The 144,179-nt window shown below is 43.8% G+C and overlaps 2 protein-coding genes and 2 long non-coding RNA genes across 11 annotated transcripts; 3 read left to right on the top strand and 1 right to left on the bottom strand.

Moving 5' to 3' along the window:
- Window positions 1-6,634: 6,634 nt before the first annotated feature.
- LOC131499273 (uncharacterized) lies at window positions 6,635-61,859 on the top strand. 5 transcript variants are annotated; one of them, XR_009255785.1, is made up of 8 exons: window positions 10,960-11,104; window positions 12,792-12,909; window positions 23,416-23,494; window positions 24,064-24,139; window positions 25,231-25,374; window positions 43,471-43,851; window positions 43,999-44,113; window positions 61,744-61,859. It is a non-coding gene; the product is annotated as an uncharacterized LOC131499273 (long non-coding RNA). The 5 variants fall into 5 exon arrangements; XR_009255782.1 differs by lacking the exons at window positions 43,471-43,851; window positions 61,744-61,859 and adding exons at window positions 44,373-44,494; window positions 44,769-45,646; XR_009255783.1 differs by lacking the exons at window positions 10,960-11,104; window positions 43,471-43,851 and adding an exon at window positions 6,635-6,738.
- On the bottom strand, window positions 46,052-65,571 carry LOC131499274 (uncharacterized). The gene is made up of 4 exons (XR_009255786.1): window positions 64,834-65,571; window positions 64,604-64,709; window positions 50,343-50,426; window positions 46,052-46,722 (listed from the first exon to the last, which is right to left on the bottom strand). It is a non-coding gene; the product is annotated as an uncharacterized LOC131499274 (long non-coding RNA).
- Window positions 65,572-77,690: 12,119 nt separating this feature from the next.
- MON1B (MON1 homolog B, secretory trafficking associated) lies at window positions 77,691-85,590 on the top strand. The gene is made up of 6 exons (XM_058706271.1): window positions 77,691-78,327; window positions 78,543-78,700; window positions 80,679-81,008; window positions 81,527-82,346; window positions 82,694-82,841; window positions 84,959-85,590. Exons 2-6 carry the CDS (start codon window positions 78,553-78,555, stop codon window positions 85,166-85,168), a joined length of 1,656 nt encoding a protein of 551 aa, XP_058562254.1. The 5' UTR covers window positions 77,691-78,327; window positions 78,543-78,552; the 3' UTR covers window positions 85,169-85,590.
- A 138-nt stretch (window positions 85,591-85,728) lies between these two features.
- On the top strand, window positions 85,729-99,690 carry SYCE1L (synaptonemal complex central element protein 1 like). 4 transcript variants are annotated; one of them, XM_058706272.1, is made up of 12 exons: window positions 85,729-86,344; window positions 93,298-93,360; window positions 95,048-95,107; window positions 95,296-95,370; window positions 95,937-95,984; window positions 96,257-96,311; window positions 97,480-97,563; window positions 97,820-97,883; window positions 98,755-98,824; window positions 98,914-99,001; window positions 99,272-99,356; window positions 99,556-99,690. In XM_058706272.1, the coding sequence occupies exons 1-12, from the start codon at window positions 86,275-86,277 to the stop codon at window positions 99,613-99,615; spliced, it is 822 nt and encodes a 273-aa protein (XP_058562255.1). In that variant the 5' UTR covers window positions 85,729-86,274; the 3' UTR covers window positions 99,616-99,690. The 4 variants fall into 4 exon arrangements, with proteins under 4 accessions (XP_058562255.1, XP_058562257.1, XP_058562256.1 ...); XM_058706274.1 differs by lacking the exon at window positions 97,480-97,563; XM_058706273.1 differs by lacking the exon at window positions 93,298-93,360.
- Window positions 99,691-144,179: the final 44,489 nt, after the last annotated feature.

The following is a 144,179-nucleotide window of genomic DNA, read 5'->3' on the forward strand; positions in this document are numbered from 1 at the left end:
AAAATAAGCGAGCAAAGAACAAAGCTTCCTGCCACATTACTGTTTTCTCCAGTTTGGATGCAAACACAGGATTATCCTTTTCTTGGTTGATGGTCTTCAAAAGCAGCACTCTGAACCTAGTTCTCATTTCATCTATCTGCTCAAACACCTTATTAGGAGAGGAAAATAATAGGTGGTGTTTCTTCCAATAATAACTACCCGATACCCTACTGGTCTCCCAGGCTAGCCATCTGTACTCAAGTGGACGTTCAAAGATTGTTTTCTACAGTGATAGCTACATTCCCAGTAACCTCCTAATTGAAAACTGCAGGGATGCTCAATGATGCTGCTCTTTGAAATTGTGCTGCCTCGACTGGGTTTTTATCAATCTCAAGGGTAGATGTTCTCACTGGGAGGGCAGTCTCACTAGCCTTCACTTTATAAACAGGAATATAAGTCCAGAACCAAGAAAATATGTAAGCTACTTTCCTGGAAATCATACATCAGCTCAGCCAATGCTCTGTTCTTCCCTGAAGCCTAATTTTCCCTTAGAATCCAGAGCAAGCCAAGGACAGCTTTCTTGTATCCATCATTCCTTCATAAATATCCATGTTGGGATTCTAACTGAAGGAGGGTGACAACGGAGAATGGGCCATCAGACAGAGGTGCAGAGGAGAGAAAGGGGAAAAAAACAAACTTTAAAGAGGAAAGAGGACTGCCTGAGGGGAAAAAACCCAGGAAATACCTAAATAGTTGGGTCAAAGTGTTGGTTTCTCTCCAACAAAGGTTTTCTTGAAGGAGAGGCAAGAATCGAAATTCTAGCTTGGTCAATTACCAGATGTATATCTCGGTTAATTTCTTTAAATTTTTTGAATTTCAGTTTATAAATCTGTAAAGTATGGATATGGATCATGCCATTCCTCTTCCTCTACCCAGCACTTGGCATGAAATTGGAAAATATCTTCCATTATATTTATGAAGACAAGGAGGAAGGGAGGAACCAAGCATTCTGTGTCTGCTTAAAAAACTTGGATATGGGGCGCCTGGGTGGCGCAGTCGGTTAAGCGTCCGACTTCAGCCAGGTCACGATCTCGCGGTCCGTGAGTTCGAGCCCCGCGTCAGGCTCTGGGCTGATGGCTCGGACCCTGGAGCCTGTTTCCGATTCTGTGTCTCCCTCTCTCTCTGCCCCTCCCCCGTTCATGCTCTGTCTCTCTCTGTCCCAAAATAAATAAAAAATGTTGAAAAAAAAAAAATTAAAAAAAAAAACAAAAAAAACCTTGGATGTATTTTGGTATACATTCTTTAACTCTCTTCCAGACATTCCCAACCAGAGATTTTCTACAAACTCTGTGCTAAAGATCTTCAACTAAACCGAGTGGAGTGTTTGTAGGTTTTGGTTTTAAAAAGCAGATTTGGGAGGAGTAACATCAGCAAGATAGTGGAATAGGAAGCCCTACACTCTCCTTTATCCAGAAACACGGATTTAACAGCAACAAACCAACAAAATACCTCAGTGTGAAATGCAGAAACTAATTAAAAGACTCCTGCACCATAGGTGAGCATGAAGCCGACCACATCAAAACCCAGCAGGTAGGTAATTCACAACACTCTCCTTCCACTCTCTCGTCAGGGTCCTGTAGGGATAAACATACAGACAAATAGAGAAGCCTGTGGTGTTGTAGGGTAGATGAGTAAATCCTTCATCAACATGTACAGAGTATTTTTTAAAAGCATAAGAAGTCATTATAAATCTATGTTAATATATATGCAATATAGAAAGAAGCAATTTGTGTCACCAATAACATAACACACAAAAATTTATTCAAAATGGATTAAAAACCTAAATGTAAGGCCTGAAACTATTAAATTCCTAAAAGAAAAACACAGGAAAAGAGCTTTGGGACATTGAATTGGGTAATGACTTCTTGGATATGATGCCAAAAGCACAAGCAACAAAAGAAAAACTAGACAAATTGGACTACACCAAATTCAGAAACTTCTTCATATCAAAACAAGCAATTAACAGAGTGTTATGAGAGAAAATAATTGCTAGTCATATATTTGATAGAGGTTAATATACTGAATATGTAAGGAGCTTCTACAACTCAACAACAAAAGTTAATAACCTAATTAAAAATGGGCAAAGAACTTGAACAGATATTTCTCCAAAGACAAGCAAATGATCAATAAGCACATGACAAGATGCTCAATGTAACTAATATTAGGGAATGTGAATCAAAACCACAATGACATCCATCAAGAGTGCCAGTCTCTAAAAAGCAGAAAACAAGTATTTGCAAGGATGCAGAGAAGTTAGAACCCTTGTACACTGTCGGTGGGAATGCAGAATGGTGTGCCATTATGGAAAATACGAAGGTGCCTCAGAAAATTAAAACTGGAATTACCATCTGACCCAGCAATCCTAGAATCTTGAAGAGATACCTATGCAGCCGTATTCATCACAGTATTATGCACAATAGCCAAGAGGTGGCAGCAACCCAAATATCCACAGACAGGTAAAGAGACAAAGAACATGTGGTTTTTACATACAAGCGAGTACTATGCAGCCTTAAAAAGGAAGGAAATCTGGTCAGACTTGAACATGGATTAACCTTGAGAACATTTAGGCTAAATGAAGTAAGTCAAGGGCACAAGGACAAATACTATAGAATTCTATGCATGTGAACACCTGAAATAGTCAAAACCACAGAAAAAGAAAATTGAAAGGTGGTTACCAAGGGCTGAGGAGAGAGGGAATGGGAGGTAGCGTTCAGTGGACATTAAGTTTCAATGTGGAAAAACGAAAAAGTTCTAAAGATTTTTTGTGACTATGATGTGAATATACATACACTTAACACTACTGAACTACACACTTAAAAATGATTCAGATGGTAAATTTAATGTTATGTTTTTACAATAACTAAAAATTAAAAATTTTTTGAAGTTAGATTGGTTAAATTTTCATTTGAACTAATTTGTTGTTTTTCATTGGGTAATGTTTTTGAAAAAAAATTTTAGTTCAATCAAAAAAAAAAAAAAGTATTTAGATTCCATTTGCAGTTCAGCAAAACAGGCCATTCCAAGTCAGACTCTAGAGTCAGTCTGACTTGGATGGAAGATAGTCAATCTAACTTAAGCCAGCCTACAGCTATTCTGTAGGTTCCTTCTGCTGACTTCAAGCACAATGGGGCTAAAAAACACTATTGATCACGGCCCTGATTTCCTAAAAATGTCAGGGACATTTTACACTTTTTCTCTAAGGCATTAAATATCAGGCCTGCCATTAAACAGATTGTGATAACAGACACAATAAAGCCAACTGCAAAGTTAACATTAAAGAATATTTCTCCAAAGGTCATGCTGCAGCTGTAGAATATCATAATGACCCTCTTCTTTGAGGGCTACTAAGTTTTTGGGGTTTTTTTTTTCTTTTACAAAAGATGTCCTCAGCCCAGCTTTGCAGCTTCTATGATAGCAAACAATTCAGAGATGATTCCTGCTTGGTCTAACCCTTCCTGAAAATCATCTCACACAAGCACAAGCCTCATAAAAAATAAATAAATAAAACTCTCTCCCTGCTCCTTCTTACTAACACACACTTCAGGACTCACCTAGCACACCCTCCCTCATTGCATGAAGTCAATAAACCTACTTTACTGGACAAAAGGTTTGCCCCCTGTGGTCACTGGCTGTTGGAATGTTTCATCTTGCTTGCAGGAAAAGGACCTTTCCGACATATCCAAAACCAGCAGGCTTATGTAGGGGACTTTGTTCTTCTCCCAAACTAAAGATAAATCTGAGATTTGCAAAGACCATTCCCGTCTCCTGTCCTGGCTCACCATCAGTCAGTGCACCGTCATCAGGAGAACGGCTGGAAGCTGGGAAAGCCAGTTTTTCTAACCTTCCCCTGACAACAGTTATGTGTCTCTGACGTCCTTTAAACCGAACATCTCCTTCTCTGCACCCACGCACAGCTGGCCAGAAGTTTGTTTGGATCCGACACTCATCCTCCAACGCTGGTTCAAGACAGAATTAATCATTCAAGGTCTTGCAAAAATATATCTTCAGACACACCTTCTTTGATTACCTTGAAACTATGCAACCTCTTCACAGACAATCTCTAACACACCTCTTACTCATTTTTCTTCTTAGCACTTAATACTTCCTATATTTTGTTCAGTACTTTATCAAATTCTTTTCTTAAGTTTCATGGGTTTTTTTTAAATTTTATAATCACGTCTCTTTTCTCCAATGTTTATCATAAATATTTCTTGTTCATATTGCATTAGCTGCTGCTCAAAAAAAAAAAAAAGATCAAAATAAGTAACTGATAGACTCTACTTTTGCTTTTTGGTTTTGGGGACTTTCTTGGCAGGTACAAATGTAGTTATAAAATCTGTAAGGAACTTTAGTGATCATAAAATGTTTCTCCTTATTTTGCAGAGACAAAACTGGGTGTGAAGGCAATTTGGAAATGCCCTGATTTACTGGTGACTGAATGCCAGGTGATACTTGATTGGAAAAGGGAAGAGGGTAATGAAGTATGTTTTGAGCACTATACACATTTAGCATTTTGCCTTTTTATATTAATGGATATTTTTATTTTTAAATTTTTTAATGTTTATTTTTGAGAGAGAGAGAGACAGATTGCCAGCAGGAGAGGGGCAGAGAGAGATGGAGACACAGAATCTGAAGCAGGCTCCAGGCTCTGAGCTATCAGCACAGAGCCCGACGCAGGACTCGAACTCTCGAGCCATGAGATCATCACCCGAGCTGAAGTTGGACGCTTAGCCGACTTAGGCAACAAGGAACCCCTATGTTAATATTTTTTAAATTAAAAAAATATACTTTATACTTGTTTAAACAAGTTTTAATTGAAGAACCATGAATAGTCCACTCATGTCAACAAACGGCAATACTATTTAAGCTTTCACTGTGACACTTCCTGATGCTATCTTCCTCTTATTTTATCTTGTGAAAGAAAGGGTGAGGGACTATTCTGAATTTCGTTTTCACCATTCCTCTGTTTATATTTGTAGTTCTGTCACTTATGTGTTCTTGAATTCACATCAATGATTTCTTACTGTATGGATTCATTAACAACTTGCTTTTTTCAGCTTTTGAGATTCATCATTTTCATGTTAATTCATAATGCTACATTAATTTTCACTCCTGCATAATACTCAAGTGTGTAACAATGTCATACTTTATCCATTTGCCTACCCTGTGGGTATGTTAAACTTAGCTATTTGGGCTGAGAGCGAAGGTGACCTGAGTCAACAAAATGTAACTATTTGCTCCATGAGAGGCGCACGCAAAAGGACTGCAGCCTAAGAGTAACATATTAATTATATTAATAATAACAATATTTCACTATTATCTTTAGGAAATTCTTGCAATTCATTCTATCCAGGCAAACAGTTTGCATACCTAGAAAAACAATTATTTTATAAGGACAAGGCTTTGCTCATCTGGATACATGGTGACCTTATCAGAACACAGGGATTAAAAAAAAAAAAAAAAAAAAACCAACTGTACTAGTCCAAAGGCAGGCAGAAAAGGGGGAGAGAAAGGATCCAAGAACAGAGGGAACTAACAGAAAACTTGTAGCAAGATGGGAAATTTAAATCCCCCCATACTAATAGTAACATTAACTGTTAATTGTCTAAGCACTCCAAGCAAATAACAGAGATGGTCAAACAGGAGAAAAAGCAAGAACTATTTGTCATCCACAAAATACCACCTTTCGGTATAAAGAACAGATAAGTTAAAAGTAAAAAGATGGAACAAGATGCAGTATGAAAACGCCAATCCAAAGAAAGCTAGCTAAATTAATAGGAGACAAAATTCTCTGGTGCCTTTCCATTGTAGGGGAACAGGTGAAGAAGCTGGGGAAAAAAAAAACAAGGAATCGTGAGGACGGCCCCGCACAGCAAAAACGGCCTTGCAGGCCCCGTCTGTACTTACCTTGAGAGGGACACAGCAGCCTCAGGCCTCGGGACCCAGACCTTCTAACAGAGCCGGACTGAAGTCTACAATTTCGAGTGCGGCTGCAACTCTGCGGCCTTGCCACGACCCTGTTGTCGAGCCAAATGCTGCCTGCACGAGCGCGAGGCTATCCTGGAGCACATTCTGCACCAACCCGGAGGAGATCGCTGGCAGCTGCAGGCCCACGAGAGCAGCGGGGAGCCCGTTGAGAGCAACAGAAAGGGCTGCCGCGCGGCCTGCGACACAGGAGCAGGTGCCGGCTTCCCTGATGGGAGGTAGCCTTCGTCCAACCCCTTCCTGCAGAAGCCCGCCTGCAGGAGCTGCCCAGATGATGCTCAACCCCCTAGCAAGGACAAGAACAATGCGTTTCCAGCTTCAGAGTCCCGTCACTGCTCCCCCAAAGACCTCAGCCCTCGAGCCTGAAAAGCCTCCGCAGCCTGCGGAGGAGTAAAGGAGGAAAACCACTGCGCATGTCAGACCTGACGCGCATGCTCCGCACGCCGCTCGAAGGCTCCGTGCACCACGCAGGGCTCACTGAGCTGTGAGAGCTGCGCATGCGCCGGTGGCCCGTCAGTGCTTGAGAGCCTTAGCGCGGGACGGCGTGCTGCGACGTCATGCAGAATGCAGTGGGCCTAGGGGTCACCCTGGAGCGCGGGCGGAAGCTGATTCGGAAGTACACGTGGACGCCGGGAATGAAGGGAAGCCTGCAGGCCCGCCGCCACGTAGTGGTGCAATGGGTGGCACAGTGACTCCTCGGGCTCCGGAGTGAAGGTGCTGGCGCAGAAGCCGTGGCCGGCGGCTGGGGAGGCGGGCCTGAGTGGGCAGGAAAAGGAATAAACCATCTTGAATGCGGAGGGGGGTGGTTACTGTGGAACCAGTTTGCGTGAGTACAGATCCTGCCTCACTGCTAGCTGGCTTGAGTAAGTTACCTTAACCACTTTACGCCTCGCTTTGTCTGTCTTTAAACTGGGGGCATTAATGGTCCTCCTCAGAGGGCCAATGGGAAGATTCAATGAGTGAATACGAGAAGTGATCAGTACTAATTCCAGTTTTTAATGGTAAATGGTCTTAATATTATACCCTTCAAAATATTGTTTGCTCTTTTCAGTAAATAGCATTTGTTTAAGTGGTTTCCTTCTACTCTCCCTGTAGTTATTCACAGTAGCTCTATAATTTATTGAATAGCTTTCAACATCTATTGTTACCCTTTAGTTTGTTGTAATGAAATACGTTGATAAAGTTCGTATTTCTGAAGTTCTTACATTACTGAAATTAATCCCATTTGTTTATATCATAATTTTATAAATGAATAGCTGGATTCAGACTTCTAATAATTTATTTGAAATAGTTGCTTCTATGTTTGTAATTGGAATTCATCTTATTTTCTCTTGTGTGCTATCTTTACAATACTTGATAACTATGAATTAGGGATCTTTAATCTTTCTCTGTGGACTACAATTGTTTAGAATAACATAGGAATTACATCATGTGTGAATTTAGATTTAACCCGGCAGTAAAACCACCTAAATTTGCCACCAGATTTGGCTAGGATTATTGGACTATTCAAATTATCTTTTTTTTATTTTTGAGAGAGGGAGTGAGAGGTGAGAGGAAGTGAGAGAGAGAGAGAGAGAGAGAGAGAGAGAGAATCTCAAGCAGGCTCCACACTGGGAGTGGATTGACATGGCGTGCAATCCCACAATCTTTGGATCATGACTTTAACCAAACCTGAAGTCAGGAGTCCAGTGCTCAACTGACTGAGCAACCCAGACACCCCTGGACTGTTCAAATGTTCTGTCTCATTTTGGGTCAAATGAGGTATTTTATGTTTTGTAACAAGTTACCTGTTTCTCTTTGGTTGTCCGTATTTATTATGGTAAGTTTGTACCAATGCTTTAATATACATCTTTAAGCTTTACTGTATTTGAAGATTGTATCTCATCATTAACCTTGTATATTCATTTTCTATGTCTGTCTGTTAGGTTTGCCAGAGATTTCCCTTTTTATCATATTCTTAAAGAACAAAATGTGTGTTTTGTATCATGCAACATAGAACGTGTAGCATATTACACCAAGTTAAGGAACAGTATCTTAAACAAAAGTTCACTCTCCTTTCATGGAAAAGAGATCCATTGTGTCAGCACCTTGGTATCATCAAGGACCCAGACTTGTCTTCATGCTCGCATTCCCAACACCTGGCTTCCATCCTTATGATCCTTATTATTCACGATAACTGTTGGAGCTCTAATGATCAGAGTCACATTTCTGGAGCCGCAAGTAGAAGACAGGCAGGTAAGAGGATCACTTTGCCAATGATTCAGCCCCCTTTCTTCGCCTTCCCAGAAGTTGCTGACCATACTTTTGTGTATATATCTGCCAGAACTTCTTCATAGAGCCACAGCATGATGCAAGGAGTGCTGGGAATGCAGCCTTTGTAGATTTTCATAAAAAAAGCAAAAAAAAACCCCAAAGTTCTATCCCTGCATGAGAGGACAGGAATGAATATTGAGTAGAACTGGAAGTGTCTGTTACAGTGTCACATATACTACCAAACATTTCTGCTTTCACTTCTACTAAAACTTTTCATATCTTTGATCTGAGTTCATTTATCTTCCTCGTTTTTATTGGTTGATTTTGATACTCACCTTTTAAATCCTGAGGTCAAATCGTTTTTAGGGTTTTTGTCTTTTTAAAACAATATATGAGGAAACATTTGGGAATATAAATTTGAAATCCTGTTTTCTGCTGCTTCATTTGCTAGATCTTAACCCTTACCTGTGGGTTAAATGTTTATGGAAGCGTCCACAGACAGCTGGAACTAAGAGCATTAGATTTTAGGGCTTATGTTCTTAGAACAAATATTCCCTGAGCTGGGTGGTTATGGGACATATTAAATCTCTCAAGCACCCAGTCTTTCATATCATAATTTATTTAACAAATTGCCTATTGCCAGACATTTAGTGGCCTCCAATTCAAGATGTAAGCATCACTGCATTTGCCATCCTTATGATAGATCTTGTTGTGTAATTATTTCTGTAAGATTAATTTCTAGAAGGGGAATTGGGTTTAGAAAATAAAAATCTGATACCTATCAGAAAACAACTTCTCTGTTTGATTGTCATCTGTTCTCCGAAGTTTTCCATAAAATATGAAATTGCTTTCTCTCCCACGCTTCTGGTGAGAGCGTAACCTGCTAACACTGGTTTAGATAGCAGTGTGGTAGCATCAGCCAAAATTTAAATAGGCCCAGCCACTGGTGCAGCAAATCCTCTTCCCAGAGTCTTACTGAATTGCTTTTTTATGTACATAAATATACAATGTATGTGATGAATCAGAAATATAACCTAATAAGTAAACAATCACTATGAAGATACATGCATGTGCTATGATTCCATTTTGTGAAATGAAACTGTATATGTGTATGTCTAAGCCTTTTGTTAGGGCTCAAATGCAAGTTAAAGGAATGAGAAGGATATTGAACAAAGGCCATAGTTACTTCTGAGGAGCTGGACGGCCCCCGAGAGGGAGAATGTGGTACAGAGAAAGGTCCATGTTTAAGTTGATACACTTTTGTATTACATTTATTTTTTTCACTAAGGAGGTATTTTCATTTTATTATTAGAGAAAATAAGGTACTTATTAAAATTAGAGTGCTGGTATATACTTCTGAAGTTATCAATACTGTCATTCCACGATTTATGTATATTGCTTAGATTTTTATATGACTGCTTAATTTGTATTTCAATGTCTCACCATCATTGTCAAGGAGTTATGTTCTTTCTCTCTTTCTACTCTACTAGGACATAAGTTGGATGCTGCCACCCCAGGTGTCATAAAAAAAAAAAAAAATCCAATGAAAGAAGAAGGTATACTTTCACAGTGTCTCCACAAAAACAAACAAACAACAACAACAAAATTAGCAAACCACCCAGCACTGTTCTCATCCATACCCATAAACACACATCGCCTGGTCATAATTTTTTCCATGTCCCTTCCTAAACCAGCCCTTGACCAAGGGAATTAATATCATGACAGGCTTAAGAAAGAACCTCACCATAAAAGGAAAAAAAGCTATGGGGGGTAATGGCTATTAAATAAGACACCAGCAAGTCTGGTATCATGGTAAAAGGGATCCCTCCTCCCCCATAATAAGGGCCTTCCCCTTTTCGATCTTTTTAAATTAATGATTCTAAAGTTTGGACCTCAAATCTTACAAGTGCACTTCCACCAGAAAGTCCAGTTGTCATGCGTCAGCCAGTGTGAGTTGTAGTTGTGAGCAGTTCATGCTGAAAGCACATGTGTCTGTCAAGGGTCTAGGAAGATTCCTTCTGCTCTGCATGTATCCATAGGTTATGAAGTTCCAAAGGGAATTAACAGATTATCACACTTCATCTCAAAGACTATAAGATTTGATAAATCACAAAATAAATACATAGTTTTAGAAATGTATCAACAGCTTGGACCCACAGCCCTTTGCTCCCAGAAAAGGAACCATCCAAATGCAGTAGTTACCATGCATTGGGCTGGATGCAGAAAGTGAATTTAGACCAATAGAACTAATTCCATGGACAAGGTTGACCAAATATTCCTTCCCCCGTCGTAGGTTGGGCTTCCCACAGTCAGAGAAAACTTGACACAAACACAACTATGCCTCGAATAAGGAGACCATCCTAATTTCTTCACCAAGCCACACAACTGGGTCATATTTCAGCAAAAAAATGTTAATGAGTTGCTAAAGACCAAGCATGGGCAAGTGTGAGAGTATAGAACTCCTGAGGTTCTCAGACACAAAGAGATTTTGTACCAACTCACAGGTTATTCTTCGTGGACATCACTGGGTGCTTACAAGAAAGATGGAGGATGGGGTGGTACAAAAGGCATAAATCCCTACCCATTTCCTTTTCCCCTATGGGACAAACGTAACCATAGAAACAAAAAAATGTACACCTAGCTCTGCTATTGAAGGTTACCATGGCAACAACAAAATGCACACATAGCTCAACTACCATTAAGGTTTTCTCTTTATCTTTGGTGTTTGGCAGTTTAAATGTAATGTGCCTGAGTGTGGTGTTCTCTGGAGCTCTTTGGCTTAGTGTTAATTGAAGTTCTTGGTCAATGGAGTAGTGTCTGTCATCAGGTTTGGAAGTCTTGGCTCTCTTATTTGTTGAAATATAATTTCTGTACATCTTCTCTCTTTCTGGTTTTCCAATGACACATATTTTAGACTTGTTGACAGTGTCCTGCATTTCCTTTTTGTTTATTTCTGGGTTTTTTTGTTGTTTTTCTTCATTCTTCATGCTTCATGTAAATTGACCTCTGCTTTGATATTTCTTCAGATTTATTAATCCTGTCTTCTGTTGTGTTCATTTTACTGTTAAATCCATTCAAAGAATTCCTTACTTCAAATACTGTATTTTATCATTTCTAGGACATTGATTATTTTTTATAGATCACAATTTTCGATTTAAATATTCAATGTTACATTCATGTTATTTTTTATACATTACCCACTTTTTTAAAGCCCTTGCCTGCAAACTTGGGATCACCTCTAGGTCTGTTTCTATTGACTATTCTATTTATAATTGGACACTTCTTACCATGTGTGGTTACTTTTTTATTGCATGCTGGACACTGTGAATGAGACTGCATATTATGTTATCTTCTCCTAAAGAGTGTTGGCTTTTGTCCTAAGCGCAGTTAAAATACCAACAGATCACTTTGTTTCTGGCGAGGCCCACTTTTAGGTTTCGTTAGGTTGGATGTACAACAGTTTTGTCCTAATGCATAATGTCTTTGCCCACATGGCATTGACTTTATGGGATCTCAACTGAATGTCCTGGTTGATCATGTACTTTAAAAATAGTAATCATAATATTCTTTCTTTATCTGGCCCCTATAAACTCTAAACAGTTAAATTTTGTACTCATTATGTAAATGAACTTGAAGCATACACGATTGTTGGTAGGGGAACAATGCTGTTTAACTTGACCACTGCCGTTTAATTGATAATAACCATTGCATAAGGATAAAATAAATAAATAACTCTTGACTTTAATGAACATCCCATGTGAGGCTAAAACTCAGTCTGAGGGAAACCTGGGTGGGTCTGTCAGGTAAGTGTCTTGTCTCTTGATTTCAGCTCAGGTTCTCATCTCACAGTTTGTGGGATTGATCTCCATGTCAGGTCGTGCACTGACAGCACAGAGTCTGCTTGAGATTCTCTCTCTCCCTGTCTTTATGCCCCTCCCCGACTCGTGCAGGCACTGTCTCTCTCAAAATAAATACGTAAATTTAAAAATTTTTAAAAACTCTGAGTTCTGAAGTTAAGGCTTTAAAATTAAAACTAAACATATATTGGTTAGGAGAGTTTAGGTACGTGAAGATATAGATGTCAGCAAGTCCGAGCATTTCTTAGTTCCATGACTGAAAACATGTCCCTGACCTTCACTGCCAGGCAGGTCCTGCATTATCCCCATTATCCCCACTCAAGTCTGACACCAGTGAAAGAACATGAGAATGCAAAGTGGGCCCTCGCTAGGATGGCAATGTATGTATACGAAGAATAATCAACTAAGAGCATGGGATTTAGAGCTCTAGGTTTTCCAGAAATATCTTGGGAAAAAATAAATATCTTGATTTCCTCTTTCCTGCTTTATTTTGATACTTCTGGAAACTGTATCTCTATAGCTTACTACCAGTTTTGTTTCCCTGAGGAATCAGAGCTGCTCAAGTAAACATGATAAATGATATTTTTTAAAATGTAGGACAAGAAAAAGGAAAATACTGGTGGTCTGTCTAGAACTAAAATTCATTTTACCTTACAGGTCTTCTAATTCCTGGCAATTATCCTTGAAGTTCAAGTTAGCCAGCAGTTACTGAGTTTGGGAAACATGGAGAAGAATACCAATTTTTAACTTACTAGCAACTGTCTCTTTCAGTTGGGTAAGCACATATTTCACATCTTAATCATGTTGGACATCACTTGATGAATGGGATGTATGAGACTTACTCCTAATATATGCTAAATGACAGAAGGTTGAAATCCATCAGAAGATTTACCAAGTGCTCCTTTGTATGAGATAAGAATCTGATTTGGCCCTTGGCATTCAAAAGTTCTAAGCTGTGGCAGGCAACCTGCTTAGAATATTAAATAAATGTTGATCATATACAGGGCTGAGTAAAGCAGAAGTTAAGCATTTAATTTAATAACATAGAATAAAGAAAATGTTTGTTTTTTTGGTAGTGTTACTCTCAGTTATTAATTGACTGCCAACCACATTCCAGACAGCAGACGATGAGGATCATGAAAACAAGGACCAGGAAACACTGTGTAGCTCACAGCACATAAAATGTTGCTTGATTAATGAATGTTTGTTGAATCAGTAACAACCTGCTTGCCTTTTCCTATACATTATATCATTTTATCTCCAGAATTTCCCTGAAATGGATGTTTTATGCCCATTTCTTAAGTGTTGAAATTGAGGCTTAAAGTAGGTAATGGACTTCCTTGGCCCAGGTACCAAAGCCATGGGTGATCATGCGGAGCTCTCCCTACCTGTGCTGTGCTTGCTCACTCTTCTGGCTCAGCAGGATGTAGTCATTCAGGCTGAGGAGTGAGGAAGGGGTACAAGTTGGAACTGGTAAATAAAGTAAATGTACCCTCTGAGAGGTGAGGTGAGGGTTTGTGAAACTTGTTGGATTCCAGTAGTGGGAACAACAGAAAGACAAGTAACCATGGCAACTATGTGCAGAGGATGTCACTTGAGGAAGATGTGGAGGCAGAAAGGGGGCTCATTGAAGAAAACCTGGGTAGGAGATGGAGAGTGTGATATTGTGATGGACAGTAAGAAATATGTTTGGTTATCAGCCTATTCCTGGCTCACAGCTGTTAAAACCCTTGGAATTTCTTGTGCAGAGGGTGACAGAGGTGTCTTTCATTTTGTTACCAGGGTGACTTTTGGAATGTCCTTAGGTAACCTGAGGATGGGGAGCTGGTTGCCAGGAGAACCAACCACATGATTTGAGGGTTGAAACTTTCAGGACCTGGCGCCCCCGACCTCCAAGGCGAAGAGAGGGGCCAGGGTTTGAATCAATCGCCATTGGCCAGCGATTTTAATCTGTCATGCCTATGCAATGAAGCCTCCATAAAAACCCAGCACAACAGGGTTCACACTGCTTCCAGGGGGGTGAATACGTGGAGGTGCTGGGAGGGTGGCGCCCCTGGAAAGGGCATTGCAGCTCCCTACCCGGTTCCCACCCCTCACCCTCTGCACCTCTTCTGTCTGGCTATTCCTTATTAGCTCTATATTTTTATAATAAACCAGTAATCCAGGAAGTAAAATGTTTCTCCTGAGTTCTTTGAGCCACTCTAACAAATTAATCAACTGTAGAGGCTCTTGGGAACTTCCAGTGTATAGCCAATCAGTGAGAAGTGCAAATAATAGCCTAGGCTTGCAACTGGCATCTAAATGGGGCTGGGGTGGGGGCTGGGGACAGTGTTGTAGGACTGAGCCTCTAACCTGTGGAATCTGATGCCGTCTCCAGGTAGATGGTGTCGGAACTGAGTTGAATTGTAGGACAATCTGCTGGTATCCTGAGAATTGCTTGTTGGTGTGGGAAGCGCCCCCCCGCCCCCACCACATACACACATTGGAATTGGTACTAGAACCTATTTAGAGAGAAAGCTTAATCATCCGAGGTGTCTGGGCAGAGGGCCTTGAGGCAAAAAGTGGCATCCTGAGAACTTGCTGTGAGTCTGTGTTAAAAAAGTTACTAAGCCAGTTATGAATGGAAAATGCAGCTCTTTAAGACAGATGTGTGATTACCTAAATTTCACGGCTGCTCCCTGGTGGGCCCAACCCCAGATCTGGCCAAGTCATCTTTCCTTTGCCTTAAAAAAAAATGAAATGTGATGCCATGAGGTAGGGTCTGTATTCTTGAGACTGCCTACTATTCCCTGTTGACTCCTTAAACTGCCTCTCTATCCCTTTAACCACCCAATCTCAGGAATGCACACGGGCCTGCTCCTTCTATATGGGGGCCCCAAACCTCAGTTCCCAAAGGAACAAAAATTAGGCCAGCATGGAATTATTTTGTATTGGCTTGTTGGTGGATTTCTTTGGGTTCATCCTTGTTTTTTAGTAACTTCTTTCAACATGGCTTATAATTATGCAACTACAGTACCTGCTAGAATCAATCAGCCTTCCAAACCCAAACACGTTCATCTTTATCCAAATGTAATTTATCTGAAATGCCATGTTGGTGTGAGAGTTATGCATTACTACATAGGCTTCTACTTTCTTCTTAAATAATGAAATACCGTAATGGAAAATATTCCCTCTAAATAAATTTTAATGAGCACTTATTTGCCCAAATTGTTCTTTCTCTGAATGGCAAAAATTTAATATGAACTGGAATTATCAGGGGCTTTTTGTTATAATGGGCTTTGGGAATAAGTCATGCAAAGATGACTTATTTTCCTATATCTTCCAAACTGTGAGTGCTGCCTTAACAACTTCCTGTCAAATGCAAAGTGAGTGTCAGTGTCTTACGTTGCGTCTCTACAGGAAAATGTCACATCAGAAATCATGCCAAGGTGTAAGATAATACAGGAGATTGAAGTGAACAAGAAACCTAATTGCTGTTGAAGGGCATATATCCCAGACTTTGCTGCTAAGAAAAAAAAAATGCTTGTGTCTGCCACACTTTTTAATTCTCTGCATTGAATAGTTTTTCTGAGGAGAGAAAGCAAATGGGAAATATTACCCTGTACCCTGGCAGGCTACAGAGCACGGGCCTCATTGTGCTCACCAAGAATTAGAGCAGGGCCAGATGTAGAACTTGGAGAAGTGCCTTCCAGAAAAGAACTCAAGCCTCAGCAAGAATTATGAGTCAGTGGAGTGGGGAGCCAGATCTGAGGGTGCCCCCATAGACTTGAGAATGCACACCATTAATTGCTTCTCTAGACTTTTCGCTCCATCTGAAATACTGCCAAAGGGAGCCAGTGCCATTTCTGAGTCATTTTTTATAATAGAAATGACATTGAAAGGGGTCATTTGGTTCAGTTTAAATTTTTGTATTGCATACCTTCTAGAAGCTTCATAGTATCAAAAACCAAACACAAAAGGGAGTTTCCATTTTCCAGGAGCTCAGCACTGGGATGGGGAGCTCACAGCTAGGTCAAAAACACTTTCAGTGAATGTCCATCCACTTCCTTTTTTTAAACCAGAAAAGTGCCGGCTCAGTAAGCACCTCCAAGGGGGCAAAAAGGCTACAGAGTTAATGTTCCTGGGATGCTTGTTGGCTTGATGGGAGAGCACAGGCTTCAGATGCTGATGACTGCACCACCCACCTGCTGAGTGGCCTTGACAAGTTCAATGAAAACCCTAAAAACTGCTTCCTTCTCAGAAAACTGGAAAAAGAACACCCATCTTGTAAAGCAGTTGTGAGATGCTCATAGATGATAGACGTTCAAGGCATGTTCTCTTGAGCAACCTCCTATCCCCTTTGGCCCTCATTGCCTATGACCCCCACAGCTAGCAATTTTGTCCAGGAAGGGCTCTACCCACATCTGTACAAATGATTAGAATATGTTATCTCGGGGCGCCTGGGTGGCTCAGTCGGTTGGGCGTCCGGCTTCGGCTCAGGTCACGATCTCGCGGTCCGTGAGTTCGAGCCCCGCGTCAGGCTCTGGGCTGATGGCTCAGAGCCTGGAGCCTGCTTCCGATTCTGTGTCTCCCTCTCTCTCTGCCCCTCCCCCGTTCATGCTCTGTCTCTCTCTGTCTCAAAAATAAATAAAAAACATTAAAAATTAAAAAAAATTAAAAAAAAAAAGAATATGTTATCTCAAAGAAGGTTTGGGAAGTGGAATTACTTCGTTTGTAGAGAAGGTAGGAAAAATATTAAATGTGATTAAGATTATTTTATAATCAGTAATGGTAATATGCTTCCTCATAATTTAGGTATCCTCATAATTATTCCTATTAAAAAGCAGAAAAATAACATAAGACATTTAAAAGTTACAAAGTACTTTATAATTGGACTCTCAGAAAATCTGCTATTATCAGCATGAGAAGAAATTTTACTACCAATTTGAATGATGAGGACCTGAGACTGAGGATTTCAGAGGCCCCCAGTTTTATGTTTGCAAAGCATTCTGTACTTCCTGTACCTGCACATGGATCTCCTGCAAATACTAATTCAGGATATTTTGCCTGATGTCTGTTGTCCTGATCAGAGAGTATGACGCTCCTCACATAGCCTGTCCCGGTCACCACTGAGTTGCCAAGCTTCTAGCACAGAACATAGCCCAAGAAGGAATTCGGGGATTCAGAGGAAAGGTTCACAGAGCAATGTTGTGGCAGGGGGGAGAACCATATTAGTAATGAAAATAAATAGGCTCTTTTCAGAAGCAGGGGCAGCTGACTGGTAGCATATGTTGGGAAGGTGGAGAAGGACTGTCTCCCAGGCCTAGCTCACCGTCCCTCTAGGTGCGCACAGGGGTAGATGCTGCTTGCAGGGGTGACGCAGCCTCTCCAGTAAGCCTCCGAGTCTGTATCGAGGGACTGAGTGGTCGGTTGCCTCTGCGTGGCCAAGGGTGCTCTGAACGGGAGCTTTCCCCCATGCCAAAGGGGACCTGGGACAGTGTTTGGTTTCCACCCACTCAGGAGTGCAGAGATGAGAGAAACGGGCAGTGTCTCCTTCTGGGGAAAGCGTATTTTTGAGTTCCTAACATTTACTCCTAGTTTATTCCCACGTGGTAAGATACGCAAACACACAAACACACACACGCCAGCTTGTTGGGGATGTATCAGGCAGCAAGATCCCCTGTAAGGAAGAACCCTGGTAAGTGCTGGCGATGATCCCTTCTGAAGTTTCACTCCTCTGGCCTCAATTCTGGCTCTTTCCTTTATAATGAAAAGAATCCCTAAATCAATCGTTTTTCTCATCTGCAAAGTGAGTTTGTAATACTCATTTCATCACATTGTTTCGATGTCCCAAGGATTAAACAAGAACATACGGGTTAGATACCCGGTACATTCACATGCTCTCAGTAAATGGCAGGGATTGGCATTGTCCTTCGGTTCTGAGGGAGAGGAGGACAATAACACTGTTGCTTTTATCAGCCGTGCATTTTCTCAGCATTCAGTCACGCCTCCTTGTGTCCACACCACACCCCAGTGAGGGGGACAGCCTCATCCCCGTCTCGGAGGTGAGGAGTCTGGCTCCTGAAGCTGGTGTGACTTGCCCAGAGCTACATAGTGTGTAAATGGCAGAATGTTTGATCATTCTAGAGCCAGAGTGGCCTCGCTGAAGGTGGGCTTGGCTGTTCTTTTACTCAGGGAAAGAACAATCAATACCTCTGCAGGAACACTGCTGGAGAGAATCCTGACATGAGCACAAAGTTTCTGGGAAAAAGAAATTGGCAAACCTCCCTGTCAACAATCAGAAGGTGATCAGCAGAGAAAAGCACTCTGAGAGAGCACTGTTCTTTAATCTTCTTTGAAACAAAGCTGATTTCCCTAGACAAATGGATCGCTAAATTCATATAATTATCTGTGCATATACTCCTGTCATCTTCAGTATTTGTAGACAGTACGTTTTATTTTTTTGAGTAAAGGAAAAACAAATGCCATTATTCATATGTTCACAGGTGGAAAAATCTCTCTCTCCTTGCTTTTCTCATGCACTTATCAGCACATGTTAGGATGAATTCAGGGAGTTGGTCAACAAATGTATCCATGAAGAAACTAGGAAGAGAAATTTTGACTGCTTCTTGCTGCTTGTTACTGTGAAAAAGATAATCGATTGCTTCCTGATTCTTAGGAAAAGGAAACAAAAGTTCACTCCCTCAACGGAAGAGGAACCCATCATTCTAGCCAAATGTACCTGATGAACGGGAACATGAAGTCACAGGGCAGACACGCATCAGCATCACTGGTCCCCTGCCTTCACACGTACTACCTAGACAACCATCTCCTCTTCTCAGGGCCCATCTAGGTCCTACATCCCCAAAGAGGGGAAAGTGAAGCCTTCCCTTGGGACTGCTCGGGTGTGTGTTGGGGTGGAGGGAACCAAGCATGAGCTGGCCACGTGGCAGGGTCCTAGGTTTCATGTAACCATGCCTGCCCATCACAGACCGGGCTGAGAATTCACATTTATTCACCTGTGTTCTACTTATTGTATTGTATCCCTTTTCCACACACCCTTCCAAGCCCCGAGCTGGTAAACACCCTTCTTCCAAACCCACGAAGTCTTCGACACGCTTCCGGCTATATTTGGAGCTGTCCAGTAGGCCAAAGCAAGTTTTTGTATATTTTGAGAAATTAACCTGTTGGAATCCTCAGTCCTGGGAATCCAGCAGGAGTCAGAGTAGCTGATGGAAGCTTTCCATCCATAGAGACCTGGGGAACTGGGTCCAGCCTCAGCTAGGTCCTAAGGCCAGTGAGAAAGGACTTGTATAAAGCAATTCTGGTGGCCCAGGAAAATGACTAGAAACCGCAATCTACCCACAGGCCTCAATGAAGCAAAGGGCAAAACTAGGTTAAAAAACAAATTGTACGGTGCAATCTCACTAAAACTGCAAACTGTATATATGTCATATTCATATTTTTGGAAAATATCAGAAGGAAACAGCAGAATTCAACGTTTTGAGCCTTTCTTTCCCCACCTTCTAGGAATACAGGTGATTTTTATTTACTTGTGTTTTGATGCAGACCTATTTTTCCCCACATTTTCTCCATTAATCATGTACTATTGTCGTAATCAGAAAAAAGCTACAATTAAAAAAAACTACAAGTGACCCACACCAGCCTATGACTTGGAAGAGTGCTACTAATGCAGCCAAGTGAGTCCAGTGAGAACAAAGTCATTCTCCAAGCCCTCCTATGCTCCTCAAATGGCCTCCCTGTAACCAAAAGAATGAAGCTTTAGAAGTGTGCATCATCAAACAGAGTCATTAGACCACTGAGTCTGCCTTCGTAGAGCGTAGAATAAGTGTTCTGAACAGGAAGGACTCAGAGGTGGCTTTCTCTTCCCCGTAGTCCATTCCTCACCCTCACAGAGCAGGGCACTTATCCTTCTGACCACCTCCATCCTCACCTGGCAAATCAGGGAGCAGTAAGCCACACACCAAAGGCGATAGCACGGGAATGAGGACTTGGAGAAGTTGCTGGGCCAGACACCAGTGGGTCTGATGCAGGACAAAGGTCAGGGACACACCGCAGAGGAGGCAGCTCTGCACCCACGGATGGGAGCACCGTGCATGGGGGCTCCAATCCCAGCTCTGCAACCATGCAGCCTGCAATCTTTGGGCAAATTATTTGGTCTCCCTTGGCCTCATGTTCCTCATCTGTATGGGAGTCTTCTCTTTTGTCTCCCAAGAAACCATTGTTGAAGTTTCACAGAACATTGGCTTCCTCCCAGAACAGGATTAGGAAAAAAAAATGGCAACTGTGAATCTGAACAGAAACAATGTCCTAGCTTGGGAAACATGGAATGGAAATAAAGTGTGTTTCCTTTTACTTTTGCTTAAAATGAACGAAAACCAAAGCACCCTACCCTCACACATACCCCAGATACAATTGTATAATCATACAATAATTGTTCAGTTACTTCGATGTTGCAAAGCAAAGCCAGAATGCCAGAATTTTCTAAGCATCCATTGTCCAATATGGTAGTCACTGACCACATGTGGCTATTGGAGGGTGGCCAGTCCCAGCTGAGATGTGCTGTCAGTGTAAACTACACCCTGGATTTCAAAGATTTAGTGTGAAAAGAAGGTCACATATCTCATTCATTTTTTTCATTGATTATGTTGGCCTGATAATATTTTGGATATAATGAATCAAAATATATTATTAAAAGTAATTTCACCTGTTAATTTTTACCTTTAGTGTGCCTTACTAAAAAATTTAAAATTACTTACGTGGTTGGCATTATATTTCTTGTAGGCAGTGCTGATCTAGGAGATAGATTTTCTTTCTGGAATAGGCTCTACCTGCCCTTTCTTCAGGTGCCTTGTGACATGATGACAGAACTACGTGAAGCATGTTGCACACAGGGAAGATGGAAGGGCTGAAGATGTTTATTCCACCACCACCCCCAAGCCCTCATTGGGTTATCATGGCTTTGATGTGAGCCACTGGGTCTTTCTCCTTCCCTTTCCCCCCTTCCTCTTCTTTCTTTCTCTTCCCTCTTACTTATTGTAAAATCATCTATGCCAAAGTGCCTGCTATTCCTGAGCTCTAATAGGAGTGAGGTGTCGGTCAGATAATGAGCTCCTGTTATACTTCACTCATCATTAGCACCTGATTTACTGGGAAAGCTTTACTCCAGGTAAAATCATTACCTGCCAGAATGATGTGTCTTGTAGAGACAGGCTTTGCCTGCCCAGAATACTTCCAGAGTTCTTTAAGTAATATTATTTTGGTTTTTCTTTGCAAAACTGATCAACATCTTTGGTTGTATCAATCACAGTGCCCTGTACTCTTCCCCTCCCCACTGGACATTCAGGATAATTCAACTCCCTTTCCCAGGACTTGAGTCTCAAGAAGAATGACCTTTCATGGGAGTGGAGGTAGATCTAAGCCATTTGTGTATCAGTCTCCACAGAGACTGACTGATCACTCCTGCTACGGGGTTCTTAGACCTACCTTGATACTGTGCTGATTGATTTTCAGTTCTTCTTTCAATCTGATGAGCTACCCAATAAGACTTGAAATAACTTCCTTTTGCATTTAAGCTGCGCAGAATCATTTTCCATTCCTTGCAGCCACAGCCCTCTATGTTGTTATCCTAATTCAGCAAAACAGTGAAATGCTGCAAGAAGTATTTAAGAACCTTTATCCCTGGCTGCAAATATGAATAGGATGGAATAAAGAGGTAAATTGGTTGAAACACAGCCATCCGCTTTGTCTTCGTACAAAACCACCATTGTGCTGTTCCTTGGCTGGCTCCGTTGATCATGAAGCTGATTCCCACCAGTTCTTGCAGACCTCACCTTCAGGCTGGGGGCTGCTGAGCTCTGGGAAATGGGAGTTGAAAGGAATGAGAAGGCCTGGATCTCCCCGATCCTTTCACTTTTTAAATTTTTTTTTTTTTAATGTTTTTAATTTTTATTTTTGGGACAGAGAGAGACAGAGCATGAACGGGGGAGGGGCAGAGAGAGAGGGAGACACAGAATCGGAAACAGGCTCCAGGCTCCGAGCCATCAGCCCAGAGCCTGACGCGGGGCTCGAACTCACGGACCGCGAGATCGTGACCTGGCTGAAGTCGGACGCTCAACCGACTGCGCCACCCAGGCGCCCCACCTTTCACTTTTTAAACACTGCTATCGTCGGTTCTCACTCAAGCTGTCCCCTGTGAAACCATTTTGAAGTTGGGCCGAAAGCTACACATCTCCAAATGTTCTTTAAATACCTGCTAGATTTTAACCACTGAGGAGCAACTATTTCCTCATGATCTGCATGTGCGACTTCAACTATGTTTGTCATTCAGGTAGAGTACTGGTGGCTTCATCTACTTAACCAAGGTAAAAGAATGCTTCCTTTCTTCCCAAAGTGTACCCAATTGTCCTCTTATTTGGGGGTTTTAAAGACTTGGTCATGGTCTTTCCTTAATTCTAATAGTCACCCAGTGCAAATCTCTGGAGCATTTTATGATGGGAAGAGGAGAAACGTCATGTAAGTTTTGCAGCTGTGAGCCGTGGATTTGCCATTACTAAAATACCTTGCATTTACAAAATAAGTTATCAAGAAATTGTTTCTTCATGAACCCTATACATGTATTTTCCATTTTTGTTAGAAAGGTTGGTGCCAGCTAGGGAAGAAGGGTTTAGGGGTAAATATAACTCCTTTGATGTGTATAACGAAGAGACTGACGTAATGTTCTTTTACCAGAATTGTTTATCAGTTGCATACTAAGTTTCAAGCACTAAACTAGGGTTTTGCATTTATTATTTGACTTGTTTTTCGCAGCAACCCTAAAAGTTAGATACCATTATCCCAGTTTTAAAAACAAGAATGCTGAAAACTAAGTAGGTGCTCTAACTACAGTCACCCAGCTAAGAAGTGGCAGATCAAGGTTTCAAAGACCAGCAATGTCTGACTTCAAACCATAGTTAATTCCATCAGATCTTCCTGTTTCTTTTTTTGCTTTTGTTTTATGTTCATTCTGAGAGGGACAGTGTGCACATGTGAGTGGGGGAGGGGCAGAGAAAGAGAGAGTCTCAAGCAGGCTCCCCGCTGTCGGCGCAGAGCCCGACATGGGCTCAAACTCACGAACTGTGAGATCATGACCTGAGCCAAAACCAAGAGTCAGATGTTTAACCACCTGAGCCACCCAGGCTCCCCACATCTTCCCGTTTCTTTGCTGTTGTTTTTGCCATTTAATAAAATGCAGTTTAGTTAAAAAATAAAGCTGTTTAACCAAACATAACTTTGTTTTTAGGTTAACCCTTAAATAACATGAAACAAGAGTTAAAGAGACAGACCCTTCCTCAAGGAGACATACATTAAATCAACAAGTGGTATGTTAGGTACTACTTTTTAAAATTTAACTCCAGTTCTCAACTCATCAGAATAAAGTATCTGGTGTTAGGAAGCCATTGTCCTCTATGGCACAGACACCACAGACTTGGCATATTCTGCCTGGTCCTGCTCTGTGGAGTTTCTCCATCCAGGGACACTGTCCCCTTCAGGCATTCTGTCAGTCATCAGCTGCCTTCCTTCCAAGTACGATCTGAACATAACTTTGCTGCTAGGTCTGTCCTGCCGTGTTTCTCCCTGAGCTAAGCTAAAGTTGAAAGAACCTTACTCCTTCTATAGGTTACCGCCATCCCCAAACCTACAATCCAAGTTTCTAAACTTCTCATGACCAGATGCTATCCTTGTAAGTAAATTATTTGGCAACTACGTAACCTTATTATTCTCTGACTCTCCAACCAGGATAAACCCACTTCTCAGAGGAGTGGCACAAGCTCATGATTTTTTTACCAAATACCTAAAGTAATTTGAAATACAAGATAAGGTTATATGGTTATTTCCTAAAAATGTCATGGATGGGTTTATCCAACCATCACATATGATTATTTCCTAGGAAAGTCACGGACGGTTTTATCACCTCGAAGGATGGGCATTTCTGGTTCCACCTACTGTTCCAGCATCATGCTGAGGTTAGTTTGTGATACCATATGTGAGACTTTTCCACAGACATGGCAGTCACTGCCCGATTCCTGATGACAGGAGGGTGAGAAGGGACAAACTCGTTTCCTTCTCACAACTTTCACATGGCCCCCTCCATCTTCAAGCCAAGTCTACATCTGTTTCTTGAGTCTCCAGTGCTTACTGGGTAGGGAGTGTGGGGAGGTTGGAGGAAAGCTGAGTGGAAAACAGATTTCACAGAAAAAGCTTATAATCTTGGAGAAAAATAGGGGAAGGCCAGAAATACAAAGGTTTGAATCAAAGAGTGAGATAAATGATCTTCATCAGTGATAGTGTCTCTGCTTCTGAACTTTTATTTAAAAACAAACTTTTGGACAATAAAGAAAACTTTCCTGAAACAACAACAAGAAAAATTCTGTGCCCCATAGTACCTTTCCATACATTTTTTCCCATTCTATGAATCTGATAAAATTGAAAATTTAAATCTCTTTAAGTTTTTAAAGGAAGCATGGATCACTGCCCTGAAATCAAGCATAGAACATCCATGGTCCTATATAACTGAACTTGCCATTTAAAATCATTAAGGACAAATTTCCAAGATCCAAGTGAATCTAGCCCTAAAGATCTTTCAGTATAATTGGAAAATAACCCCTTGACTGGCTGTTGAAAAGGAAGAATATAGACTCCCTTTGGTTCTGTGGAAAGAAAATGAAGAGTATCCCATAGTGGAGGCCAAAGGTGAATAGCATATGCTCTGAAAAGTTTCTAAGCCACATAACCCCTACCCTTTTCATTTCATGGGTAGTAAATGTAGATGACTATCTTGATCCAGTCCTGGCTCCTACCCAGGTTTCTAGCTTTGTGACCTGGGGGGAGGATGTTTGACTTCTCTATCAGTTCTATTAACTATAAAAATGGGCATAATTATATTTGCCTCATAGGGCTGTTGTAAAGATTGAGCAAAATAAGCATATAAATGAGCTAGTTTAGTCCTTGACATGATAGGTGTTTAATGAATATTAGATTTGTTTTCTCTCAATTTGCAATATCTAACACTTCTGTATGAAAAGGAGTCCTGATTTAACTAGAAATGTCATTGCAGCCAACTTGTGGGCTGAGATGAGCACTCAGATGAGAACTCCAAGCAGACTTCTCAACACATGCCTGTCAAGTTTGCAACCAGTCAGATATGGAATTGTGTTTTCCCAGACAGAAGTGGAAAGTTACTCCTACCTCATAGAATTGTGTGAGTAGAACATAAACTTTATAAAACACTTGGCACTAAATAGAATTGCTACAGCACATGTGAGTGTGTCCGGTTGAAGAAATTGTTGCCGGCCACGGGGTCGTGGGGATGTTGTAAACCATAGATGGGAATCATCATTGTTTTCTCTCTCATATTTAGATCTGTAGTCTACCTGAAACTGACTTTTGCCTGTGGCATGAGAAAGAATTCATAATAACTATTGGTTTTAAGGTCAAGACCCTTAGTAGACTCTTCTTGACCCCTGGGTCACTCTCATGACCTTGACCCTCCAAGATAACTGGGTTCCACTGCACTCTGTCTTCTTTCCTTCCTGCTCCCTGTTGACACAGGCCGTCTTCCAGTATGTGCAGACATACCGAGCTGGGGAAAAAGAATGCTTATCTGTCTTCCCAAGGCCTGTGTCCTTCATAAAGGATGGTCTTGGAGAATCTCTAAAAGGCTAGAACATAGGTGGAAAATCATGGTGGGAAGAGCCACAGTACAGCCCACCCTCCTCTTCCAAATCTTTTGTTTGTATAAGCTTGGCAGGAAAGGATGAGGGATGAGACTGAGGCAGCAGAGACAGCTTGGAGACTTCTCTTGGGATCTGGGATCTGCCCCTAGTTGTTTGAGCTCTGATTGCCTCTTCCTTCAGCTTTGGATCCCATTTAGCAATTCTTAGGCAACCAGACAAGTTCCACATACCCACATCTCATCACACCAGGGTGGTCTTGCCGGGGAAAGGGGGCAACACAGGAAAGAACTGGGGTCCAAACATAGTGACGCCCGTTAACACTTGCCAGTTTTACCTAAGGCTTTACCTGTGTGTGCACACTTAGAGACAGGATGAGTGCTGGCGCCCTCTGCAGTGCCGAGTTCCTGGTACCCGGGAGAATATCAGTGATGCAGAAGGTGACATTCGGTGTGTGCATCTTACAAGGAGTTCTCTGTCACCTCCCAAAATTAGAAGCAACAACAACAACACTGAAACAAAAGTTGCCACGGCTGAACGGCTGGTGATAACGTTCGTTAAAAACAACTACCGCAGTCTGTATGTTGTGGAGGAGCCACGTGGCACCTGGAAAAATTGCATTCTGATATTTTAGGGGAAAAAACAAAAGTTAAAAGGAGAAAGAAAAGAACTCTCCTATCTCAAAAGACACAGATTTTCCCAATTCTGAGAATCTGAATCACAGCCAACTTACAAAGTCCTTTGAAATTAACAGGTTATATTAGCAGAGCTGATACAGCCTTATCTGAAAGTGAGCAAGAACAGCCCCCATCATGATGGAAAAGCAAAGCAAAAAGCTTCTAAAGCCTGTTACGGCCTGAGCCAGAAGAATTAAGGTCTTTGCACAATATTGTCCCAGAATGTCTCAGAATCATATATTTTTGTGAGAAACTTGGAAGTCAGATTTTCTTGTGTGGCAGAACACATACCATGGGGATTTCAGAGCCGTGGATGGCCAGGATTTTTACTAAGCAGCAGGAAAAGTTCAGGGCTAAGAACCAAGAATAATGAAGATGTACAGAGAAGTATAGGTGGGGACAGGAGGTGAAGAGAGAAGAAGATCTCAGGATATTTCCAATTTCTAATCTCAAACAACCTGAAGTCTAGCCGCTTTCCATTCTATGTACTATGAGGTATATTTAAATTTATTTCATAGCCACCTTTTTAATGAGCTGTCTGGAGCTGGGTTCTCTTACTTTGTACCAAGAATCCTAACAACCGCAGTGAATGTCAGGACATGGCCAAGTGAGCCGAGAGGTGGTTTTCTAGGCACAGGACGCCACACCCCCGACAAAGCTTACTCTGCCCCACGGGTGCTGACGTGTTCCACAAAATTCCTGAACATCAACTTACACACCAGAGAAGTACGTCAGGCTGGATGTGCTTTGCCTGTGGAGGAAATGGAAGATAGATTGAGCTGGCTGCTCCAAGAAGCCAAGATGTGTGACTTGACTACTCCGCTGTGCAGAAGGCCATGCAACCTGGAGCCAGCAGACTGGTCCTAGTCTAAAACACTCTGCTAACGGCAGCCTAGGTATATTACAATGCTCCCTTAAGAACTTCTCATCCTTACTCAGAGTAACACAGCTAAAACTGTTTTCCAGATCCACTTTTTCCAGTGTTCCAGTAATGAGATGTTCTTCGTACATGAGTCCCAGGCCCAAAGGGACAGTTACTTTTCATCTGGATTCATAAGGCCCTAACGATGCTAACATCAAGCACCATATTGTTAGTTCTGTGCAGTCTATATACATTTTTTAAGTCACATTTTCCTGATTATATGACCTTGAGCAAATTAATTAAACTCTGGACCTCTGTATACTTTTCTATAAAACAGATTTAATATGCATTACTTCACGATTGTTGTGAATATTAAATAAATTTACCAATATAAAGTGCTTTGCACAGTTCCTGGCACATGGTAGGTGTTGAACAAAGATGAGCCTTTTATTATTATTGCTAGAAGTATCTGGCTGCCTCCGTTGACTTTACTCCAGAGGCTGATGACCTCCCTCCCCTTTGTCTAAAAATATTTCACTCTCTCTCTGCCCCTCCCCCGTTCATGCTCTGTCTCTCTCTCTGTCCCAAAAATAAATTTAAAAAAAAGTTGAAAAAAAAATTTTTAAAAAAGGGGCGCCTGGGTGGCGCAGTCGGTTAAGCGTCCGACTTCAGCCAGGTCACGATCTCGCGGTCCGTGAGTTCGAGCCCCGCGTCAGGCTCTGGGCTGATGGCTCAGAGCCTGGAGCCTGTTTCCGATTCTGTGTCTCCCTCTCTCTCTGCCCCTCCCCCGTTCATGCTCTGTCTCTCTCTCTGTCCCAAAAATAAATTTAAAAAAAAGTTGAAAAAGAAAAAGAAAAAAAATAAAATAAAAATATTTCAGATGCCACTTTAGCAGTTAGAGATTCATCTCTCCGGGTTGTCAAATAATCTCTTCTGTAATGTAGAAAATTCTAGTTCAGAAATATGAAATACTACCTAATGGTCATTTAAACCTTTTCAAAAATAGTTTTCCAACTAGATCATTTCCTTCTAATATATTTTATTGCAAAGAAGGATGCAATTAACCAATGGACTCTTGAGAGAGATGCGGACTTGCAGAACTGACATGGTGGTAGGCTGATGACTAATTCTCCAGACTCACCAGGCAGATGGGCTTGTCTCCTCAGAGATACTCAGAGCTCCAAAATCTGAGGAACAGGTGCCTCCTTATCAGGTACATGGATTTTTTCTGCCATCTAGCGGTCAACTTTTGAGGACAACTGCCTTTAAGTGAGCTAAGAAGGCATTGTCCCCCCCTGGACAGTGCCCAAGAACCTGACTGGCTTCTAGGAGTTTGACTGTTTTACGTACCTTATATAAGCGGAATCATGATTTCACAGGTGTACATATATGCCCAAACTCATTTAATCTTACACATTAAATATGTGCAGGTTTTGTGTATCAGTTATATACTTTAATAAAGCCACGTAAGTAACAACAACTCCTGGGCATCGTCTTCGGCTTACACTTTCCAGGGACTGAGATCCCGTATGAGATGGAAAGAAATACAAAGGCCTAGATCTTCTGGGAGGTTAGAGCTCCACACTGGCTGGCTCCAGAGCAATACCTTAGCCACTTGTTCTTTGGGTGGCCTCAGGCTTGCCACTTCCCTCTCCCAACCCACCTTCTCATCTATCAGATGGGTCACGCTATGGATTCCTGCTAGCTCTGATATTTTGGTGTTCCAGTGTCTCTCAGATTGCAAATATTTGTTTAAAGAAGCTTATCTATACTTCATTAATAAAACTAAACTGAGGAGAAAGTATAACATTTAGACACTTAACTAATTTAGCATTCCTTAGGACAACTCAGTAATAAGGTGGGTAGGTATAATGTTTCTGGCATCATCTTCCTCTTGGAGAAGCTCCTCCTTCTTAATTTCTGTGTAAAGCCTCTTAACTATTGATTCATTTACTCTAAAGTCTGTAGAATGCAAAGAGCAGTGAGTAGGTGGCTTGTTTTTAATATTCAGATATTTTTTGATGAATGCTAGAAAGGCTGATCACACCAATAATACATGTTTATTCATTTGTTGGATTTATTTAGCCTAGACTTTTCCATTTGCCAAGACATAGCACTGGCTTAATCCCTTCCAAAAATGACTACCATACGTTTTGTAACATTCTACCAACTTCCAAAGTCTCTCCTTTTCCCTTCATCGCTATTCTATTCAATAATTAAGAGACCGGATGGGGTCCTTGGGTGGCTCAGTCAGTTTAGCATCAGACTTCAGCTCAGGTTGTGATCTCACAGTTTGTTAAGTTCAAGAGACTTAGGGCTCGCTGCTGTCAGCATGGAGCCTGCTTGGGATTCTCTGTCTCCATCTCTCTGCCCCTTTCTCTCTCTCTCTCTCTGTCTCTCTCTGTCTCTCTGTCTCTCTTTTTCTCTCTCTCTCCCTCCCTTCCTCCCTCTCTCTTTCTCAAATATAAACATTAAGAAAAAAAAACAAGAAAGAGGAATCTGAAAATAACCAACTACATGAAGGTCCCACTGGCTTCCCATTGCTGCCATTATCTCATCCAAACCTGCATTTTGCCATCAAAGCATTCTTTGGGCCCTAGAAAGGACGTTTGTGTATCACTTCCTCAGTACTCCCATCTCCTGCCAGCTGCAGCACCCTGAATTTTCTTTGGAAAAGTACTCCCTGCTATGACGTGAGTAGTCTTGACTTCACTTCCAAGGCCAGAGTGGATCTTTTTTGGCTTAGGCCACTCTCAGTGATCCTTCTCCTGGCCATAGTAGTTGGTTCAGAGGTGGACATAGGAACCAACCCAAGTCAATGAGATTTCTGGAGGAACTTATGAGAAATGGACTCTCTCTGATCCCTTCTGGACATAAGCAGGACATATATACCCAAAGAAACTGCTGAAGCCATCTTGGAATCAGAGGAAAGAGACTGCTAGAAACTTGTGAGCCCCAACAAAGAAGAGCAATAAATGGGGAAGGAACTGGAAAACTGACCAGATCATTGGAGCCCTGGACCAAGTCTGACCCGAAGCTAGTCTCTCCTTTCTCTTCAGTTAGCCAACAAAGCTCATTTATTATTTAAGCCAGGTTGAATTGGGTTTTTTCCTTTTGAAGTAATAATGACACCAACAATAATAATTTATAACTCCTATCAACCCCATGCAAAGTGTCCATACATTTTGCATTAGTCCTCATAGACTCCTTCCAGCTTTACCAGACTAAAGGAAAATATTCAGGCAGAAGGGACAGCGAAGGACCACAAGTGCCCATGAGGTTCCGGGGGGTGCTTACTTGGCTGTTAAAAATTGGACCTGAGCATGGGGGAGAAGGCAGAGGCAAGTGTGACCTCAAGGGGACGACCTAAGTCACTTTGGGCCTGACTGCTATTGCCGTAACTAGGAGAAGAAATGAGTTTGGAGGAAGGGGACGAAGTTCAGTTTAGAACAATTTGAATTTGAGGATAACTATCCAACTGAGCCTCAAAGGTGTTGACTTGTCTACCATCACCAGGAAACTGGCAGGTCCTTGAGGGCATGGACTGTGCCATCTAACCCCTAGAAGGCCCCAAGGAATATGTGCTCAATTAATGAAGAAATAAATTAAAGCTAAATTATCCAAAAATAATTACAGAACAATTAGGTCCCAATGTCTTCTGTGAGCCTGATGATCATTACGTTTATTAGGAATTCCAAAAAGTTCTGTGATGCCTGCCAGTGGGAATGATGGTGCGTCCGTGGAAGAGGAAATGCTAAAGCTGTACTTGGAAGATGTAGTGAAAGAAAGGGAGTAGGACATTCTAGACTGGGAGAGGAGCTGGAAAAAGGTGCTCATGCCTCCCTGCCTAATTTGATAATGCCACTGTGTTGTGCAGAATTCTATCACTGTTTCAAGTAATTAGAGCACTGGAGTGAAGCAAGTCATAAGGGACCCCATCTCACCTGAAAACTGGAGACCCATCACAGTGACCAGAGAAGTAGAGGGTACCAGAAAGGCATTTTTCTTGGAGAAAAAGGTCACAGGAAGTTAAACAAAAAAAAAAAAAAAGGGGGGGGGGGGGTCCCTGGGTCACGTGGGTGGCTCAGTCAGTTAAACGTCCGACTTGTGATTCCAGCTCAGGTCATGAGCTCACAGTTTATGAGTTCAAGCCCTACATGGGTCTCCGTGCTGACAGCGCAGACCTGCTTGAGATTGTCTCTTTCCTTTTCTCTCTGCCCCTCCCCAGTCATGTTCTATCTCTCCCTTCCTCCTTCTCTCTCCCTCTCTCCCTCCCCCTCAAAAATAAAAAATAAATAAATAAATAAAGGGTCCCTAACTGCATCTTTCTATCTCCTTCAGCTAAGTCAGGAGACCATTTGGTCTGTCTCTATTGAAATCCAAGGAATAGGAAATAAGGCAGCTGGTGGTGATGTTTTGTGCCTCGTTTTCTGATTACATACAAGACGGAGGAAAAAAAGGAAGGGAATTTTATCCAGAAGCTAACTGCATGGTTTTGTTGCCTTTACCTCCAAAGGAGTTTTTCAGAGAAAAAGTTACAATGAAAATTTCTATTTAAAAAAGAGGAAGAGTCTAACTCCCATAATTGTTTCCAATTTAAGAAAAAAATATCTTCAAAAGGAAAGTGTTACTTCTAAGCTAGTTGTTCCATATGCATTTTAAAAAGAAAATATGGCACAACCTAAAGTAGCTTTCTGTCAGCTTTTGGGGATTTGCAGGAGAATGATCAAAGGGGCCCTTTCTCTCTGTCTGAGATATATAAACTCTTATCAGTCTCCTCTTAAAAGGCTCTCTGGGTGTAGGCAGTTACTCCTCTATCATAACTGTTTACTCTTACAGGGAATAGAACTCTCACGGCTGGTTTTATGAATGTCTTAGTCATCTGCAAGGAAGTACTTTGAAACATTAGAAAATCCATTCAAATCTTATTTAACTGGCAGCAGGTGACTTGGAAATGATTTTGTGCTCCTTCTTGTTTTCTAATTCTTTGAAGAATGATGATGCTCACCGGCTTCATTACTTCCACAGGGAATCAGATCTGGGATCCAGGGACCTGTGCAAACAGGCACCCACCCATCACCATTATGCAGTGGACACCTTCTGAGTCTTGGGTGACCAGACTGTGGCCTTGTATTCTGGGCAGGCAGTTCTGAAGGTTGCTCCTGCTCTTGCATTTTAATATGGGTTCAGAATAGAGCAGAGGTGGCATGGAATAGTGGATGAGGCTTCAGGAAGTCTGGAGGTGCACATTCCAGTTCGACTTGACTAAATGCTTCACCCTTTCTAAGCTTCTTTTTAACTTATCTCTAAAATAGCATAGTGATAGCCATTCCAAAGGAGTGCTGAGGATTAAATGAGGTAGTATATATCAGATGTCTCCTATACATGATACACAGTATTGGTTCAGTGAATTATGATTGTTGCCAGTGCCGGGGGGCGGGGAGGGTACTCCTGGCAGTGGTATTGTTATAGGATTTTCAGTATTCAACCAATGGAAGAAAAAATTTAAGTGTAATACTCCTTTCCAAATTACCCATGTTGATTTCAAAGCGTTACAGTAGGAATGATTAATACAAATAATATGAAATTGCCATTTTTCAGTATGGGATATTTTTGTTCTTTTAATTTATATGTTATTAAAGCTAATAGTTGCTCATTTTCAAATATTTAAATGATACAGTTGTACCAAGTGAGAAATGAAAGCACCTTATCATTTCATACCTTTCTGCTCTGAGATATGGTAATTATCATTTCAAATCTGTTTGTGTATACATATACAAAGAGTGCTAGGACAAAATCATGAACTTTTCACTCAGCAATAAGATTTGATTTTGATGTGATGGTGGGCCATTTATTTATTTAAAAAAATTTTTTTTAATGTTTATTTTTTTTTGAGAGAGAGAGAGACAGTGCGAGTAGGGGAGGTGCAGAGAGAGAGGGAGACACAGAATCCAAAGCAGGCTCCAGGCTCTGAGCTGTCAGCACAGAGCCCAATGCAGGGCTCAAACTCACAAACTGCGAGATCATGACCTGAGCTGAAGTAGGACACTTAACTGATTGGGCCACACAGGCACCCCAGTGGTGGGCCATTTAATTTCTAGGTCCTCATCTTTGGGGTGGAGCCCACTGGGAACTTTAGATTTTTGATCCAGTTTTTAAGCCAAGAGCAAATTAGGCTTTCAGATTGCTCTAACAGAGGGGTTGTGAGTTGTCTATTATTAAATCACATCTAATAATCTCAGTATTTCCTGTTGGACTTTACTTATAGAGTACTGCCTTTTGTTGAGGGATAATTTCAAAGAGTTAAAAACACAACTTACATAAACATATGATAAGGATATGCCAACAGGTTAAATAAGTTTGTTAAGAAATGAAGCAATCAATCAGATGATATACCTGTTTCAAAGCAGAATTCAAGGAACAGAAATGTAAAGAGTCATTCAGATGAATGGTGAAATGAATTTGTTAATAGATATAAAACTGGCTAATGCTCTTTAGGACCATAAACTGAAACCTTTGGAGTGTAGATTTCTGGTGAGATAGAAATCTAAAAGCGAACATATTAAATGATATTATCAATGCTCCCATCAAGTAGTAAAGAACAAAATCAAACACAGATGGGTCGTCTTAAATAATTGAATAATCCTTGAATGAGACCTTTTAATGATGACCTATGACTTTAAAAAGGACACATTGTCATCTTTTCATTTAAGTTTTGGACATTATTTTTTTTTTTTTTTGACAGTGAGAGAGCATGGAGACAGTATTAGCAGGGGAGAGGGGCAGAAGGAACAAGGGGGAGAGAGAGAGAGAGAGAGAGAGAGAGAGAGAGAGAGAGAGAGAGAGAGAGAGAGAGAGAGAGAGAGAATATCTCAGGCAGATTCCACACTCAGCCCAGAGCCTCATGTGGGGCTCAATCCCATGACTTTGAGATCATGACCTGAGCAGAAATCAAGAGTCAGTTGCTCAGCTGAATGAGCCACCCAGGTGCCCTTGGATGTTAATTATTCTTAAGAATTATTTAAACTTGTTCTTGGTTGTTATGGTCACTGTGTCCCTGTTATCTTGACCCACAAAATCTTCACTTTCTATGTCTTTGATGTCCTTTTCATGTCTTTCATAATTTAAGAAAAAGGTTTCATTAAAAAACAAGACCTTAAATTTTTTTCATTTACTCTTTTTATCTTCTCAATACATAAAGCAGCAATGGGGAGACTAGTCCCTTGTCACCAGCAAGGTAATTTTATCTTCCGTTGTAGAGCTGATTTCACGTGTTTGTAGTGATTAACTATTAAAACTCCTGTTCTCTTACTATTTTTGCATGTTTCCCTATTTCAAGCTTATAATAAATTCCTCCCATGCTCTATCCTACCCCCAAGACGAGGTGTCTCTTATATGTCCTAATGCACTTGTCACCCTATTATGATACGTTTCCCAGCCACCTACCTCCACCAACACACCTTTTTATTAACTTGGAAAATCAGACTGTTCTTGTCTCCTGTTTCCTTAGGGATTGACTTATATTAGGTGCTCCATAAGTAATACCTGAATCAAAGAATGATGGATGGACACTATTCTTATAGTCAATGAAGCAAATGTAAAACTAAAAACAAAAAAAAAAATTAATTCAAAACATCCTTCTTCATCTCTCCTGCATAGTTTTCTTTTAATCATTCTACCGAACTTTCTTTGTCACTCATTTTAAACATCATAAAACTCTCCACCTTTTCATGTATTAATTAGTATTTTTGCCTTGACTCAAGACCAGTAGTTCTTCTTTAGATGAAATATTGAAAAATGGTTAAATTCTGAGTGTCCCAACTCAAAGTTGAACTTAGCTGTTCAAAACCAGTTTTACTGACTATAATTTAATTTCGCTCTATAATAGCTATAAAACAGACTTCTCCCCTGTAAGAGCCAAAAAACATTTAGCACATCATTCTTAATTTTTTAGAAAAGAATTGAATCAAAAGAGTTCCTTATCGTATAGCAATTTCATGGTGAGACTAAGACTGTTTTTTTGGTACTCAAACTAGTGGGTGAAACATTAGACTCCACAGCGACAAGTTGGTGTGTATTGCCTAGCCAACATCCCTGTTCGTTTTTGATCCCAGATACATGGTAAATGGAAACAAGCAATGATATTTTTTGGTTGGGCAATACTTGCTCTGCTTGTGAGGTAATCAAAGACCAAGGCTTATTAGGTGAGTCAACAGTAATGCTTGAAATACTGGACAATCTCACGTTGCCATAATGAGAACTGAATGATGCTACAAAGCTGAAGAAGCAGAAAGATAGCCTTCCCTTATTAATATTAATCATTGGCAGGTAACATAGTGAATGCTCAGTAAATGCCTGTTAATGCTACTGCTCTGTTACTATGAAAGCCCTTCTCCCCATCCCCATCTGCCAGGTCTTTTTTTTTTTTTTTTAATTTTTTTTAACGTTTATTTATTTTTGAGACAGAGAGAGACAGAGCATGAACGGGGGAGGGTCAGAGAGAGAGGGAGACACAGAATCTGAAACAGGCTCCAGGCTCCGAGCGGTCAGCACAGAGCCCGACGCGGGGCTCGAACCCACGGACCGTGAGATCGTGACCTGAGCCGAAGTCGGCCACTCAACCGACTGAGCCACCCAGGCGCCGCTGCCAGGTCTTATACATACACTGATCAGGCAAGAAGGAGTACTGCTTCTAGGATATGGAAAATCAGAAATAGGGTCTCTTCTTACCTTCTTTCAGAAAACGAATGGGAATCAATAGGAAAATAGAGAATAGTGATTAAACCAAAAAAGGTTGTCTTTTGAAAAGGGCAATCAAATTGACGACTCAAGGGGTGCATTAATCAAGGAAAAATGGGAAAATGTGCAGATTACCATTATCTGGAATGATAAAAGAACATCACGACGGATATATCACACATAAAAATAAAATTAGGGAATATTATAAAGAACTTTATGCTAATAAATTTGAAAGTGTAGGTGAATTGGACAAATTCCATGAAAGATAAAGATTTCCAAAATACACACAAGAATAATTAGAAATTTAATTACCGCTGCATCAGTCAAGGAAATTGACTTTGTTCACTGAAATTTTCTTACCATCCAAATAAAATTTGCTTCATCACTTAATCTAACAAACTTTTAAGGCAGAAATAATACATTCATTCACAAACTCTAAGAAAAAAGAAGAGAAATGTCGTTTCTTAGGTTATTTTATCAGTGAAAAATTATTATGACACTGAACACAAGAAAATACATACATACATGCACATACACACACACACACACACACACCCTCTAACATCGATATTCTTCAAGAACATACACATAAATTCCACAAGAAAATATTAGCAAATTAAATCCAGCAATGTGACTGAAAGTTGATTTATCTTTCCAAAAACCAAATAATGCAGTTTACTACATTAACCAAATAAATGGTTAAAGAAAATCCATTTAATTATATATGTAGATGCAGGAAAAAAACATCTAGCAAAATTCAATTTTTTGAGAGAGAGAGAGAGACAGAGTGGAAGTAGAGGAGGGGCAGATAGGGAGGGAGACAGAGAATCCCAAGCAGGCCCCAAGCCACCAGCATAGTGCCAGATGCAGGGCTCGAACTTACGAACCATGAGATCATGACCTGAGCCGAAAACCAAGAGTCAGATGCTTAACCAACTGAGCCACCCAGGCACCCCCCAACAGTTATTTTTGATAATATCTCTCAGAAACATAGCAATAGGAGAGAATATTTGTTAACATATCAAAGAACGTATAATAACACTTTACAACCAACATCATACTTCATAGTGAAAGACTGAATGATTTCTCCTTAAGATAGGCAGCACGGTAAAGATTTCTGCTCTTATGCCCGCCATTATTCAACCCTACTATTCTTTATTGTAACAAAAGTTCTAGTCAGTATATAAGGCAATTCAAAGGAATAAAAGTCATAATGATTGGAAAATAATAAGGAAAACAGTTGTTATTCATGGATGGCAAAATCTTGTATGTAAAATTTCTTAAGAAATCTAAAGAAAAGCTACTGTAACCAATACGTGAACTTGACTAAGTCACAGGGACAAGAACAATGTAGAAAATTCACTCGTACTCATTTGTATATGACAGGAACAATTACAAATTGAAATTAAAAACTGGGGCGCCTGGGTGGCTCAGTCGGTTGAGCTTGAGCGTCTGACTTCAGCTCCAGTCATGATCTCGCAGTTGACGAGATGGAGCCCCGCGTCGGGCTCTGTGCTGACAGCTCGGAGCCTGGAGCCTACTTCAGATTCTGTGTGTGTGTGTGTCTCTCTCTCTGCCCCTCCCCCACTCACACTCTGTCTCTCCTTCAAAAATAAACATTAAAAAAAATTTTTAATAAAAATCAATACCTACTCAACAGCATAAAAATAAGAAATAGTTAAGAACAAATTTAACAAAATATGTGCCAGACTCATAACACTAAATACAAAACTGCAGAGAGAAATTTTAAATGGTATAATAAATAGAGATAAAATGCTCATGGTTTGAAAGGCTCAATATTGGTATCAGTTTTCCTTAAAATTATCTCTACATTCAAATCAATTCTAGTCAAAAGCCTAGCAGGCATTTTTGACAAGCAGTATCTAAATTGTATATGCTGCAGGCTCTGTATGCAATGGAAATAGCCAAGATGGGTTTAAAAAAAAAAAAAAGAATACATCTAAAAGAATAACACTACAAAATTTCAAGTATATCATAAAGCTACAGTAACAAAATGTGGTATTAGCATGAGAATACTTATATAGGTAGTAGAGGAAAATATCCAGAAACAAACTCACACATGTAGGGTGAGTTGATTTTCAACAAAGAGGCTAGGGTAATATAATGGAGAAAATTGGTCTTCTCAAGAAATTATGCCAGAACAATTGATTTTATATGGAAAATAATTAACTTTTATTCTGTCCCCAGACCACACACAAACATTGACTTGAAATGGATCTTAAACGTAAGGGCAAAAGTTTATGCCTACAACTTCTAGAGGAAAACAAAACATTTTTACAACCTTGGCATGGGCAAAGAATTCCTATATTATAACAACAACGCCAAAAACATGAAAGGTTTAGAAAACAACTTTTGCTTAATTAAAGGAAAATATGTGTATTATTCAGAAGACACTGTAAGGAAAAAAAGCCAGACTAAAAGAAAACAGCGAATATTTTATGCAATAAAATAAAACCATTTATTTAAAATTTATTGAAAAATAAAACAATTAACTTGAAATACATCAATGTAGCTCTGTTTGCCTCGAGATAATTCCAATGAAGAGCCTCACAAAATGTAAAAAGGATAGTGTGTCTGGTGGAGCTCCATATCCCTGGATAGGAAAAATATGTGTGTGTTTGTGTGTAAGAGAGAGAGAGAGACAGAGACTGAGAGACCCCTATGGTAGTCAAAATAATGCCCCTCCAAAGATAAGCAGATACTGATCCTTGGAACCTATAACTGTCATATTAAATAACATTATGTATATTAATGTTACAAATGGAATCAAGTTTGTAATCAGGTCACTTAAAAATAGATTATCATGGAGGCACCTGGGTGGCTCACTTGGTTAAAGCGGCTGACTTCGGCTCAGGCCATGATCTCACTGTTTGTGGGTTCGAGCCCCGCGTCGGAGTCTGTGCTGACAGCTCGGAGCCTGGAGCCTGCTTCAGATTCTTTGTCTCCCTCTCTGCCCCTCCCCTGCTCATTTTCTCTCTTTCTCATTCTCTCTTTCTCTTAAAGAATAAATAAACATTTAAAAAGTTTTAAAAAATAGATTATCATGGCTTATCAGAGTGGAGCCAATGCAATCACAAAGATCCTTTAAATGTGAGAAAAGACGGCAGAAGAGTCAATGTCATACACTGTGATGTGAGAAACACTTGACTAGCCATCGCTGGCTTGGAAGATGGAAAGGCGCCCTGAGACCAAAACTGGGGGCAACCAGCAGTTGGAAAAAGCCAAAAATGAAAAAGAGAAATTCCTCTCTAGAAAAATATTAAAATATCTAGGACATATTCAATTATGTTTTAAAATCTAATGTGATACTGATGAAGGAATGCACAAATAGACAAATTAAATAGAATATCATTATATAGTCTCAAATACATCTGCAAATTTAGTCTATGCTAAAGGTGATATCTCAGTTAAGTATGGAAAAAGAGAGCTTTGTAATAGACGTATTGGGTTAATTGGATATCCATGTGGCAAAAATAAAATTGTGCTCATGAATCATACTGATACTAAAAGAAATCCCAAATTGGTTAGAGATCTAAATATAAAAAGTGAAATTATGGAAAGAATCATGGTAAAATCTTCTAATACTTGTTAGTAGTGGAAGCATTTGCTAACTATGATTCAAATTCCAGGGGCAGTTAATCAAAATATTGTTAAACTGATTATATATTTTTTAACTCAAGATTAGTAAAATGTTATATGAGAAAAATAATTACAATTATACCACGGAGAGTTAATGTTTTTAATATATAGTTTCTAAAAATAGAGAAACAGTCAATAACCCTGTAGAAAAAATAGGACAAGATATGGACAAGTCACAGCAAAACAATGCCAATGGCTCTTACTCCAACCCTATTTCTAGAAGTCACTTGTAAAGACATATATCTATGTCTATACTACCCAAAGCAATCTACACATTTAATGCAATCCCTATCAAATAACCAACAGCATTTTTCACAAAACTGGAACAAACAATCCCGAAATTTGTATGGAACAGCAAAAGACCCCGAATAGACAAAGCTGTCTTGAAAAGGAAGAGCAAAGCTGGAGGCATCACAATTCCAGACTTCAGGTTATACTACAGAGCTGTAGTAATCAAAACAGATGATACTGGCACAAAAATAGAACATAAATCAACAGAACAGGATAGAAAAATCCAGAAATAAACCCACAATTATATGGTCAATTAATCTTCGACAAAGCAAGAAAGAATATCAAATGGGGAAAAGATAGTCTCTTCAACAAATAGTGTTGGGAAAACTGGACAGCAAAACGCAAAAAAAGAATGAAACTAGACTACTTTATTACACTATACACAAAAATCAACTCAAAATGGATGAAAAACCTAAATGTGAGACCAGACACCATAAAAATCTTAGAGACAGCACAGCAGTTAATTTCTCTGGCATTGGCCACAGGACCTTCTTTCTAGATATGCCTTTTGAAGCAAGGGAAACAAAAGAAAAAATAAACTATTGGGACTACATCAAATCAGCAAAGCAAAAGGCAACCTATGGAATGGAATAAGATATTTGTAAATGGCATATCTGATAAAGGGTTAGTATCCAAAATATATAAAGAACTTCTAAAACTCAACACCCAAAAATCAAATAACCCAATTAAATATAGGCAGAAGACATGAACAAACATTTCTCCAAAGAAGACCTACATATGGCCAACAGACACATGAAAAAGTGCTCATCATCACTTATCATCAGGGAAATGTAAATCAAAACTCCAATGAGGTATCACCTCACACCTGTCAGGATGCTAAAATCAACAACACAGGAAACAGGTGTTGTTGAGGATGTGGAGAAGGGGGAACCTTCTTGCACTGTTGGTGGGAGTGCAAACTGGTGCGACCACCGTGGAAGATAATATGAAAGTTCATCAAAAATTTTAAAATAGAACTACCCTACAAATGAGCCATCACACTACTGGGTACCCAAAGAATACAAAAGCACTGATTCAAAGGGATACCTGCACCCCTACGTTTATAGCAGCATTATTCATAATAGCCAAGATATGGAAACAGCCCAAGTGTTCACTGATAGATTAATGGATAAAGAAGATGTAGCATGTATATTATTCAGCCGTAAAAAAGAATGAAATCTTGTCATTTGCAACAACATGGACGGAGCTAGAGACTATAATACTAAGTGAAATAAGTCAGAGAAAGTCAAATACCATATGATTTCACTCATATGTGGAATTTAAGAAACTAAACAAATGAGCAAAGGGAAAAAAAGAGACAGAAACAACCAAGAACCAGACTCTGAACGGTAGGGAACAAACTGATGGTTACCAGAGGGGGGGTGGAGGGATTCCAGGTGAAATAGGAGACGGGGAACAAGTAGAGCCCTTGTCATGGTGAGCACTGAGTGGTTAAAATAAAAAATATAAAAACATGCTTAAAAAATAAAGACACCTTGTTAAAGCATGTATTGTTTTTTAATTTTTTTTCCAATCTTTATTTTAGAGAGAGAGTGCAACTCAGGGAGAGAGGCAGAGGGGGAGAATCCCAAGCAGGCTCCACACTCAGCGTGGAGCCCAACGCGGGGTTCGATCCCACGACCCTGGGTTCATGACCCAAGCTGAAATCATGAGTCAAACACTCAACCCAATGAGCCACCCAGGTGCTCCAACAAGATGTATTCCCACAGAAAACTGTTGAAAGAACCAATTATTAGGAAATGGTTGGATAATCCAGGACCTATCAACACAGAGTACTATACAACTGTATAAAGAATGAGGAGTATCATGAAGTGTGCCCTAAAATAAAAATGGCAAGATGACCAAAGCTATATTTAGTGCACCACAATGGATGTGCTTATGTCTGTGCTTTTTCTTTTAAATTTTTATTTTAAGTAGGCTCCACACCCAATGTGGGGCTTGAACTCACAATCCAGAGACCAAGCCTCACGTGCTCTGAACCCTCACTGACTGAGCCCACCAGGCACCCCTTGTGTCTGTGCCTATAGGTATTTCCATTAAAGGAGCAACAGGAGGATAAACCACAACATAGTAAATTGAATCATGGTGGGGGGTGTAGGGCAAGTAGCAGAGAAGAGAGCTGCGGGAAAGGAGTTGAAATTGAATGAGTGAATAAGTTTTGTTTGGTAGATTTGGTATTGCAGGTGACTTTGTTTTCTTAAAATCCTAATGCAAACTTAAATTGTATAAAGGTCCTAAATACATTTCTCTTTTTTTTACACGTTTATTCATTTTTGAGAGAGAGACAGAAAGAGACAGAGAGACAGAGTGTGAGCAGGGGAGGGGCAGAGAGAGAGGGAGACACAGAATCCTAAGCAGGCTCCAGGCTCTCAGCTGTCAGCACAGAGCCCAACGCAGGGCTTGAACCCACAAACCATGAGATCATGACCTGAGCCAAAGTCGAATGCTTAACCAACCGAGCCACCCAAGCACCCCATGGTCCTAAATATATTTAAAAATAAAACAAAGGTGTCTGTTGGTTTTCTAGGGCTGCCATAAGAAAGCACCATAGACTGAGTGGCTTAAACAACAGAAACTTATTTCCTCACGGTTCTGGAGCCTAGAAGTCCAAGATCAAGGTTTCAGCAAGGTTGTCTTATTCTGAGAGTATGTCCTTAATTTATAGATTGCCACCTTCTTTTTTTATGTTCACATGGCATTCCTTCTATGTGTGTCTGTGTCCTAACGTCCTCTCATAAAAGTACCAGTCATATCAGATTAGGGTCCACCCTAATGACCTCATTTTACCTTAACTCCCTCTTTAAAGACCCTATCTGTAAATACAGTCACATTCTGAGGGACTGGGGGTTATGACTTCAACATGGGAATTTTATTTTAGAGGGACACAGCTCAGCCCAAAATACTGACCAGGAATGGATCAATTTGGTGGCTCTTTGAATAACCATACAGAGAGATTCCAAGTGACAGTGTGTGCAATAATCGCAGAGTACCTGCCTGGTTGATATGCCTGAAGGATGAAAGGAAATGCAGATGAGAGAAAAATGATTCCAGCTAATACACCCACTTATCAAATTGTACCTCCCCAGTAGATATGCTCTAGGGCGAAAAGGAAATGCAGAGGGCTATTTATCCTTCCTCTGCTAGGTGTTCTGCAGAAGCCACGGGACACCTTGGCTCAGACTGACAGAGGTAAGGCATTTTAGACGTAGAACATAGACTTCATGCATCCAGGAGCTAGATCCAATCTTTCTCAGGCCCTTAAACATTAAGGGAGATAAAGGGAGTTATCCGAAGTTATCCCAGTTTCTGTCTAGAGGTGGATGGAGGAGCTGGGCTAGAAGTTTATGCTGTAATTTATGCCCTGTGTTCCCTAGGGCCCAATCATGGCTCCTTCATTCCTGGTAATCTTTCCTTTGCTCCTGGCCCTGTCAACACCTTGCAATGCTTGTGATTGTAAAATTCAGCACCCTCAGACATATTACTGCACATCAGACGTCGGTGAGTCTAAGGGGACACCTTAGAGAAGTCTCCACCAAGGAGCTCTCACCATAGGGTGTAGAAATGCAGAGGTGGGGGAGCTCAGAGGTGGGTGATCTGATCAATGCCTTCATGAGACTTTGGATGTGGGAATCCTAGAGCAATGAAGCTATGGGCCCCTGACCCATTTCTTCCTCCTCCCAGTCATATTAGCTGATATACAAGGACCAGGAAACAACACCGTGACAAAACAAGGTTTCAGAGTCAATGTCATTAAGGTAAACTCAGTACCTCCTTTGTTCTTACCTCCTTTCTTCAAAATAAGCAAGACTATCTGCTCCTGCTGAGAGATTTGGATGGTTTCTGGACCCTAGCAACTTCTATGTAAACCTAAGGTCCTAGTCACTCTTTCCCTCCCATTGCAGGTACTCAAGGCTCCCAGAGGCATCCCAACAATCCACAAGATCTACTCACCCATCAGTTGGAAAGACTGTAGTTATAGGCTGAGGACCACTCAACAATCACTATTACTTATCGCAGGTGAGCATCCCTGTCCACATACAGCCCCTCAACCTTGCTACCTCCTCCTAAAAGGACCACCTGACTTCTGCAACTAACCCCACCAAGGACCAAGGGCCCCATTATCATGATCTGACAGACTCTTCCTGGGGCAATGCTGGACCCTCATTCATGGCTGACTCTGTACCAGCCTCAGGGGTTCTAGACCCTCTGGTCTGACTTCCCAGGGGATATGCATACATGGTATACTGACTCAGGCCATGCTCCCCCATCACTGCAGGCTATCTGAGGGGGGGCACATTGCGCTTCACAAGATGCCATCTGGTCTATTTCTGGTACCGGCTCACCAGAGAGCAGAGGCTAGGTTTTGAGGCAGCATACAGAACAGGATGCAAATGTCAAGTGAGTATGGTGATTTTTCTCTGCAGCCCAGGCACTACTCTTGTCCCATGTCCTTGTTCCCAGATCTTCCTCCCTGCTGTCTCCCTCTGGATGACCCTTGCTCTTTCACCTTCCTTCCATTCCCTGACCTCTTCCCACTGTTTCCTTTCTGTCCTTTCCCTCCTCACTGCTCCCTTTAGCCTCTCCTTGTTGACAGACCCTTGTTGCCCTTGTCGGTCCAGGATGGAGTGTATGAACAGGAAGTGGGCAGTTCTGTATCTCCCTCCACCCCTAGGTTCAGCCCTGCCTCCACTGCTGGCATTCCTGCCCTCAACCTGACTTTGGAGAGTGTGTGTGGAAACAAAAAGACTGTAACTACAAGGTATGGGAAGGAAACCATTCCTTGTTCTCCATGTGTGTGCCCTCCATGAATGGGTACTGTGAATGGACCCGCATCCAGATGAACTATCCGTACCAAACCTCGGCTCCAGTGACCTCTGTTCACTAGGCCCGAAATCATATAATAGAGTTTAATATTCTGTCTCCTGGTCTGGCTGCTGTTAACAGAACTGAGTTAGTTTTGTACACCTCCACTAAATTGTACACTTAAGTTTTGTTTACTTTCTGTAAGTAGTGTACGCATCAATAAAACTTACAAAAACGAATCCCAAGTTGATAAACCACCCTGATGACAAATTCCCTTTATCTTCTCTGTTCATCAATTATCTTTTATTTCTTCTTCATCCAGCAACCTCATGCCAGACTCTAATCCTTCTTATTCCACAATTCCTGACATTTCCTCATCCTCTCAAAGCAAGAGCCCTGGGTCCAAACAAAGGGACAGATCCAGATCCAATCTGACCAGGGTCACACTCCATCTGACACACCCTTAACCTTCCCCAGATGATTTGCAGAACCATAAATCACAGGAGAAAGGATATTCCTTGTTCCCACAGAATTAAGACTCACTTGCAAATATAAACATTGTTCCTTGTCATATTAAAATTCTGAAAATAAAAGACTTTTAAACTTTTATAAGAACACAAAAGGCAATATTTTTAGGACTTCAAATCACAAAAGTTCCAAAATATATGAAGGAAAATGTTGATAAATTCCACTACTCTAAAATAAAATATCTTTCCCCAAATAAACCAAAGTACCATAAACACTATAAAAATATAAGATACAGACATAGATTGGAATTGGAAAGGATTTACAGCTTTATGATAAAAATTAGGTCTGAAGAGTGTTTTGGGGAATTGGTTGAAGTTTCCCTTTGAACATAATTTATGAACTTAAAAATTTCCCAGAGTCCTTCCAAAAAGAGTGTCTTCTCTGTATTATTATTTAATTTAATTATGTATTTTATTAATCTAATTTTATTTTGTTAATTATTTTAAATTTTGGGATCATTTTGGATTTACAGAGGAAGGTACCAAGATAGTACAAAGAATTCATACATATTCTTTACCTAGTTTGCTCTAATGGTAACATCTTATGCAACACTGGTATATTTGTTAAAGCTAAGACATTAACATGAATACAATACTATTAACTAAATGACACTTTATTCATATTTCTACCACTTTTCCCTCTTTTTTGTGCCAGAATCTAATCCAGGATACTGCCGAAATTAGTCTGGTCTGTGACAACTTTTTTTTTTTTTTTTTTTAATTTCTTGAAGTTTATTTATTTGTTTTTGAGAGAGAGAGAGAGACAGAATCCCAAGCAGGCTCTGCGCTGACAGATGGGGACTCAAACTCATGAACCATGAGATCACGTCCCGAGCCGAAATAAGAGTCGGACGCTTTAAATGACTGAGCCACCCACGCACCCCTGGTCTGTGACAACTTCTTAATGGAACTTCATTTTCAGTGACCTGGCAGTTTTACAGTGTACTGGTGTTCTGGAGACTCCCTCAATTTGGATGTGTCTGATGTATTTTCATGATCAGACTGGGGCTGTCGATTTTCAAGAATAGCACAAAGAGGAATACTTACTCTCATTGCACTGTATCACAAGTACCTAGCCTTGATATTACACCACTGATAGTGTTAACAATGATCACTTGGTTAGGGTGGGGTCCGCCAAGTTTCTCCACTGGAAAGGCACCGTTTTTCCTTTTTATACTCTTCGCCATGTCCCATTGGTTTTTAGTTGAACAATGGAATTTAGAAAATCGTATCTGGACACGGGTTCTTCATTGCTACTGGGGTGTCACTGCTTCCAGGCCTTCTCAGTAGACAGAACTAGGAAACATATGTATGCATATGAATTTAAGTATATCCACATGGTTATAACTATGACCCTTTCTCTCAATATATATTAAAATAAACCTGAGTTTCATACTAATGCCAACTACAGAATAATATAGGGCTCGTTATAGCTCTCACCTATTGATTATTTGTACCTTTTTTTTTCTGACAATAGGAAACTTGACTTTTATTATTTGTTCGAACCTAGTGTATATGTAAAGTAGTTTCAGCATGTACCCCTGTAAAGTAAATTTACCAATATAGTACCAGGTTTGTGTAGTTTTTAACATAAATCCACTCATTCAAACTCACATGCACAGAGTTTCTACCCTAAGGCCCCAAAGGGTCCCAAACACACCTGGGTCCATTCTGGGAAAGGAGGCCCTAGGGGACATGGTGCAGACTCAGAAATCTGGGTGAACTTACATGCATTGCCAGGAATAAAGACACCGCCTGATATTTCTACATCTACAATCCCAACCTAATTGATCCCGACCCCCAATTTCAACCTTCCAGTGAGCAGGTCTTCCCATTTAAAACTCTCAGAGAAACATAGATCTCCTGGCAGAAGGTCAAGAATGTAAGTAGCCATGGTTATGGTTAATAGGCACAGAATAGGCTGCCAAATCCACACACCAATTGTCTGCGATCTCGCTCTCCCTGGAGTTCAACCAGTGACCTTGGAATCAGAAGAGAATTCTAGAAAAAGAAGACTGTGGAAAAAATGGCACAGACTTAGGGAACCAAATGGGAACAGGAAGGTTTTCTGTGCCTGTCAGGCCACACACACACATGCACACACACACACACACAGTCACAAAAATGTTTATAAATATTTGTGTATATGTAGGTGACATATATTTCCTAGGAAGCTTTATCTGCTGAGACACTAAATGAAATGAAATTTATCAGTTGCATAGGGAATAGTTTCTTACATAGGGCACAAAAACCAGAAAGTATAAAAGACAAACTGATAAATTGTGCCCCATTAAAATTTAAAACTTTCATTCTTCAAAAGCTGCAATTCCAAAAATAAGAGAATGAGCCCCAGAGAGGGGAGTTAAATGCAAAACACATATATCTGACAAACATGCTATATCCAGAATATATTAAAAGAAAAAAAACCTCTTGCTACTCAAAAGGAAAAATAACAATAAAAATGAGCAAAATGTCTGAATAGACACTTCATAAAGCATGATACATGGGATGCTCAGTCAGTTAAGTGGCCAACTCTTGATTTTGGCTCAGGTCATGAGCTCACAGTTGGTGGGTTTGAGCCCTGCATCAGGCTCTGTGCTCACTGCACAGAGCCTGCTTTGGATTCTCTGTCTCCCTCTTTTTGACGCTCTCCTGCCCATAAGCATGCTCTCTCTCTCTCTTTCTCTCTCAAAAACTAATAAACATTAAAAAAATATTAAAAACAACATGATACATGAATGGCCAATAGTCCCTAAAAATATTATTGGAAAAACACAAATAAAGCCTGTATAAGATACAACTTCATATTCACTACAATGGCTAAAATTTAAAAGAATGACAATACCAAGTGTTGACAGGGATCTGAAGTAACTGGAATTCTTCCAGTTTGTTCTTGGGATTATAAAATATTGCAACCAACTTAGAAAACATTCAACATTTTCTTATGAAGTTAATGATACAATTATCATAGGATCAACAGGTTACAAACATATTATTTATACAAATAATGAAAACAGAGAACTTCTTTAAAAATAAGGAGACTTGTAATGAACGTATATAATAGCTTTATTCATAATGGCAAAAATCCTGGGAAATAAACATTTGTCATCTAATTGAATGAATAAACAAATTTTGGTTTATTCATACAATGTAATAGTAACCACCAAGAAAAGGAACGAACTACCAGTATAGATGACAACGTGGATGCATTTTACAAGCATTGTCCTGAGAGGAAGAAACCATTTATAAAAGAGATTGCACTGAACTAGTCTATTTATGTTAAATTCTAGAACATCCAAAATTACATTTATAGAAAATAGGTCAATGTTTGGCCTAAGGGAATGATTAGCTCCAAACATGTATGAGAGACTTGGAGTATTTATGCTGTTTTTCTGTCTCTTGATTAAGATATTGTTACCTAGTGTATTTATTCACAAAAATTCTTTAGACTGTGTGATTGAAATGTGCAAGTTGCATTGTGTGTCCATTTCCATTATAAATTTGATTACATCGGTAGCCATCATTTTATTACTTCTTGTGATTCCATGGGTTGGCTAGGTGGAGCCTCCCCTCCATGTGACACCATCTGCAATTAGCTGCTGATGGAAATGGACTGGAACATTCATTTGCCACTGCCCGTGTGTCCATTTATTATTATAGGCTGAATTGTGCTCCCAAAATTTATATGTTGATGTCCTAACCCCCAGTACCTCAGAACATTACTGTAGTTAGAGAGAGGGTCATTAAAGGCATAATTAAATAAAAGGAGGTCACTAGGGGTCATTGGGTCACTAATCCAATATGACTGGCATCCTTATAAAAAGAAATTAGGACACAGACACACACAGAGGAAGGACCATGTGAAGACATAGGAAAAGACAGCCATGTACAAGCCAGGGAGACAAGCCCCAAAAGACACCAACACTATTCACAGCTTGGTCTTGAACTTCTAGCCTCCATAGTTGTGAGAAAATAAATTTATGTTGTTTAAACCACCCAGTCTGTGTTACTTCACTATGGTAGTCCTAGAAAACTAATGCAGGTATTTTTTTAACTTCAGGTCACTTCTCTTTCCACAGAAACAATATGACCAGGAGCACTTCCTTGTCCTCTCTGAATTGGGAGAATTTTTCCCTCATCTCTTTGTTTGAAAGTCACCCTTGTGTTAGCATATCATATGGTAGCCATCCATTTTCACCTTGTTTCAACACACCAAGCCAGCCCATCTATTAACAACTCTGGGTCCGTCTTTGTCCATCAGGGGGTCAAATTTTGCGAGTAAAGAAAAAGGCTTGGTGCAGGTAGTGATGATAGGGAAAAGAGAAGACAAAGAGGTACACCAAATATAAAGAATGGGCAAAAACAGAAAGAAAACAAGGAATAAGTAAAGGCAATGAAGATAGAAGGAGAACAACAACAACAAAAAAAAATGAAGAGGGAGACGGAGAAAGGTACAGCAGGAGAGAGAAAGCAATAGCTCCTGGGCTGAAAGAACATTTGGTGGATGACTCATGGTAGAATTAGCTTCTGCCTTGTAGACACCAAAGTGCTTTCTTTCTGCTCCTAGTTGTACACTCCCACATTGCATGCTACATCTATTCAGTTTTAATTTATTGTTACTCAAAGCCGCTCATGAAGAAAGAAGTCAAACTTGGAGTGTCAGCACACTGTGTTCCCTCTGTAGTTTGAGTGAACCCAGCCCTGGGGCTTCAGGATACCCTGGGCAAGGAAGCAGATGAGCCCTGGATGGGCAGTCCTGGGAGCACAATGTCCTAAATTATTAAGGAGAGACAATGACTGTGTTTCTGGTCTGTTGGCCAAAATTGAGGGTTCATGTTGGCGGTCAGAGAAAACAAAGTGCTGGGGTATATGAGCTCATTCTAAATGGAGTATTTTTTTTGCTAGAAAATACTCACTCATGAATATATTTTTTCACCATGGTACTTTTTGTCATCAGATGTGTAGGTATATTGAAATTTCTCCTCAGGAGACTTGATCATCTGTGGAGGAAAGAGGAAAAATGATGCAGACTCAGGAATATGTGTGGGATGGGAGGCTGCAGTGTTGGTATTTGACCAGGACCTGTCTGGCCCCCACATACTGCACATTCTTTCACAGCACGATGGAGAATCCTCTGTTCTCGTAGGGAGATGTATATGGAGAGGAGCTGGTAGGGTGAACCTGGTAATGTGATTTCATAGAGTTGCATTTTCCTATTGAAATGGTGAGGCCCTAGAATAAAGCCATCTTGATTGAGAGGTTGGAAAAGAGTATACATGGGCCCTCTCATGGTTATGTATTCATGTGTCTCCAGCCAAGTCTCAGAAAGACAAAATGTGTAGCCCCATGGCACTCACATGCCCTATCCCCCACTCAACCACCACAGCAGAGAGAATTCTTACCCCTTACAACCAAATGGTGAAATACCATAGGCAAGGACTCTGCATTCTTTACAGACTCACCAACTTCTGAGTAAACAATCCAGTGGTATAATAGCGTACAAGAGTAGACTTGCCCAGGCATGGCCATGATAGCCAGGAGGATACAGAGACCACCAGGAAGTTGGGAGCCAGGTAGGAGCCTGGATACCAATGAAGGATTTAGGAAAAGACTTTCATACAGTTCTTCTGTCTTTACTGATATAACATAATATTACAGAATGTGGATAAATAATATTAGTGTTTTGTGGTAAGCATTCCTTTAATCATCATGAGAGACAAATTTTAACTTAATAGTACCTGGACTCAAGGTACTTGGGTTAAAATCCAAATTGCATTAATTTCTGGCTGTAGGACCTCAGGACAGCTCGTTCAACAACTCACTCCTTAGAATCCTCAACTGTTAAATGTAAATAATTACAGAACTTTTCATACAGGACCACTGCCAAGATTAAATGTTAAAAACATGAAATGTACTTGAAGTATTACCTGATACCAAGTAAGCACTCAATCAATTGGACTTGTATACTTCATGGTTAGTAGTTATTATTACTCACACTAGCAATAATGAACACTACTTTAATAAATAATTATCTACCCCTCTTTTTAATGTTTATTTATTTTCGAGAGAGAGTGTGATTGGGGGAAGAGCAGAGAGAGAGAGGGAGACAGAGAATCTGAAGCAGGCTCCACACTGTCAGCGCAAAGCCCAGTGTGGGGCTCAAACCCACCAACCATGAGGTCATGACCTCAGCCAAAATTGGACGCTCAACTAACTGAGCCACCCAGGCACCCCAAGGATCTGCCTCTTCCAAGCCTCACCATACTCATAAAAATATGAATTTATTCTCCTAGTTTTGAACTATCTCTTCATTCCTAATTGCAGTATTAATTTCAGTCATATTGTTAATGTAAAAGCAAAAAATGCTATCAATGGCACATCACAACTATCCTAGTTTCATATAGATTAAAAAGGAACAACAAGATTCACCAGGGTAGTATTAATCATGGTTTCAATGTTATGATAATGCAAATTAACAATGTACTGAAATCATCCTCATTTCCTAAAAGGAAACCAATATTTTCTTGTGACTACTTCTTTGGCCCTGGAAAGGTCCTGCAATATGAAAGAACTCTGTAAGATGTCACAGAATTGCTCAGAGATTAGTCCCTATAGTCACTTTCCCCCAATGTCCTTCAAAGTCGGCCATGAATTTTCTTGTACATAGCCATGTCCCTACATCCTCCAGTTACACTGACCACTCTCTCTCCATTCTCTGCAAATTCCCAAGTTCAGGCAGACACTTGGCTGGACCTTACTTGCCAATCAGGGGCCTGTTGCCATGCCTTTAATATATAACATTCAATCTTTTTCAGGCCATGAGCCCTGATATTTATTTATTTATTTATTTATTTATTTTAATGTTTACTTTGAGAGAGAGAGAGAGAGAGACAGCATGAGTGGGGGAGGGGGAGAGAGGAGACACAAAATGTGAAACAGGCTCCAGGCTCTAAGCTGTCAGCACAGAGCCCAACACAGGGCTTGAACTCAGGAACAGTGAGATCATGACCTAGGCTGAAGTCAGACACTTAACCGACTGAGCCACTTGGGCACCCCACCCTGACTTTAGCCACATGCCCAGGCTTTTGCATCAGGACAAGGTGCCAAATGGGTCAAGGATCAATTGCTTGTTCCTATGTCCTATCAGGGCCTCTCAGTACCACCCATGAACTCATCCAATACCCCTGCATAAGCAAAGGGGAGAAAGAGCACATTATATCTGTGGTCAGAGATATATGAGTGCAGTATGAATTCATGTTTATTTTAATATATATTCAGATGCCCAGATGCACAAATAGATATGCTTATGTACAAAGATTAGCATATGTATGTATATATAAATAAATATGCATATATAAATATGTGTTTGTATTATTTATTAAATTAGTTAGTTTGTTTGTTTACTGGCTCTGTCTCCTAAGCAGACCTAGAGGCATTGACACCCTGATAACAATGAGCACACCTAGTGCCCAGATCTTGATTTCTAAACACCATTATCTAATAAAAGAAATCAGAACTCTTTTGTAAAAAGGGCTATATACAGGGCAAGGGCAGTTAAAACACAAGATGATCCCATGTATATTAAAAAGACACATGGATCAATATGAAAAAACTCCCAATAGCCATGGCTGGAACAATTTTCCAAGCAAAATGTGTAGCAACTGAAACAATTGAAATACGGGACAATTTTCCTAACAAATACGTAATATTAAATTATAACTCAAAGAATAAAATAAATATCCATCATTCTGTGCCAATAAAAACAAAATATTAAATAAATGAGGAGAAGGGACAAATCTTCCTTACAGAAGAATTGCAAGGGAGCCTGGTGGCTCAGTCAGTTAAGCGTCCAACTTCAGCTCAGGTCATGATCTCACAGTTCATGGGTTCGAGCCCCATGTCGGTCTCTGTGCTGACAGCTCAGAGCCTAGAGCCTGCTTCACATTCTGTGTCTCCCTCTCTCTCTGCCCCTCCCCTGCTCATGCTCTGTCTCTCTGTGTCTCCCCCAAAAAAATAAAAGTTAAAAAAAATTCAAATAGCATGTGTAGATATGTGCCTTCTAGGAGGTGGGAAATTCATTTCCTTTCTCTTAAGTATGGAGAGAACTTACCATGTCCCAGAGAATAGAATACGGAAAGGAGAAAATAGTGATTTTCTAGTAGAAAAACACTGAAGAAACCATCTTAACCAAGTGATCAAGGCTAATATCAGCAGATATGATTTATAGCAATATCATATACAATGAAAAACATACTCCACCTCTGAGTACATTTTAAAAAACACCTTTTCTCTTTTCAAAGTGCAATTTACTTACATATGTCACATAATGCATTGTATTTAAATTACAATTCCTTTGTAAACCTCTGTTATACTAAATTTGTATGACTGAATCTATAACCACTAACTTTATTTATTTATTTTTTTAACATAATTTGTTGTCAAGTTGGCTAACATACTGTGTATACAGTGTGCTCTTGGTTTTGTATAACCACTAACTTTAAAATAATGCAACAAAATGAAATGCTGACCATTCAGTTTTGTCCTCTTTTTTTGTTGGACTTTCTCATCTATCTAGGACCCACTAACACAATGCAGACAATCTCAAAATGTGACTACTGGCATATAAGCTCTTACCTTCCACTCTTTCGAGATGTTTCCTGAAAATGTGATTCAAATTGAATACTTCCCTTGGAGATAACCAATTCATATTGTTAATGACAGAAGACAGAGGTATCCTGGCCTTCATGATGCTTAGCACATATATGTTGAAAAATAGCATACTTAGTAATTTCCAGATCTTGTTTATAAGCATGTTTACAACATCTCTCTTTCACATACTCTGAATTCAGTTTTTGGTTTTGCAAGCTGAGGGGAGTTTAGGAGTCTCTACAGTATTTGGTTGAGACCATCATTGCTTGTCAGGGAAGTGAGCTGGCAAACAAATGATGAGGATAGACCATTTGTGCTCATTTAAGTGATCTGTGTGTGATTTAACTCGTGCTCTTGATGCCAAATTTTTGTGCAAACGTAATTATCCCCTGGTTGCATATTTAGGTTTTAGGAATGCCTAATATTAAAGTTGAAAAGTTTTAGTGGATTTTCTCCTCAGGTTCAGCAATTTGCCTTTACAAAAATTACTTAATGATTTTGACCTTAAATTTTTCACCCAAGAGAAAACAGACAATAACAAGATAATATCCCTAAACCTATGAATTCATTTATAATGTGACACCAGATGATGGCAAAGCCAGCACCAGATATTGAGGCTATTTTGAAGGATGATGAATGGTGCATTCTAGGGCTCTGTTGCTGATTAGTGAGGTGCTCTCCTTTAAAAATCTTTATAGGTGGCTCAGTTGCTTAAGCCTCCAACTCTTGGGTTTGGCTCAGGTCACGATCTCACAGTTCACTGACAGCACAGAGCCTGCTTAGGATTCTCTCTCTCTCTCTCTCTCTCTCTCTCTCTCTCTCTCTCTCTTCCCCTCCCCTACTTGCACTCTCTCTCTCTCTCTCTCTCTCAAATAAACAAATAAACTTAAAAAAATAAAGATCTTACAAATAAAATAATCATCCATTAAGGAAATGATTAAATAGGGCCTGAAGGAACCCACAGAGCCTGTTGTGGGTTGAGGCATACAAACCAGTACATTAGGTTATAAGTGACAGAAAACTAGCTCAAAGTCACTTCAGCATAAGAGGGGGATCTATGAGCTCTCCTAATTAGGAAATAAAGAACTGCCCCTGGCTTCAGGCCTAGCTTGATGCTAGGACTCAATACCTGTAGGACTTTTAATCCGTCTCTCCCCCTTATGAATCTGCTAGACTCTTCTGGCATCCTTCCTCAAACAGGTTCTCATCTGCCAACTCAGAAACCCCACAGAAAATAACCAGCTTTTTCTCTTCTCGGGCATAAAAATCCAAGGAGAACTCTCACTGGGCCATGTACCCTTCATTCCCCAATAAGTGTGGTCTGAGCTGGGGTACTCTGATTGGACTGGGTTGACCCAAGCCTTCTACTCTGTGTCCAGAGAAAGATGGTCATGACCAAAAGAGCCATGTGGGTGAGGGAGAAGTTCCTGATAGAGAAAGATGAGCAACCCTTTCTTAACTCCCTTTTATTTTTTTTTTTAATGTTTATTTATTTTTGAGACAGAGGGAGACAGAGCATGAACGGGGGAGGGTCAGAGAGAGGGAGACACAGAATCTGAAACAGGCTCCAGGCTCTGAGCTGTCAGCACAGAGCCCGACGCGGGGCTCGAACTCACAGAGCGCGAGATCATGACCTGAGCTGAAGTCGGATGCTTAACCGACTGAGCCACCCAAGCGCCCCTCTTAACTCCCTTTTAAATGAGTGCCTTAGAGTTGGTTTCTCTTACTTTCAACCCAGAATCCCAACTACTGTAGCGAGTTGTAGGAGATGGGACAATGAGTAGGGAAACTGCTTTCTAGGCACAGGACTGTGACACTGCACACCACATGTCTCACAACAGCCCTGGGGTGCTGATGCAGAGCTGCTGCTCAAAGCTCTTGAGCGTCAAGCTATACCACCAGAGAAACACAGCAAGTTGAAGAATGGAGTGATGTTTTGCCTGAAGGAAAAGAAGATGGACTTGAACTGATCCCTGCCAACAGCTGGGATGTGTAATTTAAACATTCCACTGCCCTAAAGGGAGTCATGTAACCTGGAGCCAGTGGGACAGTCCTGGTTTAAAATATTCTGCTCACATCAGCCTAGATATTGTCACAATGCCCCCTGAAGAGCTAATTAATGGTCATACTTACCCAGGGTAACACAACTAAAACTGTTTCCCAGATCCTGTAATGAGAAGATTCCAACACATGTGTTGCAGGGGCAAGAGAACAAGAACTTCTTTTGAATCCATAAAGCCCCAACAATGCTAGCACCATAGTATTCATTGCATATGGTGTGAATAGAAGCAAAGATGCGGTCCTGAGCATTTTTCTAACCGTAGGGCCTTGAAACACATTACTTGAATTCTCTGGGCATCTGTATACTTTGTAAAAAATGTTTAATAGTCATCGCTTTGTGGGGTTAATGTGAAGATTCAATCTGCCTACTATGTAAAGTGGTTGGTACAGTGCCTAGCACATAGTAAGTGCTGAACAAACATCGGCTCTTATTATTATTACAAAAAGTATAGGACAGCCTCCACCAACCTAATTTAAGAGGCAGATGAACTCTTAGTTTCATCCAAATTTGTTATATACACCACTCTGGCCATTACAGATTCATCACTTTGGATTAACAAATAATCTCTATGGCAATGCCGAAAACTCTAGTAGGAAACATGAAATACTACATTCAAGACTTTCATAAATAGTTCCCAAAGTAGTTATTTCCTCCTAATGGGTTTTAATGAAGAGAAGGGTGACATGAACCACAAGAATCTTCAGACAGGTACAGATTGGGATCGGTGACACCGGAGTGTTATCAGTGACACTGGTGGGCTGCAATGGGCTGAGAAGAAAATGTTTTGATGGAGAATTTTCTGATATCACAATGATCTTTAATTCTCATTATTCACCAGGCAGATTAACTGGTCTCAAACACAAACACAAAAACAAAAACAAACAAAAACAGAAAACAAACACACAAAAAACCCCTATCTCAAAGCTCCATAATGTTTGGAGCAGGAGTCTACATATCCAAAACATGGATTTTTCTGCCATCTGCTGGTCATTTTTGAGAAGAACAACAATCTTTATGTGAGCAAAGATGGGGTCTTTGGTGCCTCTCTTCTTTCTTGCCCCACCTGGGGACTTGCCCACAAATCTCACTGGAACAGTGGGTTGTAGAATTTAGTTTGTGAAATAGGTGATGGGACTTTGGAGATTCATTATGGTGGTATATGGAGACACTGATGGACATGTATGGGGTCAGTGATTAGTGTCTGTGGGTTCAGTAGCAAATGTCCGTGGGGTAAGTGAATGTGGCTGAGAGCTGAGTGATTGAAATGGTACCAGAAACGGATTTTTTTTTCTGGACTTAGCAATGGAGTCTCTAGAAATAATGTCTAGAATAGGATATTGAAATATCTGAGATGTGGAATCTATTTTGTCTATGGTACACTGTCTGTAGGATAAATGATGTTTAGACAGAGGTGTCTATGATGTGGGCTCTAGAGGCCCAAGAATGTGGAATCTTATGTTAGTTGAATGATTAAAAAATGTTTCAAAATTTAATATATATTAGGTAAGTTTATCTAACCCATGTGAGTTTCTTGGCTGTGTAAAATATCCTAGTTCTTAGGAGATGCATGTATTCGGGGGTGAAACATACTGATTTCTGTGATTTACCTTCAGTGTGGTTTAGCAATAAAATGTGCATATAATTTTCAAAACGGTTAAAAACTATCAACAAATTAGAAGTTCTAAAGTATGTATGAACTGTAAACATTCTCAAAAGACACAAAATTGGGGTGCCTGGGTGGCTCAGTCGGTTGAGCGTCCGACTTCAGCTCAGGTCACGATCTCACTGTTCGTGAGTTTGAGCCCCGCGTCAGGCTCTGGGCTGATGGCTCAGAGCCTGGAGCCTGCTTCCGGTTCTGTGTCTCCCTCTCTCTCTGCCCCTCCCCCATTCATGCTCTGTCTCTCCCTGTCTCAAAAATAAATAAACATTAAAAAAATTTAAAAAAAAGACACAAAATTAACTTGAATGAAAGGAAAGATCCATTGTGTCTGGGATTCTCTAACATCAGACACCTCACTCCATCCAAAGTGAAACAAAGTGTACAAAAAAGAAATAGATCCAGAGAAGCCTGGGTTCAAAGTCCAGCTGACATATCCTGAAACTTCCCTGCGTAATTTGCTCAACCAAGAATTGTTAGGTGAGGAAAGGGAGAATATTCTAGTTCCCGTAACACAAAAGTTTTAAACTTTTATGATGACACAAAGGAGACTATCTTTAGGACTCCAAGATACAGAAGGCACAAAATGTGAAGGCCATTATTAATCAATCTGACTACTTTAAAATAAGACATGTTTCCCAAAATAAAACCAAATACCATAAACACTGTAAGATGAAAACACTGCAAGATGCAGACCCAGGGTAGAATTGTAGAGAATTTACAGAATAAGTGAGGTCTGAAAAATTAGTGTTTTGGAGAATTGATTGAATTTCTCCTTTTAGCATAATTTGTCATCTCCAAACTTGTTCAGAGTCCTTACACAAAAGTGTATCCTCTATTTTTTGTTCTATTCGATTTTTTATCATAGAATAAACTTAGATTTGCACAAAAGGTTCTAAAGTGGTACGTAGAATTTTTTTTCATACCCTTCACCTAGTTCTTGCCCTAATGAGAACATCTCACATCACCAGGGGACGCCGGTCAGAACTAAAAAATCAACATGGACACAATACTGTTAACTCAATGGCAGACTCTATTCGGATTCCATCAGTTTCTCCACAAATGTGGTTTTTCCATACAAGAATCTAATCCAGAATATCACAGCCCTCAGTCACTGTATCTCCTCAGTCTCTGATCTGTGACGGTTTCTTGATCCTTCTTTGTTTTCCGTTAACTTAGAAAACTTAAAAGAGTGTTACTCACCTATTTTGTACAATGTCCCCCAATTTTTGTTGGTCTCCTGTATTCTTATTATTAGACTGAAATTATGGTTTTTGTGGAGAAAATTACCACAAAGAAGAATTGCTCTTCTCATCTAATCGTATCAGGGGTACATTATATACACACGATACTGGTGATGTTAACCTTTATCACTTGGTTAAAGCGGCGACTTACCAGGTCTCTCCACTGTAAAGCCACTTTTTATGTTCCCCTTCCATACCTTTTCATTTGGAAGTGAGTCACTAAGTCCAGCCCACATTCCAGGGCAGGGAGAGTAATTGGAATTAATTCAAATTGCTCTGTAAGGGAGATCTGCTCCCCTTCCCCACCCCCATCTATTTAGTTAGTTACTTATTTGACATTATTATGGACTAATGGAGATTTATTTTGTTTTGGGGGTTATAATCCAGTCCTCATATTATTTATGTATTTGCTCAAATTGTTCTAGCTTTGCCTATGGGGAGCAATTTCAGGCTGACTTCTGTACCCGTTTGCAAAGCCCATATTTTTAAAATCAGAGTATGGTATTTAAAAACCAATATCCAGAGGAGTAATGTCATCAGAATGGCAGAGTAGGCAGCTGCAAGTTCTCATCTCCCCCCGAGACACATCAAAAAACAAGCAGAAAATGTCAGAACCAACTTTATCAGAACTCTGCGAAACAATCAACAACTGACAGCAGCCAAGCAAATGCTGAATCAAGAAAACAATATGACTTCAGCACAATAGAAAAGTTCTGTGGTGATTTTATTTACCTTTATTCCCCCCATTCCCAGCTATAAGGTGGTTTTAAAGCAATAGCAACCTGCATTTCCAGAGAGGCACCCTGCTCCCTGAATCAGGAAGGAACAGAATAGACCTTAGTGGCAAATGTGTGTGTGTGTGTGTGTGTGTGTGTGTGTGTGCGCGCGCACGCGCGCTCAAACCTGTCTGGTGGTTTATCTGAAGGACTGATGGGGGTTGTTCATCTCTGTTTCATCTAACTTGGAAGTCAGCACAAGGGAGTAGGTCCGAAAAGTAATAAGAGTGGCTCAAAACACTACCAGGCTTGGGACTACCACCCCTCAGGTGCCAGAAAACTACCTGGTCTTACACAGTTTACCCCCTCGAATGTGCCTACTTCTGCTGTCTGCCATAGCAATTCTGGCTGTTCTCCACCAAGGGCTTTCATTCCCCACTTCTAGAAACCATCCTAGAAACATGTTCCCACCATCTAATGCAGTTCCTGCCATTTGGGCAAATTGCCCCAGCTTTAGCCATTGTGATGTCCTTCAGATTGACTCCTGTGTCCTTTTGGTATATCTGTAACTTTTATTTACTTATTTAAAAACTGTACATCCTTCTAGGGCATGGTTACCGGTGGGGGTGAGGGGTGGAAAAGAAAGGAGGTTGGTTGAAGGGTACAAACTTTAAGTGAGATGAATAAGTTCACAGGATCCAGTGTACAACATGGTGATGTTAAGTCCTGTCTCCAAATTTAATCTTCAATACCATTTGGCCACCAATCACAGATTCTTGTCCCATGTCCACCTCCAGGCTCTTGTGAGTACATGACTGCTAGATTCCACTATTCTATTGAAATATTGCCCCTGTTTTGCTAGCAGGCTCAATATGTCCCTGGCTAGGATATATTATGACTTTCTCTTAGTTATTGACTTCATGGGAAGCACTCGCAAGGCTTTGTGTTAGGAAATAATTTGGTTGGATGTGATAAGAGTGCAGGACCTTAGAGAAACAGTTGATTCCAGAGCTGAAGAAATGAAGATGCACAGTGGCTCTGGGGCATCATCTCATGCCATAAATCAAAGATTTTTTTTTCTAGCTTCATTAAGGTACAATTGATTTTAACACTATGTATGTTTAAGTTATATAATGTAATAATTTGATATATGGTATACATTGTGAAATGATGACCAGAGTCAAGCTAAATTAACAAATCTGTCACTTAGTGACTTTGTGTGCATGTGTGTGTGAGTGTGTATGGTGAGAACACCTAATATCTACTCTTTCTGCAAATTTCAAGTATACAATACAGTATTATTAACTATAGTTCATCATGTTGTACACTGGATCTGAAGGACATCACAATGGCTAAAGCGGGAGCAATTTGCCCAAAATCTATGTTGGTCGTATAGGCTTACACCCCAAAAGAATAAAATAAGTATCTTTTACCAGAAAGAAATCAGTGAAGAGAAGGGGCAAATTGTGGAAACCCCTGTAAAACTTCACTTCCCTCCTCTTTGGGTGCAGGCTGGATTTAGTGACTCACTCACTTCCAAATAACATACGAAAAGGTTAAAGTGGTGACTTTAGAGTGGAGAAACCTGGAAGACACCTTCTTAACCAGGGGATCAAGGTGAATATAACCAGGGATAACTCGTAGTGATATCACTTGATATGATACAATGAGAGGGCAATCCATTTCTGTGATATATTCATCTAAAAAACCTATAATCCAAATCTAACCATTAGAAAACATCATACAAACCAACAGTGAGAGACATTTTACAAAATACCTGACTTGTATTCTTCAAAATTATCAAGATCATGAAAAACTAGGAAAGAGTGAAAACTGTCACATATTGTAAAAAGCTAAAGAAGGCAAATAGAGACTCCTGGATCTGATCCGGGAAGTGAAAAAGGCTATGGGTGGCAAGACTGTGTACATGGGAATAAAGTTAGGTTAGCTCATAGTATTGTACCAATGTTAATTTCATTGTTTTGACAGGTGCACCAAGGTTATGTAAGATGTTAACCCTGAAGAAACTGAATGAAAGGTATACAGGAACCCTCCATACTTAACTTCCAGCTTTTCTGTAAGTCTAAAATTATTCCAAGTTAAAAGTTCATTTATTTTTTTTCAAAAGATTTTATTTTTGAGTAATCTCCACACCCAACGCAGAGCTCAAACTTACAACCCCAAGATCAAGAGGCATATTCTCCACCAACTGAACCATCCAGGTACCCCTAAAAGTTTATTTAAAAAGTCATACTTTAAAAAACAAAATTGTAGGGGCGCCTGGGTGGCTCACTCGGTTGAGCATCTGACTCTTGATTTCCGCTCAGGTCATGATCCCAGGGTCTTGGGATCCAGCCCCACATCGGGCTCCATGCTAAGCGTGAAGCCTGCTTCAGATTCTCTCCCTCTCCTCTCTATCTCTCTAAAATAAAAAAAAATTAATAAAGAAATAGAATCAAAAGTCTCTAAAAGAATAAACAAAATAAAAGAAAGGAGCCCACGGGCAGGTGGAGTTAACGACCAGTGTAAAGGAAACTAAGAAGAATTATTCCAGTTGCCCCGTGACCCATCATTAGCCTGTATTTTACTCATGGTTATGCCCCAAAAGATGAAAATGAACTACAGTTGACTGTACATCCTCCCAGGAGCTTGAAGGCCCTGCCGAAACTTTGTGGTGCGTCTCAACTGAGACTGCCAAAGGGGAGACGCTGTAGAACAGTGGCCTAGACTAGGTGCATCTAGTCCACAGATTCCAGGGGCAGATATGTTTGTGTTTAAGCTGTTATGGGTTTGTTGACCTTCTTAAGTGCACACATGAATATGTTTCCTCAAATTTGGAGAGCTTTCAGCCATTAAATTTTTCTGCCTCTTTCTTTGTTCTCTTTCTAGAACTAAGGTTGTGTGTTTAATGCAATATATTTAATGGCTCCCCAAGGGTATCTTAAGATTTGTTCATTGTACTTCATTCTTTTATCTTTCTGTCCATCAACTGGATACTCTTAATTGATCTGTCTTCAGTTTTAAATTTTTTTTTAACGTTTATTTATTTTTGAGACAGAGAGAGACAGAGCATGAACAGGGGAGGGTCAGAGAGAGAGGGAGACACAGAATCTGAAACAGGCTCCAGGCTCTGAGCTGTCAGCACAGAGCCTGACGCGGGGCTCGAACTCACGGACCGCAAGATCATGACCTGAGCCGAAGTCAGATGCTGAACCGACCGAGCCACCCAGGCGCCGCTGTCTTCAGTTTTATAGATTCCTCCTACTTCTAGCTGAAACCTGTCATGGAAACTCTCTTATCCATATGAGTTATTATACTTTTAAAACTCCTGATATTCTCATTGGTTTGTATTCATAACCTCAACTCATGTATTCATATTATCTATTTTATGAGTCATGTAATTATCTTTACATATGCTTTCTTTTCATTTTAAGCACATAAATATGTGCTTAATACCTGTTTTGAAGTCCTTTTCTGCTCAGTCCAACATCTGAGCCCCCTCAGTATGCCTGCTGACAGATTTTTTTCCTGTGTAAAAGGCATACTTTCCGATTTCATTGCATGTATTACTGAAAAATCGGCAATTTAAATAGTACATTGTACCAACTTTGCATTCTGTTCCCACCTTGTGAGTGGTTGTGGTGGCTAGATTTTTATTTGTTTGCTTAGTGACTTGCCTGGACAAAAAGTCTGTTTCCCCCTCAGTGTGTGTGTGACTGTTGTCATCTTGTTTCCTAGAGCTTGGCGTTCCATCCCTACACCCTTGTTACTTCCCCTCAATAACAAGATGGCACTTTACCCTATTCCAGCTAGAGCGTATAAGCATTGTTTATGGAAACGATGGAGCCAGAGAAAGGGATTCACTAAATTTGTATATGATGTCCTGGCAAACTCCTAAGAGATGCATGTATGAAAATGACCAGAGCCAACACAGCAAAATGTCTGAGAAATCGACTACTGTATAGAATACCAAACAGGTTTCACAATTGGCCTCTGGGCAGCACACAAGTGAGAGAAGTCAGAATCACATTGCAAAGGCTTTGAAAGCTAAGTTCATAGCTGAACTACAGCCCTTGGCAGTAGGCCAGAGTGTGTGTTCCCAAACCAAATGGGTGGGCCACTTACTAAAACGGAAGATTTGAAAAGGAACCATGTCAAATAATAGTCAAAATGTTCCCAATATTGTCTAAAATAGCATAGTTGCAGGGCGTCCGGTGGCTCAATCGGTTAAGCATCTGACTCCTGATTTCAGCTCAGGTCTTGATCTCATGGTTTGTGAGTTCGAGCCCTCTGTGCTGATAGCACGGAGCTTGCTTGGGATTCTGTCTCCTTCTCTCTCTGCCCCTCCCCCGCTTGCTCTCCATCTCTCTCTCTCAAAATAAGTAAAAATAAACTTATAAATAAATAAATAAATAAATAAATAAATAAATAAATAAATAACATAGCTGCCTCCTCTTTTGTAGATCTGTGGTTTGCCTTGTTACCGCTTCCAACTAAAAATCTTCTCCCTAGTAATTCCTGTGGCCTGTCTTCAGTTTTAATTTCTTATGATTCAGAAGCACTCATGGGAAAAGAAGTCAGAGCCTGAGGGTGACCTAAGTGCATACAGGTATCCACAGAAAAGAACACACTGTGGTCCACAAATAGTCTATTCCAGAGGCTCAGGGGACCCTGGGGCAGGTATAGAATGGGGCATGGTTGACCAGTCCTGGCAGTGCAGTGTCCTGGGTGCCTCATGAAGAATAATGTGCAGAGAGGGTGACCTCTTAGCCTGGGAAGATGAATGGTCCGCTTTGGAGGAACACATGCCAAGGGTTAGGGGTAGGAGTCTGAAGAGTGATCAACTCACCCTAGATGAAGAATTTCTTCTGAGGTGTCCACTTCTGAATGTAAACACTGTTGTCCTTAGAAGTCAGATAAATGAACTCAAATACCCCTTCAGTAGCCTTGATCACCTGTAAAAAGATAGGAGTGTGGCATGGGATTGAGGAGTATGGGAGTGTTTGGGGCAATTCAAGCTGCTATAATAAAATATCATAGACTGGGGCACTTAAACAACAGACCCAGTTTATTTCTCACAGTTCTGCAGGCTGGGAAGTCCAAAATCAAAGTGGCCACAGCCTTGGTATCCGGTGAGAATCCACTTCCTGGTGTGCAGACCACTGCCTTCTTGCCATATCCTCAGGTGGTAGAAAGAAAAAGAAAGTAACTTCTCAGGTCTCTTCTCATAAGGCCATTAATCCCATCATGAGGACCCCCTCTCACAACCTTCTAATGGCCCAACGGCCCTATATCCAAATAGCATCACATTAGGGGTTAGGGCTTCAACATATGAATTATGGAGGGCGTGATTCAATTCATAGAAGGTAGGCAGAATAATGGCTCCCCCAAAGATGTACTTGTGAAGAACTTGTGAGTGTGGTACCTTACATAGCAAAAGGAATTTTGCTGATTTGGTTAAATGTAAGGACACTGAGTTGGGGAGAGTGTTCTGGATTACCTGGGTGTGCCCAATTTAGTTGTATGAATCTTAAAAAGTAAAGAACCTTTCCTGCTTCTCAGAAAAGTAAATACCACCCTAGAAGAATCATTATAGAGACGCACCATAACTCCCAGGTCCTAGACTGAGCCAATCGTACGCAACATTAATGGCCTCACCCCCATCCTAAGAATGTTCAAGACCTGTCAGGCCCTCACTGGAAGGTCACACACAAGTCAGTGGTCGATGCTTATGGCTCTCATCCCAAACTACAAGATTGGCCATGCCCAAGACATTACCAAGGCCAGTCCATGCCTCCTCAGGGAATGAACAGAGAATCTGGCTTCCTCTTACCCATGGCTTCAAGACCTCAACCAGTTCATCTGGCCTGCACTACAGTTTGTCGACCCCCTAAAAAGTCTTATGTGTCCTTGAGCATTGGAGATCCTGTGTGCAAGAGTCACAGGAGAGCACACGTCAAGCAAGGAAATGTCCCTATCGAGTCAAAGACTTAATGAGTGGGCAATTACAGGTCAGAAAGCAATCATCATACCTTCATAAATGCTGGATACACATTAATCTGTAGCCAAATCTTCAGCTTTTCCTCAGGCCTGGGAAGACCCAGAGATGAACAGGCATTTGGCCAGAGGACATAGGAAGGCCAGGCACCAATGCCCCTGTTGCCCTCCAGGGTCCTTCACTTGGATTGTGACCCCAGGCTGTAACCATTCCCCATGACCTCCTCTGCACACAGCAGGAGATCATGCATATCAGAAACAAATCTATTTGATTAGGTGCACCCTTTGTCCTCTCAAAGTCCCCAGGGGATTTTGGAGGAGGTTAGTTTGATTGTCTGGGCCTGGACCAGTTCATCTAGTCTGCCATAACTCCGGAGCACCCACAATAGGTGCTTCCTGCCTCAAGAAGTGTAGTTCCCCCAAAGCCCCCTGAAAACAGGAGACCAGGAAGAGGGATACTGGGCCATTAATCTTCAGGGGAAAATCAAATTCTAGACAGGGGGATGTCACCGACAACATAGGAAGCTTTCCCTGTGCATCATGCCCTTTCCACAGGCCTGTCCACTACCCCGTGAACCATAGCCCTGTTCCTGCCTTGGACCGGGAGCCAGGCTTACAAGCTCATCAGAGAAAAAGGGTCAAGCTGCCAGTGGCATCCATGAAGCATGGACCTACTCCTTAAACTAAACTCACATCTCCAGTCCATCTCCTGTGTTTGACCAAGACCTTGTGGGGATCAGGGGCCAGACCTATCACTCAACCCTCCAGACAGGCTGTGTTCTCCCTGTCTCTCTACCCCAGATGACTCATGCCTTCCACAGACTTTAAGGGAGATTCACGAGATATAAGAACTTTTCTTAACCTAGAGCACTCTGGACCTGGCACTTGTCTACCTCCACGTTTTACACTTTCGGTGGCGTAAAGACACAGGCTGTACTCGACATGGAGAAAAACCAGGGTCAGGAGTGCGACTTGCAGATGAAAGAGAACACAAAGTGGTGAAATCAAATGGAATGAAGAAACAAAGAGGAGGTTTGTCAACTTTTTACTTATTATATTATGTTAATGCATAAACAACGACAAAATGCATGAACGCTGTGTGCGTACAGCTTTGTGAGTTGTAACAAAATCTACACACCTGTTTCACTAAGACGCAAGTCAAGAAGCAGAAAAAAACAAGTGCCCAAGCACTGATCCAAAATCATGCACTTGGTGAGTTTTGAGGGTTTGGAGGGAACTGACGGGAAGAAAGAATGGAATGTTTGGTGTGACTGGTGTGCCTGGGAATCTTATGGCGTCGGGGAGCCTGGATGGCCTGGGCGGTTTGTTGAGCCTACGGAGTAAGACGGCTCATCAGTTGGGTGAGGTGAGTGAAATGCAGGAGGCTCTTGTTTATGTGATTCTAGTCACAGTGACCAAGTAGGAAGGGCAGGCCGGAGCTGGTCAAGGTCAAGTGAATGAACTCAGTGTTTTCAGGCAAATATGCCCCATGGGACAGGACAGGAATTCAGGAAAGCAGCAACTCACATTAGTTTTACAATCTGTCTACAGAGTTCAATGTCCAGCAGTGTCAGGTCCCCTCTGCTCTCCGTTACTGGAGTCCACCCCGATTAGACAAGAGAAGTGAATGGGGGCATGTGAGAAAAAGAAATGGGGCTGTGGTGAAGCCACAGAGGAGAGAGATGGGGTAGTGAGGTAGAACGGAACAAGGAGAGAAGGAGTGGAGGACAGAGGTACAGAGAATAGTGATAGGATCAGAAAGCAGAGTGAGAGGCCAGGAAACAAGGTGAAGGAGCTCGCAACAGTGACATTCGCTGCAGGTGCAGCCCTGGGGACTGCTCATGAGATAGTTTAATCCTACCTTTAGGAAGCTTTGGTTTTGCTCAAAAAAGGACCTCCCCCTTCCCCCCGAACCCCATATGACAAATATTAAAGTTCAGTTCTCTGTTACGCAGGCAACTTTGAGGGAAAGCATGATACAACATTAGAGCCTACACAGTGTGTCCAGATACCTCCATGAAAGGACATGCCATGGTTCACAGGGATCCGTCCCAGAGGCTCAGAACACCCAAGGGTAATGAATCCACAAGCCCAGTGTTCTGGGGGCAGCTCAGAAGGCAGGACGCCTGACGTGAGGGATTCCGTGTTACCAGACACATGGATGGGAAGCAACCACAGGGATTCGTGAAGGACAGAGCAATTGGCCATGAGTCAACTATCCCACACGAGGATGACTCTGCTGGGGAATCCAGCCTCACTGGTGCCCCCACACAGACTCACTGACCTGTGTGTGTTCGTGGAAGTGCGTATCGTCAGCTGACCTTGCCAACACCACCACCGCCATGACATCAGTACAGTAAGGATGAAACTCAGACACTAGAGGCTTGTAACAAGTTTCTATGAGGAACGCTGTCAAAGAGAAAGGAGCTAGACCTCAGACTACCCCAGGATCGAATCCAGGAAATGTTCGTCCTGATTGTGAATCCACAGGGCAGAACATGTATCACTTCCGTCCCTCGCAGCTTTCTATTTAAAATAGGAATAACTTTGACTTCCCAGAGGGTTATGAGCAATTACATAATTATTAAATTATTAAAACATATAGAGGGCATGGAGCAGTGCCCAGCACATAATGCATGTGGCTCTAGTGTTATTTTTGTTCGTGTACTTATGCTAATTACTATGATTCTTATATGTGAGGAACAAAATGGCAGAACTTGTTGACATTACATTATAAAAAAGGTTACATTTCATTCACATCTCTCAAAAACATGTAGAGTATGGCTTATCTAAGCCCGTTTATAGGAGCATCTTCATGTTTGCAGAAGAACTAATAGCAATAAAAAAAGAACGAATAGCAATTATACAGGTAAGGTAATTACAATGTCAATGAAAGCATCACATGTATGCTTATTTCAACTGGTGATGGTAGAGCACAAGATTATCGTGGTACCGACCATTGCTGTAAAGATGGCATGACGCACATAAACAGTGAAGGATGGCATCACCACTTTGGTGAGGAAACAAGGTGCTGTCCTAACAATGACCTCTCTGTCACACAGGTGTCACACAGGCCCATGCCCTGACAGGTGATCGGTGGAGGTCACACGCAGGACAAAGCCAGTGTCCCAGCCCAGCCCTCGTGTCAGGGCTGGGCAGATGCTCGCGCGGATGGTCTGCCCCAGCCTGTGCCCTACCCAGTGCACATCCAGGAATAGACATGAGATCGCACTTGGGTCAGTGATTGTGTCTCTTCGCCCCACCTCTCCCCAACCCCAGGATGGCACATGGTAGCCTCACCCTTGACCGGACCATGCCCTCTTGTGGGTGAGGAATCTAGATTTAGCCTTAAAATGGTCTATGCGAGGGGGACTCTGCCTTCTTCTGAGCCATCTACCTGCACCAGCAGCCTTCACGTCTCATCACTACATAGGAGATCAGTCTCCTCACTTCTCTCCCGCGAAGGAAAGTCACAGGCATGTCAGGGAAAGACTACCATATACCTGACACACATTTGGCCTGGCCCCACCCCTCAGTCTGTGTCCACTTAGGCACACTCAGTGTCTGTTAAGTGACAGACTCTTATTATCAGTTCAGGTCATGATCTCACGATTTCGTGAATTTGAACCCCATGTTGACCTCTGCACTGGCAGCATGGAGCCTGCTTGGGATTCTCTCTCTCTCTCTCTCTCTCTCTCTCTCTCTCTCTTTCTCTCTTTCTGCCCTTCTCCCACTCACGATGTCTCTGTCTCTCCCAAAATAAATAAATAAACTTAAAAAAAAGAGCACAGATCATGTTTTTCCTAAAATTTTTCCTGTTTAATTTTATTTATATTCTTAGCCTGATTTATGGGAAAATTAGATGCAAAATGAAGATAACTGAATCCTCTATGAGCATTTGATGTGCATGACGGCCATTTTCAGTTCTTGTGTCCTCATCTGCTTTACGTGCCCCTGCTGACATCACCACTACCCAAGTATCAATATAATATTGACAGAACATGGAAGTATATTCAAGATCCCTCAAAAATTTTCCTTTAATCACTCTGTGGAAAACAATGTTGAAATGAATAAAACTAGCCTCAAACTACCTTAATCAAATCCAAGACATGTTTCTTCCAGGTTATGGCGTCTTGGAACAGGACCCTTATCTCCGATCCTGAAAATATAGAGTTAAAATTAAAACATGGAAAGCACATGGAGAAGAAGTATGTGGCACACATTAATGACTCAATATATGTTGCTGGTTTTGTTTTTGTAAATCTTCAAAATAATTATGTATTAGCTCCTCTTACCGCTGTGACAAGGCACCACAGCCTTTGCAGTTTAGCACAACACAAATGGGGGCGCCTGGGTGGCTTAGTAGGTTGAGTGTCCGACTCTTGATTTTGGCTCAGGTCATGATCCCAGGGTTGTGGGATTGAGCCCCGCGTCAAGCTCTGCGCTGAGCATGGAACCTACTTATGATTCTCTCTCTCTCCCTCTGCCCCTCTCCCCTGCTCTCTTTACCTAAAATAAAAAATAAAATAAAACAACACGAATGTATTATCTTATAGTTTTGTAGGTCAGAAGTCCAAAACAGGTCCAAGCAGGCTAACACCAAGGTATTAACAGGGTTGTTTTCCCTCTGGAGATCCTAGGGAAGAATCTGTTTCCTTGTTTTTTGAGGATTCTATAGGACACTGTCATTTCTTGGCTTTTGGACTTCTTCATCTTCAAGGCAAGGAACATAGCATCTCTCTGATGTCCTTCTTTCATTGTTAAATCTCATTTTGAGTACAGCCAGGACAGGTTCTATTTTTAGGACTCGTATTTTAAGATTGGACCAATCTGTGTAGTCCAGAAAACCTCTTCCTTCCATAGATCCTCAAACTTAATCACATGTGCAAAGTCCCTTCTGCCACGTAAGATGACACTGACTGGATTCAGGAGAAAAAGTAGAAGTTGTTAGGGGTTATCATTCTTCTTACTTTCATCACGCTGTATTAGGAATAAAATTGCAGCAGTAATTAACATTGCTTTACAAATGAAATTCTGACTCATTAAAAAAGAAAACCCTCCAAAGTATGAATTGTCTAACCCTGCTTTGCTAGAAAATCTTTATTTTAAAGCACTATGAATTTAAATAATATAAATAAAAAAGAATGAGGTGGGAAGAGCAATTGAATGAACGTATAGATAGAATCTGTCAACATGATGAGATTTTGACATTCCTTGTAATTTACTGATATTTGAACTTCCTTGAGTTTATTGATGCATCATCCAGAGAAAGAATTGTGTACACATCTACTTATTGCAACAAACCACCTCTCATTCACTGCAGCACCCAGACCAAGAGAAAGTCATGAAGGTACTTGAAATGCTTCAGTGACTCATGGGCTGCAGGAAGGACTAAGCACTCCTTGGGAATGTCATGGTCTTAGACCTTCGGATGTGCATGAGATGGCATGATGTGGGAGAACTGGAAGATGCGTTCAGCCTTGACACCAGGAGGTGCAAGTGCTGGTCTCTTCCAGGTGTAGGGGGCACAGCAAGCCATCAGGAAGGATGGGGTGCACAGCGCCATTACATTACGATGTGAACCGAAGTCATATAAGAGCCATAACAATATGGGGAGTGAAGGAACCTCAGCAAAGTTAACCCCCAACCCTCTTTCTCTGAGTCCGACTCCTTTCGGAATAGAGAAATGGGGTGAGTCAAGCGCACAGTGGCTGGGCCAACAGCCACCAGAGAAGGAGCATTGTTCAGGTTAAGGGAGTAAGAAACATGGAGAGGAAACAGACAATAAGAAAGTAAAAACCAGCACTGGGGCCTGGCGACAGAAACTGTGGAGAGGTTACTCAAACTAGGGTTACATCCTTCGCCACCTTCTTGCACAACCTTCTGTCTGGTCTTTGTTGACCTCTCTGCGAGAAATCATATCATACCAGGTCAGGTGTAATTTATTACCACCCAAATCACCATGCAGGAACAGATGCTACAGCATACAGCAAAAGGGGTCAGTGCAATGTGTCCAGATGTCCACTGACAGGCACACACTGCTTGGAGGTCGTAGGTGTTCAGTCCCAGAGGCTCAGATGTCCTGATGTAGGTACCAAAGGAGCCCAGGGCTGCCAGAGCTGTGAATACAGCTACCAGGGGGTGATTCAGTGGGTGAAATGCCTGCAGCGACGGGCACTGTGGTGACTTGATGCCTGCATGGGACCCAGGATGCAGGGGTCTGTTCTGTGAGATAATATGACAAGAAACCTGGCAGGGGTCAGCACAGCCCCAGAGAGGAAATCTCTGTAGGAAAGCCAAACTCATTGATCTTATAAAACAGAATCACTGACTTAGCTAATTTGAAGAGATCGTTTGTCCCTCGGCCCTTTTGATCACCTATGAGGAGAAAGCGTGTGGGGGAACAGAAAAGAAACTAAAGAACTTTAGTGGAGCAGGCAAAAGAGCCCTGATACTTCACCAGGACTGGTTGGGTGCCGGAGCCCCTCCTGTGTCCCTCAGCCACAGCGGTTGAGGGGGTGTGGGGGACTTAAGGATGGGAAAGTGTCCTTGGGGTTCTATTCCTCTTGTCAAACACCTGCAGCTGCCTTTTTCACCCATTCTCTGACATCAGTATTTGACATCAGTATTTATCTGTATACTGACACCAGCAGAGTATCACTGTAACATGGCCAAACATGGAATCTAGAGACTTGCAACAACTTTCTGTTTAATCACCCAGGGTAGAACAATGTAGACATGAATGGAGCCAGGCGTGAAACTACCCTACGACCAAACCTAGGCTATGTTCCTTCCTAGGTGTCTTTCCTCAGGACAGGACATTCATCCCCTCTGTCCCTCAGATTCTTTAATGCGATAGGAGAATAACTTTGTCATCCAACATCACCGGGAATACAGTGTTAAGTAACTTAAAGCACACAGAACACACAAGGCTGTGCTGGGTACATGTTAATCCCTCAGTGCCTGTTGCTATTATGATTGTTGTTACGAATTGCTTCATATTATTATGTGCTAGTTTACTCTTGCTATGTATACAACGTAATACCACAACCTTAGCCACACAAATAACACGGATTTAATATCTTACATTTCTGTATGTCAGAGCCTCAACCAGGCTCAAATCAACATATGAGCAATGCTGCCTTCTCTTCTGGAGGCTCTTCTGGAGTATCTGTGCTTTGTGACATTTCAGAGGCTGACAGCATTCCTTGGCTCTTGGCCTCCTGTGTTCATTTTCAAAGCCAACCGTGTAGAATCTCTTTGACTCATTCCATTTCCATAACTATTTAGGATTCAATTAGGGAAATGTTCTCCACTTTTAAGGACTCATATCATTACACTGAGCCACTGGATAACCCAGGGTAAATCTCAATTCAAATACCTTCACCTAATCATGACTGCAAAGCCCCATTTACCATGTTAGGCCATATATTCACAGGTTCAAGGGATTGAGATGTGGGCACTTTTAGAGAGCCATTATTTTGAATGCTCAATGTTACTAATACTAATATTTATTAGGAATAAAATTGCAGTGATAAATAATAAGCCTTTACAAATGAGGTTCTACCCCCATTTAAGCTGAAAGAAGGAAAGAAAGAAAGAAAGAAAGAAAGAAAGAAAGAAAGAAAGAAAGAAAAAAAAAGGAAGAAAGAAAAAAGGAAGAAAGGAAGGAAAAAGAAAAAGAAGAAAGGAAGAAAGGAAGGAAGAAGGAAAGGAAAGAAGGAAGGAGGGAAGAAGAAAGGCAGGAAGAACTGGGGTGCTTTCTGGAGGAGAAGAGCCTATGAACCCAACCAGGCCTTCCCCTCAAGGCTGGGCAGACACTCAGTGGATGGTCTTCCCCAGGCTCTCAGTGCACCTCCACAAATAGTCATGAGATCGCACACAAGTCAGTAATTGTGTCTGTTCACCCCACCTCACCCCAGCCCCGGTATGGCCACACAGCAGGCTCACCCTGGGTCAGGCCATGCTCTATTGTGGAAAAGGAGTCTGGATTTAGTCTTTAAAGGGGGACCTCTTCTGCTTCCTTCTGAGCCATCTGCCCTACACTAGCAGTCTTGTATTCTTTGTTTCAAAACAGGAGATCAACCTCCCCAACCCGCGACCAGGGCCAGACAGATAGGGGAATGTCACAGGCATGTTGGGAAAAAATCACCACAATTCTGGTACCAACATTTGGCCTGCCCATGCCCTTCGGGCATGTGTATCCTCTGTGGAGACAGAGTCCTCAACCTTGGACTGGGCCCACCACGAGTCCAGAGTCCTCTTCTTGGAGCCACAGGGATTTTGACATTTGTAACCAAAACTACTATAACATTGTATGCTAACTATACTTCAGTCAAGAAAAAAGAGAGAGAGAAAACATTAAGCAGTGTTCATGCCTTTCCTGTTGTGGTCTTAGCTCGGAGTTGTCTGTATCTCACACTCTCTTTAGGTCCACAGTCTTATTGCCCTTAGTGGGGAGAGATGGTGTGATTTCAAGCAAAAAGGAACAGACACAGGGATATGGTTCTTAGATGAAGGAGAGACTGAAGGAGGTTACAAAAAGGAATTGAGTGAAGTTACAGAGGGTGTTTCTGGACAGGTGAGGGCTTTTTTTTTTTTTTTAATCCAGGAACTTGGTAAAGTTTAATGATATACAAACTATATTAAGAAATGTGTTTGTGTGACAGGGGTACATCTGTGTGAGTTTTTTTGTTAAGTTTATATTCACTCCTATAGGACATGGTACCATCAACGGGTAGCATCTTGCTACCAGAGCAAGAGAAAGTCCATGGGGAACACCTCAAGAACAACAGTACTTGATGGTGCTAGGAAGGTGGCATGGTTTGGAAAGGATGTTGACATCCGTAGTCTGGTAGAATTGTGGGAACTAGCATGTTTGCTGGGGAGGGTTGCTTGTTTGGAGAGATTGGTGGCTCTGAGTAATTTGTCAGTTCATATTTTGGGAAAGTTTGGATATGTTGATTTAAGGAAGGCAGGAAATTGAAAGTGACTGTGGGTTTGAGGATTTTGATGGACTTGGAGATTTGGCATTGGGGACATGTGGAATTAGGGGGATGGGACAAGTATCTGGAGACTTTTGAATAAATTCGCCATTTGGGGTGAAATTTGCAAAATTTGGTGGATTGGTTCAGGGCTTGATAAACTTGAAGTTATGAGATTGGTGGTTTGGGGGAGGTAAGTAGACATGGGGATTTGAGCTTCATGGAAAATTTGGGACTTGAGGAGCTTGAAAAATTTGGAAATATTGAGGCCTTGAGGGAGGACAAATGTTTGGAGAGTTTGATGGGTTTGAGCACGTGGGTATATTCCGGCAGTATGGTGTGTTTAGGAAGTTTGCAGGGTTGGGGAGGCTGAGTGGCATAAGGATATTGGTGGGTTTGGGGCAGTTGATGGGCATGGGGCACTGTTGAGCTTGAGGAGGTTGATGAGCATGAAACATCGGTGAATTTGGGGAATCTGAGGTTTTGGTGTGTTTGGTTTTAGAGGCTAGAGTTTTTGGAAGATTGCTGATTTGTGGAAGGTGGCAGCTTTAGGGATGTGGGTAGATTCATGGATGCTGGGTTGTGTGGCATGATTAGGTGCTTTGGACATTTTCTTGGCTTGGAAGAGTGAGAGTTCTGGGAACACTGGTGGGTGTGGTGAAGATGGGGTCTGGGAGAGGTTATCGGATTTGGGGAGGAATAGTGTTTGGGGAGGTTTTTGAAATTGGCAACATTGAATATTTTATGGAGGGTGATGACTTAAGGTGTGCTTAAGGGCTTGGTTAAATGAGATTTGAGTATTTCAGAAATGTGAAGAAATTGGTTGCCTTGTGCAGGATGGTAGGCTTGGGAATGGGGTTATACCTCTGTTGGGTGAAAGAGAGTGGAGTGCAGAAGGCTATGAATTTGTGATTCCATTTACATTGATTAGTTCCAAAGGGTAGGCTAATCTTGCTCAAGTTTTGCACTTGATGGATGCAGGACAGGGGGTGTTCAATTGAAAACTATGTATCTAGGAAAGCATCCAACCCTTTCCCCATGGAAGAGTGTGGTAAATGTAGCTAAGATCATCATACCTCTGTTCCTTATTTCTATTCCCAACCCAGTTTGGAGAAGATAATAAGATCAGGGGAATCAAAGACAAGAAGAGTGGCAAGATAGAGAAAGAAGAGGCAAAGAACTGGGGGCAGGGAGAAAGGGCTGAATAGACAGAGCAGAGAACAGCAAGACATGGCAGGGAACAAAAAGTAGGAGCAGGGAGCAGTGGTACAAATCAGAGAAGAGAGCATGGAACAAGGTGAGGGAGCATAGACAAGAGAGAAGAAGCTGGGAACAGAAGAGGGATAGGAAATAGGGAAATGAAAACCACAAATGTTCCTGCACTGCAGGTACAGCTGAGGGAGCCAATCACAGCACAGATACACTACAAGTTGCCTTGTTTTTGCACATAGTTGTGTTCTTCTTCCACTCCAATTTCCACTGTATATATTCAAATTCAATTTCCCAGCACTCAGGAAGTCTAGAATCGTGGGAGAGTTATCACAATGTATCCAGAGAGGTACAGGTAGGTTCCTAGTGTGGTTTATCACAATGTATCCAGAGACGTACAGGTAGGTTCCTAGTGTGGTTTATGCATTGTCGGTTCCAGAGGCTCAAGACAACCTGGGACAAGTTTAGAAGTAGGAATGGTTGTACAGCCCTGGGAACAATGTGCTAGTGACCTCATGGAAAAAAAAAAAAATCCTTAGAAAGGCACTCTTTCCAGGACTTGTGGGTAGAGCCCAGTACGGAAATGTTTGTGCAGAAGACGAGAGGGCACCTTGAGATTGAGTTTAAGGTTGATCAACTCACCCGAAATGCAGAATTTCTCACTGGGATGCACACTTTGGATGTAAGCACAATTATTCATTCTCCTTAGCAGCCATATAAATAAACTCAAATACCCTTCGGTTGCCTTAATCCTCTGCAATGAATTGAAAAGTTTTTGTGTGAGCCCAGGATACTTACTATGGTCTCCAAGATTCACTGGACTCCAGAACTTACCCCATCTACTCTTGCCGGAGCTGTTTTTTAATGCCTTGTATTTTGGAGGGAATCTGGGTGTGGGAAGAGTTGATTTGTTTACCTGGGGTTGGTGATTCATCCAACATGACAAGGAGCTTGGAACTAAGCACACCACGCAGAGAGAAAGGAAGTCGCAATTCAGGGAACCCCTGTCGGGAAGGCAGGGAAGAGTTTACTCTTCAATCTCCTGAAGACAAAGTGATCAGAGATCAAGTCTATTTCTCCTATGATTCCCCAGTGTAGGTGGAGATCGGGAACTCACTCCGCGGTTCCTCAAGGGCTTTGCCCCACCGCTCCAGCCCAGGTTAAGAACAAATCCAGTCCAGGCAATCTTTCTAAACCAGGTGTACACCCTCTAGGGGGCGGGTCCCCAGAGGCGAAGGCGTTTCGCCTCCCCTAGCCCAACCAATGGTGGCACGCAGAGGTCAGAGGGGCATTTTCCTCAACCAACCAGTGCTCCGCGGCCTTTCAAAGCCACGCCCCCATGCCCCTCCCTTAGGCGGATACTCCTAAACCTGCAGCTCAGCCCACCGCTGTTTTCGGAAATGAGGTCTCCCTGGCCTTTCGTGAGTCTGGGCAAGCTCTGGGCAGCCTGCACGTGGCCTTCGTAAGCTCACTCCCCCCTCGTCATGAGCACGTCCAGGGTTCGCGCTTCCCTATTTCCAGAGTCCGCCGAGCCCTTTGCCCGGCTGACTGCAGACAGACCCACGAATACTTCCTACTTCTGAGAAGCCCGCCTCTCGCCTTAGCAGCCAAGTCCCATAGGTTGGCCAGGCTGCGCACAGCGCTCCGATTGGAAGGGGGGGGGGGCTGTCCGTCAATCATTTCCTCAATGCACAGACTACTCCACTCCACCTTCATCCCCTCGCCTTCTCGGGTGGATAAGGGAGCGTGAAGTTACCTCTGTTCTGGCGGAGCACCACTATTGGTCGGGCACCAGTATCCATCATGACTGGGGCTGCCAAAGTCCTCGAATGAAGAGGGACATCGGCTTGAGCCTACGATTGGGCCCGGGGATATGTCAGTCAAGATGGGCGGGTGCAATCTCAAGCCATGGCACAATACTGGTAGAGATAGGCGGCCAGCGTACCGGCGGAAGCGCTGAAGGAGAGCCGGTTTCTCTTGATTGGGCCATGAGGGAGGCAGTGCCGCCCTCCGACTCCGGATTGGCTGGACGTGAGCCGAGCCCCCCTCACGCCGGCAGCCTTCTGTAGGAGAAGCGGGCCCGGCTCGCCTGTGCCAGCCGGGCCAGCCAGTGCGGTTATAGGCGGCTCACCGGGTCCCTAACCGGAGCGACGTAAATCTGGGAGGGGCGCGCGTCATCTCAACGGTGAGGGGACACCAGTAGGCGGCGGGAGAGAGGGCTGCGGCGCGGCGGAGAGCGAATAAGGCGCCTCAACCGGAAGCGTCTTGGGAGCGACGTCGCTCCCGGAAGCGTGGCAAGACGGACTCCGCACCCGGAAGTGTGATGCTACCGCGGCTTGAGAAGTGATGGTACCCGGCCAATTGAGATACGGGGTTAAAACAGGTGTGTATGTATCTTTATTTTCTAGGGCCCAGTGGGACCTCCCTTTTCGGAAAATGTTGGAGGGTGCGCGTATTTGGCATGTTTTTGACTGTTTCATCCTGTTGAAACCCGACGGGAAATGAGCACTAGGAATGTGTCCGAGGGGGCCAGGCTCAGTAGAGGCTTTTAAGAACTTTCTTTTGCCGCCTGTCACCTTCAATTCTTCTACCCCACAGGGATGTGCAGATGGAGGCTGGAGGTGACACTACTGCCCCACCCCCTGGGGACGTGGAGGACTTGGAGGACACTCGGTTTCCCAGTGAGGTGGCAGGAGACGGTGGAGGGCTTCGCGAAGACCCACCGGATCCTGGAGACGGGGACCAGGAGGAAACAGGTATGCCTTCCCCTCATTCGGGTCTTGGAAGGAATCCCTACGGAGTGTCTTTGTTGAGGGAGGTCAATGGAGCACCAGCGAAGAGTCTTTTGGGACTCAGGAAAGTAGCTTAAACCATAGCAGGATCAGTAGGAGGTCATTGTGGACACACGGTGTAATTTAAATCATGGAGGAATGACAAGGAAATCCGTGGGTAACAGGGGATGTTCCCTGGGGCCTTGGTGTGAGTTCAGGTCTTTGATGAATCAAGAAGAGATTGGGGTCACAGAGGGGCATGGGGATTTAGGATGTTTAGGTCAATGAATGACCAAAAGAAAGTTAATACAGTCGAAGGGGAACTATTTAGAAGTCAGTGTCTTTGGTGGCTAAGGTGTTATGTAAGTCCTTGCGGTGGGAAAGGGGATCAGTGGTGACCATTGGGCACTCAGTGTTTTCATCATTGAGGAATCAATGGTGACTTGTTGGGGGCAGTCTTTAAGGAACCAGAAATTAGTGGATGTTAATGGTGATCATCGGTAGGGAGGCGTGGACATCAATGAGTTTATTTGGAGAGTGAGATGACCTATAGGAGAGTCTTTGAAGACCCAGCTGGATGTGTAAAGGTATTTGATGGAGACACAATGGGAGTCTTTGGGGAATCAATGTTCACTGACCGCTTTGGAATGAGTGGATGTTAGTGGCATCATCAGGAAGGATGAGTGGACGTCACCGAGAATAAATGGTGGTGGTAGGGGGTAGTGTCTTTGAGAACTTGAGAATTACTGTCAATTAATGGCAGGTACTGGGAGGAGGTAATTGGTAACTGGGTAAATGGGGGATCCGTGAATGTCAACCAGAGAATGAGGGAATATGTGGTCACTGGGATTTTATGGGAAAATTGTTGAGACATACTTACGAATGGATAATAATGGATGTCATTGAGGGATGAATGGGTATTGACTGGAATAAAAGAGAAGAGTGTCAAGGGAGTCAGTAGGGGGCAGTGAAGTCCTGGGTTTTATTGGTGATTATTAATGACGGTCATGAAGAAAGTCATTATTATTGTCCTGTATTTTAGTGTATATTATAGTGGGTATTGTGAGGAAGGGAGTAGCTATCCGTGAAAATAAAGGGAGGTCAGGGAAATCAAAGGAGGTCACTGAAGTCCCGGGTGTTGGTGGAGATTAATAGTAGTCACTGGAGTGAAGGGAGAATGGAATAACAGGGTCAGAAGAGTCAGTGGAGGTCATATGAAGTCTCAGATGTTAGTAGAGGTCAGTGGTGGTCATGGTGGGGATGAAGCGCCCATGGAGTAAAATATTTTAGATTGTGTGACAGGGCAGTCATTGGAGGAATTAGTGATATTGTGGGGTCACTGGGATGTTAGTGAACAGCAGTGGGAGTAAATAGTGGATTAAGGAAGGCTTAAAGATCTGGGTGTTAGTGAATATTCATGGCCGTCATTGGGAGATTTAGTGGTTATCATCAAAAATATACATGGGTGACCAGAAGAGTCAGTGAGGTCATTAGGGATCAGTGAACATTGATGAGAATAAATAAGAGGTTAGGGAGGAGTGGGGCAGGGGGAAGGATTTAAATGAGAGAATATAGAGATATTAGTAGATGTCATGGTGGCCAATGAGGGGTGAGTAGGTACTAAGAGAATAAATGAGGGGTCAGAGGTTTTAGTGGGGAATCACTGAAGATGGAAATATTAATGGTCATTCAGAGGCTCTGGGGTGCTTTGAAGCCTTGGAAATGGCAGTTATTGAAAGAATAAACAGTCTCTAGGGACATAGTTCAATAATGACAATGAGAGATTGGATTGTTGGGGTTTTAGAGGGATCTCTTGGGTGTCATTGAGAGGCAGAGGAGACACCTAGAGGTCTGTGTCAGCAGCAAGGGTCACTGGGGAGCCGGTGGAGATTTGGTAAATCCTTGGGTACCTGGAGTTAGTGGGAGTCCACAGCCAGATGACCCACCAGGAGTTCTCTTTCAGAATCCGAGACAAAGGACCAGCCACCCAGCCTGCTGTCACCACTGCCCCAGTCAGGGGCCCCATCATGCACCTGTGGGCTCTGGGATCCCGCAGTCTCTGAGAATAGTCCCACAGGTGGCCCTGAGAGTGGCTCTGGGGGCCAGGGTGGGGACCCCAGCGACGAGGACTGGCGCAGCAAGCGGAAGCACGTGTTTGTGCTGAGCGAGGCAGGCAAGCCCATCTACTCGAGGTACGGCAGTGTGGAGGCACTGTCCACGACCATGGGTGTGATGACAGCCCTCGTGTCCTTCGTGCAGAGTGCAGGAGATGCCATCCGTGCCATCTACGCGGGTGAGCAAAGGAGGAGGTAGACCGGGGGATGGTGACTGGGAATCTGGCTGGCCCACCGGCTGCCTGGGGGACTAGCCCACCAGCCAGGGGTGAGTCCTTGTGTGTGTGGATGGCTGTCCAGGCGTCTGTCTGTTGTCCGTCCGTTTGGCCAGTTGGGTCCTGAGTGATTAACTCGCCCGGGTCGGAGTCACTGGCTGGATAAACTTCCTTATTTATCTGAAAGCGTGACCTCGGGGGCTCTGTGGCTGAGTTGGGTGTCTTGCTGGGCTCTGTGTCAGTCCTTGCTCTGTGTCATCCATGCTGTGTGCCTCACCTGATTCCTTGACCCATCGTGTCTCTGCGAATACCCACACTCCCCCCAGTTGTCCTTATCCCAGCCCAAGTGTACCATGGAGTGACCGCGTGAGCTTGGGCCAGCAGTGTGTGTGTTCAGGCAAAGAGCAGAAGAGCCCCGCCCGATCCCCTCCGGTCGCCGCTGACCCATCTCTCCCCCCCGCCCCCACCCTTCCCTCCCCTAGAGGACCACAAGCTGGTGTTCCTACAGCAGGGCCCACTGCTGCTGGTGGCCGTGTCAAGGACTCCGCAGTCGGCAGCCCAGTTGCGGGGGGAGCTGCTGGCTGTGCACGCACAGATAGTGAGCACGCTGACACGTGCAAGCGTGGCCCGCATCTTCGCGCGCAAGCAGAACTACGACCTCCGCCGCCTGCTGGCCGGTTCAGAGCGCACGCTGGACCGGCTTCTGGACAGTGTGGAACGCGACCCCGGTGCCCTGCTCCTGGGCGCCGTGCGCTGCGTGCCCCTGGCGCGCCCACTGCGGGAAGCACTGGGCGCGCTGCTGCGCCGCTGCACGGCACCCGGCCTGGCGCTGTCCGTGCTGGCGATCGGAGGGCGACTGGTGACGGCAGCTCAGGAGCGGACCGTGCTGGCCGAGTGCCGCCTGGACCCGGCCGACCTCCAATTGCTGCTCGACTGGGTGGGGGCGCCGGCCTTTGCGGCAGGAGAGGCATGGGCGCCTGTGTGCCTGCCCCGCTTCAACCCCGATGGCTTCTTCTACGCCTACGTGGCTCGCCTGGACGCCATGCCTGTCTGCCTGCTGTTGCTGGGCACCGACCCTGAGGCCTTCCATGACATGGCCACCTGCCGGCGCCTGGTGGAAGAGGGCATGCACACCCTCGGGGCCACGCGTGCCCTCCGGGAGGCTGCCAGCTTCTCTAGTGCCCCAGCAAGCAGTGCCCCTGCCTACAGCGTGCAGGCTGTGGGGGCACCCGGCCTCCGCCACTTCCTCTATAAGCCGCTGGATATCCCCGACCATCACCGCCAGCTGCCTCAGTTTACCAGGTAGGCCCTGACCCTATGGGCGGTTGGCTGGGCAGGCAGGCTTATTTGACTAAAAGATTCTTCTGTTGGACATGAGGCGGGAGACAGCCGGGCATCCTCTGGAAAGGTGGGATCGAATGGGTGTCCGTGTAATGAGGGAGGCTCAAGGAATCCCTTACTCTAACCCAGTGCTCAAGGAATCAATCCCTCGTTTGCTGGGGAAGCTGGGTCTCCAGCCCCTGAGAAACCCCAAGTCCGATGGGGAAGGCTCGGCTGCCTCATTTCATTGAACCCCTAGACTGAGGGGAGACGGGCGAGCCAAGGAGGCCTCTGACTGACCTTGGCCTTACCTCCCGCGGTCCCCGCAGCCCTGAGCTGGAGGCCCCGTACGGCAGGGAAGAGGAACGGCAGCGCCTGTCGGACCTGTACCACCGCCTGCACGCGCGCCTTCACAGCTCCTCCAGACCCCTGCGCCTCATTTACCACGTGGCCGAGAGGGAGACGCTGCTGGCCTGGGTGAGTCGGCTAGGGGTCAGAAAGGGTTCGTTCCCGACCTCGCGCCTCCTTTTCCCCCACCGGATCCCCTCCGACCATAACAGCCTCCATCGAGCACGCTGTGCCCTGCCCTGCATCACTGTTCCTGACGCTACATGTGTGTCTTTGAAACCCAGGAGGATCGCGGGGTCTCCAGCCCTCCAGTAGCCCCATCTGTTCTCTGTTCCCCTGTAAACAACCTGTACAGTGTCTTCCACTCTGAAGAGGTCACATTAACAGCCATCAGTGTGCCTCCTGCTTCCCGGTTAGCCCTGCCTGTGTGTGCACAGTGCACCTGTCACTCTGAGTCCCCAGCGCTCTTGAACATGACAGAGTTGGTCCCAGGCTGTGCCTTCTGCCCGGGGTGTTCTCCCCTGGGGTCTCCGGGGCTCCTCGCCTCCCCTCCCGTGGGTTTATTAAGGGTCAGTTATTCAGGGAGTTTGGTCAAGGTGACCCCGTGGGAAATAGCACCTTCCCCCAGGCTCTGCCATTTAGTACGCATATATTAAATAACTTCTTGTATGTCTGTTGTGTGTCAGGCATTGTTCTCACCTGAGAATTTTATTTTACTTTTACATTTTTTTCACTTTGATTTTTAAGCAATTTCAGACTTAGAAGCTGCAAAACAGTACAAATAATTACCATAAATAGGTCTTTCACCTAGCTTCCCCAGATGTTAACCACAGGCGCTTATTAAAATCAGGAAATTAGCATCACTACAACACCATCTCATCCACAGACCTCATTTAGATGTCACCAGTTGTCCCACTAACGCCCTTTTACAGCTCCAGAATCCAGCGTAGGATCATAGGCTGGGCTTACTTATTGTCTCGTTTAAACCCTCCGTGGTCTTTTTTGTTTTGCATGTCGTTGGCATTTCTCAAGGGTACCAGCTAGTTGGTTTGTAGAATGTCCCTCAACCTGGGTTTTTCTGATACTTTATCCTGCGTTTTGGGCAAAAATATCCCCCGAGTGAGTGATGTGTCCTTCTCTGCATCCTGTCAGGAGTCCACAATATCAGTTTGTCCCGCTGTTGATGCTAACTTAGATCACTTGGTTAAGGTGACATCTCCCAGATTTCTCCACTATAGTGTTTTGCCTCCTTCATAACCGGCAAATATCTTGTGGTGATTATGTCAGACTTGTTTTTTTATCATACTTTCGTCCACCAATTTTAATATCCATTAATGATTCTTGCCTGCAAGAGTTACTACTTTGGTGTTTACCAGGTGGTGATTTTTGAACTCCATCATCCCTTCTACATTTATTGGTTGAGATTCTACTACTATATGGAAGAACTTTTCCTCCCCCTATTTATTGGTTGAATTTTTAATTTTCTATCAATATGGTCTCAGGGATTTTTCTTTAATTCTTTGTGGGCTCAAAGACTTTTCTGTCACTTATTTTGGTGCCCAAACGGTCTCTGATTTAGCCAGGCTGGCCCCTGTGTCTGAGACGTCTCCATCACTGTTGAAGCATTCTCATTTTCTGGCACAAGATGTTCCAGGCTCATCATGTACTTTCTCTGTGCCCGTCCTGGAATGAGCCATTTGTCTAACGAGCCCTTGTGCCTTTTCGTAGAGAGTGGCATTTCAAAATCAAGATATGGTAGGCCCAGGATTTTAAATTGGCTTGTCAGGAGATGACTCACTTAAGAAACGGCATCTAAGGGGGAGGTGGCAGGCCATGTGGGTTTCTAGAGGGAGAATGTGGGGCTTGTCTACAACAGCTGCTCCGTAAGTGTTAAGCTTGTTGTTAAGTGTTAAGCGTTGTTGTTGTTATACTCGGTGCACAGATGAGCAAACTGATATCCAGGAAGTACACACACACACACACACACACACACACACACACACACAGCCAGCATTACCCAATTGAAGCCACTAGATCCAGCTGATTCCTTGGCCCAACTGAAAACCCCTGGCCCGCCATGATATTAGCTTACCTATTTTAGCCCAGTGACCAGGTAGCACCAGGTGGGAGCCCTCGCCAAGTGTGTTTTCCAAACAGGAGACAGGCATGGGGCTAGGGTGGGGCAGACGGGACAGGGCATGACCAGCTCTGGCTCAACAGACTCTTGTCCCCTCTCAAACCTGCAGGTGACTTCCAAATTTGAACTCTATACCTGCCTCAGCCCCCTGGTGACAAAGGCTGGTGCCATCTTGGTAGTGACCAAACTCCTGCGCTGGGTGAAGAAAGAGGAGGACCGGCTCTTCATTCGTTACCCACCCAAGTACTCCACACCCCCAGCAGCCCCAGCTGCCTCTACAGACCAGCCTTCCCATAATGGCTTGTTCACTGGACCTTGAGAGGCTGCTAGATTGAGCAGCGCTGGGAACCACCACCTTTAGCTTTTACCTTCTGTCTCCACCCTGGAAATGGGGCGCAGGAGGGGCAGGGGAGAGGCTGCTTCCCCCCTGCACCTCCACCTCTGGGGCAAATCCTTAGGCCTCCCTCTGCCTCCCTCTCCCTCTGCCTCACCTCCTCCACCTGGATGACGTGCCAGCCTCTGTTAGGGGCCGTCTCCTCCCCCACACCCCCTGTCCTGCATCAAGAGTCGGCCTCCTTGATGGGCTCTCAGCCCTGAGTGTCCAGGGCTGGCCAGGGTCCCCAAGGGGGGCCCACAGGGGCTCTGGAATTGGGAATGCGGTGCCAGCCTATGGCTGGAGCCAGCCTGGGGATATTTTAAAGAAAAAAAAACAAAACTGTACATAAAAGGCCTAAAACCGGTTCCCACGAGGACATTCCTTTGCCCTTCACCTACTTCGTCTTTACCCTGTCAAAAGTGGCCCCCATCAATGTAGCTGCTGCTGCTAGTAGTGAGAAGGTGGCCTCCAGGGCCTACCTGGCTCTGTAACCCAGGCAGATCACCTGACTTCGCACATGGCTGAGATCCAGACTTTTTACGCAGGAGGTGCCCTCGGCTTCCAAGGCTCGTTGCACTCCTCTATGAAAAGGAGGAAACGTCGCGTAGGCTGTCACGTGAGGATCTGTAAACGACAGGGGTCTCGACCTCTTGTGTGCCACCGCACAGCACACGTGTATGTGTCCCAGACTCACAACCTGCACAGCAACCTAGAGAGGGAAAGCCCTCCCTAGAGTTTGTATGTGTGTGCACAGCACTCATTCCTCAACCGAACCAAGACCCAGCTGTGCTCCTGTTTTGCCTCCCCCGGAGTTGGCGGGCCTCAGGGTAGACGCATGCGCGCTGTCAATGAGGGGCCCCGGTCCGCGCTTGGCTACAGCTGAAGCCTCATTGCTTCTCCGCCCGGGTCAACTGGCGAGCGGACACGCACTATACGCATGCGCGCCGCAGAGCCTGTAGCCCTCGCATAGGTGGGGTTTTTTTTTGTTTTTTGTTTTAACCAATCGTCATCCGAGGCGCACGCAAGCGCAACCTCCCGCGTGTAGGAAAATGGCGGGGAAGTTAGAGCCTTTGGCAATGGAGCCGCCGGAAGTTGTGGAGGAGACCGAGGAGGCTGAAGGTAGGGAGGGCGAGCAGGCGTCTCCGCAGTCGGGTCGGAAGGGAGGGAGGCTTTGTCCCGTAACAATAATGAAATATTAGTAGCGGTACTAAAAACGTGAAAATTTAAGCCTTTTATAAAAAAAACCCTTCATCAAAGGGGAGACAACTGACTATTCTCAATCTAGATTAACTCCTGTCAACTTCGTTGGGTATGTTGACTTAAAAGGAAGAAACAACAGCCTGTATATTTCGGTATGCATCCCTTCACACAAAACACGGAGGTGGATGTTGTCACAAGAATCACCCTGCTGCCGCCACACCGAAGAAAATCCCCAGTAATTCCCCAGTGTCCTTTCACACCCAGCCCACGTCACATTTCGCGTGGACTCTTGGGTCTTAATGGAGAATGGCCTGTCCCATGGACAGCTTTTCTCCACAGCATTTTGTCAGTAATGACACCCCACTCCCTAGTGAGAGGGGAAAAATTGCCCTAGAGATCACTAGAAATCACAGTGTAGCCAGAAGAAGAAAATCTCCCCCAAGACGGTGAGCCGCCGCTCTCCCCCTAACATTTCTTCGTTACAGACATTTTCGGAATGTGCACGACTACAGCAAATAACATGGTGAAGGCCCATGTATCCATCACTCTGGTTTCAAATGTCGACTCTCTGCCCTCCTCTGATCTATCCCTGTCCCCCTTCCTGCACACTCTTTAAACCGTTATATTAATAACATGTTGGATTGCATCTTTCCAGATCTATCTATGCAGGCATCGTCAATAGTTACGATTGTTATTTCTCCAGCACCTAAAACAAGGCCTGCTTGGTATATAGTAGGTACTCAGTAGTTTTCTTTTTTGTATTGTATGGATAACTAATAACTTTACCAGGAAGAGCTCTCTTAAATAAGGGCTACATGTGGAGGGCCAGCTTTAAGCAAAGAACAGACAGAAATGAGAAAGCTGCAAATAGACCTCATGTATTGAGCAGTTACTATAGCACTTATGATAGTAACAACTGTGCTGAAAACTATTTTAGTTTCAAGCTTTCAAATTAGTCACAATTGAAGTTAGGATTAACTTCACCAGCAACAGAGAAAATTGAAAAGCATATCAAGCTATCATTTTCTAGCCCATTGAAAATGGCTTTAAAAAGAGAGGCTTCAAATCTAGTATTGATTACTCTGTGGGGAAACAGCCTGTCTCTTGCCTCACTCAGAGAACTGACCACTAAAGACTTTGCTAGAAGCAGTTTGGAAGTATATGTTTAGCATCTAAAATGCTATTCCGAGGGGCGCCTGGGTGGCGCAGTCGGTTAAGCGTCCGACTTCAGCCAGGTCACGATCTCGCGGTCCGTGAGTTCGAGCCCCGCGTCAGGCTCTGGGCCGATGGCTCGGAGCCTGGAGCCTGTTTCCGATTCTGTGTCTCCCTCTCTCTCTGCCCCTCCCCCGTTCATGCTCTGTCTCTCTCTGTCCCAAAAATAAATAAAAAACGTTGAAAAAAAATTTAAAAAAAAAATAAAAAAAAAAAAAAATAAAATGCTATTCCGTATCTTTAGTCACCGTGCTCAGTAATCAGAGAGTATGCAGATGTGTGGACCACAAAGGATCACTGGAGTGTTGCGGATGGAAGTACAACACAAGGAGCAATCAGGGAAATGGCTGGATTTAGATCTGTCCATGCATATCATGGAATGCTTGTGTGGCGGATATTATTTTAAGCAGTAGGGGGAAAAATCCAATCTCATTTAAGATACTTAACAATGGGTTTTAAAAGCGTAAGATCATGGTTTGTTGACACAGAAGGAGCTCCAAAGGTGATCATAGTTTTATGAGAGGAAAGCAAATTGGGATTTAAAAAAACCAGAGGGCCATGTCAACTAGAGCCCTATGTATGTCGCACAGAACAGCGTCTGAAGCTAAAGGCCTAACTAATGACCCTCAACAAGGGACGTAGGTTTTTAGGAGTGCACAAAGGTGGAGGAATTTTGTGATGTTTTTTTTCTCTTTTATTTTTCTTTCAGGAAAGTGTTTTCTATAATTTTAAAATATAAGAGAAATAGGGAAATTTTTGAATGGCATCAGAGGATCATATACTGACCTTGAGCACTGTTAACATCCCAGTTTTGATGGTTATACTGTGGTTACCTAGTAGAGTCCCCTTGGGTATAGGAAATATACACTGGAATAGTAAGGAATAATGGGCCATGGTGCCTGCAATTTGTGTTACAGAAATGCTCACAACTGGGAAGTCTGATACCAAGGCAGATAAGAGCATTGGGGCCTTTTTCTACCACTTTTATGTACATCTGAAATTATTTCAAAATAAAATGTTAAAAGGGACTCCTGCTGTACAGGCTGTTTTATAATATACACTCCTCAAAATTTTTATCAGGACGTTAGTCTGATTATTTAAAAGATTTGCTGATAACTCACGATGACTAGGACTAGAAATGAAGTGGGGAGGAAAAATACAGACAGAGCTTTGGCAGAAATGGTTACAAAAGCCGGCTGTAAAAGGCACGGAGACAATCGAGAAATCACGTTATCTGGGCACTGGATGGTATTACATGATGACTGTTACTCTTGTTGGTGTGGTTAAAGGTTTGGAGTCATCTAGTGAAAATCCCTTAAGTAGCTGAGACTCTTCATGAAATATCCAGGGATGAAATGTCAGGAAGCATAGGGCTTTCTTGAACATACCTCAGCACAGGAAAAACGTAGCTGAAGCAAATACGAATGACTATTAATAGCTGTCAGATCTCAGCAACGCAAAAATCAAAAAGTATCATCATGGTGTCCTCTCTACTTTTGTGTGCGTTTGGAAATCTTCGTGTGGAACACTAAAAAGAAAGCAAATAATCAGAACTACTTCCCCCTTGTTAATAAAGTAGCTTTAATTTTTGTTTCACTTCCAAATATTGAATATTATAAAAATTTAAGAATCTCAAGCAGAGACATACCAACCTGGTATTACTGATTATATCAGAGAAAGGCAGTAAGATTTAGGGCTAAGGCGAGAAGGAAAAGTGTCTTTTTAACTTCACCGATTTCTGTAGTGTCCGAATGTTTTGGGGGGTAAGAAAGTAAAAATTAAAGCAATACATGAAATACATTTTACTAAAAGGTCTGAGTGTGTTCAAAGGCAGTAGTTACCTCTGGGAAGGGGAGTAACTTGATGAAGGGGCTGTTCATGAGAGGAAGCTTTTACTTTTGGTCCAGGTTTTTCTTTTTCTTTTTTTTTTTTTTTTAACGTTTATTTATTTTTGAGACAGAGAGAGACAGAGCATGAATGGGGGAGGGTCAGAGAGAGGGAGACACAGAATCCGAAACAGGCTCCAGCCTCTGAGCTGTCAGCCCAGAGCCCGACGCGGGGCTCAAACTCACGGACCGCGAGATCATGACCTGAGCTGAGGTCGGCTGCCCAACCGACTGAGCCACCCAGGCGCCCCTGTCCAGGTTTTTCTACATTAGCTTATTAAGTGCTGAAAAATTCAAAAGCAAAATTAAATTAATGCATGCTAATTTGTAAAGGATTTCAGACAAGACAGAAAGATGTACAGAAGGTGAACATATCACCCCAAACATTTTTTAAATTTTTATTTACTTTTTTTAAATGTTTATTTATTTTTGGCAGAGAGAGACAGAGCATGAGCAGGGGAGGGGCAGAGAGAGAGGGAGACACAGAATGCGAGGCAGGCTCCAGGCTCTGAGCTGCAGCACAGAGCCCGACGCGGGGCTCAAACTCACAGACCACAAGATCATGTCCTGAGCTGAAGTCAGATGTTCAACTGACTGAGTCACCCAGGTACCCCAACCACCAAATATTTTAACAAAATTTAATAAGCCTAGGTTAAGAAAGAAGCCCTGATTTAAAACATGATTTCTAATGGCTACAAAAGATTTCATCCTACGAATGTGCTGTAGTTAACTAAGATATCTTTAGGTTGCTTCAGTTTTTTAAGATTAGAAACAATGAACAATTTGCCCACCATCGTTTATTTTCTTAAGATAGATTCCTAGATAATGGAATTTCTGATCTGGAGGATTTGACTAATTTTTTTTTTCAACTTTTTTTTTTTTTTAATTTTATTTTTGGGACAGAGAGAGACAGAGCATGAACGGGGGAGGGGCAGAGAGAGAGGGAGACACAGAATCGGAAACAGGCTCCAGGCTCCGAGCCATCAGCCCAGAGCCTGACGCGGGGCTCGAACTCATGGACCGCGAGATCGTGACCTGGCTGAAGTCGGACGCTTAACCGACTGCGCCACCCAGGCGACCCGATTTGACTAATTTTTTAATATTTACTACTAAAAAGCTTGAAATGTAAGACTGGTTTTGCCTATCATTTTGGCAAACATTAAAAAGTTTGAAAATGTATTTGGCTGCTAAGATTACGGGGAAGGAGTCTTTTGTGGACCTGCTTGAAACAAGTGGAGAGCAATTTCATAATACACATCAAATTTAGTAACACACATGCCCTTTAATCCAGCAGGTAGCCTAGTAGGAATTTATCCAGTAAATATATTCCCATACCTGCACAAAAAAGAATGTATGGGGATGGTTTTCTGGTTGAATTGTGTCCCTCCCCCAAATTTATGTCTACCAGAACCTAAAAATGTGACCTTATTTGGAAATAGGGTCTTTGTAGATATAACTAGTTAAGATAAAGTCATACTAGATAGTAGAAGAGGGAAATTTGCACATACAGAAATACACAAATGCCAGGTAAAGACACACACAAAAAAGGAAGACCCCAAGGGAAGACCCATTTTGTGGTGCTTTGTTATGGCAGCCCAAGAAAACCAATACAGAGGGTCACTGTGGTATTGTTTATAACAACAAAAAGGGAAACGTCCTGAATACCCATCAGTAAGGGGGCTTCTCTTAAATTATGGTATATCCATTCAGTGAATCACTATGAAGCCACTAAAAAGAATAAAAAAGATCACCAGTATACCTTGTCAAATGAAAAATACAAGATGTGGACCATTCATGAGGCAACACTACTTGTATAGAAAGAGTGGACTTGTGCTCGTATATGAATTGAATTATCTCCAACTACACAACAAAGAGCTTGTAACACTAGTGGTCTCTCTGAAGGGGAAGTGAGAAGCTTAGGGTCTTAGGAGGAGGGACTTTTCCCTGTATGTTACTGTGAGTAAGTATCTCTTCCTTTATCCTGTGGCTATCATATGTGTTTTTCTAGCGGCCTTTCATTTTCTCTGCCCAGTGTTCCTCAGAGAGGAGTGGGTCACTGGGATTTGACCTTTTATCATTGATTTCAAGAGTTGAAGATGTTGAAATTTTTCCTGTGGCTTTTTTGTTGTTGTTGTTATAACTTTATTTTATTTGTTTTAAGTTTACTTATTTATTTTGAAAGAAAGAGAGCACAAACAGGGAACGAGCAGAGAGAGAGAAGGAGAGAGAGACTCTTTACCAGGCACCATGCTGTCAGCACACAGCCAATGCAGGGCTCAGTCTCACAAACCATGAGGTCGTGACCTGAGCCGAAATCCAGAGTTGGACGCTTAATTGACTAAGCCACCCAGGTGCCCCTGTTATAATTTTAAAAGTGACACAGGCTGGTGTTAAATACATATAGAAGTATAAGTGGTGAAAATTGTTTTTGAGTCAAGATCCAAATACATTGGATACAATTGGATACAATTAAAATTCCAATGAGGGCGCCTGGGTGGCGCAGTCGGTTGATCGTCCGACTTCAGCCAGGTCACGATCTCGCGGTCCGTGAGTTCGAGCCCCGCGTCGGGCTCTGGGCCGATGGCTCGGAGCCTGGAGCCTGCTTCCGATTCTGTGTCTCCCTCTCTCTCTGCCCCTCCCCCGTTCATGCTCTGTCTCTCTCTGTCCCAAAAATAAATAAAAAACGTTGAAAAAAAAATAATAAAATTCCAATGAATGATACTTGGGTCAAGTCTCTTAAGATCAATAGAGTTTCCCCTCTCCCTCTTTTTTTTTTTTTTTTTTTCTTCTTTGCCGTGTATTTGTTGAAGAAACCAAACTGTCCTCTGGAGTTTTCCAGCATCTGGATGACACTGATTGCATCCCCCATGGTATCATTTAACATGTTTCCCTGCCCCTTTTATTTCTTCCGAATTAGTATTTGGGTATAGAAACCTGGTAAGATTCCTGTTGTTTTGTTTTGTTTTGTTTTGTTTTGTTTTGTTTTGTTTTGGCGAGTATCCTTCATAAGTGCTGTTGTGATCTTCCATGAGGAGGCTCATAATACCTGGTTGTCTTCTTTTGATGCTAGTCATTGATGACCATATCCTGGACCTACTGATTCTTTAAAAATTTTTTTCATTACTTTAACATTTTTTCATATTATAATACAGGTAGTCAGATGTTAGAGGAGTATATTTATTTATTGTTGAGAGAGAGAGAGATCAGGGGTGGGGCAGAGAAAGAGAGAGAGAGAGACAGAGGATCTGAAGCAGGCTCTGAGCTGTCCGTACAGAGCCCGACTCAGGGCTTGAACTCATGAACCATGAGATCATGACCTGAGCTGAAGTCGGGCACTTAACTGACTGAGGCACCCCAGACCCATTGATTCTTTAAGAATTTGCAGCTTGTGGCCTATAATGATTTTTTAAAAAAAAAATTATCTGAAATCTTTCTGTCCTACTGCATCAGTTTGAACTTCATACTGATTCTAAACAGCAGCAGCAACAAAAATGCATCCCCTCCTTCTCTCACCCCCGCGTTTCATTTCATTAAGGAGATGCCTGTGGTGTCCTTTGACCTCTTGGGAGTAGCTGAACATGAGGAGTCCTGATTCATCCAACACACATCGTAAACCTCAGGGACAAGGGACGGGCTCTTGCAGGAGCCTGCTCTGTCTGGAAGCCCCTCAGCCTGTCCTCAGTTCCAGGTCAAGGGTGTCTACGCCTTCCTTCGCCCCTTCCAGAAGGCCTGGACTTTCCCTCCCTCCTGAAATTGTGGTTTTCATCTCCACAGGGCAGACCAAGCCTTTGAAGGTGCCTGAAGACTTGCTGGCAATGGTGAAAAAGCTGCACAAAGGTCATGCATGTCTTTGTGTCTGAGGCTCAGCCTGGGGTTTTGAGGCAGGCAGATGCGGTTCAAACCCAGACCCCTCAACTCACAACCTTGAGAAATTATCCCACTGCACATTCTCCCTCTTGCACAACTTAATTCTTTGAACTAAAAATATAGCTTCAAAATTCAAGAAGTATAAGAGGATGGAAAAGCCTCCTCTCTTACACACATCAACGCACACACAAACACCAGCCACCCGTGTCCCTGACCCAAGGGCTCGCAGCAACTATTTTTAAATTCTTAGGTATCTTTCCAGAGATTAAACAAAATGCATTCATGGGTGTGTATTCTTTGTCCTCCCTTTTAGTACACGATGGCAAATGGCAATGCAAATGACTGTACCTTGCTTCGATTGTTGAGGGGGCCCAGGAGCCAGCCTACATCTGGGCTGGGGCAGGGTACTGGCCACGTTTGAGGTTTGACCCCCACCCCAGCCCATCTGCAACTTAAATACTGTGATCCATTGGTCTGTTTGGTCTGTTCCAAATAAAAGAGAATCACTTCTTCCTCCTGCCCTCACACTGTCCCCCCAACCCCCATGGCCACCTGCAGAAGTGCATCGGGGCTGCTGCCTAGGCTAAAATTAGGTAGAGAACTTACGGGACTGGAAATGCAGGGTGTTGGTGACCCTCTCCAGTAAAGTGAAGACCCTCAGGAATTTGTTATTGTCATCAGCACCTTGGAGAGCCTCCAGGCTCCTGGAAGTCTCAGGGGATCGAGTTGGTGGCCTGGGAAAATCAAGGGCTTGAGTTTATTAACTCCAGAACTCCAGATTCTCAGGGGTTGGTAGTGAGACCCAGCAAGGGGTGGGAAGCTTTTGCCCCAATTCTGTGCGGCTGACTGAAGTCAGAGAGGGCTGAGGAGGAAGTCTTTTCCATACAGAGCCCTGAAATTGGGACTGAGAAGTTAGAGATGGTTCCCTAAAGAGAGAATGATCTCCCTATCACGGGAGAACCTTAAAGTTGCTATCCACAGAGGAAAGCATTTTTCTCATTTCTCAAACGTGGCCAAGACCACAGTCAGATGGACAGAAGTGACTGCCAGGCTTTCAACAGGGTGGAGCAGGTGGGAGATCTCCACACTCCCACCACACTCAAAATTACATCCAGAAGCCTCCAGCATGACCCAGGAGGCCCTGAGTGATCTGCCATCACACTTGCCCAACTTGCCTCCTGGTGCTTTTGACTTGCTCGCTAGACTCACACCAGCCACACCAGGCCCTTAGCCATTACTTGGGCATCTGCCTCACTCGCTCCCACCGCTGGGGCTTTGCCCTTGTCCCTCTGCCTGGCATGGTTCCCTCTTCCATGCTCCCACGCCATGGAGTGGGCAGGGCTCCCTTCCCTCACCTCTATATCAAGAAGCACCCTCTACCCTTTCCCTCTTCAACCCCTTGCTTCACTTTGTTCCATCCACCGCAGTTACTGTCGCCCACATTGATAGCCTGTATCTCCGTTCAATGTCCATTTTTCCCATGCAGGATGCACACCCTGCAAGGGCCTCTCACAGAACCCAACGTGTAGCAGGTGCTCAATAAAATCGTTTTGACTGCTAGTAGCAGAGACACTGTGCCAACAACCCACCCACCTCCATCTGCCTTAGACAGCCAGGCGTCTATCTTCTCTGGCTCAGTCTTCCTTTCGTTCTGCAGAGGGAAGTCTGGAGCCACAGATTGAAGACCTGATTAACCGGATTAATGAGCTTCAGCAAGGTAAACGCCAGGACCTAGGCTTCCTAGCTGGCCAGGAAGAACTTCGACTTGGAGTGCCTCCACTTCCTCAGCTCTAAAATCCAGGCACCTCTGGCTTCCTTAAAGATGAGTGTGCAGAGTCTCAGTGTGCAAGAGAATAGCAGAGGTAGAGGCTGCACTCACACAGTGTCTTCTCTTTTTTGGCCTAGCAAAGAAGAAATCCAGTGAGGAAATGGTAGAGGCCCAAGCTCTCTGGGAGAGCCTGCACAGGGAACTGGACTCCTGTAAGTGGCACTAAGAGAGGGACCCAGAGATCTTAGGAGCACTGCTGATGTTCTCTGCATGCCTCAAGGTCTTTGCATGGACTGTTCCCTCCACCTGCAGTGCTCTTATCCCTATAATCCAGATTGCCTTTTGTTGTCTCATCACCTTTCTGCTGTCAGCCCAAGCTTCATTCTAACAGGTCGACCTCAATGCCCCATCGGAATATAGAATGGCAGCTTCTGTCTGTCACTGTCACTTTCCTGCTTGACTTGTTTCTTCACAGCCTTTATTTCCACTTGACATAACAGATTTATTTCTAGTCATCTATCCCATTGGCCTAAACCCTGTGCATTCTGCAGTCTTCACTCCTTTGGCATTTGCGGAGAATGTGGACACTGAGGGGGAGAAACTGGATCAGGTTGCCCCCCCCCAGTAGGAGATGGGTGCGGGTGGCAAGAAGATACCGCCCCCCCTGCCCTGGCACTGTACCTTACCTTCAGCAACCTTGGTATGCCTTGTGCGCGAAGTGGCAGTGGGGGCACGGGGTGTGGCCCCTGGAGGCTCAAAGTGTCACTGTGTTTTCCAGTGAATGGAGAGAAAGTTCACCTAGAGGAGGTCTTGAGCAAAAAGCAAGGTATTTATCAGCTCTCTGTCTTCACTGTTCTACCCCATTCTACCCACAAAAGCCCACCGTTCCCAGAATAGCTAGAGGAATCCCACTGACACCGAGTCAGGGTGCTTCCCTCTCTGCTCACATCTGTCCCTTGGCTGCCACCTGACTCGAAGTAAACACTAAGGGCCTCTGAGTGCCCTCCGATGTGTGATATGGTGTGGGGCCCATGACGTCCTCCCATCCCTGATTCCCCAAGAGCTCACACAGGGCTCCCTTGGTTCCTCTCCCCACAGAGGCACTGGGGATCCTCCAGCTGCACTGCCAGAGGAAGGAAAGTGGAGCTCAGAGGTAAGAGGTCCTGCCCAACTCTTCCCTACTTTGTTCCCAACCTGAAGGAGGATGGGGCGAGAGCTAGGGAATATATACCTTGGACACACGCTTCTCATTTTTCCTTTCTGCAGAGTAGCTAGACTTGAGACTCTCTCTCATCTTTGATATCAGATAATAGTGTTGAGATTAACTCACTCATTTAAACGTTCATTGCTAGTTTCTTTATTAAATAAATTTCACCCACTGGTGTTATTCTGAATCTCCTCTTGGTTATCCAGCTCTCCCACCATCCATTCAATTGTTTATCTATCTGCCCATTTCCCCAGTCATCCATTCACCCACCCACCCATCCATTCATCTACACATCTATGCAATCCTTTTCCAGCCAGCCAGCCAGCCAACCATTATGTCTTCCATCCAACCACCCATTCACCCTCACTCCATCTTTCCAATCACCCATTCATCTAGCTGTTTATTTCTTCCCCCAAGCATCCATCCAGACATCTATCCATCCTTCTAGCAATTCTTCCTTTATTTCTCTGTCCAGCCACCATCCCTCCACACTTCATTTGTCCAGCCAGCTATCCTCTCTTCCGCCAGTCACCCGCCCATCCAGTTATTGCCCATCCAACCATCTCTCTATCCACCTCCATCCTTTGAACCTTTCCTTTCTTGTGACCAGATGTCTCACACCCTGGCGGACCATGATTTTAACAGTGTAGGAAAACCTGGTGATAAAGTGGATGTATGCTTAACCACACCACACGTATCAGTTTATGTTCGTTTTTCTACCTAATCCTCACAATGACAAGGACAGGAGTTAAGGGCTACTGTCACCTTCCCACCACTACCACCATTTTACATATGAGGAAACTGAGACCCAGACTGGTCGAGTAGCTTGTCCAGGGTCCCAGTAGAATAGCAGATCCAGAATTCAGGTCAGGACTTTACAATCTATTAAGCCAAACTACTGTACCCCTCACTGAAGTTTCTTGGGAAGGCATGGTTTGATGAGGGACAGGATGAACAGGGTGATCATCTCAGAGGCCCTTAATGCTGCCCATTGTGTCACAGAAGGAAGGAGAATGATGAAGGTTATGAACAGACCACCCCACCCCCCAACCTTGCTGAAGGAAATGGAGGCTTATTTAGAGACTATGACTAAGAGCTGTCTTTCTCCTTCCAGGAAGAACATGTTGCAGGAGTGCACAGAGCAAATTTCTGTCCGTAACTGTCAGGTTACAGAGAGTTGCGGGCAGAGGAAGCTGGGGTAACCCCACATCTACAGCCTGATGTGGCACTGGCTGGGCATGGGAGTGGGGCTTGCATCAGGGATAGTTTGTTGGAAGAGGAGCTGTTGGAAACAAGGCTTGGAGAAGAAAGCCCATAAAGGGGCTCCTAGTAGAGGGAGCACCAGGCAGAGATCCAAGGGTCCCCCAAAGGAATCCCCAGACTGGGCCAGGCAGGGTGTCAGTCTCAGTGTCAGTCTAGCATGTGCTCTCTCATTCCTGGGTCTTGGCCCCTAGGGTTCAGGTTGAAGAACAGCTGGAGAATTTGATGAGCCAGCACAAGGACCTCTGGGAATTGCACGTGAGCCATCCTCATTGCCTCCAACCAAAGCCCTTCCTCTCCTGGCTTCTGTGTCCCCACAGACTGGCTCGGTGCCCACCCACTGCTCAGCCCCAACTCCATGAGATAGTCCTTGTCTCCTTTCTTCCTCTTACCCACCTAGTCACCCCTCCCGCTTTTACCTTAAATCTAGTCACCTCTTACCATCCCGCATTGCCATGTCTAGCATCTATGGCCCGGCCTGTTGCAGTAGCCTTTGCCGAGCATTCTGCTTACTTCCTGCTCACCTAGAGTTCGCTCCCCTTGCAGTGGCAAATGGGAACCCTGAAAAAGCCATGGTTTGATCATCCCTTCATTCAATTAATGTTGCTGGATGCATCCAGCAACATTCCAAGCAGGAAGAGACAGTGAGGAGCCAAAGGGGTCAAGGATTTGTTGTCCCCAGGATGGTTGGGGGGGTGGAGGGGGGCATACTCAGACTCCAAACAAAAAAATAAGTAGATAGATCATGTAATGTCAGTGGGGAAGGCGTCTCTAAGCAGGTGACATCTGAATGCAGACATAAAGTAAGGGAGGAAAACATTCAGGTTTCGTGGTGCAAATGCTCCCGGAAGCAATGAAAGGCAATGCAAAGGCCCTGAGGCTGACGCGCGTCTTGGGTATTTGAAGAAGAGCAAAGGGTGGGGTGGGGTGGGGGGTGGGGAGAGAAGAGATTTGAGAGGTGCACGGGGATATAGGGAGCTTCTGGAGAAGAAATGTGTCTCACCACCACCAACCACAGCAGGAACTGCACATGGAGTTAAATCGTTGAATGAATGAATGAATGAATGACCTAATTCGGGTAAGGACTTGCTGAGAGGACAGGCAGACGGACAGGTCCCCTCTCTCGCAGATGTTGAAGCAGCGATTGACCTGGGAGATACGTGCCCTGCAGAGCAGCAAGGAGCAGCTGCTCACTGAAGGTTGTACGCCGAGCAGGGGGCGGGGCGAGGGGCGGGGCCGAGTCCGCCGGAGCTCCCGGCCCCGCCCGTGACCCCCCGCCCACCCGCAGAGAAACTGGCCCTGGACAAGCTGCGGGAGGTGGAGCGGAGGCTGCGCTCGCCACCCGAGGTCGGGGGCGCCCGGATGGTGAACGACGGGTGAGAGGGCAGGGGCCCTGGGGTGAAGGGGAAGGAACCAGGAGGAGGGGAATGGGCTAACGTTCCCCCCTCGCTCCGGCACAGCCTCCAGCCGACCCCGGGGCGGGCTGGCGGGACTTCTGGGGTGCCGCGCTCCTTGCACCCCCGCCGCTCGCGCCTCGGCTGCTCTGCGTCTGCGGTCTCTGTCGGGATCTCGGTGGCTTCCTCCCCTTACCGCCCCACTCTCGTTCTCTTCTTCCTCTCTCCGCCCCCCCCCCCCCTGCTCTCCAGGCTGCCGGCGGAGGTGGAGATACTCGAGGGGCAGGAGACTGCCCCAAACCGTTGCCCCCCAAAGGACGCGGCCTGCAAAGGAGAGGTAGGGAGCCCGGCGATGGCGGCGAGGGGGCAGAGACGGCGGGGCTGCCCTCGGAGTCCCTGGGAGTCAGCGTCCGTGGGGAGCAGGGCGTCCCGGCGGAGGACGTGAGGGACAGGGTAAAGGCAGCCGCCCGCCCGCGTGCCCGGAGGCCAGCGCCCTCGGGAGCCGGGGCCCGCAGCCTGACTCGTGGCTCCCGCAGGCCGGCCCCGAGCGCCCCAGCGCCCGCAGCGAGGACCTGGAGCCGCCCCCAGACCCATAGGACCCGCCCCGCCCCCTCCCCCCACGCCCCTTCTTCGAAGGCGACCGGAAATAAAGGCGAGGATTTCGGACCGTCCTCCACCTCCAGCTTCAGTCTGTTCTCCAATTCCTAACTGTTTTACCAACAGGGGCTAAAGGGAACGTGTTAAACACCCATATAAGGTCCTGTATGTCTCCTAGTAAATCCCAGCCTCCCAACAGCCCCTGCGTCCCCCACAGACGCCACTGACCTCGGGCCCCTTCCCTGCCCCCCTCACCCGGGCAGTTCCAGCCAGCTGCTGCTGCACCCTCTCCAAGTACTTTTTCATCTCAGGGCCTTTGCCCTGCTGTGTCCTCACGTGGGGGGGTGGGGGTGGGGGCCTTCCCCCAGGTCTCTACAACAGCAAGTTGGTTAAGTATGTCAGCTCCCTTGGAGGCTGGCGTGGGGGACCCTGTTCCAAAAGGTGTCTTGTTGGGGCGCCTGGGTGGCTCAGTGGGTTGGGCATCTGGCTCTTGGATTTTGGTTGGGTCATGATCCCAGGGTGGTGGCATCGAGGCCCTGGTGCGACTCTGTTCTGAGTATAGATCCTGCTTAAGATTCTCTCTCTTCCTCTGCCCTCAGCCCCTTCCCCCTTTCAAAAAAAATAAAATGAATTAAAAAAAATTAAAATTCAAAAGGTGTCTTGCGCCAGGGTCCTGTCATTTACCAAACATGTATTCATAAAATGCAGGTGCTGGTTGCTGTGTGCCAGGCACTATTGGAGGCCCTGGTTTTAAATCAGAACAGGGGCTTGTAATCTATTAAGTGCTTACTAAACGGTTCACATCAACTTACTGTTATTCCCAGGCTAGAGATGAGGAACACCAAGGTGTGTGTATCTCTTAGAACAGGGATTTTTATGCAATCAATACTCAATAAATTGTACCTACTGTTTATTATTCTCATCACTATTCTTATCATTCCCAATCTAGAGATGAAGAAAATTGAGTCAGTGAATGTAAACAGTAAGCCCATAATAAATATTCAGTCTCACCATTGTTATTATAGCACAGATGAGGCCACAGAAAGCTTTAATCCCTGTTCCATGGCTTCTACCAGGCCCAGCTGACTACTGGCCTGCCCCTGATCACCTGCCCCACTGCCCACCGTGTAGATTACAAAATGCCCAGGCTTCAGGAACGCACTTTACCCAATTGTCATGCCATCAGAACTGTTGAATGGCTGTTGAGGAGCAGGACAATAACATGTTCTTAAGCTTTTACCCTACACCTTATTTATTAACTCTGAAGGGGAGGGGGTACCTTTACAGTGGGGAGATCAGAGGGCGAGACCACCTGAACCAGGGGCTGAGTGTCACATGACCAGCTGGGGGTACACTTGACCCTATCTTCCTGGTGCGACGCGTGGCAGGTACCCATCAGCACGCATGTGAGGATATTGATGAAAATGCTTAACTTAAATTGAATCAGTTGGAAACGACGGTGAGGGTTCTGTAGCACAGCTCCCGTACACATCAGGAACAGGTCCGTGTCGTGAAGAATTGGAGAAGCTCTTGTGTATCAGTTTCCTGTCACTGCGGTAATAAATTGCCACAAACCTGGTGGCTAAACCAAGTGTATTACAAATGTGTTACCTCAGAGTTCTGGAGGCCAGAAGTCCCAGTTCTGGAGGAACTGGGTGTCGTCAGCGTTCTGCTCCTTCTGGATGCTCTTAGAATCTATTCCTTACCTTTTCCAGCTTCTCCAGATGCCTTAAATATTTGCCTCCTTCCTTCCAATCCCTGCTTCAGTCTGCACATCTCCTTCTCTGACTTTGACCCTCCTGCCTCCCTCTCAAGGACCCCTTCTGATGACATTAGGTAATCGGGGAAAATCCCCCAACCCGAGGCGCCTAACTAAACCACACCTGCAAAGTCCCTCCAGCCACATTAGGTCACATACTCCCAGGTTGTGTGGATTAGGATATGGACATCTTTGGGGGCCATTATTCTGTGCTGCCACCCTGGAGGACTGTTCTCAAGTGGGAGAGACCAAAGAGACCAAAGGCAATTCATGAAACTTGACTGGGCCCTGCATCAAGGCTGGGAGAAAACAGCTGCAAAAGACATGGTAGGGTCCTTGGGGGGGAATTTAAGAACAGAGTGAAATTTGGATGGCAGGGTGGAATTAGTGTGGATTTCTAGCAGTGGCACTGGCAGGGGGTTGGTTGGAGAGTGTCCTTATCTTGGCGGGAGGCGGTCGGAAGTAGGTTTTACGTTTCCTAATGTCTGCCACCAGTGCTCCAATGGTTTGGCAGAGTGGAAGTGGGTCCTTGTGTGTGGATTCAGAGACGGGGAGGATAGAGTGGGTGCAGAAAGAGACTAGTAATCGGTCTGCGGGGGGGTGCGGGGGTGGGGTTGTATGATTCTTTTTCAAGACTTGAAACCCCTTATCATAAACCTAATAATAAGTGGAAACTTGGGGCTCTGTCTCCATAGCCCCTTCCTGTCTCCTAAATGTCCCAGTGGGAAGCGCCCGAGATGGCAGACTTTACATTTGGGATGAGCACGGTAACACCAGACTCGAGAACCTGTCCTCGACCCGCACACCTCTTCATTCAAACTCTTGACTTTCTCCAGAGGTGACCGTACTGGCTCGTGATGCTCTCGTTAGGTCCCAGCTCGACTCTGCCTTCTTCATGAAATTTCTTTATTGGTATTCAGTTCCTCAGAAACGAGAAGGGCATCTCAGGCTCTCAGGCTCTCCCAATTGCCATTGCTCGTCGGGAGATGTTCTGACTCTCTCCTCGGCCGGGGATTTCTGGAATTACAAGGGAGAATGAAGCCTGGCCCGGCCTACAGCAGCCTCCAGAAGGAAATGAGGCTCTACCCTGGTGGCCTTTCCTGGTCTACAACAAATCTGTGTCCTTTGGCTTTTGATCTGCTAGTTGTTCTCCAGGCTAAACTGATCTCCTCTGTCCGCAGGACTGATATTCAATTCCCTGAATTTATTCCCAGAACTTTGCTTCTCGGTCTTTCAGGCTCACATGTGAACGAATCTCAGGGTGGCGGAGCTCAGCTTTGCCAAAGGCTGAAGAGCAAGCCCCTGGGGAACTGAGCTAGAAAGGAGCCAACCTTGAAAAGCAGGGGGAGGAGCCAGAGGGACTTGAGGGGTTCACACACGGGGAAAGGGAGGGGCAGGCGACCTCAGTAGCATCTTGGGCGGACATTCAGCCATCTGTCCAGGTGAGGGACCACCTCCGGGGACCCTTAGCAGCCCAGCCCCGCCTCACTCTTGCTGTGTGACTTCACCAAGTCACTTAGCTTCACTTCACCTCAGTGTCCTCATCTGGAAAGCACAGGCTTGTGAGGGTTAAAGAAATATCCAGAACGCCCCCAAGACAAGACCTGGCCCAGGACAGCACTGGGTTGGACATAGATAGCTGCCATCATTACCACAAAGAATTTTCGTATTCGCATTTGGTCACCACGTCAGCGATCACAGTGGATCCCCATCAACACCACTGGTTGGTCGCTTAACTACAACCAGGATAGAGCTGGGATTCAAGCCCAGGTCTTCCTACCTCGCGTCGAGAATTCTCCCTGTTCCACATGCCACACAGCACACTCCATTCTTCCCCCTTCCATCCAGGTTTGTCTTTCTTTCTTTCTTTCTTTCTTTCTTTCTTTCTTTCTTTCTTTCTTTCTTTCTTTCTTTCTTTCTTTCTGCTTCATCTTTAAAAAAAAAATTCAACTGAATAAAATTTGAAGATCTTACTGGCTTTATTCAATGATTCCTGAATGGGGCGGCATCCAATCTAGCAGATAGCAAGTTGCCCTGAGATGCTGTACAAAGTCAAAGGCTTCTAGGCAGGAGGGAGCAGGAACGAGGAAGTTCTAGGGCACAAATGCTGGTGGGTTATTGCAGACGCACCTTCGTTCAGGAGAAGGCAGGGGTCTATCCGGAGGGTGATCTCATTAGTGCTGACTTGTGGCTGTCTTTCTGGTGAGTGCACAATAAACTTGTACTGATTACTACGTCAGATATTTCTTTTTTCTTTATTTAAAACATTTTTTTAAATATTTATTTATTTTTGAGAGAGACAGCAACAGAATGTGACTGGGTTAGGGGCAGAGAGAGAGGGAGACACAGAATCCGAAGCAGGCTCCAGGCCCTGAGCTATCGGCACAGAGCCCGACGCGGGGCTTGAACCCACGAGCTGTGAGATCATGACCTGAGCTGAACTCTGAGGCTGAACCCACTAAGCCACCCAGGCACCCCTCCATTTCTTGATTTGACTTCTCTCTCTCTTTTTAATGGACTTTTGACACCAGCTTCTGCCAGTTTTCCCAGGATCCCATCTGCAGGCGCTGGAACGAGTGGGGGTGTCCCCGGGCTCTCATCCTTGTTATCAAAAACTGTAAAGGAGGAAAAATAATTCTCCCTCTTCCCTTTTGGTGAGTGGCCAAGACCCTTCTTTTTCTACAGTGCCTCGTAAATGGATACGCTCATCTAGGCTAAAAGTACTCCACTATGGCCACTCTAGCCCAAGGTGATCTCTGATCCACTTAACCGGCTTGTTTTCAGCCTTAAAACAAAATTTTATTCACCTGCAGACTCACACTGGCTCAGAGTCGGAAGCTGTTAGCTTTTTAAGTCGGACCTGGCTCAATCCCTGGCCCTTTCCGGTTCCGGCCGCGGTCTGGAAAAAGAGGTGCTCCGATAGTCTGAAAGCTCCGAACACCAAGTCCGTGGAGCCAGGACCCGGGATGTGAGAGGAACGAGCCCCCACCTCCACAGGCCCCTGAGCAGGGAATCCAGGGAGCCCCCAGGTAGGATCTCACCTGGTCGCTCTGGCCCCTGGGGGATGGCAGGGTCTCCTTTGGCTCCTTCTCTGACACCAGAACGGTTGAAAGGTAAACTGAGGCCCATTAAAGATTTTAAGAGTTTATCTGCACAAAAATGGATTCGAATCCGGCAGCATTCAGTTCAGTGGATGGAAAGACGCTCCAAGGAGCGGGAACAGTGAAGGAGCCTACAGGCAGCCTGGAGTGTGAGCAAGGAAGTTTTCTAGGCAGAAAAGTGGGCTGGTTACTGCAGAGTTCTTTTCCTTTAGGGAATAGCGGGTGGACGGGGCGTCCAGCAGGTAGGTCACCCGATGAGGAGTGCTGATCCGGTGATTGATGGGCCGGTTTAAGTCTACTTCTGAGAGATCCCAAAGTGTTAACTAAGTGAAGTGTCAGTTTTGTGACCCGGGGCTTGGCATAGTGATTCCATTTGGGGCCTATTGTCTTGTTTGTAACAAAGGGTGGGGGCATTATCCTTGTTAAAAAGACGGGGTGCAGGCGACATCCTGGCATTTGAAGGGCCAGATGCAGTTTTCTTTATAAATTATCACACGCGTGTGGGTTCCAAGTGCTTCTGCGGACCTTGTGAGAAATCCCACGTGCTGGTTACCGCTTTCCTTCTGCACCAGAAATAAGTTCTTGTTAACCATCAGTGCTTAAAATACTGCTTTCATGGAGGAAGGAGCTCACATCAAATGGAGCTCTTCCCTCTTGAAAGAAGCCTCAGAAACTGGAGCGTCGCTGGGCGCATAAACCCGCTTGGGTCCGCTAGGAGCTCGTGTTCCTTCTCTTTGCCTCAGTTCCTTAGGAAATCTGAGTACCTTTTGAGTGGATACTGTGGGCACCGGACACACGTGGTAAAGACATGACAAACTTGTCATTGTTATCTTTTAGCCTCTGGCCAAAAAAGAGTGTGGAGGAACTGACAAAAGGTTGCTTTTGTGTACAGGCTTCTGAATGTGTCAGGGAAAGAAAGGGATGGAAGGAAAGGAAGAAGGAGGGAGACAGCGAAGAGGAGGGAGAGGAAAAGGGGGGGGGCAGGCCAGGGAGGGGAATGGAAGGAGAGGAGAGAAGGAAGAATGGAAAATCTTGCATTTGGCAAAGTGAAGTGGAACTTGCTAGACGACGAAGGGGTTCGTGGGTTACCCCTGTTCCGGAGCCCCATCCTATGGCTGGGCCGGATGCCCTCTTCAGGACGCCTTGGAGGAAGTGCAAAACCAAAGCAGGGTCAGAGATGGACCTCCATCCCGGGTTCTGAAGTAGGAATTGGAAAGGAACTCTGTTAGCAAAGATTCAGGTATGTGAATTGGACTCAGTAGAGGTCGGTAACACTGGACTTGAGAGCATTTTTGACCACGATAGACTTTATATAGTAATAAGGTGCTTTTTATGTGTAGGATCTCATTATAGTCTCAAAATAATGATGTAAATAAAAGAAGTAGATGTGGCTGAAGCTGTGAGGTTCCCCTTGTGGAAGGAAGAACTCTGGGATCGCCCTCCATGATCTACGACCATGTGTAATTCACCCTCTTAATTGGGGGGAATCCTACATACTGTCACTTTGTCATGAGTATGCCTTATGACACAGCTGACTTCAAGAAAGGGCGACAGTCCTCAGCGGGGCTGACCTGTTCAGGGGAGCCCTTAAAAGGGACTGGGTGCGGGGCAGCTGGGTGGCTCAGTCAGTGAAGCGTCTGACTTCAGATGGTGGCTCAGGTCATGATCACATTCATGAGCCTCAGCCTTCATTGGGCTCTCTGCTGTCAGCACAGAGCCTGTATCAGATCCTCTGTCCCCCTTTCTCTCTCCCCCTCCCCCACTTGTTTTCTCTTTTCCCCTCTCTCTCTCCAAATAAATACACTAAAAAAACCAAACCAAACAAACAAACAAAGAAGAAACCCAGAGAGAGACTGGCTGCTTCCTGGTGAAAGAGATTCAAACCATGGGAGGGATTGGACACAGGGGATCTTCGCCCTTGCTGGCTTTCAAGCTAGAGGGGGCCGCGTGACAAGGGATGAGGCCGCTTCTGTAAGCCCAGGAGGCCATCCAGCTGACAGCCAGCAAGGACACTTTTCAATTCATTTGCATTATTAATATTTTTCCATCAGGTTCGGGAACATTTTTTGTAAAGGGCCTGCTGGTATATATTTCAGGTTTTGCAGCCACACACAGTACGTGTTGCTGTCACGCATTTTCTCTCTGCCTTCCTTTTAGATTTTAAAACGTAAAAAAATGCTTCGTTTAAGGACTGAACCAAAACGGTGCGGGCTGGTTTGCCAGCTGCTGGTCTGGATAATCAACAAAACAATAAATTAAGGCCTGAATTGCAGGCTTTGCCAATTTCTGTAGTGTAAATAGACCGGCCGTGATGGATTTCAAGCTACCAACGTCAAGTTTCTTGAAGTCAGGAAAAGATCGGCGGTAGCCTATGGTCATGTAATATTTGCGTGCATCAACACTGGTAAATAACCACCTGTAAGAGCATAGATAGTAAAATACGCTTAACGTAATCGGGAAGGGTTGAATTTTGAATATCTGTTGCCCTTGTTTTTCATATAAATTGTTGTGCGTTTCTGTAATTGAACTTTCATAAAGGCTGGGTGTGGCCACTCCTGGACATGCTGAGGGGTTAAGAGCTGGCTTTGGGCTGGGACCTGTCATCCCAGCACAACACTGCTTGTGCCCTTCTGATGGGGTCGGGGGTGGGGGGGGTGTTCCTCATGATTCCCTCCTGGGAGCTGACTGTGGGCCCCTCCACCCTGCGGACGTGACCGTGTCACAGGCGAGGGGAACAGTAAGAACAGAGGGGTCCTTCGAGCCCAGGACCCAAGAGGGGTCGCCTCTTGTGACCTCCTATGAGGCAGAGGGGAAGTGAGCTGCTCACTTGCTCAGGCTGCTCCTCTCTTGGGGTTTTGTTACAACTATTGGCTCTATATTCTAATGCGGTTTGGGAATTGCCTTGTTTGAGTGAGGAACCCAGTCCTCAGAGAGGAAATCGCCTTGCCAGCGTCACAGGACTAAAAGTCCCATGCTTAGCATTTTAAACCACACCTTGAACGCCACCGTGATTCCCGTTACGTCCCGTTGCAAATCAAATCCCTCCGCCAGTCATCGGTAGCGGCAGCCAGCTCAGGCGTGTAAAGAGGCCCCTGACTGCTGTCTCCTGGCTAGTGCTCTGGGCTCTGGCAGTGTTTCCCTGGGCCGCAAGAGATGTAGTTGGAGAAGGTGACCTGTGAAGCGGGAGAGCAGGGCCTCCCTGGGCAGTCGTGGAGGTGGGGGGGGGGGGGGGGGAGGGACAGAGGTGGCCACAGGGCCTTGTCGTACCTGACACTTTGTTGAACACAAGCAGGGAGCTCATTGCTGTGCTGCATGCCACAGGGGCCACAGAAATACAGGAGGAAAAGTCACCTGATATCCAAATATGTGCATTTCCCCCAGCTTCAATGTCCCCCTATCCATATGCGTCAGGACTGCTTTGGATGATTCCAGTCTTACAAGACCACATGTGCCCAGGACCTGATTCATTCCTGACTCAGAAAATGACACGTAGACACACTTTGTGATCATTTTCCAGTTGAGATTTTCTAAGTTCTTGTAACACACAGAGATATAATTAAAATATCGAGATCTATATTATGCAGTAAGACAGTTAAACATCGTGGTAGCTCATTTAACGTGGCTTTTCCTTGAACGAGCGCTCTTTCCTTGTTGGGTGTAGAAATATGTTTATAGGTCAAAGGCACTAGTGATCTTTGCTCTCAAAATAACTACTTTCGGGCATTAGAAATGTCTTAGGCTCTCTGTTTTGTCTTAGTCCTGGTCAGCCTAACTGCCAGCCAGGCAGAGGGACTTAATTTTCACTGCTGCTTCTCTGTACCAACACCAGCTGGAGGCCAATTATTAAATATTATGATGTAATTTTGCTCCCCGTGTTGGGAGGTCAGGGAGCCATATATTCCAGGAACACAAATTCTGGGGAACTGCAGCTTGCTCTTTCCAGTTTCTCAGAGTTACTTATTTTTTTCAGGATGTTTTATGGTGCTGACCCTTCATTTGTCAGAGTCTTCCCGTGTTAAACGTGTGAGGGTCACGCGTCTCTTGACGTCATTGTGTCTTGGGCTTTGACCGCTTGTTAATGGAGAGAGTCCATACCATGGGCAAACCTTATGGCCACCGTGACCTCATCTAATCGCGGCATGGACTAGCTCCTCTCTCCCCCAAGGTGGCATCCGGACGGACTCCTGTGTCACCACTGGATGGGAGACACGGGAGCTCCGGCAGGCAGCTCTGACTTGATAGATCCCCGGAGGCTGTGTTTCCTCCCCCCACCTCTGGGCGAGAATGAAGGGCTGCCATATGGCTTAACTGAGTGTGCCGTATGGCTTCACCAGTAAACGCTGAAATGCTCAGATGACGAGCTGGAGAGGAGAAGGCGTTAACTACTGGTGGGGCCAATCTTGACCAATGAAAGAGGGAGACGATAGGAAGCTGGAAACACACGCTCTGTCTTTGTCCTCTGACGCCCTGGTCTGAAGTCGGGATTTGCTGCGTGCGGCCCACCAATGTCCTGTGTACCGAGTGATCAGCTCTTTGTCTTTGGGAAGCAGCAGGCTCCCGGGTAACGCATTACTTGTGTCGGGAAAGAATTCCTGAGTTTTCCAGGTCAACATGGCACCAGCTGAAAATAAGAATTCAACCCTTGTGTAATGACATTGCAACTGCTAGCATATTGGCATCTACGATAGGCTGGAATCCACATAGAATAGTAGAAATAAAAATACAAGCAAGTATTACAAGAGATCATCCAATAAAATGAATCACGTGTGTTACCTAACGCCTCAGAGGACTCCAGCTGCCCCATCCAGGTACTTACACAGTTGGATTCGGAGTACAGAGTAGATGTTGAGAAACAGGACTAATGATTGCATAGGCCCAAGTTACTGAAAAGAACCGGCCCCTGAGAACAGGACTGGCCGAATCTGTGGTTCTGGGCGCGGAACAGCCACGCGGGAACCCCCTGGTCGTCCGGGGCCCATCACTCCTGGCTTCCCGGTGGAAGTAAGTGCGGGCCACCCGGACCAGAACAGGCCAAAGCCGCTGTTCCCAGTGGACCGATAGCAAGGGAGTCCGTCACCGTCATTCGCCTTTGGCAGGGACTCCAAGGCAGATGGGAGGAGAAGAGCTTTCTGGTGCACAAAACCCGAGGCTGCGGGTGGCCCTGGCTGGAGGCTGTAACCGGGGCTGACCCCAGGGGGCGCATCTGTGTGGTTGGGTGGGGCTGCGTTCTCCTGGGGCCGCGGGGAAGGCTTTGTCCCTGGGTCCTAAGTTGGAAGTGAGGGCCGAAATGAGGAAGAGGGTCGGTTATTCCAGTCCTGACTCTCTGGGGACAGTCGCTAAAGGAGTTGCTGTCTGGCTTCCTGGCCTGGGTCAGGAGGATCGTGAGGACTGTCGGATGGCTTCCTGCAGGCGGTAGCGCCTGTGGGGGGTCCCGTCCCCCCGTGTGTTCTGGCTCTTGTCCGCTTGTACCTTCAGTCTCTCAGCCCCGAGCACCGTGAAGTACACAGTCAAGAAACAAACGCTATTGTGTGTAAGTGCTGTACAAATGAACCGATTCTCAATACTAAATCAGGGTTATAATGTAGTCTTCACTATTATTTCTTGGGAGAATTATGTCCTAGATTTTTGCTAAACATGAGTTCCAGGGAGAGGTCATCTTGATATGATTTTAAATAAAAAGGGAGGGTTGGGTGTGGTTGGAGAGGGGAGGTAAAAAGATGAGAAGGTCGCCAGGATAATCCACCTGTCATAGTAGAATGGCTACATGATTCACAAGACAAAGGACAAGCTCAATCTGAGAAAGGGAACATTGAAGACCTGACCCATAGTTGCTCTGCCTTGAAGGCGTTTAAAAACGTCAAATAAGGTACTGTTATCCTTCTCTAGCCTAGCCTTGGGAACGATTCTGTGCGTGGTGTTGCTCGATAAGGGTCAGAAGGTTAGAGATAGTTGGAACCATGTAAGTCCCTTCGGGGCTTTGGTTTGATAAAAAGGCAGTGAATGGTGTTCTAGTTCAGGTCATCCGCTCAGTGTGGACAAACAGGATTTTGGCCTCCATGAGTTTGCAATTCAGTTATTGTGAAAAAGGAAGAGTATTTGAATAAGAATATTAAGAAGATAAATTGAGGTCAGGAGAATTTAGAAAGAGACCCTCTACCGCTAATAAAACCAGCCATGACATCAGCTAGTTTGTTTGCAGTTGCACATGGAAGTGGTTATTCTAAACGCTAAAATGATGCTGATATCTCACAGATTCCAGATACGTTCTAGAACAATTGACATTTATCAAGAGACATTAGAATCAAGGGCTTTTTGGCCTCATGGGGAAAATGATTTTCATTAGTAAATAAAAATTCTTCTCCATAAGAGGTGGTGTACCGGCTTCCTAGGGCACTGTACCAAAATAGCCCAAACTGGGTCGTGTGAAGCAACAGTAATGTATTCATTCACAGTTCTGGGGGCTAGAAGTTCAAAATCAAGGTGTTGACAAGGTTAGGTGTTCTGGGGGCTCTGAGGGAGAAACTCTCTCATACTTTTCTTCTTTCCTTTGGTGGTTATAGCAAATCTTTGGTATATCTTGGTTTGTGGACATCTCACTCCAGTCTCTGTCACCACCTTCACATTGCCTTCTTTACTGTGCTTCTGTGTATCCTTTTCTGCCTCTTCTGAAGATATTCTTACTGCCTAGAACCCATCCTAATCCAGTATGTTCTTATTTTGATTCCTAACTAATGAATTCTCCAAAGACCCTCTGTCTAAAAAAAGTTACGTTCAGATACTCTGAGTAGACATGAATTTGTGGCACAGAGTATGGAACTCACTACAGATGGATCCTCTGAATTATCTTAGAAAAAGAGCTGAACTAGCACAGCAAGTTTTATAGTTTGAAATCTGGCCCCTGGCCTCACTGGAAATAGGACCTTAATAAATCAAACTTGCAAACTGTTATGTCCAGATTTATTCATCTGTAAAATACGAATAAAACTGATTTATCAAAAATGCGATCACGAGCTTTGAGTGAACTACTCACCATAAAAGTTGGTTGCTTGGTTTTGCTGTTTATTCTCACTGGCTCGATATCTTCCACTTTCAAATTAGTTTGTAGTTTTAGAGCACGAGATTTTGAAAAATTTAAGCCTATGTTCAGATCTATAGGGCTTGTGTAAGCATTGTTGGGGATCAATGAGGCAGATGATCATTTATTTTTATTAGAAATACTGTAAAGAAATAGGAATCAGCCCGTTTCCCAATTCCGCAAAAACCTTGGTGATTTTAAGTCCATATTCAAAAGCTTGTTTAGGGACATTGAAGTATTCTCATCCATTCTCCTCGGAGATAGAAAAACATGTACATTCTAGAGTTCCAAGTTCAAAAAAAGTTTTTAATTTATTTATTTTGAGAGAGACAGGCAGCATGAGTGGGGGAGGGGCAGAGAGAGTGGGAGAGAGAGAATCCCAAGCAAGCTCTGTGTGGCCACCACAGAGTCTGATGGGGAGCTTGAACTCACAAACAGTGAGATCTTTGCCTGAATTGCAACAAAGAGTCGGACACTTAACTGACGGAGCCACCCAGGTGCCCTCAACAATTTTTTAAAAGTCTCTCTGCTTATTTTGGGAGAGAGCGAGTGATCTGGGACAGGGTGGAGACAAGGGGAGAGAGAAGCCCAAGCAGCCTCTGCACTGTCAGCGCAGAGCCTGATGTGTGGATCGATCCCACAACTGTGAGGTCATGACCTGAGCCCAAATCGAGCGTTGGATGCTTAACTGAATGAGCCCCCCAGGTGCTCCTAAGTTTAACAGTTTTAGGTCATAATTTATGCTGCTTTAAGATTATCCACAGTTGATTATATCCCATAAAAATACTGGCAAAACATCGGCTTGGCCATGACAGAAACAAACCTGGGAAAAAGGCTTCTGTAAAGTAAGGCAAAGAGAAAGAACGTTCATTCCCAATATGGCAGCTTTTCCTTTTTCTGAGATTGTAAAGTTTATATGTACCGATGTATTGGCACCCAATAAAGGATGTGAATACACGATAATGGCTGTATGTGCACATGCAGGCGAAGGTTCATCACAAACAGGTCTCAGAAAACCAGGGCAAGCGGAGTTTCCTGCTGGGCACATAATAAAGGAGAGTGGGAAGGCAAAAGAACAATGAGAGGACAGAAAAATGCACCACTTAGCCCGGTCCAATCACTCTTGCTCTGTAGCTCTGTGACTTTGACGGTATTGGCAGTTATTTACAGCCTTTTCCATGGGGTTTAATGAAACCCAGAAACATCTCCACCTTCTGTAGGGCGGTTGTCTGTTGGGATACATGTTCAGCTGGCAGCTTCAAGCTCTTACTTGGTTAAAAGAGACATTTTAATGCTCGTTCTATTTCAATTTCTGGAAATGGCTCTATTTCAGTGTGGTGGCTCTCTTCTATCCTAGACTCGATGATGACACATTATTGCCCTGCGTGTCCACCGAAGGTAAATGTGTTGGGTCCCATCCTGAGACGGCTTTGACTTCATTTCTTAAAATGTCCTTTAGATAGGCTGATTGTTTGGGTGAATGATAACACAAAAACTCTGTAAAAATGAATTAAAATGTTAGCTCGGGAAAAGAAAAATTTTATAAGAGATTAGTAGCAGAAGTTTGGGTTCAATTGATGAGATGTTCATTCGCTCATTGATTCAGGAGTATTTTTTATTTTGGAGCAAGTGAGAGAGAGCAAGCAGGGTAGAGGGGCAGAGGGAGAGAGAATCTTAAGTGTGGAGCCCGACATGGGGCGTGATCTCACAACCCTGGGATCATGACCTGAGCCAAACTCAAGAGTCGAATGCTCAGAGGACTAAGCCACCCAGGTGCCCCTATTCAGTAGTGTTTCTGAATGTCCTCTCTGTACCAACACTGTATAATGCTTGGTTATAACTTGATTAAAAAACAAAGAAAAGCCACTGTCCTAGGAGCTGAATTCAATGTAGGATTCAATCAATAAACACGCGAACAAGTAAAAATTCAAATTTTATACTAAATTACAGTATTTGAATGCTATTATAGAGTATAATTTACTTGGGCTCCTAGTCAAAAAGTGTACTTACGGAAAGTCCCTCAAGGAGTTTGTATTTAAACCAAAACTCAGGCTCAGTCGGTTGGGCGTCCAACTTCAGCTCAGGTCACGATCTCGCGGTCCGTGAGTTCGAGCCCCGCGTTGGGCTCTGGGCTGATGGCTCAGAGCCTGGAGCCTGCTTCCAATTCTGTGTCTCCCTCTCTCTCTGCCCCTCCCCTGTTCATGCTCTGTCTCTCTCTGTTTCAAAAATAAATAAACGTTAAAAAAAAATTAAAAAAAAAATAAACCAAAACTCAGTGACAACCGGTCTGCCATGTGAAAAATGAACAGTGTCATTCTAGGGAAAAGAAGTGCCATGAAGAAAAGACTGGAGATGGTCAAAGCTTTCATATATTTGCGAAATGAAAAGGGAGACAGGGTACTGAGAGGGAGGCAGAATTGAAATCAGGGAAGGTGTAGTTTGTATTATTTAGGTGTTTTAAATCACAGGAAGGTGTTTGAAATAGACACCAAAGATGGGTCACTATGGTAATGCCATTATTTCTTTACTAATTAGTATTATTTCTGTTATTCAGTAGAAGTTACTGAATACAATACATTTATTCTAGATACACTCATAGACACCCACTTCAGTGATGAAGACAGGCCATCTCAGACCACCCGATGGAGAAGAACAGACTTTGTGATGGGGCCAATGTGCTGAAGGGAAGGACAGAGACTTTGAAAAGACACAGACTGAGGTTAAGTGGTGGGAGCCGATTTAGATCTTAATTCATGTTTAATCTTTAACATGATTCTGTTGAACTTCAGTGGATTAGAAAATAAATCCTGGAATTGCTGATGTATGCTGATGCAACGCAGCCCAATAAGCCATGGGATAAGGTGTCGTGTTGAACGGGATTCAGGAATTGACAATGCCATGGAGATGGCGTGGTTTTCCAGTTTCGATCTTGTACTTTCAAAAGAAGACGGAAATGGGTAGAAGCTTAAAATCTTGTGACGTGCCTATACTGTAACCATGTATGCATCAAGAATGTTAAAATTCAGTGCTGTACCAATAATGTCCCCAATTTATAGAGCATTGGCTTTACTGGAGAGTTTGGGGGAAGGGCGTGCAGGCAATACGGTCAATATGGTGGATAGAATTATCCTTGAACGCCTAGTTCTATACTTAGTTTTTCTGCTTTCAGCCTCAATGTATTTGTCCCTTTACCAGTTATCCTTTCATGTCTTCCTGGGCCCTTCCCCGTTTTTGAGTCCTTCAGACAAAGGAAGTGCTGTGTAATATACCCTCTCTCAGGCGGTAACACACTATTTTCTATAATTGCTGAAATGCCTACCGTGCTGGACATACAGGAAAGGAGAAGCTGTCCTTCCTTGCAAAATACTGAAACTGGATTAGTAGGAAGAAATACTTAGATTAATGACGACAATGTAGGAAAAAAGTTAGGGTTCGTGCAGGAGGCATTTAAAACACCCAAGGGTGGAATTGCGAAGAGAGAGCAACATCGGGTTGGAAGCAGAGGTCGAACACCTTTATGGAGGCAGCAGCATTTGAACGGATACCTGAAGAACGGACATTATTTTACAGGCCGGGAAAGGAGGTCCAGGTGCGGAACGTGGTGAGTGGCCGTGAGGCGTGCACGCACTAATCTTGGGGAGGGTGGAATGATTGCCTCCAACTGATGGTTTGGACGGAAGCCAGTATTACCCGGCTTGTTCATGCCCTTTATTCGTCCTGTTGGCACCAAATGACTTTGGTGGTCATCAGAAATAAAGCCTACCTAGTAAGATAAAGATACCTATTCTGATACGTTTATGTCTGTGTTACTGTCGGATTCAGGATCCTAGTGATTCACACCTTTGTGCAGTTCACTCCCACCTTGCACCAAGGTTGGTCTCCGGGACCAATATAATGCAGACGAGAGGATGGGATGTCACTTCTGAGATTAAGTCATAAACAACTGCTGCTTCTGTCTTGGTGGTGTACTTGCTCTCTCTTGGATTGCGTGCTCAGGGAGGAAAAGGTCAGCCGCCATGTCATGAATAGCTCTATGGAGGGGACATACTCAGTGAGGAACTGAGGCCTCCAGCCGGTAGTCACATGAGTGGCCTTAGAAGAAGATTGCAAAACCCCAGGGAGGCCTTCGGATGACCCAAGTCTAGGCTGCCATCTTGATGGCAACCCCACGGAAGATGCAGAGTCAGAATGACCCAGCTACACTCCTCTTGGATTCTGGATCTTGAGGAAGTGTTGGTATTTTCTGTTTTTAGTTGCTGAGTTTTGGCGTTACTTTGTTAAGCATCAATAGATAACCAATACAATTCCCGATGCCTAGAATGATGTCTGGTATATATAAATGATTTTCAGTAAAGGTTTAAAAGACTTAATGGAGTGTTTACTAACTTTTTATACTAAGGACTATTTTAAAAAATTTTTAGATCTAAATCTATAAGCCTCTACCTAGAAATGAGATTATGCCTGAAGATTTTTAAAAATAATGACTTGCCGTCATTGAATGCACTGTTTACTTGTCTACTCCCCAAATTAGTCCCTGACTTTCAAATATCACTGTTGGCTGCAGGCTAAGATTGAATTTGGTCAGGTGGCTCCATCCCACACGAAAGGCTAGGATTCTCTTTTGTCTATCACCTATGGTTTTTATTTTACTCTCCAGAAGCCAATTAGAAAAAAAAATGTTGCATGAAAGTTTTGATTCTTAAATACAAGATACATTTATGGATAAAGTTCCTGTAAGATCCATGTGCAGGGTTTTGTGTGGACCTGGTTTTCACCTCCTTTGGGGGAAATACCAAGGGGCATAATGGCTGGATCATCTAGGAAGAACCTGTTGAGTGTTGTAAGCTGTTGCCACAGCCCTCACCCGGAGCCAGTGATGGATGAGAGTTCCTTTTTCTCCACACGCTGACAACATTCAGTGTTCTGGATTTTTGCCATTCTAACAGGTGTGAAGTTGTATCTTGTTGTTTGGCCTTTCCTTGATGACCTGAGAGAGAGAGAGAGAGAGAGAGAGAGAGAGATGATAGGGAACTTTTTTCCGTATGCTTATTTCCCATCTGTATACCTTCTTTGGTGAGGTGTCTGTTAAGGTCTTTGGCCCATTTTTTCATCGCATTGAGTTTTAAGAGTTCTTTGCATATACTGGCTAAGAGTCCTTTATCCGGTGTGTCTTTGGCAAATATGTTCTTCTGGTCTCTGGCTGGTCTTCTCATTATGTGGACATTGTCTGTCCCAGAGCAGAAGTTTCTCATTTTAGTGAAGCCTAGCTTCTCAGTCATTTCTCTCGATCCTTCAATTTTAGGTATTGAGATAATGGACACATACGTGTTTTTACAGGTTATCCCTGTGACTTAGTGTAGCCGACGAACCCTACCGTGATCCCCAAGGAGTCCCAATCCCTGACGTTGGTGCCTTTGTGCGGCACCCTCTGGAGCGTCGGCAGGACCCGTGCTGTGCTTCTGACCAACAGAGCGAACACAACGGGATGTCATTGCTGTGATTATCTTAGGTTGTAGAAGACTCTGTCCAGGCAGACTGGAGCTAGGGCCTCCCCTGGTGAACCGGATGGAAAAAAGTGGCCATGTCTGAGAAGGCCCTGAGGTGAGGACCTGTAGGAGGCTTCTAGGAGCTGTGGGCAGCCCCCGGGACCCTCAGGCCTACCGCCCGCGAAGAGCCAGGCACTCCCACGGCTGCGAGGGGTTGCCTCTGAGCACAACCCGAATGAGCCACTGAGCGTGTGCAAGCAGCTTCTTCCCAGGGAGGCCTCCGGGTGAGAACGCAGGCCAGCAGGTGCCTCGTTTGCAGCCTCGTGAGACCATGGGCGGAGGACCAGCTCAGCTGTGGCCAGACTCCTGACCCGTGGCCACGGTGGAGGGCGGGGGGGGCATGTCCTGGTTTAAGCAGCTAAGGTTGTGTTCATGGAGCACACAGTGAGGGCAAACTCACCGTCTGTGCTCTAAGTTTTGCAGTCCTGTTCCTAACCTTATTAAACCCATTTGTGTCTTTGATAATAACAAATATACATTAACTATTTCAAAATAGATTAAAGTTACTTAAAAATAATTACACTGGCAAATCAAAACAAATCTTTTTCTTTTTAAGAGCCTATTTCCCCCTGGATGTTTCTTTGTTTTTTTTTGTTTTTTGTTTTTTTCAGGTAATGATATAATGATAATTTACATAATATGTGGTAATGTGATAGAAATTGGGAGATGCTATAAAGTGGTAGTAAGGGCTTCTGAGGATGATTCTTTTTTTTTTTAATCCAAGTTAGTTAACATATAGTGTAATAATGATTTCAGGAGTAGAAGTTAGTGATTCAACACTTACATATAATACCCAGTGCTCATCCCAACAAGTGCCCTCCTTAATGCCCATCACCCCTTTAGCCCATCCCCCCACCCAACTCCCTGCCAGCAACCCTCAGTTTGTTCTTTGTATTTAAGAGTCTTTTATGGTTTGTCTCCCTCTCTGTTCTTATATTATTTTTGCTTCCCTTCCCTTAGTGTCATTTGTTTTGTTTCTTAAATTCCAAATAGGAGTGAAATCATATGATATTTGTCTTTCTCTGATTTATTTAGCTTAGCATAATACACTCTAGTTCCATCCATGTGGTTGAAAATGGCAAGATTTCATTCTTTTTGATCACCAAGTAAAATCCGTTGTGTGTATGTGTGTGTATATATATGTGTGTGTGTGTACATATACATATATACATACGTATACACATGTATATACATATATGCATACATATACACATATACATATATATGTATATATATATACATATACACACACACAATGGATTTTATACACACACACACACACCACACATCTTCTTTATTCATCAGTCAATGAACATTTGGGCTCTTCCCCTAGTTTGTTGTTGATAGCGCTGCTGTAAACATTGGGGTGCATGTGGCCCTTCAAAACACCATTCCTGTATCCTTTGGATAAATACCTAGTAGTGTAATTGCTGGGTCAGAGGGTCGTTCTATTTTTAACTTTTTGAGGAACCTCCATACTATTTTCCAGAGCGGCTGCACCAGTTGGCATTCCCACCAGCAGTGCAAAAGGGTTCCTTTCTCTGCATCCTTGTTGACATCTGTCGTTGCTTGAGTTGTTCATTTTAGCCATTCTGACAGGTGTGAGGTGGTATCTCATTGTCGTTTTGATTTGTATTTCCCTGATGGTGAGTGTTGTTGAGCATCTTTTCATGTGTGTGTTGGCCATCTGGATGACTTCTTTAAAAAAGTGTCTATTCATGTCTTTTGCCCATTTCTTCACTGGGGTATTTGTGTTTTGGGTGTTGAGTTTAAGCTTTTTATAGATTTTTGGATACTAACCCTTTATCTGATAGGTCATTTGCATATATCTTCTCCCATTCCGTCGGTTGCCTTTTAGTTTTGTTGGTTGTTTCCTTAGCCCTGTTGAAGCTTTTTATCTTCATGAGGACCCAATAGTTCATTTTTACTTTTGTTTCCCTTGCCTCTGGAGACACGTCAAGTAGGAAGTTGCTGCGACCGAGGTCAGAAAGTTTGTTGCCTGTTTTATCTTCTAGGATTTTGATGGCTTCCTGTCTTAAATTTAGGTCTTTTATCCATTTTGAGTTTATTTTTGTGTATGATGTAAGGAAGTGGTCCAGGTTCATTCTTCTGCATGTCACTGTCCAGTTTTCCCAGCACCACTTGCTGAAGAGACTGTCTTTTTTCCATTGGCTATTCTCTCCTGCTTTGTCAAAGATCAGTTGGACATATATTTCTGGGCCCATTTCTGGGTTCTCTATTCTGTTCTATCCCTGGATGTTTCCAGTACTGCTCTGTGAGGAAGGAGATGCATTGATGAAATTTTCCTTTGCTGACACTAAATGGGGATCACTCTAGAACACGTAGGCACCTGTTGGATTATTTATATATGTAGGAAAATGAAAGGGAAATGGGAAGACAGGACCATTTACTGTTGGTCACTCATGCATTTTATTGCAAACAGATGTGGTCAGTGCATGGCGATAACTCGCCTCTGGGGTGAATGACTGCGATCTCTTTCCAGGGTAGAGTCGCTGGCTTCCGTTGTGCAGAAAGGACTGCCTGCTACCAGTTTATCAGTGTTCCTCCTACCTCAGCTCCAGGCTCCACGTACGGGTGTGTGCAGAATGGCTGCCCTTCCCAGAATCCATTCAGTGTGGTTTCCACTGTTACGGGAACCTCACATTTTTTTCAGTCCCTATATGTCATCCAAGGACTTGTCATGGCAAAAGTAAACCAGAAACAACCTCAGATGCTAGAATCCACATACTCTGCTTTTGTGAAACATGCAACGTGATCTCATCTTGAATGGAAAGACTCTTCTCATCTGTACTGATCTCTCTGGTAATATTTTCCATGTTACTACGTTCTGTCTATATAGTTCCCTGCCCTGTGACACAGCAGTATCCTTGAGGGCAGTAATACATTTCCTTTTGTGTTCCCGGCCTAGAGTCTGGCTTGTCGTTCTGCTTCCCGCCAGTTATTCAGTTGCTGCTGACCTTGTCCATCATTGTCTCAATCGGTTCCCCTAATAACCTTGTATTTTAGATAACACTGTTATCTCCAATCTACACGTGAGGGAACGGAGGCTTAACAGATTCAGTGTTTGAAGCACTTGACGTGGAAAAGGCAGGTGGAAAAATATTTTGTAAATGTAAAGAAAAAGCAAATGAAAGGTAAATTAATTTTAAAAGGAAATATATTGAGGAAAAAGAATATGACCCAGGAGAATTTTGAGGGGAAAATATTTGTTGAACAACACGTTTTGAGGGCCCTGATCTAGGCTCTGACAAGACTGAGGGTATATTCATCTTGACCTGATTATGGAGGAAACACACTGCTTTCCGGGCGCCCCATCGTGAAGGAAGTGTGGCCCCAGGGCTCAGAGCTGGGGGACCTCACAGAAGGGAGCGGCCATTTTACCCTGAGCTGGGTTTCATGCGCAGCTTTGTAGATGAGAATTGTAATGGTGTTATGTGTTTTGAATGGGCAGAGGGAAGGAAACAGTTCTTGTAAAGCAGGAAAACTGTGGGACCAGTAGTGGGAAAGTAAGAAAGTATATTTGGGGCAAATTTGAAAATAAGCACAGAAGTGAAATCAGAAGAGAGGACAAAAAAAAATCACTGTGCGTTTCTCTGCTTGAAGGTCAACACCATGACCCTCATCTCCCCCAGTCTGAAATCCAGCCCCCTTTTCCACACGAGGTATGTTCATTTGCTTCATTTGTTAAGACAACTAAAATAGCTGAGCTAAAAACACAGTTCCCAGCTGAATTAGATAAAATCTCTGAAGTTGTACGCATTCTTGTGAATTACTTTATTTTACTGGGTGTGTGCATGGGCCACATGAGCCCTAAATGTCTGTGCCTTGAGGGCAGGATCCATGTACAGTTTGTTTGCATTGCTCAGGGTGCCCGCTGGGCACAGACCACTAAAGGCAGCAGGACCTTGGTAAATATGTGTAGAATAGTCCTGGGGCTGGGGTGGGGGAGAGGAATTACATGGAGACCGTTGAATCAGAGAATCAGCGGTTACTTCCTGAGGGGAGAAGGAAGGGGAGTGTTGAGAGCTCAGTTGGGACCCAGACACAAGAAGTCTCAGTTGTACGCAGTTTATCACATACTCAGGAGCACCCATTGAAAGGTTCCTTGAGCAGTAGACTGGTCAGGAGCAGAGCCACTCTGAACAATGTAATGGAGCAGGAGGCTGAGGCTGGAAAGATGATGCTGAATCTCCTAGAACAGTTCAGAAGGAGGCAGCAGGGGCCTGACCCAGGCAGTAGGAAGAGAAGACAGAGATGATGGGTCTAAAGGCCACGGGAATGCCAGTTCAATTCTAATGCTTTCTTTGAGTGGATCTAAAGTCTGAAAATCAGGAGAGTGATTTCATTATTTTTATTCTCAAAAAGGAACATCCTGTTTGGTGGGACAGGGCTTGAGTCATAGTATTTTGGCATAACGCCGCTGATCCTGTGTAGCGTTTCATAGCACCTGCTGGATACACATACGTGCATACAGGGGTGCTCAAGTTCTCCCCTGACTACCTGGGTTCCAATTCATGCCTCCCCACCTGTGCGCCCCTCCCCAGTCTCACTGATTCAAGTGCATGTGAGGTTAGTAGCCGTGTGAGTACAGCAGGGCCACTGTGGGGATTAAGGACCTGACCCCCAGTAAGAGCTCTAGTAAGAGCTAGAACCCACCCTGTTATCACGGCATGTATTTACAAAATTCTGATCACATTCAGTGAACAAACCAAGGGGCACATTGCCTCACTTAATATGTTCTGTCTATATGTATTGTGTTCTTAAATATTGGCCTTGTAATTATCTTTACAATGGGGTCTATTAAACTTGTTTCCTTAGGAACAAATTGGTATGCATTGCCTACTTTTTTCAGTGAACAAACTGAAAGATTCACTTTCTAACTTTATTTGGAAGAAGAGGAAAATTTCCACACAATGGGACTATAAATTTAAGTGAAAGCATACCCTTAGGTATTTACAATAGATAGCAGACTGTGTTCTTAGTCTTTCTGAAGGTGTGAAATTGTAGTTAATTGCTTTGTTCTCAATTTTAAAGAGCAAAGAGTTCATAAATAATAAGCCTGAGTGGCAGTTGGCAAAGGCTCTAAAACCTCTCAGTGTGTTTCTTCATTGCCCAAGACGTAATTCTTCTGAGTGTTGATTATTCCCATGAATTTTAAAATATTTTTTAAATGCTCTGCAGAGAATAAACAGATGAAAATTATCTCTGAATTCCTTTTAAATAGAACTGTAAGTATCATGAGAAACATACAACCTTCGGTTTCCTGTGATCCACACATCCCTTATCTAGTTACAATATTTCTTACTAATAAAACCTAGGGTCCTACAGTGAAATGTAAATAAGGAGTCACTGCTTCCTAACTGCATAATGATGAGAGAATTTTTTTTTTTTTATTTGGGCCACCTGTTCTATGTATATGCATGGAGAGAGAGAGTCTGTTTTCTTCATGTCTAGCAGCTATTTGCTCTTGGAAAATATCCATCATTAAGTGACTGTATTATCTACTCAATCTTAAATGCTTCTGGATTACAAATTTCACCAAACATTTAAAAATACTTCCGTGTATATTTAGAACTCTACTAGCCTTGAGATGCAATACGTATGCCTCATATTTGGCCTGTTGTCACCAAAACCCACCCCAAAGAGTGTCATGAAAACCAAACCCATCATCGCGGGGTAGGGGGATGCCTGAGTGGCTCAGTCAGTTGAGCATCTGATTTCCTCTCAGGGAATGATCTCACAGCTGGTGAGTTCGAGCCCCGCGTTGGGCTCTGGGTGACAGCTCAGAGCCTGGAGCCTGCTTCAGATTCTGTGTCCTCCTCTCTCTCTGCCCCTCCCCCACTCACGGTCTTTCTCTCTATCAAAAATAAATAAACATTAAAAAAAATACAAATAAAAAACCCACACCTATCGGAGGTAAATACAAGTCTTTGGGACACCCTAGCATCATGAGATTGAGATTTTCAAGGCACTCCCTTTACCTGGACATGTTGTATCACTTTTTAGTCATTAAAAAAAATTTTTTTTAATGTTTTTATTTATTTTTGAGACAGAGACAGAGTATGAGCAAAGGAGGGGAAGAGATGGAGGGAGACACAGAATCTGAAGCAGGCTCCAGGCCCCGAGCTGTCAGTGCAGAGCCCAACGTGAGGCTCAAACTCACGGACTGTGACATGACCTCAGCTGAGGTCAGACGCTTAACCGACTGAGTCACCCAGGCGCCCCTTTAGTTGTTATTGAATAAGCGTTAAAGTAGAGTGGGATGCATATGCCAGGCAGTCCATGGAAGAACAAAGAAAGCCACCCTTTTGTAAGGCCAAACACATACAGCCCATTGATAAGCAGTAACTGTCTCCCGAATGGCAGAATTCGTAGCGCCCTTTGTCTCGCATAAGCCATCCTAAACTCATTTGGCAATTGGAGTGACTAGCTGTGGTAGCTCATGGGCTTTATCTAAAGGACAATGAGATGGCAGGAGGGAGTTTCGGAGGTAGGCACCTATGCAAGTTAGACTCCTCCCTTCCCACAGACCCTGGGAGATGGCGTTGCTGTCTTCCAGGATGGGTACATTCCAAAGACATGGCTGGCTCAGTTGGTAGAGCAAGCCTCTTGGTCTCGGGCTTGTGAGTTCAAGCCCCAGGTTGGGTGTAGAGATAACTTAAGAAAACAGAGCTGGTTCCCAGGTTCTTCAGAAAGAGTCTCATGGGTCACAGAGGTGGTAAGAGGCTTATGTAGCTTTTTTTTGAAAGATTTATATAAATTTCAAAGACAGAAAGAGCTGACAAGTTTTCTAAAGTAAATGTTGTAAGAAAAGGCAGGCAGGTGAAATCTCTTCCCTTATTTTCAACAGGGAGCATTAAGCCTCTTATTTTAATTCCTATTTTCCCCAAACAGCCTTGGATGTCCATTCAGCTTTCTCGGCCTCATTTTCCTCCATGTAGAAAGAGGGGGGTGGGGATCCATATCTGTGTTTACAAATGACTTGCCTACCAGATTTGAGAACCACTGAACTGCCACAAGGAGAAGCTTCCAAATTCTTCCACATTTTCACGTCCATTCTCATGGTACAATAAACACACACACACACACACACACACACACACACACACACACACCTAGTCTTAGAAGGCAGAACATTTCAGGTTCAAGCTTGAAATCTTCACAAACTAAACGTGACCTAGGGCTTATTATTTTCCTCTTTAATCTCCAACTACCTCGCCTGTAAATGCAAATAGATATGATGGTGTCAATGGAGTTATTTTTTTTTTTTAATTTTTTTTTTCAACGTTTTTTATTTATTTTTGGGACAGAGAGAGACAGAGCATGAATGGGGGAGGGGCAGAGACAGAGGGAGACACAGAATCGGAAACAGGCTCCAGGCTCCGAGCCATCAGCCCAGAGCCTGACGCGGGGCTCGAACTCACGGACCGCGAGATCGTGACCTGGCTGAAGTCGGACGCTTAACCGACTGCGCCACCCAGGCGCCCCTCAATGGAGTTATTTTAAAGACAAAATAAGGGGTCGATTTCCCTCCCTTATTAAGGGGGTCACTATTATATAATATGTAGTCTGTGCATTCGTGGGAATGATAAGCATATCTACCTATTCACCCTGAATCCCAGCTTTGAAAGCTAAATAAATCTGTCAACTAGTTTTTGTTTCATATGTTTATTTTTTTAAATCTTTTCATGTTTATTTATCTTTGAGAGACAGAGAAGGAGCAGGGGAAGGGCAGAGAGAGAGGCAGACACAGAATCTGAAGGAGGCTCCAGGCTCCGGGCTGTCAGCAGAGAGCCCGATGAGGGGCTGGAACTCAAGAACTGTGAAATTGTGACCTGAGCCAAAGTCAGTTCCTTAACTGACTGAGCCACCCAGGTGCCCATCAAATGTTTGTTTATTTTTGAGAAAGAGAGCGAGCGAGCAAGGGAGGGGCAGAGAAAGGGGGCAGATATCTGAAGCAGGCTCCATATTGACAGCCCAGAACCTGATGTGGAGCTCAAACCAACCAACTGTGATAGCATGACCTGAGCTGAAGTCGGATGTTCAACTGACTGAGGCCCCCAGGTGCCCCAAAATGCAATACTCTTTATCAATGGCTTAGGGCAGTGTTTCACCAAAGTGTGGGACTCCTATTACTCATGATGTCTGTGATCCTGATGGCCCATTGAATCACATTGAAACACACAGTGGTGATGTTGTTCTCCTTTCAAAAATGGTTAAATATGTTTAAAAAGAAACACTTTTATTTTGATTTAAAATGCCTCAAATACATCCCTAAAACTTCTAATGCCACCCTCCCCCCCTTTCAGTAACACCTTAGGTCAGCAACTACATTTTTCCTTTTTATTGAAAGAATTTTTTTCATGTTTATTTATTTTGAGAGAGGGAGAGACAGAGGGAGAGAGAATCCTAAGCAGGCTCCACACTGTCAGCACAGAGCCTGACATGGGGCTCACTCCCATGAACTGTGAAATCATGACCTGAGCCTAAATCACGAGTTGGGTACTCAACTGATTGAGCCACTCAGGCGCCCCCGGCAACTCTATTTTTCTAGAACTTCACATACTTGTTTAACTTTCCCTCTATTTATTTTTGTGTTTGCCTCCTAAAGAAGCCAGGGCTAGATTTTCATACGATAATAAGAAAGTTTTTTTTTAAATTTTTTTTTAACGTTTTTTAATTTTATTTTTGAGACAGAGAGAGACAGAGCATGAACAAGGGAGGAGCAGAGAGAGAGGGACACACAGAATCTGAAACAGGCTCCCGGCTCTGAGCTGTCAGCACAGAGCCCGGCGCGGGGCTCGAACTCACAGACCGTGAGATCATGACCTGAGCCGAAGTCGGACGCTCAACCGGCCAAGCCACCCAGGCGCCCCAGAAAGTTTTTTTTTTTTAAGTAAAAAATGAATGGGTTTATTTAAAGAAACCTGTAAAATGAAATGAGTGGGTTCCACACAGTTCTGACCAATCAGGGCACGTGCATCGAAAGCAGTAAATCCTTCTCATGCTTCCAGAATGGTAAGCGGAAGCCACAGCCTTAAACTGTCCCAGTCGGGCGGTGAGGGGGATAGGGGGCGGAGAGAAGGGGAGGGGTACATGGCAACCTTGCAAACCCTGCCTTGGCGTAATTGTGAATGATTTCTGTGTTGCTGAAGGACCAGGGTCAGAATAGAAAATTCAGCGGAGGTTCCTGTGAAAGAAATCAGGATGACATTGTGCGAGAATCTTTATTATCCATTGACACCCTGCTTTTGCATCTTTAAACACACTGATACGACTCTAGTGTTCAGGGCAGGGAGATCATGGTTCTGTTGTTTTTGCCTGGCTCATGCCGTTTCTTAAAAGTCGAGTAAACTCCATTTGAGGTGGAATTAACAAAATGAAGCCCATCCAGTGAGGAAAGTATGATCAAGATTTTGAGATCTATGTAGTGAGAGCTGAGGCTGAAGAAGCTAAGAATAATTTTTCTGATGACACAGAGCTGGCTACTGACATCCCTTTTGTGTGTGTGAACGTCTTTCGTGGGATAAAGAAACCAGCAAGATTTGCTGGTAAATACTATGGTCCAAAGGTAAAGTCAGCCACTTGGGGTAGTGAGAGCTCTGTCAGCAGAGGTAATCAAACAGGTCAGGCAGCCGAGGACAAGTGTGCGGTCACAGCTGTGTGCAATGTTTGGGGCATTAAGGTAAGAGGCCTGGTTGGGGTGTGGCGTGTGGGGTGGAAGTTAGAAAGGAGTTAAAATGTGAAAAATAACCTGCTCAGCTACAGACTGTTTACCAGTACTGAGGATCCTCTGTTTCGGAGTATGAACAACTTTTAAAACTTTCTGGTATAGTTGCTTAATTCTAATTGTCACTTCCAACGACAGAATCGTCACATGACATGACGTCAGTGCAGCAGAAGCATGGGTCTTAAAGAGAACCTCCAAAGACCAGAAAGAAAACTAGGGGTAACTGGTGAGTTTGCTCAGTGCAAAGGCAGCTCTCTGGAGGGGACGATGGGCCCAGAGTATGTTTGGAGGTAATCCTGGGCTATGCTGACGGCCAGCTGGCTTTTCCGTTGTGTTTTCTTGTCTTCCAAAAGCCGAGTCTTGGGGTTCAGGTGGGAAAGGCCCAGCTTCTGGCCTGGAACAGTCAAGTCTGACTTGCTATGTGTGTATCTAACCAGAAGATGGCAGCATCTACCCAGAGATGCACCAACCCTCCACTGCTACCAGCTGGCAAGGTGGGATGTATTTAAGGGACACAAGAGGGCTCCAGCTCTCACCACTGGTGGCGGAGCCGCCTGGTTCAGAGGGTCTCCGTGTCTCCATGTTTCCCCCTACAACTCCTTCTCCCCTACAACTCCTTTCACCCAACCACACACACCCCTATACCTATTCATAAGCAGGATCCTGTGGCTGCCTACGTGACTGTCACACACACACACACACACACACACACACACACACACACACACACACGATTCCCAAGCTGAGACAGGGCCAATGAGCTACTAAATCCCAAGGTGTCATTTCTTTTTTGCCAAAATCTAACAGAGTAGGTAATCACAAAAAGTGTTTTACATTAAATGCATGTTTCAGTGGTGGGATTTTTTAGACTCCAAGGTCACCCAGGGTACCAGATGGACAGAGGTTGTATCCAGTAGGTAACAACAGCAAATAAAGAATCAAGACTGTGTACTTCTATGTGCCCAGTGCAATGATCATGGATGTTATCTAGCATAAGAAATTCTAAAAAATGTATATACTTCTTTAATAATGAATATATAAATTATATATATAGCATAATACATTTCTAGCTTCATGGTGCGAGAGAAGTAACTTCATCCCCCATTACTTGGTTCTCCCAGTCACTTCTGTCACTTCTTCATTGTCCTAAACCACCTAGTGGTAGATAAGAGATTTAATCCTGAATTTACCTGATTCCAAACACTTTCTCCTTTGTCCTCTTTGTCTCCTACAACATGGGGACAACAAGAAATACTCATTCCTCTGAAAGGAATTTACTGCCAATTGCCATTATTTTTCCTTTTCCAAATAGAATACAGGTGAATTAAACAAAAACTCTTGCCAAGTGCTACATAGAAACTTTTCTACCAAAGGCAAGTTCCAAGTTCAATGGAATGGAACGTGGAATTCTGGCTTGATGTGGCTCTACAGGGGCATTGCATAAAACACAATTTTCTGTAATCACAATAGCACTGGAAGAGCCCAATAACCATTTGACTTTGAAAACATGGCTAAATGAAAATTGCTGTGCTTGTTTTCTAGAATGTTAATAAATAAGATCAAGTGTATACTCTCAGGTCCAGGTGAGACGGAATGAATGTGACACAGATGCCCATTGTATACAGTGGCTGTGCATCCATCTGGTAAAGCCACATTAGAGTAAAGTGGCATCAGCCTTGGAGTCACGTTTTAAGTAGTGAATGTGATCATTTCCCTCTATTCCACCTTGGCCAGACTGCTCCTGCTGACGCCAACATTTTGGCCAGAGGAAAATGGTCAGGAGAAGAGAGACTGGATGGTCAGGCACTAACTGCTCCAGGCCAGACATCCCCTGGGCCCTCAGCTCTTTCTAACACTGTAGGCTGGAGAAGAAGTGATTTAAGGAGAGCAGAGAACCTGTATTGAAATATGCAGGGGATGTTTGGGGAGCCCTTGGAGATCAGATACAGGCCCGAGAACAGAAAGTAGACACAGAGGGTGTCTCCTTTAAGGAAAAACATGGTGGCACGTATCACCGTCCCACAGTGGCCTGGGTGACCTGGCAAGGGCCAGTAAACACTTGGTGTAGTGATGAGATACACAAGCGGAAGGAAGAAGATCCTTTCTGCGTCTGGAAGTATAAACCCACAGCTGGGAGGGCTGTGGTGACTGAGGCATTCTCTGTCCTTGCCTTGTTGAGCCTTCAATCTGATGTGGAAAACAGCATTACTGCCATGGAGGTGACCTGTATTATAATAGGGAAAGAACGAGGTGCTAAGGAGCCCATCAGAGAAGCCCCTAATCCCTTCTCAGGGGAGTCAGAGAACAATTCTTAGAGAAAGGCAGTCTAATTTGAGACTTGAATATGGGAGTCCCTTGGATTGGGAATGCAGGAGAAAGAAAATTTTCCCCTGGAAATAATCCACTTTTCCAACACAAAGATGCCCATGGCTTCCTATACATACATGGAAGGTCTCGTTGTATCCATTATCTATTGCTGCCTAACAAACCGTCTCAAAATACTGTGTCTTAAAACCATGACCATTTATTTGCTCCCGATTCTGCAGTTTGGGCTGGGCTCAGTCAGGTGGTATTGTTCTGGTTTGTCTAGAATCAGTCACAGGCCTGCTGTCACCCGTTATCTCAACTGGGGAGATAGTCCAGATGGCCTGGTTTCTGGCAGGCTGCAGTGGGAAGGACAGCCTTCTTTACATGGTGATCACAGGCCAGCATTTCAGGAGATTAAAGGAAGACCTTTCAAGGCACCCTGGAGAACTAGATTGTAGAACTCACCTAGTATCACTTTTCCCGCATCCTAGTAGTCAAAGCAAATCTGAAACTAAAGAATGAGGAAATGGGGTGTCTGGCTGTCTCAATTGGTTAAGTGCCTGACTCTTGGTTTCTACTGAGGTCATGATGCGGTTCATGAGTTTGAGCCCCACATCGGATTTTGCACTGATGTGTGGAGCCTACGTGGGATTCTCTCTCTTCCTTTCTCTACTCCTCCCCTGTTCATGCTCGTGCTCTCTCTCTCTCTCTCTCTCTCAAAATAAATAAACTTTAAAAAATTATTTAAAAATGAGGAAAAGATACCTAGTTTTGACAGGAGGAACCACAAAAGATTGTGGCTGTGAACTTCAGTCTATGGCAATCATGCTGAGAAATCCCAAAGTACAGTCAATGAAAGGGGACTCCAGAGAGTTGAAGCTTGAGCTTAAGGATGAATAAAATTTGATAAGGAGAGCAGAGGAGGACAAAGCACAGCAGGGAGAGAGGTTGGTGAGCACAGATGGACTGTTCAGAGGAGTTTACAGGGTTTGGTATCAAAGGAGCAGGGAAACAATTGCGGGGAAAGACCCAGCAAGAGAAGAACGTTCTCACGTCAGGTGCAATGCCCCACAATGCACTGGTTTGCCTGCATAAGATTATGAAGGGCCTTGTATGACCAATGCAGGAGTCCAGCAAGAGAACATTTCCATCAAGAGATTTAGACGAGTTCTGTTTGTATACAGCTTAAACGTCATTTCACAGACGCTGCATGAAGTAGCCTCGGAATTATTTTGTTCCCATGGATTTGGTCAGAGCCCCTCTTGTACTTGGTGTATCCCCTTGTTTGGTCACCTTGGTGAGTCCTGCTTCCTGGTTTTGGTCCTGTTACCTCACCAGGACAAGAGGAGATACGCTGTTTTCTTAGCTGGCTGCAAAAAAAACCCCCACCTGGCTACAGTGTGGACACCGATGCCAGTGACTCTGAGGACCATTATGAAGGCATGTGAACTTGAGCACCTGAGGGCAGAAGCCATCTGAGCCAACACACGTCTACTGCCAGTTGGATTGCCACAGGATGTTTTTCTTTCCTGTGGATTTATCTTCAGTTGGTAAGGAAAAGACATTTTATCGCTCAATGGCAGGTGGGAGGAAGAAATGAACAGCAATCGACTTTTGGCAAAGGCAAGAAAGAGGTGATTTAGATCACCAAAGGTCGTATGACGGCCGAGTGACCTAAGCCACTGGAGAAGGATAGCACACCGTGTCGTTTCCTGGCACTTTGGGCTATTCTGTGGGCAGGACCAAAGTGTGATGTAAAATTAGAATGCCAACTCTCTTTTGAGCAAATCCTTCTGTCATTTTGAGGCAGTCTGGCAACCTCCTAGTCTTTATGTTCTTGGAAAGTGTTTTGAAAATCAAGTGGAGGCACATTCTCAAAGCAATCGCAAGTATCACGAGCGTCTTCCTCTTCTGTAAGCACACCTCTTTGTTGCTGGAAGCCCAAAGGAGCATCTGTAGAAACGCAGAGGAAGCCTCCAGTAATTCTTAATAGTTCTCAATTCGAATTTACGTTGTTTGGCCAACCTTAATGCTGGCAAAAAGTACTCCTTTGTTTTGCTTTGGGGAGAAGCAGAGTCTCTTAGAGGTGGCAGGAATAAAGACCTGTTGATTCAGCGCATTTTGTGTTTGATGAGCTAGATTCTGTAAAATGACACCCCCCCCCCCAGAACCTCAGGTTGTCTGTGTTTTGCTAAGATAGGAAGGACTCCCTCGGGGACAGACAGGCCTGGGGCTAATGATGCTGTTGGGTGAATTCATCACTAAGTCTTTTTCACTAACAAAGACATATTACCTCATATGGTTTACAGGGCCCTAAAAAATTAGGTGAGTGAATCTAACGTCCAGCCAACACATGAACACAGAGTCGGCATGTGGCAGCCTGCCAGAGAGACGACTTCTTGTTGGTTTGCATAGACCAAGACGAGGATAAGTGACCATCACTGAGCATCTAGTTGATGAAGTCTCTCACATACTGTGATCTTTGCTGGAGTCCTTGAGAAGGAGGCATCATCTATACTTAATTTGCAAACGAGAAAATTGTGGTCCAGATAACATAAGCATCATGGAATCAGAAAAGGTTGGGTTCTAGAGAAATGCAGCTCTTAGCTCCTCTTATGATCTGTGTGACATTTAGCAGATTTTCAATCTCTTTGAGACTCATAGCTCATCTTTATAAATGGAGGGGGGGGGATAATACCTCTCTCATAGGCTTGTGACAATAGAGGAGAATTCACTCGCTCTTACACAATATACACACCTCCAAGTTGCTTATCAAGTGGTTACTCAGCATTGGACCCTGGAGTCAGACCACTTGAGTTCAAACTCTAGCTCTGTTACCTGCCAAAGGTCATAAACTGAAGAACTCGTTTAACTTTTTTGTGCCACATTTCCTTATTTATAAAATGTGGACAGTAACGATAGTTGCCCCGGTGGTTTGTTGTGAAGCTTAAAGTTGCTAGTGGTAGGTAAAGCCAATGACACTGACAGAAGTCGTGATTCTCCTAGGTGATTTGCCCAGCGTCAAACGGCATGCAGGGTCCAGAGCTAGAGTCCAATCCCAGGTCCAGCCTAAAGTTTTAAGGTTTTCATTGTGAGCCAGGAACACGGAAGTGAGGGCAGGGATGGGAAACCGTCTGAAATCCCAAGAGATGGGATTTTTAAGATGGTACGAAAGACTTGAGCAACTTTGAACAGACAGTGGAAGTGTGGGAGGGCTTGGGTAATGCTTTCCTTGTGGCCAGGATGGGATCTCTCAGGCTGTGATCAGAGAGGCTCAGAGCCCTGCTGCATTGCTGGACCTCCAGAATGTCCCTAGTCTGTGCATAAACTGTTGGTCAGGAGACTGAGTTCCCCACCTGTTTTATCTGGGTGTTAGCTTCAGCTCGAGTTTAAGAGCAGAATCTCTGCCATGGTCATGGGGCACCACCATATTCCTTTATTATTCTATGGCTGCTGCTTTTTGGGAAAGTATCTGGGAGTAGTTGTTTATATCCAGAGTGGCTTATCCTGTATCATTCATGCAATCATTCATTTGTTTTCTGTGTGCTACTAATTCCAAGGCCAAATAGCTGGTATATTGAGTTTCTATTTCCTTATCTGTACAACTGGTAATAAGACTATCTATCCCAGGTCTGGGTGCCTTAGTTGGTGAAGTGTCTGACTCTTGGTTTCAGCTCAGGTCATGATCTCCCGGTCGTGGCACTGAGCCCCTCATTGGGCTCTGTGATGCACACCAAGCCTGCTTGGGATTCTCTCTCTCTCCCTCTCTCTCTGCCCCTCCCTGCTCAAGCACTCTGTCTCAAAAATAAACATTTAAAAAAGGAGACTAGGAGAGTACCTATCCCTTAGGATTTTGATCAAGATCATACAACATAATGCAGGCAAGATACTTGGCTATTTTGGTTAGTCATCACCTTAATACTTACAACTCTATTGGAAACACACTGGGGTAGAGCAACAAGAAAGGAATTTGTGGGGTTTTTTTTTTGGCTATTGTCTGAAGGTCTAGTTTTGAGTCCTGGTTCTGCCACCGTGACTAGTGTGACTTAAGAACAGTCAATTTTTCTCTGAGACTCTTTTGTACTCATGTAAAACGAGGATGTTGGAAATGGTCAACACTTAAAGGTTTTTTTTTCAAGAAACATTAGTTTGGTGAAATTGTCCTTAGAATGAAAAGGAATGTTCAGTGGACATAGAAGTCTGGGGAAGTTTCTATCTTGCATTCCTCTCCTGGAACACCTCCGTGCACGTGACCATAGTAAGGACCCTGCAGTAAAGGAATCCTGTGGTAAAGAACCCTGTTGGTTGTGGGCTCAAGTTGCCGAAGCCGTTTGACCACAGTACTTTCTCCCTCTATCACAACAAATCCCCTTCCCGTGGATTATTCTTTTGGTCATGCTGAACTAGGTGATCTCCTAAGAGCCTTCTCAATTTTGGCAATCTTTTCTCCCTACCAACATCATCTACGTTCTGTGTTTCTATAGTTGCAACATCAGGTACAAGTGGAAATGCTTTCCTGTTGATGGGGACCACCTCTGTCAATCCCAAACCACTTGGTACAGGCAACTGACAGGTCTATGTTTACACAGAGCCATGTGGGTAAAATACACACCCGTCAGTGCATGCACAAAGAAAACCACAATATACACCATCTAAAAATGCATTTCACAACATTCTTACTGCTGCCCAAACTGGCTTTTAGTTTTTTTCCAGTGTTTCCTGGGTAGCCTGTTCTTTCGGAATTGGGTCCCATTTTTCTCACCCAAATGGAAAGGAAATCTTGAGACCAGAAGCCTTTCATGGCCTTCTGAGTAGCTGAGCCAAATCAGAGCAATGATCTGGAAACCAGAAAGTTTGGATTCTAATTCTGCCTGTGCCATGAACTTGACCCTTGGTTTGGAGCAAGTCACTTGTCTAATCGAATCCTGCATTTCCCCAGCTAGAAGGTGGGGGGAGTTGAGCTAGGCTGGTCTCTGTGTTCTCTCCCAGTATATGATGTGGTTTCTTTTAGATAGATGGCATCCAAAGGCTGCTGTCGATCCAGCCGCTCCCTAGGTTGTGTCTGTAGCTTCTGTAGTAGCCGCCTGATTCCGCATGGTTTCCATTAGTCTCTCTGCACCGAAAAGCAATGGTGGGGATGGGAACAGCTCAAGAACATCTGGCTCTTTCAAAAGAGGCTGCATTTCACACCCCATGTGCTGATACCCACACCATCGGCCCTCTTAGTCTTTGGGAAGATGTTCTTTCTGTCTCTTGGGACAGTGTGTATCCACTGGGCCAGTGGCCTGGATTGTAGGGATTTGGGTGATTTTCTTTCTTTCTTTTTTTTATATTCTAACAAAAGAAGTATCATCAACACAAACCCTAATTTCAGTTATGTGAAGGATTTTACTTAAATCCGCAAAAGCAATGAGAACCAGACCCGGGCTTGCAAGGAGGGCCAGACACAATGGCTTAGATGGAGGCAAGGGGATCAACTTCAGTATTGAGGTTAAAGACTGTTCTTTCTTTTGTGGCTCTGTCAGGCCTTTAACATCACTTAAGCATAATTGATTCGGGGGAATTGAATGCTGTGAATGTGTACATTGGCTTCTATTTCCCCAAAGTCATGCTTTAAAGGAGCTCAGATTCCCCGAACTATTGAGGGCAGAGATCCTGTCCACGGACAAAGCCACAAGTGTTGGTTCTGAGGTTGTTAACTGCACCCGTCTCCTTGCTCTGTAGGCAATCTGCTGAGTAAGACCCCCTCGGGGCTTGTGCAGATCACCTCAGTAACTCCGTGGGAGGGGAGCCTTCCTATACTTTTAGGTAGAGGAGCACCAGACACCTGAGCTCTGTCCATTGGGGGGGCTAGGTGACTTTACAACTCTGTGACCTCAGGCCAGGCATTTAAGCCCTATGGGCCACACTTGGCTTCCTTTTCTGTCCAGCAGGGCAGAGAATCTCTGCCCTGAGCCCTTCATGGAGTGGCTCTGTTGGAGCTCCTCTGCCCCCTTCCCCAGTTTGCTGTATAATATCTGTGGACCATCTTGACTTTATCTCCCTCTACCGTGTTCTCTGGTGTCTCTCAGACCCTGCAAGGGCTTCTGCCTCTTCTGTCAACAACCTTCATCTTTTGCTTGGTGAACATGTGTTCGTTTCTTCCAGACTCAAATCACGTGTTTCCTTCCCAAGTGCTTGACATTCCAGGCTAGACATCCCCGCTCTGTGCTCCTCTCTGGCACGTGTCATGGTACTTAGGAAACCCAAAGTTCCCACCATCAAAGAGGCTCACAGACTTGTGACAGATGTGTCACACTCTTCCACAATTGTATGTTTCTAGCATCCCATCCCCACTCATGGTGGTTAATGCTATTCTATACATACCATGGTTGGTGACTGAAAGTGAGGAGTGTGTCTTATTTTTACACACCAGTGGTCCAATTGATGTCAGCTGAGTGAAGGCAAAAAAATCTTGCCAATGGTCTACTTACAAGCCATGATTCTGTATGTATTCCACCTTATTTAACTTCTTCAAATTCTCATGATGTGTACAGTAGCAATAGAATTCGAAGAGGAATTCTCTCTTCGTTCAAATTCTTCAGAAATTGACTCTCAGAGTTCAATAACTTACTCTGTCAGTTATAGCCTTTAGGGATCAGACACTTAGATGGATTTAGTAGTCCAAGCGGGTCATTCTGTGGGAGGGAATGGGCTGGGAGGTTGAAAGCTCAAAGAGGGAGAAGGCAGAATTCAGCAGGGAAATCCTTTAGACTACAGGGTGGATCTGACGTCTATCAAAGAAATGGAGGTGGGCTGGGGGGTGGGGACACAGGATGTGGCACGGAGAGCTGCAGACCATGAGGCAGTTTTGATCAAGTATCGGTCAATTCAACCGGGTGCTCCAGAGCAGAGATTGCCCATTAGAGATGTCCCCTGCTGAGCAGAAATGGTCATCCTCCAGTATCCCCACCTCATGCAGAGTTGAGGTGAGTGATGAAGGTGATGAAGTTGGACAGTCTCAGATAACTGGACATCTTGCTGCATCGAATCTAGATGTCCCGACACCGTCATGATTTGAAAGTGGGTCAGCCGGACTTTCGAGTCCAGTTTTTCTACACTATACTTGTGAAACTTATGGGGCCTCCTGTTATCCTGAAATAGAGTTTCAGAGATCAATGGATGACCTACATCAGCACAATACTAACATGAGTATGACATGCGAGTTTAATGTCCGGTGTAAAACAGGATACAAGGTGGCCTTCTTGTTCACATTGCTGCTTCCATTACTCTGTTTTCTCTGTCTTGAAATTGTGTTTTGGCAGGACCTACAGAGATCACATAATACACTAAATGATGAAGTTCTTAAAACCCCAGATGATTGAACCTACTGATTAAGCAACTGTGTGTACATCCAAATCACTTAACAGGGCTCTGATGGTCGCCAAGTGTTGTAACCCTGGGCCAGGGAGGCAAGGGATTTATACAAGCCGGGCTGCTTCTCATGCTTCCTCTACCAGAGCTTAATCTGAGCCAAATCTTGATTAACTATTACCTCATCTTCATCATAGACATCCTGGGACTGCAGACTTCAGACCACCTCCATCCATGGCTTGAGAGCCATCGGAGTGGGATGGCATGGGATCTATTGTAGCACCAACTCTCTGGAGTATTCAGAAAACTACACATCAATACAAAGGCTCTTCTTTCAGTCCATTGCTTTGAAATAGCTGCAAATTGAGATGTCAGGTAGAGAGATTGCGATGTTTTCCGTTTTCCTTCAAATGATTCTATTGCTTAATTTGGTAAGGTCAGGTCTAGAAATGGCGGTAAGGGTAAAGCCTCTGTTGCTCTACTTCTCAGACCCCAACCTAGAGTTACTAAGTATTTCCGAGGTTATTAATTTATTACTGCTCTATGAGAGAGCATTTTACTGCTCTGTGTCTCAAGAGAATGAGCAAACTAGTGGCAGACAGTAGAATCTTGAATCCTATCCAGTCTGCACTGATCTTAAAAGTTCTAGTCCCAAGGTCAGTAGTTCTTCAGTGGGAGATACAAGCCTAAAACCCAGTCCAGGAGTCTGTTAGAATTATAGGGAGTCATACAGCTTTTCAAATAAACGTATTGGTGACTGGCTCAACTGGTGGTGAGCTCCCTATTCCTGGAGATATTTGGGCGGAGGCAGCAAGGTCATCTGTCAAGTAGGCTGTGGGTGAGAGTCTTGAAGAGGGAAGTAGGTGGGAATCCACAAATTCTCTTGACTCTGAAAATCATTCTGTAATTAAGGTAGACACAGATAATCCAATGCAAAAAAATTCCCTATCATTCACACTTCATATCATATGTGCCAACACCTTCCTTCAGCTCGTGCTCTCATGTCTAGGTGTGTATTTTCTAACTCACACATTCAATCGAAGCACTACATTGCTAAAATCAACAACAATCTACTCTAATAGTTCGCTGTGGTCCACTCTGACTATGAAACTTTTCCAACTGGATCTTCCCCTTTCCATTTGGACCCCATCCCTTATCATTCTCGTTCTTATCTCTGAGCATGACATAAACTTGGATGCCACCTCTATCAGCAATCTATTGCAGTGTAACAAACTATCCCCAAACATGGTGGCTTACAGCAATAAAAATTTATTGTCTCACAGGAATTCAGAAGTGGTTAGCTGTCTGGTTGTGGCTTGGGGTGTCTCATGAGGTTGCAGGCAAGATGTCAGGCAGGTCTCTGTCATCTGAACACTTGGCTAGAGGATCTGCTTGTAGGATGGCTCTCACATGGCTCTGATTGCCATCAGGAACCCTCAGTTCCTCTTCCAGGGGCTTCTTTATGGGCTGTTTGAGCATCGTTACAACATAGAGACTGACGACTCCACAGTGTAAAATCCAAGATGGCACGATGGAGAACCCACAGTGTCTTTTACGGCCTTGCCTTGGAAATCACACAGTTGTTCTGGCCATATTTTATGGGTTACACAAGTTGGTTTTTTTTCATGATGAGAGGGAACTATACAAGGGCATGAGTCCCAGGAGGCAGAGGTGATTGGGGACTTTCTTGGAGGCTTGCTGTTGCACTCATAACTCTGAACATGCTGTCCCTTTTGCCTCAGCTGCCCTCACCTCTTTTCTAACTGGTCCTCTCCTGTCCATCCATCTAGGACCTCCTCAAATGGCATTGCCTTTGTGGAGCATTCTCTGAATCCATTAAACAGAACTAATAATTTTCTGCTTTTCCACAGCAATCTGAACATACTTCTATGTTATCTCTTATAAAGAAGATGCATTTTACTGTAAAGTACAATTTTATCTCTCTACAAAGAGACATATAAGAGAAAGGGCCATATCTTATCTGGCGTTTCTAATATTGAGTTAAATTTTGGCAAATAACAGGTACTTAAGGGATCGGTCAATGAGTTAATATCATTTCCCTCATCAACCCAAATGTAATTTTAGGGGCCACAATCAATGCTAATGGAGTAAAGTACAAAATAGAATACAAGATAAAGTAAAAGGCCACATGTTATATTTTATTTAAACACCAAAGCTAAGTGAACTTTTCATAGGAAACAACTTTCTGTAGAAGAAGACTGAGATAAAATGGAAATTACAGCTATCTGAGCAGGAAAAAGCCTTAAAAGTTATGTTGCCCAAATTTCTCCTTTTGGAAATGGGAAAGATTGAGGTTCAATTTTAACACATAATTTTTAATGGAAGAAACTAGAAGAGAATTAGATCATTTGAGTAGATTTGGTTTTTATCCTTCTGTATCTTTCATAATCCAAAATGTCTAATGTCATTCCCCATAAATTTCTCTGGAAGAAAAGCCATATAGGTTTAATTAATTGAATGAGTCAAAAGGGACAGGGAAAGCAGATATAATTCCACAACATTAAGAGAAGGCTCAGGCATCTAGTGCCAGATATAGGTAGAGGAGAGCTCTTTAATAAAAGAAAGGAAAAAATTTGGAGGAGACCCCACTTACCTCTGCTCTGGGCTCCAGTATTCTCTACTCTTAATACAGAACGCTAACTTTTTTTTTTAATTTTTTTTTTTACATTTATTTATTTTTGAGAGACAGCTTGAGCAGGGGAGGGGCAGAGAGGGAGGGAGACACAGAATCCAAAGCAGGCTCCAGGATCCGAGCTGTCAGCACAGAGTCTGATGCGGGGCTCAAACCCACCGACTGTGAGATCATGACCTGAGCTGAAGTCGGATACTCAACTGACTGAGCCACCCAGGTGCCCCAAGAACCCTAACTTTTAGAGTGGGGTGGTTTTTCTGGGAGAAGGGAAGATAGATGGAGTGGTGCAGGCCTTGCTAAGTAAATATTGAAAGTAAGTTCATATTCAACAATAAAACTGACTTCCTTTTAGGAGTAGGAAATCAAGGGAATTGAGAAGAGGGAACACTGATTTTTTTCAAATTTGGTTTTCAATTTAAGCTTTATCCCCCCACCTTCACCCCCGCTTGGTAGATCAGGGCTCATTTATGCTCTTGTTCCATTTCCTTTGTGACATTCAGCATCCTAAAGGTACAAGTAGTTCTCATTCAAGAGTTAAGCCAATATCCGTGTGAGTTTTCAGATGTTCTTGGGTGAGGAGGAGGGAAAGAAGGTCTTTGTGGAACCAGAGAAGTCAAGTGTCCCCTAGCACCAAGCCCACCAATGTAGCATCATAGCAGCAGTGACCTATACATAAAAAGGTTTTGATTTGCGTTTTCCATCAACAAGTTCCCCGAGGACCATCTCCCCTGTCTTCATTGTGCCCCATGTCACTGCAGCAACTAACACTCGGCCCAGATGTTTTTCATCTTTGCTTGTTGAACCCACCCAGTGCAGATAGATAAATTGCTTTAGAAACTGTAGTTTCAGGCAGCTTACACAATAGGCTGAAGTCATTCTTAGATTTTCAGTGAGAATGGAAACCGTCGTAAAATTGTGGAAGATTCAAGGGCTTGGAAGAACCCTGAAATGACTCATCTACAATGCTGTTGGAATTAAATCATCAGTTCCCAGCCCTGCTGAATATAAGAATAACATGGGGGGGAACTTACAGCTCTATCCCAAATCAATGGAATCAGAAACTCTGGAGATGAGGCATTGGCATAAAATTTTTTACATTCTCTCTGGGTCATTATAATGTACATTTAGGGTTGAGAATTACAAGATCTAATGATGGCCTGGGCTCAAGGAGGGAATCAGAATACATCAAGTTCGTGCAGAGGATTAATGCAGAGCTTTAATGTAGAGCAAAGTCTAAAGCCCAGGTTTTCTGGTTTGCAATGTGGTCTTCTTTCCAATGTACTTAGTAAGTAATGCACTTAGTAATGTCGAATTCATCAATTCTGGGCGTAGAGACAGTAAATCTTAAGATCTCTTTCATTAAGGATTGAACCTCAGGCATCCAAGAGGGAACCAGAATATTGGGTTCCATTAGTCGTTGTTGAGAATGGGGCTGAATTTACTACTTTTGAGGGGTAGTGGAGCTTGTAGAAAGCAAGTCAGGTAAAACCGGGTTCTAGTATGATCTTTGCCATAGACTAGCCATGCGACTTAGGTTGAGCGAATTCAGTCTACGGCTGTGGTTCTCTATCTTGGCTGTGTGCCAGAATCATCTCTGTGAGCTTAAAAGAGACTAAAACTCTGACTCCACTCCCAAGTATTTCGTTACCTGAAACAGACCTGCGTTCTAAACCCTGTACTGTCAGGTTTTACCGTGTGACCTTAAGTGAATTATTTCCCTTTATGGAACTCACTTCCCTTATGCTTCAAGGGAGGAAATGATAACAAGGGGTTTGGTGCAAGAACTTAGGAGAGAGTGCATACAAAACAACTTAGCATGCCATGGAGCCTCAGTAAATAGCCCATTTTTGTCTGTATAGCAGTAGATGCTTTGGAAAGTAATTGAACTAGCTGCTGATTATTTGGCTAGTGCATTTGAAGGCAGTAAAACCAACATCTGAATGATCTGGGGTGATAAGATTATCTAGATCACTGCTAAATCTCCTTGCCACTTCGTACTGGGGATACTGAGACACCTAACTCCCAAACATAATCTTCCAAAACGCAGTCCTTTATAGGGCAACTCTGAAAGACTCTTTGTCCTTGCACACAATACCCAGAGTGTGCCTTCCAGATAGACAATATGGTAAAGCAGCATGTTAATCTTCCCCCAAATCCTATCTCGCGTCTTCCGGACCTTGCAGGAGGGAGATGGGTGGAAACAATCAATCCATTGAGAATCGCAGGCTGACCTCCAATTCAGACCCCTACCTGGGTGACGAAATTTGGATGCGGAACAAGTGATTCGGCCCCAGCCAAAGGTTGTTTCCTGCTCCCTGACTGAGGCTGGCTGCAGTTCAGTTATGAACTCTGCTAGCAAGAGTGCCCCCTGGAAAAGACGTTAAAAGTGCCCACCCAGTCAGGATGTAATTAATCGTCACACAGGAACCAACTTCCTCCCACTTGGGGAAAAGGCGTTTGGCTGCTGGCCATTCCCAGGCTGCCAGCTCTCAGTCCTTGGAGGACACCAGCTGTGCACCTGTGCCAGAGGGCTGGCAGCTGAGGGTCAGGTGGTGTAGGGCCTCAAGAAATCTCAGTCCCCAAGGAATTTGCTTCCCAAGTCACTTCCTGAAAACTTCACAATCCTACAACTCATCTTATGCCCTTTAAGTCTCCTTTGCCCTCACAAGGACATCTGGTTTCTTCACCATTCCGTGTTCTTTTCTTGATGGTCATTTTTACAGTTCCTATTTGTTGGGTATCACTGTGTGCCAGATACTCCTATGTAGGGCACAACACCTTACTGACCATCCAGACGATTCTAGTTCCTATAATTCCTCCTGACGCGGTTGATCACTAGTGAACGAGTGACATACTGGTTTAGCGTCTGCATGGGGTTGAGTGAAGGAATAAATTTCCAGGCGCTTGTGGTTTTCTGTGCTTGCAGGAAAAGTGGGTGCTGGCAGTGAGCGCGTGACCTTGGCAGAAGATACGCAGGTGCTGGCTTTGGGAGTAGAATCACCCCACAGATAGGTGTGCAAGAAGATGACTAAGGGTTCCCTGTGCAAATGGATCAGACACGATACGGCTTCTGCTACGATCATAAACCGTTTCTGCTTAACCCTTATCATGGTTGTAACTTTCTTTGTCTGTGAGGTGACTCAATTAATGACATTCCACCTCCGTGAATCATAAACCCAGTGTTGGCAGAACTCCGTTTCTCCTCAACTGTGTAGTGTCCAGCACCGTGGTGCTTTCATTGAACAAGTAATTAAATACCTGTCCCTAGATGAAGAAATGAAGACTCAAAGAGATGAAGTGCCATTGCCACGGACCAGAGGGCTTCTTTGGGGGTAACCCAGGATATGGACTTGAGGTTCTTGTGGTCGTAAATTCCTGGCTGTTTACCAAATAGTGTCTCCTTGAATCTAATGCCATCGTGTGAAATGTCTGTGAGCCTTGGTTCACCTGCCAAATTAGGAGGGTTAATAATAATTCATTTCGCACGTCTTTCTAAGATTCGGGCAACTACAGAAATTCAGATGAATATAGGGGAAATACCTTGCACGTCGCAGATATGCATTAATGTCAGCCATCATGACATCCTGATGGTCTCTTCTCCATTCTTCCGGTTCCTATTGCTAGTTTCTGGGAACTGTAGTATCTTACTACGTCGTTGTTACTAGTTTTCCTAGTAAGCCCTAGGAAAATTTTATGGAAATGAACAAAACATTTAAACTTCATCAGATGATTCTTAAAACAGATTTTTAAAAAATCTCTTTCGTAGAATCCACGAGATATGAAAGAAAACTGTGTCCAAAATACCTTCCTCTAGGTCTGCCTCTTTTTTTAACGTGTGGGGTACAAAGAAGGAAGTAGTATCAAGTTAGTTTTTCCTTTCCTCCACCCTCTCCAGGCCCAACCTTACGGTGGATACATTTTCCCCTTGGGATGGAGTTGCTACGGATGCAGCTGAAGCTGCCCCCGCCATACTCCTAATGAGTAGTTGGAATGAGTAAGGGACAGTGCCAGTTAGTGGGACCTGATTCTCCCATTTTCTGCAGCTAGAATCCAGGACTTCAGAAGGGTTTCCAGCAGAAACAGTTGTGCTTCTGACAAGGTCCTTATCCTTCAATGACGTCACAATGAAAACGAAGGGTTTACTTCCAATCTGGTTTATTTCCTCATAGGATCCAGTCAGGGGCAGGAGGATTTAATTAGCATTGTTTCAACTGTTCCACTGTTCGTCAGTCCTTCCTTCCTTCCTTCCTTCCTTCCTTCCTTCCTTCCTTCCTTCCCTCCCTCCCTCCCTCCCTCCCTCCCTCCTTCTCTTCTCTTCTCTTCTCTTCTCTTCTCTTCTCTTCTCTTCTCTTCTCTTCTCTTCTCTTTTCTTTCTATCTATCTATCTATCTATCTATCTATCTATCTCTATAATTTATTGTCAAATTTGTTTCCATACAACACCCAGCGATCCTCCCAACAGGTGCCCTCCTTCATCCCCATCACCTACTTTCCCCTTTCCTCTACCCCCCATCAACCCTCATTTTGTTCTCACTATTTAAGAGTCTCTTATGATTTGCCTCCCTCTCTCTCTCTCTCTCTAACTTTTTCCCCCTTCCCCTCCCCCATGGTCTTCTGTTAAGTTTCTCAAGTTCCACATATGAGTGAAAACATATGGTATCTGTCTTTCTCTGCCTGACTTATTTCACTTAGCATAATACCCTCCAGTTCCATCCACGTTGCTGCAAATAGCCAGATTTCATTCTTTCTCATTGCCAAGTAGTATTCCATTGTAGGTATAAACCACATCATCTTTATCCATTCGTCAGTTGATGGACATTTAGGCTCTTTGAATAATTTGATTATTGTTGAAGGTGCTGCTATAGACATTGGGGTACATGTGCCCCTATGCATCAGTACTCCTATATCCCTTGGGTAAATTCCTAGCAGTGCTATTGCTGGCCTCTGCTACAAAGCTGTAATCATCAAGACAGTATGTTTCTTTTTTTTAATGTTTTATTTATTTTTGAGAGAAAGCA

Source organism: Neofelis nebulosa, chromosome 17, assembly GCF_028018385.1.
Source record: "Neofelis nebulosa isolate mNeoNeb1 chromosome 17, mNeoNeb1.pri, whole genome shotgun sequence".
Taxonomy (NCBI): domain Eukaryota; kingdom Metazoa; phylum Chordata; class Mammalia; order Carnivora; family Felidae; genus Neofelis; species Neofelis nebulosa.

Excerpts from the sequence above, each read along its gene's own strand:
- SYCE1L (XM_058706272.1), top strand. The coding sequence starts at position 86,275 with ATGGCGGGGAAGTTAGAGCCTTTGGCAATGGAGCCGCCGGAAGTTGTG. Across the intron at positions 95,371-95,936 it reads GCACAGGGAACTGGACTCCT|TGAATGGAGAGAAAGTTCAC; the intron begins GTAAGTGGCACT and ends TGTGTTTTCCAG. Across the intron at positions 97,564-97,819 it reads TGCGGGCAGAGGAAGCTGGG|GGTTCAGGTTGAAGAACAGC; the intron begins GTAACCCCACAT and ends CTTGGCCCCTAG.
- MON1B (XM_058706271.1), top strand. The coding sequence starts at position 78,553 with ATGGAGGCTGGAGGTGACACTACTGCCCCACCCCCTGGGGACGTGGAG. Across the intron at positions 78,701-80,678 it reads CGGGGACCAGGAGGAAACAG|AATCCGAGACAAAGGACCAG; the intron begins GTATGCCTTCCC and ends GTTCTCTTTCAG. Across the intron at positions 81,009-81,526 it reads CATCCGTGCCATCTACGCGG|AGGACCACAAGCTGGTGTTC; the intron begins GTGAGCAAAGGA and ends TCCCTCCCCTAG.